General features: G+C 38.3%; 1 long non-coding RNA gene across 3 annotated transcripts; it reads left to right on the forward strand.

Annotated features, from left to right (window-relative positions):
* Positions 1-3929: 3929 nt before the first annotated feature.
* On the forward strand, positions 3930-85199 carry LOC148224603 (uncharacterized). Of its 3 annotated transcripts, none has more exons than XR_015799577.1 (3): positions 3930-4080; positions 65452-65913; positions 82192-85199. It is a non-coding gene; the product is annotated as an uncharacterized LOC148224603 (long non-coding RNA). The 3 variants fall into 3 exon arrangements; XR_015799578.1 differs by having other exon boundaries at positions 65778-65913; XR_015799576.1 differs by lacking the exon at positions 65452-65913 and having other exon boundaries at positions 83776-85199.
* The last annotated feature ends 58980 nt before the right edge of the window (positions 85200-144179 follow it).

Genomic DNA, 144179 nt, shown 5'->3' on the forward strand with positions numbered 1-144179 from the left:
ACAAATATCCCAGGCACATCATGAATCTGCAGGTCTAGAGAGTTGCATGCTCCCCTGGGAACTCTGTCTGGATATCTTCCTCAGTCCCAGCATGCACTAATACCACAAGGGGACACAGAGGATGTGGCTGCCTGTTACCAGTCCTCAAAACCCTTCCCTGCAAGGCATTATGGCTGGTGATGGGTGATCTGGCTGGCAAAGCTGCCCAGTGTCTTGGTTCCCTCCAGCAGCTCTCTGTCCTTGCTGCCACCTGGTTCCCCCCCACCCACAGCCCGAAGTCCTCGGTCACCCAGGAACTCTGTCAGGCATTCACAGGTTCATTGCTACCCTGGTGCTCCCCTCAGCACAGGACAAGCTGCTACCACACTGCTGGTACTGCTGCTATTTCCCTCCTCCTGGCACACAGCAAGGCCTGCCATCGGCTTCCTGGGGTTTTGACTGTGTATTGAAAACAGATTAAAACCTCCTGCAAGTGACTGAAATGGAACAGTGTAAGGACATTGTTCCCTCATCAGTAACTCAGAATTAATTCAACTGTGCTAATTTGCTGAGAGTCAATAAGTGCCCGATAAACAGGGGCAGAAGTGCTGAGCAGCCAGTGCTGCTCCTTGCACCAATCAGGGGCCTCAAAGTGAGGAAAAGTTTCCTTTCAGGTTATACCTTCTGCCTCTGCCATGCCTCACAATGACCCGATAATCTTGAAAAGCAAGATGGACAAAGAAGAAAGTAAAAATCAAGGCCATGACGTAGGCAGCAGATTTGCCCAAAGTCTAAGCCAAGATGAATATTCAATTCTAAAAGTAATGCTATACATTAATTTTTAGAACTGAGTGATGGAACGCTTGTTCTTGTGCCTTGGAAGTTAGCTGCTGGATGTATTGAGGGTTTGCTAGTTTGCTAGCCCAATTAACAAATTCCAAGCCTATTGTATGGGTGGTACACACATGACAGCTTTAAGACATAAAAGAAACAAATAAAAAAAACCCCAAAACCCAAGCCACTTATGTTTGGCAAGCTTTTCACAAACTGCAGTAAAACTATGAATTAATATCTAGAAAGGTATTAGAAAATATAAACCTAGCAGCTTACACATAGTTACTCAAATGAATTTTGATTTTTATTTTTTTTTTTTTTAGTTTATGAACAAAAGTAATACTGAGTAACTGAAAAGCTTCAAATCAGATTACTGCAGCAGCCATTTGAAACCTCTTCCACATAAGGACATTGTGTTGATTTGGCACGGCCTGGGTTTTGGAAGGAGAGGGCCGGAGAAGTGGCTTCTGTGAGAAGCTGCTAGAAGCTTCCTCCATGTCTGACAGAGCCAATCTCCGATGGCTCTGAAGATGGACATGGTGCTGGCCCGGTTGGAGAGGTTGGAAATGCCTCTGTGATGACATATTTAAGAAGAAAATCAATACAGCACAAGTTTCTTTTCCAAGGGTGGCGAGGTGCCGCCAGGGCCGTCCCAGCAGCACGTGGCAATGCGCGGCCGTGGCCATTGCCATCTGGGCTCGGCCCGTGGCCAGCCTTGGCTGCCCGGCCGTCCCCAGCCAGCCCCTGGGGCAGAAGGGCAGGGCTGCCGGTGGCAGCTCCCCCTTCCCACGCCCCACATGAAGAGCGGCGTTAAACAGCGCCAGCCCCGCGGCGGCTGCCGCTGCCCCCGCCGTGGAGCCGGGGCCGCAGGGCCGGCGGGGAAAACGCGGCCAGCGGCTCCCAATGGGGAACCTGAACGAGATCGACCCCTCGGCACTGCGGGATCCTGTGGGAATCTCTGAATTGGTGGAACTTGATGGCAATGGCACCTACGAGCAGCAGCTTTTCTTCTGTCAGAGTAGAGGAGGAAGGGAGGACATGTGAGGAAAACAACATGGCAGCACCAAGGTCAGTGGAAAAAGAAGGGGAGGAGAGGAGGTGCTCCAAGTGTCAGAGCAAAGATTCCTCCATGGTGGGGACTATGGTGAAGCAAACTAATCCATGAAATCCACAGGTGATGCAGAGATCCACTCGCAGCCCATGGGAAAAGTGCTCATGCTGGAGCAGGTGGATGGCAGAGAAAGCTGTGATCCAGTGGGAGACCCAAACAGAGAGAGAGGGCCCCTGCTTCCAGAGATAGAGAGGGAGGGCCTTGCTTCCAAACTAGAGCAGCCTGTCCTTAGAGGACTGCATCCTGTGGATGAGTGATCCACATCACAGCAGTTTTAGGCAGACTGTTTGGCCCTGGTAGGGACTCACATTGCAGCAGTTTTGGCAGGACTGCTGCTCATGAAATTAGAGCCACTCTGGAGAAGTTCATAAGAATTTTCTCCCATGGGAGGGATCCCATGGCATAGCGGAGTAAAGACTCCTCTCCCTGAGTGAACAGAAAAATGCCTTTTAGGTGACGAATTGACCAAAACCCCATGGCCCAGTCTCCCTGCACTGTCAGCAGGAAAGAGGGAGGGTCTGGGGAGAGAAAAGGTGTTTTTAAAGGCTTGTTTTACTTCTCATTATCTTCCTCTGTCTCTGTTAATAATAACTTTACTTTATACCTTTAAATTTGAACCTTTTTTACCCTGATAGTGTTTTTTCCTGTTCTTCATCTCAACTCATGAGCCCTTAATTTTTTTACCCTCTCCTCTGCCCAGCTGAGAGCAAGAAAGGGTGAGAGAACAGCTTTTGTGGGTACCTGGTGTTTGGCCAATATCAAACCACAACAGACATGTACCTTAAGTAAGTAAAAAAAAAAAAATCCATGTTTACTTCCAAGTGAAATAAACATCACAGAAGCCAGCGCTTGCATTATCTTGGACTTTGAAAAACTCAGTTATATATGTTTTTAAAACAAACCCAAAATAGCAACAAATCCCTTTCTGGTCCTTATCTTCCAAAATCACACACAAAAGTAACAAATGAGGAGCAACAAGCACTCTTAATATAGCAATACAATCATCCACACTCAGCCAAGAATTACTGCCTCTCAATTAAAAGCCTTCTCAGATAGAGGGGCTGTAAGGGGCACTTAACACCCCTTGCCCCACATCGTGCAATCCCCTTTCCCTGGAGCAGCCACTGGCTGTGTGTCCCATTCCGGCCAGGCTAGACCTTGGGGTGACTGCACCTTGCTGGGTGCCGTCAGAGAGGGGAGAGGAAAGCCCAGCAGGGGTAAAACCACACTTCCTTTGGGAATGGTATGCATGTAAACATTTACCAACAGGATGAGGTCGTGTCATCTCGAGCTCAAAGCAAAGGGAGCAAGGTACCCAAACCAAAGTATGTCCAAGGCAAACACTGAAGCCTGGAAAGAGGCAGAGTGATGGTCTCCCTGGGCAGTGAGTGTATCCCAGAGCTCTGTGCTCAAGTTCACTGTGCCTTATTCACTCAGGGGTGTGGTCACAGCTCAGAGACCTAATTTTCAAGCAACAATTTGCAAGAACACAGCTTTTCACAGAAAATTACTGCACTCAGAAAAGCAAATACCTCAATCAGCCAGAAGGCCACTAATTAACATTTGGAACAAATACTGGAAGTTATCATAGTATCTCGTGCAAATACTGTGAGCTGCATCTGCACACAGTTTGGACAATTCAAGGTGCTGACAGGTGAGGTTATGCGTGTTCCTGATGAGTTTAAAAAACCCTGCCCATCTCTTTCTCCCTGCCTGCGTGCTTTGTTCCACCGAGGAGCTGCTGCTTAGGTTCTGCTGCCACTTTCAGCCCCCGGGAGAAGTGAGAACAAGACCAGCAGGTGGGTCTGAAGCCGCAGGATCCTAAAAACATCCATCTCCCCCGAAAACCCCTGGGTGTGGGTCTGTCTGCTAACCCCAAGGACACGGAGTCCTCCGGGATGCTCGGCGTGGCCGCCAGCTCCCGCTGCGCCGCGCTTCCCGGCGGTTGCCATAGCACTGAAAGGCAAACCTAGCAACAGGCACACAAACCTCCCAAGCACACAAGTCCAAACCACATTTTTTAAATAAATTAAATTATCCAGCCATGCCTGCTACCCAAAAAAAAAAGTACAACATGTTTCAAGAAGCTGTTAAGAATGTGCCGTTTCTGTTCAGATGCACCAGAGACGGGGTTTAATTACCGCTAAAATTAAACGGTAAGTGCTGTGCTGTGACAAAATTAAAGTAGCTTGCAAGAAGATTTGCTTTTTAATATGCCTTTTGTAAATCTATTTATCTGGCAGTCATTGACGGTATAAGTAGTTACGTTAGGCATCAGAAAGCAAAATAAGAGTTTAGCTTTTATTTTTTCTTGCAGTTATGATATCTTTGTGAAAAAATGTGGTAGTACAGCAATTTATTTTAGTATCACAATCAGAGATTATTTATGCCTGTTAAAAAATAATCCCACTACAGCTCAGGACCTTTACCTTCCATTTTCTTGTGACTATTGACATGATGATTCAATACATATCCTAAGTGTCTCCAGTGTCTTCAGAGGTGTGTAAACTTGGCTTCCAAAATTCTCTACTTCTTTAGCTTCAAAGCCTACTAGTATTTTTGCATACTATATTTGCATACTAGCATTTTAACTCAGTGACACATAAACAGCCTATGGAGGAAATCAAGAGCATAAAACATTGGATTGCTGTGAATTTTACACAGTTAAGTATATTCTATGCAATAAAAATACAACCATTTCATAAAAAGGATATAAAGTACTATAAGCCAAATAGACACGAAGGAGGATTGAAAAAATAGAGGAATCTCCTGCTGTTATTACCTTCTCTCCTTTGAAGGGTTTTTCCTTGGCTCAGATTTTTTTTTCCTGAACAAAACATATTTACAGAAGGAACCCTTTGAGTAATCATTCTTTCCCTCTGAAATCACAGCCTCTGAACTGTGTGAAGATCACTGGAGGGATAATTCCAACAAAAGTGCCCTACCAGGTTTTGCAACTCACTTCTTTAGTGAAAGCCTGAATGAAGTGGTTCCACTCAGTGCCCTTAGAAATTTTGTTGAGATTGATTTGACTTGTTTATCTGTTATGAAAAATTACCTACATAAATAAAACACTTCTCATCCAAGAGTCAGAAGGGAACACAATGTTATACTGAGTCCCAAAGGAAAGCAATTTCATGTTTATCCTGACAAAATTTATCCACACATCAACTTGGGGAGAGGAGGTGAGCAAGGAGGGACAAATTTCCCAAGTGCTAAGAAGCAATGTTCCTCAGAGAAGAGTGCAAAAATTGAATGGAGTATATCTGTGTGCCAACACCAAATAAAATAAAATTATGTATTTTAGAGGTTCATCTTTAAAGTAAACTTTGAAACATGATTGTTTTTTTGCTCCTCCCTGCCCTCAGCATAGTCATGAGCCTGCCCACAACTCCTAAGCAGCATGCTCAAAGGCTGATTAGAAGCTTTTTGAAGGTTGCAATTTTATTCAGTATCTCCCCTGATGAATGCTGACTGTTCACATTCATGTTGATATATCTGGAATCACAACTCATTAAATTGTTTCCATCTGCAATTGGTCTTTTCAGGGAAGGTGCTTGTGAATTAGAAACCCTTCCCCCTCACACACACTTACTATAGACAAATATTAGAATCAAGATAGTAACACTTGTGGCAAGTCAAGTACACACAGAAATTATACCATCTGGCACAATTAGTCAGCCTGAGGGCTGGTTAATGAACTGTAATATACACAATCGAGCATGCATACTGAAGTTGCAATTCTTTATGATACCAATGGACATGTAAATTCAGCAGGGGACATAAGAAGTCTTTCTAGCATATAATTTATTTAGGGATTTCTTTTGGAATTGGAACGAAAAACTTTTCTCCAAGACATTTTGGTATGCCTCTTGCTGTTTCTGTAGCAGTAAACAAATGAATTTTGGGGTTTATATATGGCAGAAACAGTAAGAGACATCTAGTTCAGACAGAGGTTTTGATAGCTTTCAGCATTACACAAACACAGACACACAGAAAAGAAATTTGGGGATTCCACCAACAAATTGTGATTTAAACATTGTCAACTGTGCATCAAGAATGACAAACATCACCTTCCTCCGTACCTCATTCTTCTCCATACACTAATTAGCAGTGCCTGAGGAATCAGCTCTAATATGGTCATCCACCAAGAGAAGACAGCATCTGTTAACTCCCCTCCACAGATACCATTGCAGGACCTCATCATCTGGCTGCCACTGAGAAAGTTATCATCTTAAATGTGTGGCTTCATAGCTTCCCTGCTAGCTCTGCTGTGGCAACATTTCTGTTTAAATCCTCTTTTTTTTCCCAGGGCTTCAGAACTCATATATACAGAGAACAGCACTGTAGGTGCCACTGAAAGGTCTTAATCAAAACTAAGAGTTAAAAAACCCCACGTACGTTTTCACAAATTAACCATGTACACAATTGTCCTGCATGGTGGTACCAAATTAATTTTTGTATAGCCTCTGATACAGTGTACACACATCTCTAAGCAAACATACATCTGTGTCAAAAGCATATTTATTAAACTCAATTTTATATATATACACATACATTCAGTCCCAAGAACAGAATTTAAAGTTATGTCTTGCTTATGTCAAGTACTTATATTTCCTCAAAAGACACAGCAATATGCAAATATTTCTGGCACCTGTGAGGTGCCAAATACTTAACAACTTAGTGGGCAGCATTAAAAAGGAAGACAATTCTCCTTGTGCCTTACCTACTGCTTTCTCCACTGTACTGTGTGAATTTCTTCAAAAGAAAGCCTTTTTTGTTTAAAAGAATTATGTAGCAACAGGAGGAGCCATGGAAAGAGTGAAAAACAAAGCAAAACATATCGGCCTATCAAAATTAAGCTGGCAGGGCTAGAGGGCTGTCAGCACGTTTCACCTACTGGTACAGATCAACACTTGTGCATATGTAAATTGACAAAATAGATTAAAAACTCTGCAGAGCAGCTATGGGTAAACACCTTATCCACTCCTTCCCCTTCCACAGCACTATGTCCTATATTTTCGTCATAATTTAAATGTTATTGAGAAAACTATGTTATGTGAAACTGGCCTGCTTGAGAGAGGTTCTTTGGGTCAGTTTTTATTTCTCATTTAAAACAAAACCTGTCTTAGAACGCTTCTTTTTAATCCTTCAGTAGATACTGAGCAGCCCTATTTGGAAGCCCCAAAGGGCAACAATGCATCATTTTAATTAAAGGTTGAGATTTATCTTCTGAAGAAGGAAGAAGAATTCACCATCAAACAGTACTTTGGCAGACAAAATCCCACTTTCATTTATTAAGTCCCCAGAAGGTTGTTCTTTGCAGGTAGCATTGGGTCCCAACACATGACTGAAATGAAAATGTACAGAAGGCATATGCCCATATCATTAACCACTGCATTTATTTGCACAAGGAGAGTAGGCAATTATGCCAGGCTCACCTCTACACATCAGCATCAGGGAGCTACTCCAGTCTAAAGCCTGCAGATCACTTCCAGCCCTGCTCCCCTGGAGCTAAAAAGTCTCATCCTTCAGCCCCAGCAGCTCAGGGAGTGCTCCTGCTGACTTACTGCAAAACTTCCCTCTGCATTTAGAGCTCTGTAAATACATGATCAGTGCTTCTGCTGCTCTCTGTGTGCTCCCTAACACTGCCAAGGGAAATGTAAGCCTGCTTTATAGAGCAGAAGTCCTGTACTAACGCATGGGTTATTTGTATTGGTCAATTTAGTGCAGTTATTCATATTAATACCCATAAGGAGTTGCAAGAGATGAGAAGGAAGAGATTGCCAGAGACAAAAATCAGGGCAAGCATGGAGATTCCATGGGTGACTTCAAATTAATTCCTATGAAGAAACAGAAGCTGTTTCATTAATTCATTTACATGTTGAAGATGGTAGGGAGAAGTCCTAAAAGTTTCATTTTGAATAGGAATCTGTACCTTCAGCTGAAATTAGAATACTATTTTAAAAGACTGCTTAAAGATAGGATTGAATTATTCCAGAATTTTTGATAAGAGCAGACAATTCAGAACTTGCACTCTTCACAAGACTGCACGTATGCCTAGTTTCTTGCACTAATCTAAATCTCAAGGATTTCATTTCAGAGTCTTCACCATGTTCAGTTTATTTCAGCATGCATTATTTTGAATACAAAAAGACCAAAGAGATTTTAGAGTTAAAACTTAGACTTTCTCTTGACAGAGAGATTTTCAGAGTCTAGATTGCAAAGGATGAAAAGCAAAGATTAAATTATTGTTTCCAAACCAAGGTACAAGTCTTCTCTTTAATTGGTTTTGGGGTTGTTTTCGTTAGTTTATATGCAATATTTATGCTGGCCTGGTAACACTGCCATTTGATGAAAGCCTTATACTCCACACTGCAATTCTCTCAAGGTACCAGGAAATTGAAGTAGTCTGATTACCAAGGAAGAACAAAACAGAACACTCCTTAGTTGCCTTGCTTCCTCAGATGCAGAGTGGCACTCACATTTGACTGAATGGCATTTAGAGCATGAGACCTTGGTGCAGGTCCTTGTCACCTGGTAATCTGCTGCATTAATAGGAACCCATAGTTAAAAACAGATTACTGAACATTTCAGCAATAGGATTTGAAAAAAAGACATTCACCAAAGCTTAAAAGAAATCCATGTATTCTGTAAGTTAATTGAAATTAATTGCGTGCAGTTTTATCTGGTATAAATGGATTTGTAAGGAAGATAAAGTTACACTGACAGATCTTTAAATCTTCCCTGACACAGTGTGTTTTGCCCTCCTGCTTTCTTCACTTCCCTTAGGTTCCAGTGCCAATTCACAAATTCCCAGCTCTTCATAATCCTTTGTTTCATTCAAAGCTATGGACTAACCAAACAAAGTTCATTCTGCTTTATAAACAGCCTTTCTGTTGTCTGTGCATATTGTTGTAGGAGTGGCTGAATGGGCGGGGTTAGGAAAATAGCCCCTAAATTTATTTTATCTCAGAATTGGCACTGAGGAAGCCAGTTTAGGAAGTAAAGCATGTACGGAATGATCCTTCTTCTAGTGTGTTCTCTAGGTTTGGCAATCTAGCTGTTCATGGTTTGAAGATTGCCTTCAAATCTCATATGTTATCGCCACTAATGAATTTCTTTATGCAGTTGGTGTGTTGCTCTTAATCCATTTGCTACTGTGGCCTTTACAGCTTCTTAGAATATATTCTACTATTTGCTTCTTAATTTTATAAATACATGTTCATTGGCAAATTATGAAAGAAAAACAATCTTTCCATCAAGCTGATTTTTTGTTGAAGCGTTTAGATGAGTTTTGATTTCCCCAGCTTGTGTTATCGCCCATTAGAAGTACCAGATATTTATATGCCCTGTCTTTACATTGTGCCAAACCTTTCAGAGGGAAGCTGTTGTTTCACACACTAAAAGCAACTGATATGTTTGGACACCGATCCGCAAGACTTCATAAACACTTTAAGTACCTTTCAAGCTATATTGTATCACTGAGTCAAAGGGTAAGCGCCTCTTATGGATGCGGTAAAGAGTACTTCCTACTATACTTTTATTTTTCCTCGAAGTTTCCATTCAAGTCTTGACCCACAGTGACCCTCATTAGCTCATAAAAGCCAGCTAGATCCCAGCTTGGGATTCAGTTGCATAAAGGACATGTTTGCTTTCTAAAAATCCATAGAAAGCAGATCAAATCTTTCTCTACTATCAAAGATATGCACTTACAGAAATGGCCTGCTGATGCATGCAATGTATAGATGATGGGAAATGCATCCCTCTTTCAATTAGTGAGATGCACAAAAGTCATGAGTTTGCCATGAGACATTTGAAGAATGAAGATAGCTCAGCTAAACACTGAATGGTTTCTCTTTCCCAAAGAGATCTCTTTGTCTTCTGCTTAGTATGTCATAATTTTTCTTCTTTCTCTCCCCTTTGCTCATTATGGGGAAACTCACGTTCAAGATATATCAGCAGTGGCAATAACATGGTAAACCTATAGATAAAAACAGGGAGGGAGCTGGAGGGTCCTCATATTTGAATAGGATTGCAGTGGGAGAAGTGACTTTAATTTTACAGAGCTATTTCCACATGAAATTCTGCTCTCCCCTCCTTAAAGCTTCTGTCAAAAACATTTATCTACAAATAAGCCAGGTAATTACATTTCCAAGCAACTTGTTTCCGACAGATTGTCCTACATCTTGTTTGTAACAGTTTGTGAGGCACTAAGACAAAGCTAATTGATAGCTAAATTATAGGGAGATGCATTTAGAGGGTTAATTGCTTACTGCTTGCAACCAGATTTTTAAAAGAGCTGGAATCTGCATACCTATATTAAGATTTTAAATGACTGGAGAAGCAAAATAGTGGTTTTTCTCTCTCAATTTCAAATCTTCAAAAACAAACACTGCATCAATCTTTTTCACAAGAATCAGAACAAATCACTCCTGCTGCTTGCCAGTCTTTATATGACACTGGAAATTATTCAGGCTCATCTCTGAGGCTTGCTCTGAGATAGTAAGATAGAGAGGCACTTGGCAGCAGCTGTTAACCCACCTGCAGAGACAACTTCTGTCTCATTTCATCTCCTGAATTGCTCAAGCCACCAGACTAATGTTTACTTGTTCACAATTAAAGGCACCACATGGCCCTCTGGGACTGTGCAAGAAAGGAATGTTAGAGCTTTCAGGGTCTGAAATCCAAGCTGTTCCCCGTGTTTAAATATTGGGCAGCTATTAAGCTCCATATCCTGGAATGCCAAAATAGCTCACCCGGGGCTACAGTAAACCCTCCCTGACAGGGTGTACATGACCACTTTCTGCTAACAGCTGTTTCTGTACTGGAAACCCTAAATTGCATGTCCATCAGCATCCCAATTTATTATCATCTTCATAAGAAATAACCATTGAATCAGCGATGCTCAATTCCAAAAGCTGTATTTTAGAGGATTAATTTGCCTGAGAAGTAGTAAATGTTAAAAAAATAGCATATATTGAAACCTATTTAAACAAACTGACACTGACCTCCTCCTAATTGTTATGTCCTTGGAAATTACCTCTGATAACAGGTTTTTTTTTTTTTCGTTCTGGACAGCTAAGGGTGACAATAATTCTGAAAAGTAAACTCATTTAATGCTGACAGGCAGCATGTTAGCATCAAGCCCTGCAGTGCATTTGTCTATTGGTGCTGCTTCATAGCAATTATCACTACCAAATAGCGACTATTTTTTTTATTCTTGTCATAAACAAGCTAATAGAATGATAAAAAGAAAAAAAATCCCATCTTTTTTATATTATTGGTATTGACTACCTTGGGAAACCTCACTATACAGAAAGCAATTCTACCTTGATTCCAGAGAAATTAAAATAAAGCTAAGAAAGTGAGATTCAAAAGCTGAGAGTAGTTATTTTGTTTATCAGAAAACATTAAGTACCATGCATATAATTTACTCCTGAAACTGCAGAAAGTCAGAATCTACTTTCTCTCTGACTACTCAAGGAAATGAAACTTGAGAGTCAGTGGAACCTGTTGCTCTTACTGGGCTGGTACAGCCTAACGTGGAATAGAGGTAGAAATTTCCCAGGCAAGAAGGTCACTTCACTTCATGATAACAAGCAGTATCAAAAACAAGAGTGGTCCAAACTGCTGTCTTAATGGCTGAAAAGACACAAGCCTCAGAAATTTCTAATTTATTTTTTTTCTGATCATCCCCAGAGTCAACACACAGCAAGTCCAAACCAACCAAATCCAGAGCTGGTTTCCAGCAAAAGGACAGAGGAACAGACCAAGAGAGTCGCTACAGTCTCTATTTTGAGCAAGAACTAAGTTGCAAATTTTTTATCTAACCTTAGTCCAGATACAAAAAGGTTGCAAATTATTATTTCGAGGTAGAGTGTTTGCTGTTTGATACCTAAACACTGGATTGTTGAAAAATAACAATTCAGCTACTTGGGAGAGGATAACTCCAAGAAACCTAGCAAATTAATCCAGCACCTACATTTCTTGGTTTTTTTCCCATATTTGGTGCAGATTTTCTAAGCTGCTCTCACAAACACAATATTTACCAGCTTTTGTTAGTTTGTTCTGTCTATTGTAGGAAAACGTCCTTTATAAGGCAAGAGTAGCCATCTGATTTTTTGCTGAGCGACATGGGCTACCTATGGGAATTGTTTTTTGCTCAATGTAGTGACTAACTACGGTTTCTACTGCTCCCCAACTCAGTTGCCTACCATAATATAGATTATGTCTTAATTTACACTTGGGAAACTTCTGAATTAGGATGTGGAAATTAAAAAAACATAGTAAAAAGAAATGAGATTACCCAGCAAAAAACACTAAACTATTTGGTGCTTTAAATGTATACTAGCTTTTCAATCAAATCACTGCTATTGAGCAGTTCCTGTTTTGGAATTCTGCTCATCAGCTCAAGTTTGCCAGCTTTTGTTCATGATTTCTGATGTGGCTAATAAGCCTTTTCTCAGAAGCAAAGTCTTCCACCTGTTTTGTAAGTGCCAACTGCTACCTTGTATGTTTGATTCCATGATAGTGAATGACTGGATGTGCTCTGATACAGTGGCCTATAGAGGAAAAAAAAAAAACCAAACAAAATGTCATCTACCTTTTTAAACAATTTTTTTTTAATCTCTAAACTGCTCAACGCTTTTCTCACCACCTGTCATTCTACCCTGGCTCCTAAGCCACATATACTCTTGTCTGCTCCCCCTGCATGACCTGAAATACAGACCAAAGGAAACCTAACCTTTCTCCTGCTGCCCCCTTTGCCACATCTGCCCATCTCCAAGGGGCCACTCAAAGCACTCGCTACTCCTGAACCCCCACCTTCAGTCCCAAGACTGCAAACAGTGATTCTTCTAGATACCACACTTTTCCCCACAAATCAAATTTTGTTGCATTCAACAGTAGAAGAGTGACATAGTGTTTTCTGATTTCTTCTGCTACCTTTTTGCAAAATAAAAAGAAATGACCACATAAGATTTCACAGTTCTAGGTTTTAAGTTCAGATTTCCAAAGCACTTGGCATTCAAATTCCTAAAATTATTTCCTGACATATAAGTAACTGTTTTCCCTATCTTTTACCTGGGAAACAGAGTCAGTCAGTTTTGGAAATGAAAAAAAAAAAAAGGAAAGTAAAAGAGTTATCACTCCTGACTTCCAGTTCTTTCATGCAAATCACACTTTGTGGTCCTTCAGTGAAGGCAAGTAAAAGTCATCACTCTTAAACATGCTTGTGAATGTGCATGCAGTAAATTTGACAATAAGGGTCTCCCAGAAAACTGAAGGACAGTAAAATGTCAACTAGTAAAACTAGTTGATTTACTTGTAAAGCTACAACAAAGAGGTTACCTTATGATTTTCATATTGAAGTAAAAGAGAAACACTGCTTTTGATAGAGAAGTGCTTAATTTAAAAAAAAAATAACACTGTGTTCATTAAGTTTCCTTATTTGATTTTTCAAATGCATTATACAAAACTCATATACATGAGATGAGGCAATTTTTGTACTTATTAAGAACATCTTAGTATAAATATTCAGCCTTTTGGGAAAAAGTTTTATTGCAGAGACTGTCTATTCCCTAAATTGCATTGGGAGTAGCTGAGGAAATGAATCACCTAAGATTGATGCTCTCTGTCTTTGGAGTAGCTTATGCTGGATCTTATCTGGAAACATTGATCTATAAGGTCACTTAGCTTTATAAGAAAGTATTTTTTAATCCGATTTATGAAGAAGTTCTGTGTGCTTCAGACTGTGATTATAAAAGTGCTGCGCAGTAACACTTGGTTCTCTTAAGAAGCAAAGCAAATTAATGTTTATTAACTTACCTATAATCATTACAGGCAGATACTTCAGTGTTGATTTTCCAGAGACTTTTAATTAAAAGCAATTTATGAATAATAATAAGATGTGCAATTCTATGCCCGACTACAAGATAAAGATGCCCAAGCCAGATAAAAGGGTATATGAGGATTCCTAGTTGATGAGAAATGAACAGTGGTCTAAGAAACGGTCTATACTGAAACTAACAAAAGCCACTCAGGAATTACCTAAAAAGCTTAAATTCTATCGTTTTTCAGTTAAGTAGGATTTTTAAGCCTATCATCTTATTTCCGGGGAGACTTACCTTAAAATAAACTGGGAAGGATTTCTTAGGTGGATTCATATTTTAAATAGAAAGTTATAATGACATTCTAAAACATTGAAATCACTCCTTGCTCATCTTTGCCCACCTTAGTTGGGTTTGGTTCCTGAGAATTTTGCTTCCCCTGAAACAGGCATTAAAAAGGAGCAAAGTGGACAAAAGAAAGGGAGAAGGATTCTGATGCCTTTCCTAGGTAGGTTGCCAGGCAGTCGTGTTTGCTGTACCACCCTGTCTTCCACTAAGCAGAGAGATAATTTCCTACAAGCCATCCACAGAGCTAAGTACTTCTACATGTACTCAGCATTATTACAAAACTCCTCTGTTGTCTTCAGCAATAGGTCATATTTACGTAGGTTTTAATGTTCTGTAATCTCCTAAAAACAGAAATCTCAGTGGGGAGCACTTGGGCTTTTCTTTCTTCGTCACCCTGTGAAATCCCTGCTCTTAAACCAAGATACATCTACAAACAAGTCTTCATATTTGGTGCTAAAATAAAACTCTGTTCCTTTCACCATCCCAATATTTACTTATTGATTAGCAATATAGAACAGAGTTCAGCATGGATTTTAAGGGGAAAATGAAGCTATTCTGAATACATGTCTTCTGCCAGATCTCTTTGACATCTAGATACTTCTGAAACCAGCATATTTCTATCTGCAGTGTTTAAAACCTGGCTTTCTGAGGGAAATTCCTTGCAGGGAATTTCAGCATTGCTAAATCCTGAAATTCAAGATGATGGCAGCCAGACTAGCTGTTCTTTCCTTCTTCCTCTCATACAGTGTTAACACAACAGTCACCCTTTTGTGTTGCAAGTGAAAAAGCATTCAAGTCAAGAATCCCAAATGTCACCATCAGCCTGGTCTGTAGCAGACAAATTTCCCAGGTGAGAAAAGAGCCCGGCAATGAGACAGTGCTTCCTTCAAGCCTCTGCTCCTTGGGCAGGCTGTTGTCAGCTGCAATTCCAGCATGACACGCCACTACAAAGCACCTCATTCTAGAGGGACACGCTGTCTGTCCCGAGCCTCAGACACAAGCCCCCCTTGCCACCATCTATTACAATGAAATCAAAGTCCTAACATGATTTAGAAAAACAATTCCTGGTGCAGGATTAGCAAGTGCTTTTGCAGCAGCAGTAAGCATTAAGGGGCTGGCTGGCATCCCATAGAGAACACCATTATTCAGCCTGGTTCAGCACAATTCTGCTTGTACAACACATTCACTGTATTTCTGTTCCCACATTTCTTCATTATTGGCTATATTAGCATGAGAACAGGATTTCTGTCAGTTAGAACTGTATGAAAGTTTACAGATTTTCCTCACAGGGCATCCTGCAAGTATTATCTTGGATTTTATTCTAATTTATTCTGAGTCTGCTCAAGTTTTGTTTTGAATTCCCAGTCAAATTAATTGAAGCTAACAATGTTGACCAATATGGCAAAAAATCCCACAACAGTGCACGTCTTTTCATCTATTTTGCTTGGAAACTATCACAAAATTCCTGAAAGTGCCTTCTGTCTTCCAGAATATGCCCATCAAATCAATTAGTGCCCATCACCAACATCACCTGCCCACATAACAGGTGCAACCTAATTTCTATCCCAGGAGCCTCAAAGAGAAAAGAAAAGCTCAGACAGTGAGTTTGGTTTTCTAAAAAGGCTACAACAAAATTTAAAAGTACTCAGCTAACATTTTTGTTCTCTCCTAAATGCAAAGCCTATCATTAGGCTTGTTCATAAATATTTTGAAATAAGAATCACTGGGTAACATGGCGATCTCCATACAAGAAGACATCAAAATCATGTAATCATCCTTCAACAATCATCTAATTCCTAGTTTTCTGACACAGTTATTGAGGTACTTCACTGCTTTATTGCTGTGTTTTCAAATGGACATTTGAATTCAAGAGTACATAAATGGTTGTATTAAGGCCACCTTTCAAGGCTCAGACGTGTCTGGGAATGCAGAAAACGAGAGGCAAGCTCTAGTAATCAAAACTGCATTTGAAGCGAATTGAAGACCCAGCTGCCCTAAGCAAGGCCTGCCAGTAGGACCTACTTTGCACTGCTATTGTGCTTTCTATTCCCTTCTGACATACAAAGGATTTTTTTTTTTTAATGTATTTTGTTTGCCACTACTGTAATTTGTTTTCTGGTCCGTGACAGAGCTGAAATAATTGCCTAAACAGTGCAATTTGAGGTCATGACAACAAAAGAGGAAAGGAACTTTAAAAACCATAATGCTCTGAATAATATGCATAGTTTTTTAGAGACATTTGTTTATTGATTATCTTGATTTTCAAACATAGCAACAGAGGAGGTAGTGCAACTACCTTCTACCAGGTAGTGAATTTAACACCTCACAAGAACCTCTGACTTGTGCCCTGCTCCCTGAGCATGCTGACTGGCCCACCAGAGCCACAGGTGTTTTTAGCTAAGGAGCTAAAACCACTGTTTTGTCTCCTCTTCCAGAGATATATCTTGACTACTCTGAAGATGGGGAAGCTCAATCTAATTCACAGAAAGGAATTAACATAGTAATTATAGATGCTTATTTTGGCTCTGTTCTACATTTAAGACCAGCTGACAAGTACAAGATGAGCGAATTAAAAGGAAAGAGCAAATGTTTCTCCATAGCTATATTGTGCTATGCATATTTTCCTAAAAAACTTGGAAGCTTGGAAGTCATTTCCCTAAAAACATGCAGATGTCATCTGCTCATAGAAATGAACACCTCTCTTGCAAGGAAAATGGTAATTCTGTGCTTCACACCTCATACTTTCATATTGTGCATTATATAAATATTTTGACTAATGTAAATAGCTATAATCACAGCACATAGGGCACTCCAATGACATCACAAAAGCAGACAAAGTTTTGACTATTCTTTTTATGGTTTGTATTAAAACCCCTCAGGCTAGTTGCTTGAAAAGCTGCTGTTTCTGCAGTTCACCAGATTTAATAAAAGAAAAACATACGTAACAAAGAATAAACCGTTAAAATCCTGAAAAAAATCTCTCAATCATCTAAAGAGCTATCCTAGGAAAATATTTTTTACTAGCCTATTCATACAACTTTGCAACACATAAAAACCACATCCCAATATTTGAGATTTCAGAAGATGTTACTCAGAGGAAAATACCATAACTGACTACTGATTGACTATTTATCCTATTTGACTACTGATTTCATATTTATCCACAGCTTTGATACTCTTAATCAAAAAAAAGGTACCAAATAAGGCACCACTCATAAAGCAATTCTAACAGAATTTGAATATATTGGATACTCATTTAGTATTTCTTATAAACAAGAATTTGATTTCTTTTTTGTAGCACAATTGATTCACAATAAAAAGCAATACATCTTTTGAAAAGGAACATTAAAAAAAAAAAAATCACAATCAGTTATTCGGCTTCTATTTCAAATGGGTGAAGTTTGGGGAGATCTACAGAGACGTCCTGTTCTAAGATTCAAACAGAGGCATATCACACAATCATACAATTTCAGATTCTCATCAAGAGAGATGTATCGCAAAGATATCATACCAACTGGCAGAGTTAGATTTGAGAGACTTTATTTCCAAGGGCCAGCACTGCATATTTGTCTATTTAAAAATGCTTTAGCTCCATGGACAACTACAGTGTGAATCAATTATAACTTTAAGTTATTCAGCATAGTACTTACCCTAATGCCTAAACTCTCAATTCAGCTATTTTCTACTTCCAGCCATACTGTTAATGTCAGACTGAAAAGATATTGCTTCAAACTACAGAGTGCTAGACTTGTTGCCACACTCAGTCTGCTTTTATCCAGACTAATAGAACATCCCTTTTGGATCACCTTGCAAACAATCACATTTGTGATTTTTTATTATGTAGCAATTATATTACGAAGAACATCTCTAGCATTAGTCTCCAGCATCATTATGAATCAACAAGACTACAAAGAACACTGTGTTTGGCCTAGTTTGGGTGCTGGACCTCACCTCCAAGAGGGGTACAGATTGCAGGTGGTGTCACACACCCCAGTCAGAGAGGACAGCAAGCAGCAGCAAATGCCTGCCATAGAAAATCTGTGCCTGCTATCAAGGGGATGCAACTAGAACTGAAGATAAAGCACAGCAAGATATTTGCAGGAGTCAAGAAAAAATGCCTGGGTGTGTTGTTTGCAAGACCTTACCAAAGGGAATTCTACCTGTATTCATATGCATTACATAAACTGCAGCTGGTGCAACAAGACTTTAAAAAAAGAGAACTTCACAACAAACATTTTTTTCAATCCAGTTGATCTCTTGCCATGTCAATGTGCCAAGGTGAGCTTTGGAGGAATGAGTATGGCATTTACGCCATGAGCATGGCTTTGTAGCATCATTCAGAAGAGAAGGCATGCAGCCAACAACACTGCTCCAGCACACCCCTGGAGCCTTGCTAGTGCAAGGGAGAGTAAAAGGTTCTCCACAGCAAAGTTAACATCTTCAGAGAAGTTCTCTCAACTGTAGCCAGACAAAAATTGACAGCAGACATCAATGTTTCCTGTAGGTTAATTTAGCTCCTGCCACCTCCAAGCACCAAAAACAGGATGACTTGAGCATCTGGGCTCCTCATTTCTAGTGAAATGACAGCTGCCCAGTGGCAGCTTCACTGGGACAGTTCACAAGGTGCATCTCAGCCAGGAGCTACTCGCTCTCCCTCACTGTGTTGGAGTCTGTCCTGGCAGGGGCTTTTAGAGAAAGCTAGGGGTGCTTTAGCCAAAATGTAGGCATTTAATAGTGTGGATATAACAAATGTTAGACTTGACATGAAACACACTTAGAAAGTTCTCTCTGCTGGGGCTTCCTTTCTTAAAAGATGCCCAGGGCACCAAAACACATTTCTTTCAAGGTAATACTAGGATGAAGAACCTATCACCAGACATTGCCATGAGGAAGTTTTAACTATCATGAGATATTACCAGTGAGGCAGTAAAGTATTAGAATCTTTCAATGCCCTAGAAAGTAAAGGTGAAACTTGAGCTGGCTTTGAAAGAAGCTTGGTTACCAGTAATTCTGGTAATTATTGTCATGGCCAATATTTTGAAAGCTTCTCAATTCATTCCCAAAGCAACAATTCACTGATAATAGACAGAATAATATTCAGCATTCTTCCTTCACAAAGAATAACTTTAGATCTTCCATAAGTACCTTTAGGATTAAGTGTAGATAGGCAGATAAGACTGCATCATGGCAAGAAATGGCAAGTGAGTTCTGCCTTGAAATTTAATACCTCCTTCGTGGGGACTTCAAGTAAGGATGACACAGCTAAACAGAAAAGTCATTACAAAAATGTTAATCTATCCAGGGAATGTAGCTTGTTTTACAAGCATCATTATTTCAATCACAACAATATTACAGCCTAATCTAAGTGGCACATGTTAATATTGATACAGTAATTCTTTAGTAGAACAAACACAAAGCAAGAAGATACAATCATTTATTCAGATTGAACCCATCTGGCTGAGGTAAGGTAGGAATACAACATTGCTTAAAAATATCTTAAAACCCAGTTTGAATTCGTAAGTGTAAAGCTCAGCTTAAGAAATGTTACAGAAATTGAGTTAATGATGGCCAGTGATGGGAATGTTAATTTATGATTAATTTCACAACAATTTGTGGTAATATGTCAGAGAGGCCAGAAGGTGGGGCTTGGAGTTGCTAGAACATTTTTAGTTTGGTTTTGCTTTGGTATTTTTTTTCTTTTGTTTTTGAGTAAGTATTTCATCAACTTGATTTATACATCTAAGAGCTTAGCTACAAGGTGCTTTAATGTCATGATCAGATGCCCACTACCAATCATTACCAAAGAAAACACAACTCACATTTAAGGTTGGCAAAATTTGAGAATATTATAATGCATCTGTGATATGTTTAAACTCAAATATAGGTTTTATTTCTATTTCATAGGTTTGCCATGACCACATAGAAGAGCTGAGGATCACACAGCTCACTTTGATCATCAAGACACAAAGGCAATAGAGTGTTTTTGGATTACTGTTAACACAAGAGCAGCTCATGATTATTTGCTGTCCATGCCTGTGAATATGTTGCCATGAAAGTTAGCAGAAACACTTCCATGTCCCTCAGACAGCATATATTTAAATGTGGGAATTCTACCCAAGCTGGCTTATTTTTAAGCCTGCATTTCCCAGTAAAAATAAGTTGAACACATTTACAGCTACAAAATAAAGAAGGAAGCAGAAAAACCTGGAGATGATAGTGGCATTAAAAAAAATATATATTGAAGCCAGTTTTATAACAGATCTATTAGACTTTACTTTTCCTCATGCCATAGACAAGAAGACTGTAGCCAAGATCAAAGGTTGGATTTTACTTGTTTAAAGTGTTATGAAGCAGAGATTAAAGCGCATTTTAGTGAAGGCCACTATTAAAGGAAACTACTGCTTAAAAATCCAGCAAAAATACAAATAAAAAACCCAAACACAAACCAACCAAAAACCCACTATCACGTGGTTGTGTTTGAACCCTTGCCCTTCCACTACTGGAAAATGTATTCCTGTCACCTGATGAAATATTACTCTATAACCATTATGTGATTCATACAGAAAGTTTAAATGCTGAGAAATTAGTCTGTACCCTACTAAAGCTAGGAAAAGCTTCAACTTTCAGAGCTGTAAGCAGCAGCCTGGGCTCTGTGAGTAAAATCACTACATATTTGGATGCTGTGAAACATAGCATTACTGCTAATATGGATTTTCTGGCAGAACTTATAGAGGACAGAAAGACATTCATGACAAAAAAACCTGAAAATTGAGGAAGAAAGAGCAGAAGCAACTGCCATAAGAGAACAGCATACTTGAGCTTGAAAATATCACAATTTTCACATCCAATTTAGTGAATTCCCCAGAGGGCAGCAATAGAAATAATGATCCTTCCTGTCATGTCACTTGTACAAACACTAATTCATCCAAGCCCTGCATGAAAAGGGCAAATAAATAAAAAATACAACTTCACGTTCAGAACAATGACAACCATTCTTCCTTACCAGGAATGTGTGAAATTAACAACAAATGTAAAACCTTTTACTATCTAACAATGGGGGAGGAAAAAAAATTCACAACGTTTAGAATAGAAGTTTCCAATGTAATGTCCTTGGGAGACACAAAAATATGTTAGAATGAGAGTGGACTAGTCAAGGAAAAGAGCCAAAACCAGACATTTTTGTATTCAGAAATGAAAGGCATGTGCTAAAAATCTTCAGAAAGTTAAAAAAAAAATTAAAATACTGAAACCAGACAGATGCCATGAATATATGTATCCTTTTAAGGGCCCCCAGTGCTGTTCCTACGAGACAGTACACATGTCTTTCCAACTATCAGAAAAGGAAAAGAAAAGTCATATCATACCAACAAAGACCTTAAACAATGCAGAGCACCACACTAAGTAATTGGTCTTAGGGAGCCTGGTGATTTCAGGTATTTCAAAGCTGTCATTTCATATTAATCAGTACCTTTAACTGTGAAGAAGGAAGGAAGTTGCCTTCAATTTGGCTGTGAATTTCAGTTTCATTTTAAAAAATTGCTTTGGGTATAGTATATACCAGTATATAAAATAGGTGAGAGAATTCCATTTTCTTGCTCCTTAACAGTGGGCATACTTGAAATCAAACACATGAATTTGCATATTTCTCAAGCTTCTAGCTTTCTTGACTTTCGATTAATGTTTTTAAACTTTCCTGAATATTTAATATTTCAAGATAAAGTAGTTGTTTTATCGGAAAAAACAATTCATCAAAAGGAATAAATGCAACTGGAAAGTGTTGGTTTACTGTGAAAGCAAATTGTCTTAGGAACATTCAGCAGGAGAAAATTGCAGTGCTAATAGCCAAGTATGAGATGCATTGGTTCATCTGAGAGGGAGGAAGGGACACTGGAACCTCCCACTCAACATGCTTTGCAGAATGTGTTCCTCTGCAGCACACAGCAATGTTCTGAAAGATTTAATCACTGCCAACACAGCTGTTGTGCACCCAAAGTCTGCTGTCGTGCATGGCACACGTTTCCCTTTAGCCTGCTGACATAGGGCTTGCCTAAAATAGTCCTGGCAGTTGATCCAGGAGCATGACCTTGGACCACAAATTTTAGCAGCCCATATGCCCTTACAAGACGACAAGAACTTGTTAGTGACAAAAAACTCCAAAAACCTAAAATTCACATTTTCTTCAAAGTTTTGTAGTTTTTTGAGATATAAATTATCTGGCAAAGGGAAAAATGATTATTTGGTATAAACCGAAAGAAAATTGAAAGGCCAAGAAGAAAAGCCCCATATTGCAGTTATTTCCATAACTTCAGTTTTCAAGCTTTTGAAGTACACAAAAAATACAAGTGCCAAGGACAAAGCCAATGCACAGTTAAACAACAGCAGAGAATGTTCTGATCTGCACAACTTAAACAGCAAAGGGTCACTTAGGAACATAGGCTGTTCTCTGTTGGACTTTTTAGCTATTCCTTAATTCAAATAGTGTGTTACCTTTTTATGATTCTCCAATCTAAAGTCTTTTTTACTTAGTTGGTATCTATTTCCCTGTATGCCCCATACACCCATTAAATTTTTAGCCTGATGAACAGGATCCATTACAGCACATAACAAAAAGTGAAGAGCAACTTTGAATCTCCAACAGGTGAGTGTATTATCTTCTACTCTCTCTGGTCTTTTATCTCTTTCCCCCTGCAGAGATTGCATCTTTCTTATTAAGAGAGGCCAGGAGTGCTTGCAGTCTGAGTAGCAAGCTATTAGGGATTTTCATATGCCTAGCATATTCTAGAGAAATGTGACTGATGTTTTACCCTTTTCAGCAACGATGTGTGTATAAACAGCAGAAATCATGTTAGCCTTTGTCTTTTTAAGCTTATGTAAAATATTTACATCTAGATGGATGCTTTTGACAACACAACAGCAGACGTGTCCTATCATTAACTGCACACATTCAACTATTTCCCCTGGTAAAAACACCAGTGTGACAAAATTAAATCTTGCAGCAGATGCCTTGTGGGTAGCGATATCAGACTGAGTGCAAACATAGTTGAAACTGATGACATTTTGTTCTGTATCACAGTGATAAAAGCTAGTAGTGAGCTGAGATCCTTTTACTACTTTATTCCTTGTCTAAAGCCCTACGGTACTGCCACATCTGCCAGCTGGAGTGATTCAACCCTGTCCACGTTGAAATTAAGGAGGAAAAGTACTAAGATAAGATATGAAATGTATTTGGTAGGTCTGAGTCTGAAAAGATTTTACAATGCAATTTTTGCTTTAATGGAAAAATTACTGTCAGCTTCAAAGGTGAAGACAGATGTCTGTGTGATACAACTCTGCTAAGACTGTGGTTACTTGCTTCCTGCTGGGATTCCAGAATATTTACCACTTGTGTCTTCAGACTACTCTCTTTCAAGATTTTATATTCCTGCTTAGAGAGAAACAGAAATAAAATCCTACAATTTCTTACTAGGTTTTAATCAGAAGCTCAAGAGCTAATTTCCCACCAACAGAAAAAACACTCCTTTTCCCCCTCACAACCCAGAACTTTTAATTGTCTCAATTAGCATAAGTATCATCCTGTCACTGAAATTTGCATCTAGGAAAAACTATTGATGAACATGAGAAGAAAAGCCTGACAGCATACTAAATTCGAGAAACCATTTGTTTCATAAACTGCGCAGTGAAAAAGGAGCTAGAATTTAACAAGACATATATTTTTCATAATGGTCTCTCTGCTTTAACACCTGGAGTGAATTAGCAGGACAGAAAAAGTGTGGGAATTCTAAGCTTTTGCACCACCCCTGGTTGCTATCTTGCAAATTTGAAAGCTGCATTTCATCATTTTGCGTTTTCAAAAAGGGTTTTCAAAGATTAGTCCTTTATTTCCCACATGGAAGCAGTCCTGGATTTTGGATCCAGACGGAGAGCAGAGTTTTGGGAGACAGTCACCCTACAAGGATGCTGGTGCCTACATCTGCCTGCACCCACACAACCATCCTCCAGCCCACCCCGCAGATCCTTTGCTTGCAGAGCTGCCCTACAGGGTTTTCTTGGAGCTTCCTTCATCCTCAAAACGCAACAGATCTTATGCTATCTATCTTGTAACTCCCTGTTCTCAAATCTTACGGCCATTCATGTAAAGTGCTCCTGTAAAGACACAGCAGCATTTGCACTGCGTATCACCTGCACAGCTGTTGGTATTTTTTGTTATCCCTCATGGCCTGAAAAGTCTGAGTATTTTGCTAAGTATCTTCAAACAAACTTTTTCCAAGTTTTTTCTTAAGAAAACTGAAATTTGGCCAGAAAAACTGAAGCTATCACTCTGGTAATCTAGCATACACTTATATACAGTCTGAAATAATCTAACACTTTGAGGTTTTTTAGGTAGTCGAAGAAAAAAAAAAATGAGAAGTTTATCCAATTTCTTTTGGGGTTGAACATGAGCACGAATAATGAGAATTGCTCCAGATGCACAGAGTAATTACTATTCTGATATTTGGCGGTGTCATACGTGTATTCCAGATAGCTAAATGTTTTATGTAAACTAATATTGAACTGATAAAAGATGCATGTCTTATAAGCCACAGAACAAAGGCTGAAATCCAGAGTTCTGTACCTTCTCTGAGTAACAGCCAAAAAAAATTTTCATGCCCATGTTTTCATATTGTAAGCTAACAAAAGCTGTTTCCATCCCCAAAATTATAATCACTTCTCCCTAAAAGACATAAGTAGAACTTTCTTCCTCAGCAAAACCTAACATTTCTAACTAACTCCTATAAACTTTGAAAAAAATCTTTTCTGTGGTTTGCATATGATAGACAATAGCTATTGGCATTCCTGGTGAAGATACCATTGATTAGCCAAGTAGTTAATTGTCAGTTTGCGGGTTTATATTTTTTCTTTAAGGCTGGCAGCAGGCAATAGCATCTACCTTTAGGTAATTAATAGCTAAACAGAAAAATGTTGTGAAGTGCTCCAATCACAATATCAAAGATGATTTAGGTCATTTAGAAGTTTGAGAGTAATGTAAAAAATTCACTTTTTAAAATTTCATTTCAGCACTTATGAATATTTAGCAGTTACTTAAAAAACAAGTTATTTGGCTTAATTATTTTGACTTGCAGTATGTTCTTAGATTAAGATTCAGCTTTGCTCTTCTACTTACACAAGAGATAGCCAAAATTAGACTTAAGAGAAAAGAAATATGCTAATTTCCACAGTAATTGACTACATATATCAACAATAATTTGACAGCTCTCAAGAAATTTTCAATGAATTTAAAATCTGTCCCTTTGCTTTTAAGCACAGTTTCCTCAGCTGCACATGCTTATAAAATTCTTCTATGTTCTTCTGCCTCTCCCAGGGCTCATCCCACCTTGTTCTTATTAGCTGGCTACAACCCAGTGCATTAGCCAGTGGGTAATGGTCTTACAAGACAGACAAATCTCTTTCAGCACCTCGCATTATCAGCCCACCAAAAATCCCACCCTTTAAAGGTGAGGTTACAGAGTTACTATAACCTACATTAGCAAGGGGATAAATCAATTTTAGGCTACAAAAGCTCCATAGGATTCCATTTACATTTTTTCACTTATGTATTTCCATTATTCGCTAATAATTGTCAGTATACTAAGGCAATGTCTTTTAGAAGTTCTAATGAGCACATTCAATTCTGACAAAAAGGTACTATGCTATAGAAAGCCCTCTCTAAGCTTCTTATTAGACATGTCAACTTCCCTTCTAAGAGCTTTCCATTAAGATTCAAATCCCTACCACTGAAGTCTTCAACTTTCTTCAGAACAATTTTATAATGACAGTTGCATAATATATGCATAATTTTGATCAAACGATAGTTGACCTAATGAAGTTAACTTGTTCATGAGAAATCTTCATTGAACCAGGGTTAATGGTATTAATCAGCAGTCATAAAGCTCATTTTTTTCTTTATCAAGCTGCTTTTGTTGTTCAGATGAAGTTGGTTTCAGTGAGAAACCAAGCTGAGTTTTGTAATAAAGAATTGTCATCAGAAAACACTTGTCAAGAATTAAAGTATATGCGATATGAGATTAACCACATCACTGCTTTGAAGTTTATATTGTACCAACAAAGAAATAGAGCAAAATTTAAGAAACTCAAAAGGAATAAGAATTTTAAATCTGACTTGGGATTTTTTGGTGTATTTTTCCTTCTTCAAGTTCCTTCTGTCCAGATCTCCTGGAGAGTTTTCAGTAGTGATCAGTGTTTCACCTTATGATGCTTTTAAGACTGCAAGAGGGATACAAATTCTATTTATTATGATTACAGATTCTAGTGAGGAACTTTTCTATCTCACATATTCTAAGAAACACAGCTGCCAAGATTTCACCTGACTTAAGAAGTACACATTTACAGTCTGTAAATATCCCATGTATTCCAGTACTAATATTTTTGACTGTCTCACACTGTATCTTTTGGCTGATGACTGTTCAGTACTTCAGTCACCAAAAGACATACAAGCCTTGCCTATGCTGAAAAATGTTCAACAGTTTTTAGTCAAAATCATGGACACGCATATTGGTAGATCAGTATAAAAGCAGAAAATACACTAGACGGATTATTATAATTAATATTATTGGCTTTCTCCACATGCAAATAGAAACTTGGCCTGATTAAAAAAAAAAAACCCTAAAGAGAAGAAAAAACCCTGACTATTTAAATTGCCTGCATACCTAGTTTTCATATTTTTATCAGTTATTCCATGTAATTTTAACAGTTAGTTCCAAGTTGCAGAGTAAGAATCAATCCTTTATATCCTTTTTAGACTTAATTACAGAAGGAAAATTAAACTGGATTCAACTTGAATATTGAATTCAAGTCTATATAGATTTTCATGGAAAATGCAAGCTGGTGGGTGTGAAAGCCTTGGGAGATGTATGGACATAACAGATTGCCATGGATTAGCAATGTTGCAGGCAAAGTACTATATGAGAAGCCATGAGCAGACTTCACTGGTTGAATTCTGGTTTTATCTTGTATCAGTAGTATTTTTTATGGGCATTCTTCAAGCTACCATATTCATTCGTGCAATACATCAAGGAAGCATGGCAATATGAATATCTCTGATCAACATGCTAGTTTCCTGCACTGATTGCTCTGTAAAGTTATTTAAACACAGTGACATGAAGTATATTTAGTCATTACAGAATTTTGCTTTACATAAACATGTCTAAACAAACATTTAACAGATTCATTTAATATTCCATATTTTATTGCATAATGGCACTAATTGCCAGACTTCTTTCAGCACTTGCATTTGAATAACTTGACATCCTTTGCAATCCTATGAACCATAAAAATCTCAAAAGCCTTGAACACTTTATTGGAAAAAAGCTTAACACTTGCACAGGTGAGAAACAGCCAAAGTCAATTTTTCTTGCCTGAATGATGAGTACAGAGGAATAATTGGGATGCGTACAAGCTGTGATCTGGGTCAAGCAATCTAACCGTGTATTGTAACACAGATTCCTATACTCTAAAAGCTATAACACTGCAAAACTCTGAGCCTGACCTCTTTGGGACAAGCCAAGTGACTTGAATATTTCTGCCTGAAGTCTGTAAGTCAAACCTGCAGCTCAAAGAAATGTTTGAGATAAACAATTTTTCAAAGGTCAAATGAGGTTAAAGCGAGCATATCCACAGCTAAGACATTTCTGTGGTTTGCTGCTCACACTGTTAAATACATTCCTCATTTCTACACTCAATTTGTCTATGTTCACCTTTCAGTGACAGAATTCATCACTTACTGCTATGTTAAAAAACAGTCTTCAGTCAAAAGACTCTTTCTCCCAAAAATACTTAGATTAAAACAAGTTAATCTTTCAAGCCCTTCAAATAATACATCTTAGCCTCATTGGAAGGCATACCACACTTCTATTCTTTTTTGAATGCACTGCATTGGTTGTGTTTTGGGTGATGTTTTCCCCTGGGCTCCTGATGTTATACCTGTACAGCTAACACAGTTGACTGCTTGATATTCACAAGGTTACATAAAACAGAGCTGCCCTTCACTTTCAGTAGTGGCACAAAATAGGGAGCTGGTCCTTTCAGAAGCCTGTGACAACTGTTGCAGGACTGGGTGGTGCCACTTCCAATTGTTCTCTGAAAATCCAAGCCCGATTCAGAGTGATGTCCCACAAACTCCTGTGGATCGTCCCACTCCGGTTTTATTTTATTTACTTATTGGTCCCCCAGGTCTGTCTAGTGTTTGCAAGCTTTTCTAACATTAAGCAATCCAAGACCAAACAATGATCAAAAGCATTCAAGAGCCCACAGCTGCATCATCTACCATAAAACCACATACTAGATGAGTCCATCCTTAAAATAATTTATTAATTTTATCATATAAACATTTTTATTTTTTTAACTTGGACTGTGTTGCTACTCTGCTCTGCCTTTTAGTGAAAAGTCTGATGAGCTAAACTTTGTCTTAAGAACACTTACAACTATATAACAATCGTGTGCTTGAGAAGATTTATTTTCCCTGAGGTATATTGTCTAGAATTGTTATTATTCTTGAGAAAATTATTTACAGATTTTTCCTATATCACTTCCTGTCCTATACCTTCCTAATGCTCTAAGCGATGAAATGAAACTATTTTCTCCAGTTGATGGAAATTTCCCCTTTCTTTGAAAAAAATGTGCTAAAGGCACACTTCAAAGAGTTCTTTCCCAGTTTCTTAGTCTGTCTGGCTAAGTTGAAAAGAAACGAACATTCCTCTAGATCATTACTGAGGAGAAACACTATGATGAAAAACTATAACATCTTTAAAATGTCATATAATCATGGAATATCCTGATTTGGAATGGACCCACAAATATTATCCAAGTCCAATTGCTGGCCTTGCACAGGACACCTGAGAACTTTGTCCAAATGCTCCTTGAACTTGGACAGGCTTGGTGGTGTGACCACCGCCCTGAGGAACCTGTTCCAGTGCCCAACCGCACTCTGTGGAGAGAACCATTTCCTAATATCCAACCTAAAACTCCCCTGACACACTTGCAGACCTTTCCCTCAGGTTCTGTCACTGGTTAGCACCGAGAAGAGATCAGTGCCTGCCTCTGTTTCCCCTCATGAGGAAGCTGTAAAACTCCTATGAAGATTTTCTCAGTCTCCTCTAGGCTGAACAAACCAAGAGACTGCAGCCATGCCTCGGATGGTTTCTCCTCTAGACCCCTCACTGTCTTCATACTCCTCCTTTGGACACTCTCCAATAGCTTTATGTCTTTCTTATATTGTGGCACACAAAACTTCCCCCAACACTGGAGGTGAGGCTGCCCCAGAGCAGAGCAGGACAATCCCTCCTTCACCCTGCTGGTGATGCTGTGCCTGATGCCCCCAGGACACCATTGGCCCTCCTGGCTGCCAGGGCACTGCTGACCCAGATCCATCTGGCAACGGACCAGGAACATCAGGTCCCTTTACATAGCACTGCTTCCCGGAGTTTCATCCCCCAGTCTGTCCATGCATCCAGGGTGGCCACACATCTGTGTAATCTTTCACCTGGCTAACAGGTGACTTGATTTTTCTTAAAAGTGGCGAGGAACTGGAAACCTTAGGCAACATCACCATTCCTTGAGATTTGATCATCTGAGTGCAGGCACTTTAGTGGGCTGCTCATATTTATGTATTTTATGAGCAGTAGGTTGCTCAGATGTTATGGATTTTTTCACCTATCAGTGAGACCAGTGGGGGAACGGCCAGAGTTCTGCCTCTCTCCAGCCTCCATTAGGCAAAAGAGTATTTGCAACACAATTACTTCTTGTATGTCTCTCCCTAGCCCATCATCAAGTTTTCCATATTGTTTTCAAGTGTATTTCTACTGCAACTTACTGGACATTTCATCTAAAACTTGCAAGAAATTAATTTTGAGAAGAAGTCATAGAACAAATTTAATGGTTTCCTTTATAAAAAGAGTGATGCAATTGCTTTGTCAGGTCACTGGTATCTTAGTCTTTTTTGTACTAGCATTTATTCCTGTGTTAAATCCAGCACTGTATGGTAACCCTCTCATTCTCACACACAGAAGCCTTCAAAGGCATGAAAATCCCTATCAAGCAATACAGAACTCAGTGCATCAACTCAGATGAGGAGCACAGGACCAACCACAACAAGCTTGAAATAGACAAGTAGAAGGATATTTCATGAATACTGAATGTAAAAGGATTACTTACATATGAAAATATCTAAAGCAAAAAGAGATATCCCTTTCACAAGCATGCATTATTTTGCCAAGACAAAATGTCTCTACAACACAGAAAACCAAAGGTTTGCAGTTCTGTACAGCATATTTCTTAGATGTCTGAAGATCTTATGGCTGAACAATCTGAGCTTAAGAAGATGAAATTAAATTGTATTATTCAGAACACATTTACAATGTATTGACAGCACAAAAAAAATACAGGTTACATAAATCACTAGGCAGTGTTTTAAGGAGAGAAAACTTTTTGGTAAAGAAGTAGCCTACTGTGTGCTTCTTCCATGACTTGCGAAAAATTGATCCAAAAGTTTATTAAATTTGTTTTATATTTCAGAAGACTAACCATACTTCTTTATCCCCCAAAACTTAAAAAAATAAAATTCTTAATATTGAAATACAGATATTTGAACTAACTTACAGCTATATAAAAAAAAAAAAAAAAAAACAAAACCAAAAAAACAACCTATGAGAAATTAACTACTACCCCAATAATACAGGACAGGAATTGAGGCAAGACAAGCTTTCATAATTCAGACTGCCCCTTTAAAAAAGCCTGCAATTTGAGTCCAGATTTTCCTTGACCTTATCAAATATTATACAGTTCATTTTTTCTCTTGGGAATTTTTTGGTATCCAATGCAATCCAGCAGAGTCAGAAGTAAAATATGTTCATGCATCAAAATTTTATCTGCATGGTTTCTAGTGCAATTGACAGTTTAGATTTTTGAAGGACTTGTACTTACCAGGAGATTGGTTCAGGGAAGATAGAGAGACTGAACTGAACAAACTATCAATGCTTGAACTTGAGAAACATCCTGGATGAAGCTGTCATCATTGAAATTGGGGAGTTCGAAACCAGGTGATCTTAAAGGCCCCTTTCAACCCTAACCATTCTGTGAGGTGACAAGCCAAGACAGCCAATGTTGTCATTATCCTTGTATCTCCCTCTGGCTCCTTATCCAAATGTTTTTTAGAAACTGTACCACATATGGACAGGAAACTCAGAGCCAGACCTGTCCTGGTCACATGGGCAAATCCTTTTTCTCGGTCATGGACATGACTTTATTGTTTCTGTAAATTCTCCCCTGGCCTCACTGTTCCAAAGTTGCTCTGAGGAGAAGCTGCTAAAAATTCCTTCCCATTCTGCCAACATCATTCCACCTCCCAAACCTTATACTGGTTTTAATAGGTTTGATCCCTGCTTCCTTTTTTGCTGTTATCAGAACAGCAGCACAACGACCTTCTCCTGCTGCATTAAAGTCGTGACAGGAGAGAGTGGCTGATTTTGTTTCAAGTTTTATTTTAACCCCAAAATTTTTAGCAGTTTTACCTGTAAAGAAGTCCTGCCAGACAGTGCTACAGAATAAGCCACTTCTTATTTACCAGACAGCAAATAACTATTTGTTACATAGAAAATTATTGTCCAAGCCTTTTTCGTGCTGTGTCATCCCCTAACCTACTCATCAGTTATTTCACTTACCTCCCCAACTCCAAGCATTTGCTGTACTCTTGCTATTCAGTCCTTGTCTGATGAGCCACTTCAGCTTCATGCTGTATTTTATTCAGCTACAATTTACAGGATTTAAGCTACTGAAATCTCCTTTCAATTGCTCTGGCTTAAGAGATGTATTACTCATAATTCTTGAGAATGATATACAAACAAAGCAGTGAGACCTTGAAATGAAAACTTATATAACTTAATCTTTTAGCTCCCTGCCTGTGCACATGGCACAAAAGTCCCATCAACATGCAAGACATTATTTAGGTAAATGCTACTTGTGATTATATTTAGCATTAGATGCTTTATGATACTTAGGAAAGACTGACAACACTCCTCAACTACAAAAGAAAAGCAGCCTCCTTTCTAAAGCAATACAGTATTTCAAGTTTTTATGTTATGTTACTTCAGACACTCATTACTGGCATAATAGCCCAAGCATTAAGCTTTGAACCCAACTGTGCACACATTTTCCTGTATCATTTACTTACCTAACTGCATGAATCGCAGACTTACTGCATGTGAGATTTTAAATCATTGTTCCAGCCTCAACATGCACTAAAAGTCAGAAAAAAGGAAAGCAGAATGCTGAGATCTTCTTTGAAGAAGTGGTATATGCTCAGCTAAAATCTCATAAGAATATCAACAAAGAAGTGCTGTTAGATCATTTATGGTCTCCAGTATGAGGGATAGTAATGGCTAATGTTACACAAAACTGAAGAGAGCTGTTATAGAAATTTTAAGGTTGAGGCAAGTCGAGCTCAAGGTGTTTTTTTCAGAATCGTTTTTGTTGAGGGCCTTCTGTATACCAAGCTGACTAACATGTTCAATCTGCCCATATCAACTCACATCCTTTTAAAATTAGGTAAACAAATATCTGTAGGAGGAAGTAACTGGAAAGGTGTTAAATTCTACTAAAATATATGGAAAGCAATAAATACAGTGAAACATCCTCTATTTAAGCATTCTCATTCATCTGCTTAATTAACAACACTATGCTCTCAGTTAAAGCATATACTAGCACGTCCAAAGATTTCTGCACCAGTTTCTACAGTTTAGATTGTAGTATCCAAAAATCAACCTTTCTGTAAGAGCTTCCATTCCAGTTAAGCTTAACACATTTATTCTAGAAAGCTGGAACATTGACAGTCTTCCATGTTTTTAAATTCTTCATATCGTGTTGTTAAATTTTTCTGTTCAGGCTAGTCTTCAAAGTTTCAAAAGCACACAACTTATTTCTGTTCTTTGAAACCTCCATGTCCATACAGTTCATCTGGTATCTTTTTCTTAGCCAACCAAAGAAGTTCCTGGAAAATCTGAGGTTCCCTTATTTACAGTACAAACCGTGGTCATTTCCATATTCAGCTACATTTGCCTCCATTATCATAGAAATGCACCTGGATTGAAAATATGCAACGTGTTGGTTTTAAGAGGTTACTTGAAGATATTTAAATAATGCTGTGTCCCCTGGTCATTTGTAACAGAGGTGATGCTTTGTAAACTATAACATGAGAAAGTATCCAAGATAAACAGCAACTACTCTTTTCAACTGAAGGAAAATATTTAAAAGTTAGGCAAAGAGTATACCAAACCCACAGTATTAGAAAGAGAATAATCCTTTAAAGGATTAAAGTATCAAACAACTTCACAGTAGAAAAGTAAAACCAATGCTCAATGTCATGTTTTAGTTGCCATGCATACAATAGTCTCAAAGCAGTGCGTTAAGATGTGACTACAGCAACTAACATTGCTGTAAGTACAAGCAAGTACTTCCATTATCTATTTTTTCTGCAGTATGAAGCAATGGTATAAAAGGGTTTTTTTTAAAACTGAGAGTATTTATAGGATCAGGCTATTGCAAAGTATTATGTATTATATAAACATTTCAAACTAGAAGTTCTAAACATAATCCAGATGAAAGCTTGGGGTAGTTTTGCCCTGTTGCTCACCAAAATGCCCATGCATTCTTTGTTACTTTTCCAGTACACAGAGCAGTAATTTTATCTATAGACTTGTGCTTGCTAAATCTTGCTGATTTGTCTTATACCAGTTCCTACAAATAGAGAATGGCTTGAATTTCTCACAAAGATAGATGTGGTCAAGAAGGAAGTTTGCTTTAGATCACAGCTAAGACTCAGATGTAATAATATCAATTAAATCGGATGGATATTTATACTAGATAGCATGAACAGCAGGTTTTTGTCCTTTTTGTCACCTGCTCAGGAGATGAGCCACAGCCTGATGCATCATCACACCAAACATGAGAGCATTTGTGCAGCCCTTTCAGCTATTGGTACCTTTCAGTAGCACTCAGAATAACCCCACAGATCTCTGCTGCTACTGCATTCAGAGGAGGGATGGTCAGTACTTTGAGAGAGCACAACTTCACTTCCTGCTCAGATGAGGGTGCACACCTCTGGTTCCTTCCCTCCCTCCCTCTGTAATTAACAGCCAACACAACACAGGACATCCTGACAAATCCAGAAGTCTGTATCAGGAGGGGATCAGTAAATTCTAAGTGCCCTTGAAGGGGCTTTGCATTCTACAAAAACAGCATCTGTTTGGTAGAGAAAGAAGATAGCAGGAAGGTATCTTAGTCAGTGTGTCAGGAGAAAAAGGCTTGTATCACATCTATCTCATTTATTATTCAAAAGGTTCTCATGTGGGTAATTGAGATTTTATATTTTCTGAGCAGGATCTCATATACTCCCACTCAATGACTATTATTTCAAAGAGTAAAAAAATAACAAAAGCACAGAAATGCTGAGCAGACAGCATCTTCTCATTTACATGGATATATCTTGGTTCCAGGAAGCCAAAAATATAACAGACTTTAGAATTAAGTGCTGTTGGTCAGACTCTGTCCTCAGGAAAGACAAGACTTAATCAAAATAAATTCTAATGAATGAGATTATTAGTACTTCAGGGTTTAAGTGGTCTATTTCACGACTAGTCATGTTTCATTCTCAATTTTAGTGTTGTTTTCATTAATTTCTTCCTATTGCATTTTGTGTGGGTTTTACTAGAACAAAGAAATTAACAAGTCCTCTTAAAAATGAGGACTCCATGGAATAATCCCCATTGTGTAAAAACACTCAAACTTGGATTACCAGTACCTATCAGACTGTCAAAAAAGGAAAATATGTCCTGATATTATGGGGAATAAAATGTAATTAAATGGTTTGATTTTCGGGGAAGTAAGTTTTTGTTGCTATGCTCAATATCCAAAAATAACAAAAAAAAATTTAAATTATATCCCTAGATACAGCATACTACGTTTCAAATAAGCAGAACTGCATTTAATTTTTGCTTTAAACTAGCCTTTTGTAGGCATATTTCCAACTGAAGCAGGGGAGAACTGCCAAATAACTAGATTATATTAGGTGAAAGTTACCAATTTTGGAAATACATATATTTGTGTCAAGTTAATAAAATTCGTTCTCTCACTGGTGAGCAAGTAGGAAAAACTCTATAGGGGCATGTGACAAAGCAGTATTAAATTACACCAGGATGAAACCACACCTTGTGTCAGAATTATGTTTTTAAAAAATTGCTTGGATTCTCACAGTTGATTTGGATATCATTTAAAGCAGCACATATGTTCTTACAAATTCACTTATATAGAAATAATCCATTTCCATGTGCCATTTCATATCAGGATTCTCTGATGGAGAAGGAAGTTCAGTTTATGCAAGTGTTTTGACCTGCTTTGTACTAAGCAGCTTTAAGGGTTTTCAAGTATCTAGTTTACACTCCTCATAATTTACTTGAGTTTTACTTGAATTTTATTATATGTTATTATTTCAATAGACACTATTACTACTAGAGAGAAGCAGTCAAACCAGACATTGTACTTATCCTTTGATAGAAGTATATACTACAGGTAGCTGTCAACTTTTTGGCCTGTCTCTTAATATTATTTCTGGGTTGTTCTGGCTCTGTACAAACTATCAGTTTAAGTCCAAAACATAAAACAATTTTAAAAACAACTGAAAGAAAACAGAAAATGTGCTTTATCTCTTCTGCTCTTTTGCAGGGGAAAACAAACAAACAAAAAGATAGCCTGAGAAAAAATTGTACCTGCAAGTTTTAACCTCCTATTAAATCTAGTCTCAAGCTGGCCATTAACAATTTAGTACTCATTAAAAATGTCTTTAGAGGCCAAAATTTAGGTAAATCTACTAAAAAGTGAAAAGCACAATAAAGACTATCTCTGCTTTGTCTCACTGGTCTCTACAGGAAATATTTCATAATTCATTCAGTCATCAGTAATACTGGATTTACTTGATGCCAGCATAATAGTCTAGGCCACTTCCTGAAAAGAAATCACCTTTGGCACCACGGAAAGTTATTTGACATAAATCTGGAAATATAGTAATTTTCTTAACTTATTAGTTTGCAATAAAACTCAAAGTACTGAATTGAGAAGTGAACGTACAAAGAGATCAATTAATACATTCATGCTGATCTCCACAACCATTTTGCAGAAAAAGCCTAATCATCACCACCATATATATAGCAGATTTGTTATACTAGGGGTTAGGTAGTTTTACATATGTTTGGAACAATTAATAAAATGTCATTTTCCAATAATCATACCTAAGGAAGCATGCATCAACATGCGTGAAGAAATCCTGGTAATAAGCATGATTTGTCTGGTATACTTGGAAGCTGTAAACTCATCTAATTTTTATTTTCTAGTACCAAAATTTCTAACTCAATAGTTAAGAATGTCATTCAAACAGTTTACATTGCAACAGTCCAGGTTCAGGAGAGCTGATTTTCTCTTTACTTTTCACATTTCATTTCCATTGCGCAGAATAAGTATAGAAAGCATAGATTTTCTTAGTAGTCACTTAGATTACACCTAGCTATCCACAAATATGCTTTTCTACTTAATCATCAGCAGCCTCCACAGCCTATTTCATTAAATCAAGATAAAATTCTGCAGGACAGGACATAAAGCGTGTTTCTGTAAATGACAGAAAAGCAATGAATAATTTTTCTTCCCCATAAATAAAGGTCTTTGATTTTTTTTTCCCCTGGATTCTACCCCTTCTATGACCAGAACAGTTCTCTCTGCATTCTTTTAGATTTATTTATCCTTATGCTGTCTGGTGGAAAACCCATAAAGAAATTGTCTGTCTGTATGATACTGTTCCAGCTATGATACAGAACTTTTAAGTGTTTGATTACTGAACAGGTCTTAAAGTGGTTTCATAGAAAGGTGCAACAGATAAAGCCCAGATTTTCTGTCTGCTGGCAAAGAAGCAGAGGATCAAAATACTCCATATACTCATTCAAGGTAAGTACAATGCAGTCTGCCTCATGGGCACTAAAAGTTATGTAGCTACTCCAAAAACTTGTTATGCTGGGCTTTAGTATCAACATAATTCATACACTCATTTTCAACTCCTGTACAGCCTCAGAAGCTTTATTTGTGTACAATGTTCTCACTTGCCTCAAGCCAACACAGTCAGAAGCATGTGTTCCCACATTATTCCCTTGGACTAGCTGACAATGATGCTCTTGTCTGCACTACTATTAAAAGTAACACTGCTGTGTTATTAAAATTTGCCTGATGCACGTTGTCAAACCAACATATGAAATTTGCACCTTACATCTAGCATCTGAAAAAATGCACACAACATAAAAGAGCCACGTGCAGCATACTGACTCAAGGCAAATAAAGTCCAAATGTTTTTTCTTAAGTAGTTTAAACAGAGCATGGGGACTCTTTTCTTGCTAAAAAATGCAGAAACTTAGGTTAGAAAGAGATGACAAGCATGTCACAGCCAAGGGATCTGGCTTCACTTGTGACTTTAAGTCCAGCCTCTTAGCCTCTTCCTTGTCGAAGATTAACAGTGGAAAATAAGTTATTCACTATGTAAGTAAACTATTTAGCATAATTTATTTAATAGAAATATTGTCACTACCAATGTATATTTCAGATTTTTTCGAAAGCCAAGAATATCTATTTAGGAGTTGCAAATTTCTCAGAAAGTGATACAAAAATAATCAAGCAGTGAAGGTTTTGGGGGTTTATTCTAGTGGATTCAGCACAACTCAGACATCCCTGAGAAGCTTATATTAGAATTTGGAGCAAAGTTCCATCAATATTAATCCTGAAATATTAAACAATAATATTACATAAAACAAAGCCATTTCCTTTTTATTTCAGAGCTACAAAAGAGCTTTACTTTGTTTGACCTGGACTCATAGACATATTTCAAGTTTGATCAAAACTGATGCAGGAAAATAAGTCACTAAAACAGTCAAAGAAGAAAAATCCACAACTTCTACCTCAATAATTCCCCATTGTCATTTTTTACCAATTGCAAGAATTTTTAACTTGTACACTTAAGCTTTGGTCAAACTTTTATACTTCAACTGTAAAACAAGAAAGCTATGTGGGAGTTTGTACCAAGGTATTAATAGGTAAGGGATGGATGTTATGGTCCTGGCTAATCTTGCTTTTGAAGACCTCGTTTTATTGGTTAAGTTAAGAGTGCTGCAACACAAAGACAGTGCTGTCAGGAAACCAGAAATTCTGCACAGGCAGCTAATTCTGCTCAATCATCTACCTCCAAACAGACCACAGTCAATCCTTCCTTCTCTAGACCCAAGGGGGACTCAATTTCCCAATTTTAATGCACTGAATACAGAGCAACTACTGAGCTCTCAAATAGACCATGATGCAGGCTTGATTAGTCTCACTCTGAGACATTCAAGTTTCAAGCACTGGTTCATTTACTTGATACTGAGACTCTGGCTAGGTTCTCAAGTGCCTTGTCACAATAAGAAATTTAGTTAAATATTGAACTTGAAGTTTTTCCTAAATTCACATGGTCATAACAGGATGGTAAATGCAGCTGAGCAGTAAAAGTTACAAATAATAACTGAAAAAAAATTGTTCTGTCACAACAAGTGTAGAAATAAAGCTTCAGCTAGACTTTAAGTTTCAAATGTTTTTCTAGATTGCAAACCTATTTGAATTTCATGGAAACAAGCAAACAGAGCCTCCCAGTATTTTAAATCATCACAATATAGCAATTTAATTCCTTAATCTCCACTTATCTTTCGTATATATGTAATGTCAATTACTGAACTTGTCAAGTTATCTCGATCTATTATTCACAGACACTTAGTAATGTACCAAGTTAAGCAAAATCTCTTCTGAGGTCAACAGGAAAAAAGGTTTGAACAAGGGTACACCTCAGAGAAAAAATTTACTAAGTATCTCATTCGTAGGGATATACTGTTCAATATAAGAAGAAAAGCAATGCATGTGGTTGTTACAGTTATCATGAGCAGCCCTTCAGCTTGACCTAGGACAGATACCATGATCTTGCTGAGGACACTCTAAGCTGCAAAAGAAATGTCACACAGCCTTGGAAGTTGTCCCAGGCAGCCTCTCACCTCAGGGCAGGCCAAAATGATCCAAATCATTCACACTGATGGAAGTGTGAACTCATCTCCCACCACTTTTACTGGAAATCATACCACTCCATAGAAAACCTAATTCCATGTGTAACTAGCTGAATCCTTAGAAAGTTTAGCTCAAAAATTCCCTAGATAGGGCAAGAGTATGTCATTGCTTTCATCTTCCCAACAACATTTTACACTAATTTGAAGGCTTAAAGTCCCTCAGTCTTTTCATTAGTCAAAAACCCCATTTTTTCAGTATGTCCTCATAACCTCCTTCTCATTCTTGACTTGTAATCAATCTTTTTGCTGCTGTCTGAGCAGTAACTGGCCCACTTCACTCAAAGTGTAGGACCTGGAACTGGTGGTGAAACTGGGCTCTTACAAGTATGGCAAAATGCATACCAGTGGGTGTGGGTTTGGGTTTTTTGTGAAAGTGCGTTTTTCTTTAGCACAGCCTAGTATAAAGTTTTCTTCTCTTGAAATGGCAAGATATTGCATACTTACGATATTGTGTTGCATGTGTTTTTTGGACCAATTTACATGACAAATAATGCTCTTTGGTCTTGAAAAACATTTATTCCTCTTCCCAGATGGGAAGAATACAACAGCATTCTCAAAACACTGCCTGTGTACTACCTATGGACAAAATGACAGCTAAGCAGAATAGGTGAAGATGAGTGGCTGGTTAACACTTCAAATCGAAAACCTGCTAATAAACTAAGTTGTTGTGCACAGAATCTATTATCATGAATAGCCTGTGTGCATCTCTTCACTGCATACTGCTTTCCTGCTCAGACAGGCCTTCCACTAGCTTATTGGCAAGCTCATTTTCTGAGGAGCATTTTAGACCTCGTGTGATCTTAATTTATACTAGCAAGCATCTGTGACATGCTCATCAGTGTTCACCCTCTAAAACACCCTCCAAAAAAACAACATTAAAATAAATTTGTGAAGGAGCTGATAATAGATGAGGTTTTTCTTACTTTACTTGTTCTGCTGTTCAGTGCAACCCACAGAGGATGACTGCACAAAGCCTTTGTAGGAGGACCTCATTTCCAGGTTAAATTATTCCTAACTCAGAGAAGGGCTGTTCCAATAAGATATGTCACTGGAGCTGTTGTGAAAAGCTTCAGAGTGACATCTTTGTAGGGGACATGGACAGTGGGGACAAGTGCACTCTCAGCAAGTTCACACTGGGCTGTGTGGGGCAGAGGGAAGGGATCCAGAGGGACCTGGAGAGGCGAGCCCATGCAAATGGGCCAAACTCATGGTCCCACACCTAGTTAAGGGCAATCCCAGCACACCTACAGTCTGGGCACAGAACAGATTGAGAGCAGTCATGTGGGGAGGCCCTTGTGGGTTGATGGTTGGTGAAAAACTCCCCATGAGCTGGCAGTGAGTGCTCCCACCCCAGAAAGACAGCAAAATCCTGGGCTGCATCCATAGGGGCATGGCCAGCAGGTTAAAGGAGGTGACTCCCCCACTCTACTTTGCTCTTGTGAGAGACCACCTGGAATATTGAGTTCAGTTCTGGTGTCTCCAACATAAGAAGGACATGGAACTTGGAGCAAACGCATGGGAGACCACGAAGTTAGAAAGAGGAGCTACTCCCCTACATCAGAACTGGACTCGATATTCCAGGCTGAGAAAAGTCAGGGCTGTTCAGCCTGAAGAAGAGAAGGCTGTGTGGAGACCTCTCAGCACTTTCCAGTATCTGAAGGGGGTTCTGGGAAGCCAGAGAGGAACTCTGCATCAGGAACTACAAAGATAAGGTGAGGAGAAATGGGTATAAATTGAAAGAGGGGAAATTAAGGTGAGGTATTAGGAAGAAATTCTTTACTGTGAGGGTGGTGAGACACTGTGTTCAAGGCCTGGTTGGGTAAGGCCTTGAATAGCCTGCCCTAGTGGGGGGTTTGGACTAGATGATCCTTAAGGTCCCTTTCAATCTCTTAACATTCTATAATTCTATGACTTAAGTAGAAAAACCACCCTGCAGTACTGACAATCTTGACCTCCTCTTTCCTTCCCTATGCCCAGTGTTCATCTTGTAAAATCAAGAATCTCCTCCACCTTCATCCATCCTAAAGTGGCCATCCTGAAGTGCCACATCACACCAAAGAACACAGTACATTCAGCAGGTTTCTGAACATCTTGCTCAGATCTGTCCTGCCATATCAAAACATGCTTTAGGAGATGGCATTCCTCTTCTCTACCAAGAATGTTTTTAGTAAATACCCAACAGGGAATTTTCAACTAGATATGTCTTTATAGTCCATTAAGATAATGGATATTTTAGAAAAGGAACTTGAAAGTCCTGTTGTGAACACCACAGCCTTATATTCTCTAAATAGCTATTTCAAAACCAGACACAGGAACACATTGCCAAGACCACGGAGTATATCCATGCCTGTGAGACAGGTCAGCTGCATCAGCCTACTCCATTTAATGAGTGAAGCAGAGCCTGGTGGCAGGACCACTTGTTCTGTACTGCTGATTGGAATCAGGGCTAGAGGCTCTATATCCACAATTCTTTCCTTCATCTTTAAGAGCCTGGCTCATTAAAAAAGCCCTGATTTCAGGCTGCCCAGTGAAAATCCTTGCAACTATTTATTTCACTTAACAAAACTATATGGCTGGTCTCTTCTGTTCATGTTTTCTACTGCATACTGAATTTGCCCATTTTAAATTATTTTCCCTTTGGTGTAACGCCTCTTAATCACCAACTCAATAAAAACCATGAATTCTAGCCTTTTGTGAGGCCCTTGTTTGACTGTGCTTTGCTGTTATTAGTCTGTTATTAATATTGTCACTTCCTTAAGTTACAGAAGTATTATGAACATGAATCAAAATTAGAAACTAGTCCTTTGGCACTTTTTAGCCGTAGGTGAACTCTTTCAAGTAGTTAATTCCACAAAGCTTATGCTTTTGTTTGCTAGTCAGTTTACCTTGTGTAAGAATAACTTATTCCTTTATAGTTTATGTTAATTCACAGCAGTCAGAAAAATTATTTCCCTTTTATTTTTCATTAATTTCTTTTTTGTCCTCTAATTATATAATTGCCTGAAGAGATTAAAAGAAAATTTTGCTTTTCAGAAAATAAAGCTTCAAGTCAAGCTGAACAGATAACTTATACCTTGCTCAAATCACACAGCCTAAGGCTGGGAGTGTAAGAAATTTTTCCTCCAGCAATTAGCTGACTGATTAGATTGAGAATTTAAGGAGCTAGCTATTCATATGCTCCACTGTGATGACTATACAAACACAGCTTACAGGTATTACCCATGCAGAAGTTTAGGAGAATTGGAAAAAAAGTACAAAAGTGTTCAGATTGTAATAGCCTAATTTACTTCACTAAGCATTCTCACAGGGGGTTTTTAGGGAAGGAGAACAAATTTGAATAACTGTTCTCTCAGGTTTCCATCTGAGTTTGTCTCTTATCAACCTAAGTTGTAACTGATGGATTTTAGCAGTATAATTCAAACCTTTGACAGGAACTTCTCTGACACTACTTGTCTTTTAGAGCAGAACAGACACCAATAACAAAACGGATATAATGTGCTTTCTTGCTTTTAATCAGATTCTGCATCCTTTATAGCCTTATCTCCAGGATAACTTCAAGAGGTAGCAAGTGGCATCAGACCTATTTTGCATCAATATTAACATGTACTATGCTCTTCACCTCAAGCCAATGTGACCCCATAAATGTAATTCACTGTACCAGCAACTTGTTCTGACTTTCAAACAGCAAGCCCAGCAGTCATGTGGTCCAGGCTGAATATGACTGTAGCTCTCGAGTCTCAGTTTCTGTTTTTAGTGAACACTTTAGAAGTACTTGAAAGGAATGGTTTCTGTGTTAAGATCAGAGAAACAGTAAAGAGGTAGAAATCAGAAAAGCTAAAATATTGCCATTTTTCTGTGAGACCTGTTTTGTCTCTTTGAGGTTTGCTTTACAGTTACAATTATTTTCCAGACATCCTTCATCCTTTAAAAAATGTCTTGCTTTGATAAGTTTAACGATTTTTAGGTTATCAATAACAGTTCACACAATATTTGAAGAACTATTTATACTTGACAGCCAGGAGACAGTACCACAGAAGAACCATAAGCCTTTGTAGTGCTCTTTTCCTTATGTCAGGTAAACCACTGGATTTTTCCCCCCTATTTTTGCTTTTCGAGCACATAAAATTTGTCCTTATAATGTGAGGACACATTTGTTCAAGGAAAAGTGGCTAAACACAGAATCACCAACTGAAGAACATCATTAATACTTCTGTGGTGAGTATAAATTGCTCTTCTTCAAAACACTGAGTTACTAGTTGCTGCATTGCTACAAATTTGGAGGGAATTTATTTTTTTCTTACACATCTTCGTGCTGCAGAGGTGCTATTACCATTTGGGTAAGATGACACATTACCTGTACCCCAGTGAGCTTATTTTGCTGTGTTGGGGTGACTTTTTTAATCTCGCACTAATTCTAGCACTTACGAGTCAAGATCATTTTACAATCCAAAGTCCAGTTTAACTCTTTTATCAGCTGTAAACATGTATCAGCTGCTTACCTACTCTTTTTCTCCAGCTGCCTCAGCAGCAAATGTCTGTCACTTAGTTTGAGAAAAAAAAGTAAAAATAAAAAGAAATTTTATTTTCTTGGTAGCAGCATTTTAAAAACTGACCTTTTTTCTGGAGTTAAACACCTGTATATAAAGAGAACTACAAAACCTGCTCACTAATTTAACTCCTCTTCCATAATACTAGCAGCTTGAGTTTGAGTATTTTCATCAGTTAGCAGGCTTGAAAAGTGTCCCAACTTAAATGTATTTCCCTATATTACAAAAAAAAAAAAACAAAACCAAAACACTGCACATGAAATACAACAGTCACTCCTGCTCTCTAAAGGTAGTGCCAAGAGGCACCATAAGTTTCAGCCCTTCCTTGAATCTCTTTAGTGTATTGAGATGTCTAAAGTAAGGAGAAAATCCCAAGTGGAGCAAAGCCCTTGGTGTGATTACTGCCATTATGCTTCTCAGAATTAGGCTGCAGGTAACAGAAAACTTTGCAGCTAGCAGGTCTTCCTTCCCATTACTCAAAGACACAATGTTGATCTAGTTAAATATTTTCTAATTAAGATGAAGAAAACATAAAACGCCAATACATCAAACAAGTTACTGTAGTTAACTACAACAATTACCTTAATCAAGTCTTGAAATGTTGCATCTGAGATTAACTCTTTTCAAACAGTAAAGTTTTGCTGTGTTAGAAGCACCTATTCATCATTTAATGAACACTCTGACTACAACCATGAAATTAAGTGTGTGTTATGCATTACCCTTGCTGTAATTTACAGGTCAGGTCAATGAGTAATAACACTACTACAACAAAAAACCTCTGCAACTTCAGGCTTTATATTTAATTTTAAAGCTTCAGTTTCATGTTAACACAATAGTTAATGTGATTTCATAACACGAATTCATCTGTTCTCTGAAGATACTAGATTGTGCTTCTCTTTTTCCACAAATCATATCAAGGAGCATTTTTTTTCCTGAAATTACAGGTAACAAGATAGCAAGTTCAACTTAACCATACTTTATTCATTCTACCAAAACCCCCTACAGAATAAAATTAAGAAATATCAGTTCCTGCACACTATTCTGAGGCCCATTCTTAAAGAAAACACACCAGTAGGAGTATATGAACATTGCATAGGCTTATTCTTCATGACTGAACTCCTATGGGGGCAGCAAGAACAAAGAGAGCCAAAGAAAATATAACACGCATTCAGAGACATATTTAATACTGCTAAACTATTATAAGATCTGAACACTGGATTAAACAAGAAAAGAAACCCAAAAAAAACCCCAAAACAAAAGAAAACCAAACAAGTAGATGCTGTAATCATAAATTTTATGCAGAAACCAGTAATAATAACAGACTATTTCTTGACTTTTTCTTTAAAACAATTTTAACAATGCTATCAAAAGAAAGCATAAAGATTATTATACATCCTTTCAAAGAGTTTGCATTATAGAATTCTAAGCATATATGATGAAATAGACGAGCATGGGAAACTTTAGAGGAACAGAAAAGGCAAAAGTACAACTTTTTCCTAAATGTTACTGTTTAAGTCTTAAAGCATGTTGATAGGAAGTACATTAATGGCGTTGTATATAGAAATAATTTACTAGGACTATTAACATGGTAACAAAGAAGCCAGACTAATCATACAAGATATACCTATGCATATTTTAAATAACTAACAATTTTCCTAAAGAATTTTAATCAGACAGGCATTCCAGGTAAGCACTATTTCTACAATTGAGTCAAACTGTTTTACACCTACAATGTAGATATAATAGGTAGCAATTTTGGATAGTCACATAAAATTCAGGCGTATATAAGGAATTGATTTTTTCATTCTAAGATAAGTGGGTCTGTAAGGATCAGACATATCCTATTTTTCAACTGTTTTTTTCTCCTAGTGACTATAAAGGGATTATAGCCAGCTGCCTCAGTGGCATGACGCCCATTCTTGAGGATTAACTTCACTTTAGCAGCAATTCTTCCATAATCTCACAAACTGTTGAAGTAGCAAGCCATGTCAGAAAAGCAACTAATTACGCTTAGACTTACTTGGTCTTAATATTATGGTCATACACTTTGAATCATAGAATCATTTAGGCTAGAAAAAACTCCTTAAATCCAACTGTAAACCTAATGCTGCCAATTCCATTGCCAAATCACATGCCTAAATGCCACATCTACACATCTTATAAATACCTCCAGGTCTAACGACTCAGCCACAGCAGCCTGCTCTAAGGCTTGACAACCATTTCTGTGAAGAAATGTTTCCTGTTATCCAATCTAAACCTCCCATAACACTACTTGAAAAATAATTTTGAAAAGAATCATTCAAGTCCCATGTAGTGAATGCAAGCACTTCCAGTTTAAGAAGAAATGCAAAGGACTAATAATTTGGAATATCAAATATTGAGGGAAGACCTTAGTGTTACCCTCAAGAAGCACTCAAGTAACCTGCTTAAGCTCAAGAAGCACATATTTTATTGGAACAGTGAAAATTCCCATAGTCTTTAAGGAAATGGAAAATGGTTTAAGAGATTTAAAGAAATACACCCCAACCAAAGACATCCACATCTCTTTCTTTCCAGCCAAAACCTCTATATTCTATTCAATAGTGCAGCCCTCAACTAAAGCAAGGCCTCTGTCTTGTTCGGGGTCTTGTTTTGATGGAGAGTTCACTCAGATATAAAATCCAGAGAAAAAAGTTGTTTTAGAATGCAGCTTGGAGCCCCAGGCTCCCTGCAAATACAGAAAGGTGATGCTGAAGACAATAAACGCTCCACCATGAAAGAAACAGAATATAGCCTAGTAAACCTCTCCCCCTTCCAAGACACCTCAAATCCCATTAAATTACATGAAGATGTTTTACCTGGTGTTCCATTACTAGTGCCATTCCTAATGACTGAAGTCTAATGACAAAAGTCTTGCAAGAGAGTTGAAAACCAGCAAAAAGTTCTGGTTCACATGCCCAGGTTGCAGTTGGCAACAGCAATTCCACTTGTAGCTGCTGTCATTACTGCCTGTGATACAAGGCAGCTGCTCTGCTCAGCCACTAGCAGCACAGCTGCTAAAGGGTTATTCTTTTTGTCTTAATCAATTGATTAGGATGGCTCTATCGTGTGAGTAAATAGTTAAAGGAAACATTTTACAATAATCTGCACAGTAATTCCTGCAGTTAGTGCTGTTTTGGCATTTTAATTGTAGCCATCAGTCTTCAAATACACAAGATAGTAGAAATTTACCTTCAGCAAATTTTGGCCAAATAGCAGCACTTGGTTTTTTGTCTTCCAATCCTGTTATTTTATAACTGCACCCATCTGACTTTTCAAAAGGAATTGAAAGGTAACTGAAAAGAAAAAAGAATATGGTTTTATCACACAGCACTTTGTTTTTCCATTTTTGAACTGTTACACCTTCTTTTTTCCATAGGCATATAGGAAGGTCAGATTGCTCAGGGAACCTCAAAAAGCTTTTCAACTATTAGTGAGGAAAATTTCCACCAGCTTCTACTTGCAAAAGCTCATGAGGTAAAATAGAACTGACAAGATTAATATAACAAAAAAGCCTGTTGAAAACAGCAACTGATAGTATCAATGTTTAATTCTATGTATAAATGCAGTTCCATAGCTCTGGTAGACTGTAATTTTTTTGACATTTATCACAGAAAAAGTGAACATCTACAGTTGCTAAATGATAGAGAAGAAAACCCCTGTTCTTTGTTACTTTTACATAAAGATAGGATCCCTGCTCTGTACAATATGCCCAAAGATATGGGTGCAACACCAAACTCCTTTAATTTCTCATCCATCATAGATGAGTACAAGGGCAGCATTCATGATGAATTGAAAAGCCCCATGTAAACCTCATGTTTAACTTTTGATGGACTATGGAGGAGGTCAGATGTCTGCATTTAAGCTCAGTCATTGCTGCACCAACACACATCTTAAAATTACATATTTTTTTTTTATTCTAATGAAAATTCAACCATAGCAGTATCATATTAGTGTATATTTTTAAGCACATATTGCACATGAACGTTCTACATGTAACATATAACAACAACCTATTTATATTGCCCATCAGAAGGCACGCTTCTGTTTCCAACAGAGATGGTTCCTCTCCTGCCCTCCCTTCTTCCCTCCTCTTATTGAGGTATAAAGAGTTTTACTATGGCTGCTTATGCCAGAAACCTGTTGAGGGGAAGAAGTCTTATTTGTGGTCAAAGCTGTAGGCTTTTTTCTCAGTACAATAATACTAATCAGTAAGAAAAACCTCAAGAACACTTTTCAGAACTAAATGAAACAGGAAACTAAGACACCATTTGAGGACTGGAGGAATTCTAGACAGAAAAAACACAAGTCATTTATCTATCAGATTTTGAGAAGAGGCCAGACTGACAGAATAAAATGAATTTTAAGAAATTTATTTCTTGTCTTTCCACTGTCTTTGTGCAAATTAACAGGATACTTGTAGTGCAGGGGTAGGGGAGAGAGTATAATGTGCCCTGAAAGAACAAAGAGAAGACAATTTGAAATTTGCCTTTCCATGTGTTCTGTCATCACCCTCACTTTTCACTGGATTTTCCTCAAAATTTTCCATTCTGCTCCCAGACACACGGTGCCATTTTTGGGGCTTCCCTTTGGGGTTGTCATGTTCTGGGCCAGGAGCTGATCACTGAATAAGTTGAGTTGGAAGGGTCACATAAGGATCATCGAGTCTGACTGCTGGCCCTGCACAGCACCACCCCAAGAGTCAAACCCTGTGCCTGAGAGCATTGTCCACACATTTCCTGAGCTCTGTCACGCTATTACTGAGCCTGTTCCAGTGTCCAAACACCCTCTGGGGGGGAAATCCCTTTCTAATATCCAACGTAAATATCCCCTGGGGATATTCTGTCATTCCCTCCACAAATCAACTGAATAAAGAGTGGCGTGTTACTTCTAATACTTAAGCATTAGAAATAGTTCTCATTTCCAAGGTTTTAATTTTTTCAAATTTTGCAAGAATAATGCAAAATACTAGCAAATTTTTCATCTAAGATACCAAAAGTTTAAGACAGAAAACAAAGTATTTTCAAATATTTTTCAGTAATTTCAAGAAACTTGGAAAGTCTATCTGTTTCAGCATAACCTAAAGTAATAATAGAGATATGGGGATAGAAAGAAGTCAGACCTTTGAAAGAGTAGGCAAACTGCTACAAAATGGCATTAGTAATTTTTTTGACTGACCAATCTTCCTGAGTTTAGGTGTCTAATAAATAACCTTAAGTAAAATCTTGCTATTCCCTTGAGGCTTCTAGTTGTTCTTTCCTCACTCATTAGTTCTATCGAGCACAAGGAATTAAATCTATAATGCAGCGTTCACACACTACTGGTATTTTACTCAGCAGGTCTCTCCCTGCTGAGCTGCTATACTGCTGATCATCTGTTAACTGATTCTATCACTGTACAAAGGCAGGAAGACACCACCAAAACCGACCACCTACACTACTTTCCACTAATAAGGACGACTAATACTGTATTGCTGATATCCCAGCCTGTAGGTGTTCATCTGCATGTCATAGCTTTTGCCACAAAGAGGTGCCAAAAACTCCATCTTGTCATTATGCCTTCTGGGAAACCACATCAATAGCTCTACACTGAGTTGCATCACTCAGTACCTTGTAAAACCTACAGCATGCACAGAGCAGGCTTTTTTTTTGTCTTTTCTTTTTGAAGTGCTCCCCACAATCAAGTTTCAATGACCAGCAGAAGTAGGTTTGGTTTTCATGAAGCATCAGTAACATATATGGACATGGATTAAGTGACAAGCAGCTGTGTTTCTATATACTAACCACTGTCAGCCAAAGCAGTGGGACACTGACACAACATTCAGGTATTTCCTCTTCTTATTTTTAGTAAATGGCACTTGCCTTCCACTGAGCCACTCACCATCCTCCTACTCCATCACACACAGAGCACCCCAGGCAGTCAGTAAGGTTTGTGCCAGTGATCACCTTCAGAATACACAGCATGACCTTCACAGGGCCTGTTAGGCAACCTTCCAGTTTCCCTATCATGGTAATGAGAATCTTTTCCTCTAATCTGATACTTTTGTCATGTTGTCTTCTCCCTATCCTTCATGTCCAAGCTGCCAAACAACAATGGGTTATAGGATTGTTTGTGGGTGTTTTCAAAACAGGTGAGCTGGCATGTTCATAGCTGTGGTCAAGAGCCATATCCTTGTAGGGTCAAAAGGATCATGATGCTGCAGAATAACTTAGTTCAAGTTTGTGAAATAACTACAGACCTCTCCTGTGTCTTAGAGCCCTGGTAATTTATTTGGAAACTTCAGTGACATTACAGGAAGCAATGAAACTTTTGGTTAGAAATCTTCAAGATTTCAAGAGGACAAGTATGTGCTTAAACATTTAATTTCTTATGTAATTCCCTTGGGCTTGAGCTCTTGTGTGTCTTTGAGTGGCAAATTGAAAAAAGACATTTTATCCATACTTATGTTTCCTACAGAACTTCTTTTTTAAAAACTCAGTTTGTCTCACATGAGTCAAAGTTGTCTCCATAGTGTTATTGCCAGTTCGGTATTTGAACCAACATCATTGCTATTTAAAAGGCTAGAGGAAAACTGAATAATGCATTGCCTTAATTACAAAATATGGTTTGGTAAGAACAAGAGAGGTCAGCTCAGTTACATTAAGAATTTGGCACACTCACCTCATTCCTTTCCTTAATGCTGTTCCTGCAGGGCACACACATGTGGAGTTGCAGTGACAAACCTGTCATTGTTCTGTTTGACAAATGGGTTAGCCTACATCAGACTTAAAGGGTCCAATATGCTCTTACTTTACACATAGCTTATTACCAAAGAAAATACTTTTTTGTTACCAATTTCTAAGGCTTCATTAAAAGGTTTGACCTTTTCCCACTGGTCTCCTTATTAAAGCTGTAACAAGTAGCTTTAAAAATTGGCAATAATATTGATTTCTTAATGTGACAACTGAAGTACTAATCTGCATATTCCTCCCCCCAAAACTGAGTACATGCTCAATCCCACTCAAGATACCTAATCCTGCAATCCCTTTCCTTTATATTCTGTACTTGAATGATTTTACAACTGTTGTTTCTTAGCTTTGCTCATTTCTAATCCTCTAGTCTCTTATATTTTAAAGTTTGTTCATATTTTACTATCTCTTTCTCAAATATCTCGTGTGTGTTGACTTATCTGATTTCCAGATTCTAACAGAAAGCTAACTAAGGTATATCTCCCAGATGTTTGCTATCTATCTCACCAGAAAATAATCTCACTATCTCAGAAGGGAGGCAAATTTATGGAAAAAGTAGTACAACTCATGGAAATACACATGGCAAGAGATGCCTCAACAGGCACCAGCAAGAGAGGTACTTTTTAACTAGGTCATTAAACATCTGAAACATCCTGATTAAAGTGTTCTGATATTCAGGGAGTTTAGGAACACAGCCAGCCACCAAAAAGTACCATTGAATCCTCTTACTTGTACTCAAGAGCCATAAAGCTGTGAAGGACTTAGCAGACGCTGAGAAAGGACTTCCTTGTCTACACAGAGAAGAGATCATCTAAATTAAAAGCTTATTTTCAGGCTCTATAAAGGCACATCAATTCTGTAGCTGGCCCACAAGGATATTCTTCACCCAAATATAGGGGCGTAGCTTTACATGCTTGATCAGCTAAATGCTTTGCTTTCATTTTTCTTTTGTTTTATTGACTGTTAAATGCCACAATGTCACATTGCAAGGGCAATTCCCTGCGAGTTCCTACTGAGGCAGAAGAGCTTTTGGTTTGCTCACATGAAGCTCCTCTGAGTAAAACAGATCTAGAATTGTGTTCCCCAATACTCTTCTCACACAGCAATCAGGTGTACACAAAATCAGGTACCACAAAGCCAAGGAAGGTACTGATTTAAGTTTTTAAAACATTAAAATAAGGTCTCTATTTTAGGTTCAAGTCATCTGCTGCAAACTTCAACTTGGCAGAGGACATTGCACTGTCTCAGATCACCAGCGAAGATTAAATCCTTTTTGCTATGTGGTCATTCAGATTAATATTTCTGATTTAGATGCTGCCTACAGTGATTCACACAACTCAGAGATCACATTGACTCAAGAGTGCAAGTAATACTGCAGAAGTTCACTGATAAGGTTGTCATCTAGCTGAAGCCTTCACACAAGCCACTCTTACAGAGATAGCACTGACAAACACTTTGACTATCTAAATTTTCCAGATTCACTGCTGATTTAAAAATCAAAAATTTCCACAGCAATTCTTTCTGTACCCTAGGATGCTGCTTAATGCATCACAGCCACACATAGGCCACTGCTCTCTCATTTTTTCAGTCTATCTTAAAGCAGCCCACTGGTTCCTGAGGATATCATCAGTCCAGATCAATTTGAATTTCACCTTCCCTTTGCCAGCAGGTATTTAGGCACGTCCTGCTTTGAATACCTGAAGTCACAGTTCATTTCATGCTCCATTAACAGAACAGGTAAGCTTGTGGATTTACAAGATATATGCAAGTACAGAGGGCTGTTCCAGCCAATGCTTCTAGTTACAGCTCCAATTGCATTCAGGTTCCTTCTCCCTCTCCCCCTTTCTCCCCACAAAAAGGGGCTGCAAATTGAAATTATGCTAACTGGGTGTGCTCACATGCAGCTCGTGCTGTGTGGTACTTGTACACCATTTGAACAGTATTAATAGGACTGGTCCTAACCTATTCTCTTGCTTTTTGCAGCTCTTTGTTGCAGCATATGAAAATAAATATTTCAGCACACCTTAAGGCATGTGACTGTTAATTCCCCTAAGTCTCTATGAACCTCCCTCTGACTTGCCACAAATTATGAAACTCCTTTAATGACATAATATGCACCCTATATGCTATAACTTTGGGCATACAAAGTAAGTTGGTAGGTAGAGGCCTCTACATCAAATAATTTCATTTTTTTCTATGTGTAGCATGGTATGCAATAGCATAATATAGAATTATGTCTCAGCATAATATAGAATTAAGTGCTATATACACAGTCTTGGTCAAAAGAAAGCACAGGACAGAATATCCCCCTCCAAGTTAAATATTTATTTTCTTGATTACAAGGATCTCCATTGGAGTTCAGAGCTTCAAATCATACCTTTAAAATAGATAAACATTGTTATTTTTTACTTTCTCTTTTAGCTTTCTTCTCTATCCAAAGCCTACTATTCATTAGGCTTAGAAATACTGATTAGACAGCTGCTGTATTTCTTTTAAATACTTTCCATTAATGACATTTTTTAGGCAGCTGAGTATCAGTATGGCAATATTTTTTCCAGGTTCCCACAGCCTGAAAACACAGCATTTGCTTTCTGTCTCTATGGGTGTTCAAGCTATGCAAATGTTAACAACTTACAGAATCCTGGTAAATGGAATGAACTGTGCAATGAACTGATGGATTGAACTGTATTTTTGTCACCCCTTCGTTAATGGCACTCTGACACATTGGGATCTTGCTGCAGGTGTCTCAGTGACTGTCTGACCATGGCACAGGTGACCACATCTTCATCCTCCAGCTTTACCTCTCTACAAGGCTCGCAGCTGTTGAAGCCATGCTGTATTTAGCACAGGTGTTAAACATGGTGATATCCCCTAACAGCTCTCAGGAAGCACCTTTTGAGGTGGGATAATGACTCATCCAGGTCGCTAACAAAGAAACTTTGCATCAAATATGCCTGCTCAGTAATTTATCCAATTTATCCAATTCTAATATTGTGTGTCCCATTCTGACTATTCCTAGACAGCTCTTCTTCCTCCCAGTTCGGTATGCATTTAGGAAGATATAATCTGCTTCACTAGAAACAAAGTGACATGTGTTCCTCCTCCATTTATTTTTCCTCAAAAGAAAAGATTCATATCTATTATACACTGAATAGAATTAGAGAGAGAGACTTTTCTAGCTTTTCAAAAGTATCTCAATAGTTCAAGTTTCATTCCCTTCAATCCTAACAAAAGATAAATATCCTTCTAAGAGAGGGTCAAAAATAAGAGAGAGTCAAAAATCAAAAATAAAAGTATTTCAAATAACTTCATAATTCCCCACTTGCTTATTGCAGCTGGAAGCACCACAGAAGACTACATCACTTACTTTGTAGTATTTGTAGGTACTTTTCTGCTAAATGTCCAAAATTGATGCTAGAAGAACAAGCTAATTGTATAAAAAAAGCTTTGACTTGTCACAGATCCTACTTGTCTCTTAGCAGCTCGAGAGCTAGCAAGGTCAGCGTTATTTTGTAAGTGTAATTCACCCATGCTATAAATCACAATATGTTCTAAGACATGTACAAGGCTATTTAATGCTGTTCCTTTTAAATTACCGATGTTTCAAGTACTGCATAAGACTATTTTTCTTGTTTATTTTTAATTTTGCTGTCACAGAGGTAACCCAAAGTCAACTTAATGAGGCCATAATGTAATTTCACTGCCATAAACTGAAAGTCATTTGCATATCTTCAAGCTTCCTCATTTTATCTTCATCTAGTATTCACCATTATGTAATATACCTTCTCAAGATCTTCATTACCACTTAACTGTATACAAACTTTCTTCATTAGGCTTGAAATATGAACCAAGCCTCTTAGTCTTCAAGTTATACATGTCATAGAGAGGATGCTTAGTCCTACTCTTTTTCCTTTCCGATAAATTTGAAAAGCTTGGTTTCCTTTTTACACCTTAGATTAGCCTTCACTCATAATTTCTTGCAGCATGTATCTTTTTCCTAGAAGGCTTAACTGACTAAATTGCTTCCTCCCCCTTTCTCATTTCTAACACCATCATTTATCAAAAGGGGTCTGTGCATTTCAGCAGAAAATTTAGGCATTCTGTGCTGGGTAAATCAAGAGCTTACTAACAATCATAGCAACCCCAAACTGTGTCAGAGAAATGTCTGTATTTTAGATTCCATTTCACCAGAGGTACTCTATCACCCCATATTTAACTTTGATGGTGTTGTCCTTTTTCTATATTTACTTGTACAGCTGAAATGTGGGACTGGTAAAGGTTAGAGGGACCAGAACCTGCTCCAAAATTTTGATTAGCAAAACAAAAGCAGTGACTTTTTCTAGTAAGCAATTGATAATTTTAACATCACTTTAGCTCTTGTGTTTAGGAATATCGAATGGTTCAAATAATTTCTAGACATGACACAAATGCTATGTTATTAGCAGGAGGTGTCTCTTGAGCTGCCCAGTTATCCAGAGCCTTTGGTAACTCACCACAGAATTTCATACCAGCAATTAGTAATGTGTGTGGAAAACACCTTGCACTGATGCAGCCAGTCTTAAGTTACACACACTGAAGGCCAGCTTCTTTCTAATTTTCATGGTCAGGTCTGCATATCTTCTTACACTTCACTTAATCTTTAATAAAGTTTTAAAGTCAGCCAAGGCAATTCTATCTGCAGGTACGACTATGCAGACAGGTGCAAATCTCCTCCCAGCAATGTCAAGTACAATATGTGAATGTTACAGAGCAAAGACTAGACTGAATTTCTTCTTCCTGTCCAAATATATAAGATATATACATATATATATATATATATATATACACTGCCTGTGTTTTAACAGAGGCACATCTCCTGCTTTCAGGGAAAGGTGGCAGACAGCTTATACCTTTCACTTCTAGACAAATCAAGAAAGGAAAAAACTCCTACACAAGTCATTGTCTTTCAACATCATTTTGCTGCTTAAATTCTAGGCAAATGGGGTAACCAATTCTTGCTCAGCACTTTCTTTGGAGGAAAGACTCAATCCATACCAAACATTATCAGGTGTAAAAAGACTGACTTGTGCTGATCTGAATCTCCAAATGGGACATCCAGTTAAAGTGCAGTAGCCAGCTCAAGTGACTAACACACATGTGAGCCAGTAGTCCTTTGGATACTGGTTGGGATCATGCCCCAAAACACATGGATGTTAAAAACCTCTTCTTCAAGAAGAAAGTTTGCTTATATTTACACAATAACTATGTGTGTCTGTTGGATCAGCAATTCCATGTTCTCTGCTGCTCTTCTTTCAGAAATGTGCCTTTGTATAGCTGATTGAATTTATTGGCTTTAAGTTTTCACACAGTTTTAGATTTTGCTATATGCCGTATTCAGGATCAGGGATTTTAGGCCAGAATTTAAACATTTTGGACTTGCCTGATGCATTTCAGACTTATATAATAGATTTGCTTATCTTTCTACTGCTTCCCTTTCACCTTCCCATCTCAAACATGACTGCTTTTGACCTGTTGGTACACCTACTATTTCCGTGCCACGTATAATTACTGACTGCTAGAAGTAGTCATAACTGAACATAACTGAAATTATGGGAAAAATAAATCATTTATCAACCCTTGAATGCAATGTTTTGTATTCACGGACCTATCTCTTTATTAATTTCACACTTGCCATTTTGTCTTGCATCCATTTCTTTAGTAATCATTTTAAAACCCCCATATATAGCATGATTTGCACTGATCAGAATTAATAATGTATTTACAGTCTTAAGCACATACTCTACTTCATCCACCAGTATTTTCTCATGTCCATGTACAAACCTCTGGATATTGGATGCTTCCAGCCTCCAGCATGATACATTTTGAGCAAGAAATGGAAATTATTTGAGAAAGAGTCCATACCTGCTATTTGGTCTTGAATTTTACGAAGTGCTACTGAAACAGAAGAGACACAACCTGTAATTCCAGAGCTGTCAACTCCAGTCAACAGGCAAGATGATGACATGTTGATCTGTTTGGGGGTTTTTGTAGCTAAAACTTGTGAATCATGCAGCATTTAGCTGATCTCAGTTTGTATTCTGCCATGCAACTCTGTTGCAGATAAGAAGTTTTGAAATAAAGAAGCTACCTAAAATATTTCACAATAAAATAGAAATACTTAGCTGCATTGGATTGTTTATGCCCAGTATTAGTGAGAGTGCAAACATTTTATTTCAAGCTCTTGAGACTTGAAAGATATTTTATGAGCAATAATCCCTCCTATACTATGTAAAAATCAAGTGGCTGAATTTTGAACACAATTGCCTTTTGCTTCCCAGATATTGTACATTTTTGTAGCTTCTCTGATGTGTCCAAATTCCCTAGTTTCAGAGTTACTTAGCTATTAGCTGCACACCCTTTTGTTACCCCAGTCCACTGTGTTTCTGAAGAATGGTCTCCTTTACAATTTAACAGAATAAACGATCTAAACCTGCACATTATGTAGTTTATAGGAAAAAATATGCAGAAAATTATGTTAAGCAAACCACTTGCTAATACTAATAATCCTGTTTTATGTCCAGAATGATACATCATGAATTGCCTTTTAACTACATTTGACTCTTTCTCAAATTCACCTTTGTTCATACATCTCCATCAGGCTCTTATTCAAATAGCTCCCATTATCACTCAACCACAGTTTTAACACCTGTGTTCTGTAGGATCAGACAGAGCTAAACCAGCAAATTCCAGTTTTTTGATGATGTTACATGAAGTATTTATTACTAGCATTACTTATGGCTTTCATGAAAAGAAAAAAAATTACATTAGTTCATTACCGTGATTGTGAGAGAATATCATAAAATGGCAGATTGTAATTAAAATTATGAAGAAATGATTGTATACCATAAAAGATACTAAGCCAGCCGTGTCAGAGAGAAAACTACTTTCCCTGAACAATACTTTGCTCTATAGATTCCCATCTATCTTTTCACTTTTTTTATAGGTTTTTTGTTGTCCTTTGTATTAAAATTACAAAAAAAAAGCAAATCAGAAGCTTTCAGAGTTGGGGTTTTTTCCTCTTTTCTTGAAATGTATTTAAATACACTTTTAAAGACCAAAGTAGCCTAAACTTTATGCAGGGTTATAGCCAGCATATTTTGTTCATTAATTATTATAATTTCCTTAGGTCTTCCTTTAAGACTAGTGTGTCTATTCATCACAGAACACTTATCACCAGCAGTTCAAGCTGGAAAAAAAATCAAAATAAAACTTGCTTATTCCTAGCATGTCAGATATGCATGTTTCTCACCGTGTCTCTTTTCACTAGAGGTTTAAATTTGCAAATCAGTTTCTTTTGTTCTCTAACAATTCCTCAAGTGCAGATTTTTGAGTAATGTTAAACTCTAGCAATATCAGGAGGGTGATCTGATGGCCCTTTGATATTTTGATATTTCAAAGCAGCAATACCGTCTCGCAGCAAATGAAGCTGTACATTCATTTCCTTCAATTCCACCCAAGCAGAGCCAAAAGCTTTTTGCTGTTTGCTCTCTGAATGAGCAGGTTCCAAATCAGTACATAATTTTACTTTCTTAGAAACCTGCTGCTTACACAGTTTCACTCTGCATTTTCAGCCATCCAAACAGAAAAACCTAAGGTAGCCAAAAGGCAAGGACAAGAAGATTCTGGGAATATAAGCATGGTTGCCATTAGCTTTCCAGTGAGTTGCTGGAAAGTGGCTAAATGACCTTTATTTGCAATGACATAGGGTGAAGGTAATTCTGTTTGTATCATGGCTGGTCTTTTTTTTTTTTTTTTTTAAGATGAAGACTTGGATTGTGATGGCTGTTAACAACTGAATACTGATTATCCCTAATGCTCCTTAGCTGTACCCTTTTTGTCGAGAAATGCCACAGTCCTGAAATAGGTCTGAGTGCCTTTCTGCTTAATTTTACTATCCAGATGGATGGTATAGAGGGAACACGGATCCTGCTGATTATTTTTAAAGCATTGCAAGAGATGAGACTAATCATAGCATGAGCCGTATGCCATAGCTATTTTATACCTCTGGGTGTTGAGCACACAATTAGGAAGTTTGGGAAAATGTCAGTTTATAGACCCTTCCTTGTAATATGGGACTCTGAAATCTCATTCTTTTTGCTTTAAGACTCTTACTAGTAACTTCCATTTCTCCCAGTCCATCCTCCCAACATTACAGTGCCACGTGCATGCTTTATTTCCCTTAACTGTCTACTGTGCTAGGCATGGATAAAAACAGTTTGTCCTAGTCTGAGATAAAGAGGGAAAATAATTACTTTCAAATATAAGATTAATATGGAAGTTTTCCTAACTGGCTCTCCTGGGTTTATATTTATTTAGAGGGGTTTTCTTTGTTTTGTTTTGTTTCAAACTAGGTAAGATTCATTGGTATATTAGACCTTTTACTTTCCTAAAGCATGTCCTTCTTGAACTTAAATTCAGTGAGAATTCTGGAAACTTTCACTAAACTATTTGAGTTTTCCTGTATTTCTCAGCATTTAAATTTTGGCCTGCATTTTCAGTGTGTAGATTATTAGGTGGAATTACAATTTATCAATAGCATCTTCTGAAAAATAAGCCAATAACAAAAGAAGGAAGCTTTAGATGAGCACTATAATATGTCTGAGAGACCAGTGACTACCTTTTTATTCATCAGGCACAGGAGGGATGAATATCTCATTGTGGATGCCACAAACCCCTCTATATATGACTTATCATAGTGATTCATTTCCTTCAATATAAATATGTATGTTGGGCTATGCTCTTCTTTCGTTTAGCTCAGCTGAGGCACAAAGGAAAATTTAAAATATACTTTGATCTCAAAGATATTCTCAAAATGTTCCAATTGGCTTTTCTACAGCAGGAGAGCAATTCTTTCATTTGTCTCACCTAGGGAGATGTGTCCCTCTGGGGACCCAATCATTTTCTTAATTAGGTGAACAGAGAGCAGCCTTGAAACATTTCCCAATTACATCAGCAAAGATTTGGCTGTCAAGAAGTGAGACTAAAGAGAAACATTAAAACAAAATAGTTCTGATTAAAGGCCTCCTTCATAACACTCTGTTGAGGATGTGGCACAAGTGTTGAAAAACACAAGGTAAGTCATGAAGCAAAAATAACACATTCAAGTTATCACTACATATTACATTTCTTCATTAAAGTAGAGATAATTAAGTCTGATTTCTATTACTGCTGATAAACCAAGAGTCATATCAGCCTTTTGAAGGCTGTCAAACATCTTTATGGTAAATTTCTAGCCTCAAATGTCATCAGTTATGGGGATCCTCCCTTGCTTTCTTACCAATTGTTCCAAAGTGACTCTGCTTTACCCCTTATTCATTGCAGCTCCTCCTCTCTTCTACCCACGGGAGCTCCCCTTTTTCACTTCTTTTGCTCCTTCACTCATTCACAGGAAATATTTTCCAAATTTGTGGAAATTCAAACATATTCAAACTCGCATATTCAAAGCATTCAAAGCTGCCACATAAAGACAGGCATTTTTTTCTGGCATTTGTCTAACTGTGGTCTGACTTTTTTCTATAACTTTTCTACTCGAATTACACTATAGGAAAGGATTCAGCAGCACTAAATTAGGATAGCTAACCAGTGGCACTGAAGTTCTTCACCAAAGGTATTTTCCCCTCAGAGCAAGCGGCAGTTTTGAAAAAAATATAAAAAGTAGAAAAATATTTTTGCAATTACTCTTGATGTCTCCTATCACAATTTACCGTGGCCATTTTCCTTCTAGTAATTCAACAAGAAACATATCTACATGTCACACATTTTGAGGTTTAGATTTAACTAAGAGCCCCGATTCTTGGCCATGTGGAACTCAGGAAGTTGTTTGCAATGTAACAGTAACATGGGTTGGCATTTAAAAATCAATCTCACCTTAAAACTACTGAACTTTTTTGTTCAATTCTCCACGTATGGCTTTGCCTCTAAGTAATTTTTTCCAGTGAACCCAGCTGTTGAACTGGCACCTTCAGCTTCTACATGGAGTACCAATGTAAAGGACCTTGCCTATAAGGTGAACCATTAAATCAATTTTGAAGGCTAAGCAAGAAAAGAATATAGTTATTTATTTGCTCTTCTTATTGTAGTGTATTTCCAGTCATAGTATCAAGGTATTTCCCACATCTTGACAACTGCAAATCAGTGCTGCTTTGTTACATTTGCCTGTCAGTCATCAGCAATACAATGCCAGGTTTCAAAAGCTAAGGTTTTGGATGCCCTTTAAGGCTTAAAGTATTTCTGAGGTCTTGAAGCCTGTCTAGGCATCACAATTACTCCTGGTTTGTATTTCTGTGTGCTGCTGATTTCAGCTAGCTCACCATTGTTCCTCTGTGAAGTGCACTGTGCAAGGACTAACACCTTGTGCTTGGAAGCTGCAGGGATGCAGGATGCAGAGTGTCCAGCCTGCCCTGCTGCCAGGGCCAGGGAGCATCACCCCTCCCCTGCCACCCTCCCCAAGCTGCAGCCCCCAGTGTGCAGTGCAGGACTCCTGCCAGTCAGAGCCACACAGCACAGATAACCTGCAAACTGACATTTGTTTTTGAAATCAAAAGCCGTGGGAGGTCCTTCAAGACATGGCATACAAATCAGTCCACGTTTCCTAGTGTGTACCAACACCTCCAGCACAATCATTAAGGCAGGGAACCACAATGAAGGAAGTCTCTTGTCTCTCGTTTCACAGAAAGCTGGTTTCCTTCTGGTATTTTCCCCAGGCTTGCCCCTGCTAATGTTTTTAAGACTGTAGGACCAACAACATTCAGTGCAATATTTTTTTGGCATTTGTTAACTTAAAATAAAGTGCAAAAGCCCAAATATAATTATTTAAGAGAAATATCATTTATACTCTGCATTAATTCAAGTTTTTGACAAGCCTTGGAAAGGAATTATCAGCTATTTCAGTAGATAAATACTCTGAGAATGGAGACAAGATAAATTACCAGCTATCTTATCTAAAGTCCTAAAGAAGGAAAAATCCTCCTGAAGGGACTAATAAAAATGTAAGGCACACAAGAAAATATTGGCAGCCAGAAGACTGAGCTATTTCCTAGTCAATTATCCATCTTAAAACATGATTGAGGCATTCACAATGACAGATCACAATTCAGTAACAAGGTATTTTGTATCAATTTGTACAGATAAATTCATCTCAGAGGTGTGGTACTGCATTGGGCAGGGCTTCACACCAGAATTGCAACTCACAAAGAATCAGACTGTGCACTTTTAAACCCATTGGCTATATGCAAAAGTCTAAAATAGAAAAAAACATAGCAGCAGCAGTAGCTTGACAGGAGCCCTCTAAAGGTGCAAAGCCACAGAAATTGAATGACAGGTCCAGTTGATTATGTTTCATTTAGAAGTGGCTATGTGCAGAATTTTTGCCTCATTGAAAATCAGTGAGCTTTTATGGTAGACTTTGTTTCTAAAGGAGATAAGGTGAGCCTTTCACAACTGTTAAGACCAGTTCAGATACCAGTAGCAGTTCCTTTTCACTCTATTTCTACTACTTTCCAATTTCTGAGACTATAATATCCTGCATTTTTAAAGCAATCTTCTGTAGTCTTCCAGTCTTCTATTGAGATACTGGACCAATTTTCAAGTTTCATTTGATTGCAGCCTTATTTCTAGTGTCAGGAAACCCACACCCACCCTGCACATTTCACCAAGGATTTTCAAGGCTATTATACCTTGCCTGTTATCTCCTGCCTTCATAGAGAAACTCCTTCTTGTATAGGAGCCTTTCACATTTTGTGTCATTCCTTGGTTAGTGATTCATCCTGTGAAAATTAACATTACTTTTAAATGAGCTATATTTCCACAGCAAGCAGAGGTGCTGCACTTGGGTGTTATATAAGCATCAGTTCTCTTTTCCTGACTATGCAACACACAGATCCACAGCAGGCAGGGCAGTTTGAGCACCATGTATTATCTGAAAATCGGAGGAAGTGGTACTGAATACTTTTCCATTGACTAAACTGCTAAAAATATAAACACGGAGCACTGTCCATTCAGAAATTAAAAACTGAGGGGTTTTGTTCGGTTGGGGTTTTTTGTTGGTCTTATCCCACCATCAGAGACCAGCAATGAGCCTCGTTAGGAACTTTCTGCTGTCACACCCCCCTCTCCTTTTCCTTTAGAGGAACTCTTTCCTGAAATAATTTTCAACAAGTTTGGTTTCCCTGCAGAGGGACACATTCCATAAGATTTAAGGGCTAAAGTGACTTCGCACACTTTAAAACAATTAGGCCAGCTGTTACTGTACTTGTCATCTGACAACTCAAATGATTTACATCTTAAATAAAGGGAAATTTAATATTTACATTCTCTCCTAAAAGAAGGAGCAATTGTGTAGAATAAGAAGTTGAAAAAAGGAGTCAGCAAAATGGACAACACCATGTAATATGGTTCTATAGCCCTACAAATTATTTTGGGAATAAATCAATATTGTACACCAGCGCAAAAAAAATTAAAAAATTAAAAAATAAAACTAAACAAAACCAAAAAAACCGACTGTCTCCAGTAACAATGTGGGTTAGAAATACTTCACTCTCCTTAACCTCTATCAGGCTAAATGGTAGCTTCAAACTGGACTGCTGGTTGTTTGACATTCATTTTACAGCAACAATAAACCTCCAGTCAAAACCTCTGTCTTCAAGTTGTATTTCACACATGCTGATGATATTACTGCTGAAGATATCCATCAATTAATTTTCCTCAAGTCCTCAAACTTCAGGTCTGTTTCAGATTTTCACTAAGACTCATTTCAGCAAATACTTACTGTGAATTGTTTCTTTGACTCTACCTATACTTTTTCCACACTTCCAAAACCACTAGGGAGCAGTTAACAGATTCTTTTGTGCTTTGCCACAACTAAAAAGCCTTTACTGGTGTCAATTGAAGTAATGATTGTAAGGCTCAAGCAAAACAAAAATCAAACTAATAAATTACTGGTTTATACTAGTGAGGGTTCCTAGCACTTAGTGACTATCACAAGGCCTCCTAAAAGGAGAAAGGCAGCACTCTCAAAAGCTCATCAATGTGTACAGTTCAACTGCAGCACGGCATAGCCTTGGAGGAACTGCCTAATTCTCACTCTCTAGCCATATTTCAAGAGCAAATAGGCTAATAATAAATTCTCCTATAAACAATCCCCACACAGGGTTTTTCTCCATTCATTTCCTTTTGCAATTGCATCAATTTCATTGTCTGTCATAGCTAGTCATAATAGCTAGACACCCAAAAGCATTTAAGCAACGACTTTTAAGATTCCTAAAAACCAAACCTGACAACAACCCTTTTTATCCCCCCTTCAGAAAACCGTATGAAGTATTAGTTTCTAACTGAGAAAAAAACAAAAACAAAACAAAGTCTCCCACACTGCAATTACACTTAGATGTACAATACCATCTGCCCATTTAAAAATAGAAAAGCATCAGTTGTTTCATTATTTGTCACTTATGGGATTAAAAACTTAGCAGTTATTCCTACACGTGATAACAATTTACATCATTTAAGAGACTTGAAAATAAGAGAATCTTTCCTGGTTAAGTCTTACAGTTGCTTATGTTGCTACAAATTCTTTCCTGCACTGTGTAAAATATTTATCAGAAAAGCAAAACCAATCATAGAGTTTCTTGTCCAAAGTCACTGAATGAGGTAATCTATTTGGTTTCAAAGGTGGTAGGGAAGTACAGAGACATCCAGGTACCTACATGCCAAAATTCAAGTTCTATTTTTTTGTTCAAAAATGGCAACATGCTTGATTAACTGGTTTAGTTTTTGAGCAATTTGTTGTAGCCATTGTTGTAGCCATCCTTGACAAAAGGATAATATTCACCCTTTACCTTACGGAGTAACATGTTGCAGCTGACTTTATCCATCAGACTCATTCTTTCTTTGTGAAACTTCTGTTTCTTAAACTCCTTTTAAGAATGTAATGCAGATAACTACTGAAGTAGTTCACATATAAGCAATAACAACAGTGCTTAAGTAGCAATCACATTTTCATTCTACTGTGAGCTAAACAGCATGCTTAAGTTTTCTTCATCTATGGATACAAGCACAGAGCTGCTTTATTGACATAACCAGTAAATGTAACACATGAAAATCAAAAATTCATCATAAATGAAAGGAAGGCACCACATATTCTCCAACTAACCTCTAATTAAATGTTATTAGTATTCAGCAAAACACTGAAAAGTTGTGATTCATGAAGACAGTAAATTGGAAGGCAAGGTGGCATAGCTGTGCTCTATAATACTTGACACAAGTTCATTAAATTCAAGTTCAAGCAAATTTACCCAATTTGAAAAAAATTGAATTATGTCCCTATCTATAAACCGAAAGAAAAGATAGTTATATTTATGCCACTATCGGGAATTGCTAATTTCAGGGAGTGATAGAAGAAAGAGATTTTTTAAATTTAATTACTACATTGAGACAAAACTTCTGTATTGTCTGTGCATCCACTTTTTGTTGAAAAAGCAAATTTGAGCAGGTGAAAATAATCTCCAAGGGAAATGATGGAATATAAAGTGTGTTTACTTCACATCAGGCACATGATATATTTTGTCTCGTTTCAGTCTTCTAACAATAGGAAATGCCTATAAATCTTCAAGAAAACACTATGTCAACTTAAGGCAATCCAAGTGTACATTATTAAAAGTATGAACTAACCACTTCAAAGCAAGGAGAACAATGCTTAAGTGGTCAGTTTCTAACCTAAGGTCAACTAAGAAAATTCTGGTTCCAAAGCACTGGTTAAATGGTTAAATGACTCAATACCAAATGATTTTCTTCCTCTTTGAATAGGAAAAGGAAAGCTGTTACACAGCACAGACTCTGGCTACTGAGCTATGCTTAACTCTATTGCAAGAAGTGATGGAAAGCAGGAAGGCAGCAGGTTGGGAAACAGTACACAGCTCTAGAGGCAGCAGAGGACTCCAGCATCACAACAAGCCCAGTGCTGGCAGCCAGGGTGCTGGGCTCAGAGCTACCAGAGGGAAGGTGTGTAGCTACATGCTCCAGCAAGGACTGCCTCCAGCTCAGGCCAGAGCAGCCAAGACAGTTAATTCTACAAGGTGACAGGACAGTCTCCCACAGTCTTTGAAAGCTCCCCTGCCTTTTTATCTAACCAGCGTCTTGGACACAGACCTGGCAAGGACAGCAAGAAGTGTAACGCTGACGTCCAAAGTATTACACACACAAAACACTGGATTTTCTTGTGGATTCTCAAGTGATGTACACTCCAGTTGGACTGCCACCTCCAGAAAAGTAAGTGGATCTTACTTTTTGGTTGGTGGTGATCCCACCTATAAAATTACAGCTTGGGTTTGAGAGCTCTGTAGGGAATGCACGTGTGGACATTGCATGAAATCAATTCCATACTGATGGTGAGGTTTTTCTCCCTAGCAGCTTAAGCTTTATCTGATGTATTATGGCAAAGGTACCAGCCAGCTACACAAGAGACCTTTGAATCTTGTTCAGTAGTGTATACTTCCTTCTAATACAAGCTTCCTCCATTCATCTCTTCTCTAAACCCCTGCCTAACTAGCATGACTGAACATGAAGTGCAGTTGCCAAAAGGCTCACAAGAGGCACTTGTTCGTGTCTCTCCAGGCTGTTGGGAGCCTGCATACATGAATTGCTATATGTTCTTCTCACTGAAGTGAGTGGTCATTTTCTGAATTCCATCAGCAGCACCTTAGCTTAGCCGAAAAAGTAGTCCTGCATAGCTTTCCATATAAAGGCGCTGCTTTGTGTTTTGCTAACGCTTCTCAAGCACTTAAGAAAACCCTAACCCTGGGTAAGCATGATGACTTCTGCACAAATGCTAATGTCTCTAAAATCTGATTGTAAAGCCAAAACACAGATATGATCTTGTCAATCACACAGCTGGGGGCACTTAAGACATCAAGAATAGAATAAAATTTTGTTTTCGGTATTAGCTGTTTCTCCTAAACATGGTTTTACTTTAAATGTAGGCTGCCTAAGTGGGCAGAGGTGAAATGCTCTTTATCAGAGATTGATTAATAATCTGTAATTTGGTTCATATAATTTTGCTTAGTAATAGTTTATCCTCAGTTCTGAAAAAATACAAGCCCTTATGACCATTCCTGAAGTACAAACTTATGTAGCATAGTTTAAAGCCTCTCCTATTTTCCTGGTTTTTTAAAAATATTGTTTGCATCTAGTGTTATGAAGTATTAAAGATCTTTTGCATAATGCAAACTAAGAATTTGGAACAGACAACCAGAAAATTCAAAGACTCAATATTCAGCAATTATGTCCGACTTACTGCAAGAAACAGGGGAAGACTGTTTGTACCAGTGCACCATCCTAGACTGTGGTTAATTAGCAGGCTCCAATGAGCCAGTGCTTCCCTGTGTTTGCAAACTAATGTTTTATGCAAATTGAAGAAGCACATGGGGAATATAGAATTCTGCTGATTCCAATACAGAAAGCCTAAAATGTAATAGGCAAATTTTCAAAAACTATTTTGCTGTTAAAAAGAGTCCTCAGAGGTGCTTTCCTCAGACTTCCACAGTTTTTGTTTCTATCCCATGCCAGGCATTGTCTGTAGACAGTCAGAGATCCAGCAGGGTGCCCAGATCATGTTACTTCATCTTCACCCCAACCTCTACATAAACTTTCTTAAACAAGACAAGGAGGTTGGGTTTTTTAAACTGCTGACCAGTTTTACTTCTGATGCAAGGCAACCAAATGCATCAAGAATTTCAATTGATGCAAAAAATATTAAAGTTTAACCAATGTCTCATGCTATTTAATTCACAGTAAAGGACCTTTGAACACTTTCCCAGTGAGGACATTCAGAAGAATTGAATTATTACTAAGAGTTTGAGAGCTGTAAGCAACTGGAGAAAAAAATGTGAATCCAATCAGTTTCCAAGTTTAAAGACAATGCATTTGAAATCTGAATTCTTACCCGAGGCAACCCCCCATCATCCCAAGATATTTCCTAGAGATGGGCAGGAAGAAAAAAATTCAATTATTCAGAGAAAAGGGTCTTAATTTATTTTTCTATGATATTGAAATATATTTTATAATATATTACATATAATCATATAAACTATTATACAATTATATACTCTAAGACCCATATTTCTTGTTTGTTTAAAGCCTGCTATGTGATCTACTATGCTCTGCAACTGAGTAGCCAGGCTGTCAATAAGAGATGCAACCTTGAAAGTCCAAACTTCAGGTCGTTCATTAACTGTGCAACTTTTACCTCTATTTTGTGACAGCAAACTTATCAGTGCAGCTGAGATCTTTCAGGTTACATCTCTACACTCAATCTACTGAAATAGGCCAAGCTGTCACACTAATTAGTTTCAATAAACAGCAAGTGAAAAAGAGAAACATGGTTATTCTGTATTAAGATGGAACAAAAGACTATTAATAGTGTTAAAATAGTGTTGAAGAAATCCCTTACGGTTTCATATTCTTTTTCACACAAATTTATGCATTTGGGAATTTTGCCAATTCAGAACCAGAGATTCCATCTCTCTTCTCCCTCCCCCAAGGAAATACTTGAAGATTGAAATGGCAGGTCATCAAATGTATTAATAATAAGGTGAACTCCATGTACCAAGACAGTGACGTGACATTTAGAGAAAACTTGTGTCAAGTGTCAGGCCTTGGAATGGCTAATATCTGAAGTCTATGAGTTTGGGAATCAACAATATAGCAACTATTATCATCTCCAGATTTTTGTGTTCAGAAAATCCTATTAGATACTTCCTCTGAAAAGTAGAGTTTGCAGCCTGATCAAAGATTTTTCTTTTCTCCAGAACAGCATCAACCCAGTTCTTCCCATAAGGGAAAGAACCCCCCAAAAACATAAAACAAATAAAACAAACATCCCCCCAAATAGACAAGCCCATTTCCTTTCATTTGCCATAAAGACCAGCTTCACCTAACTCAGCTCAAAAAAACAAATTAAAAAACCAAAAAAATAAATCCAGTCTTTCATTCTGAAACTGAGGAAACCATGGTCGATTTGATGTTTCTGAAACAAGAGAAGCAAGTTTTTCAAAACAAAATAACAAGGATTTTTTTTTTTGAGATATCATTTGTTGACAGTTTCTTAATCAATTCCACAACTAACCAGGGTAACTACAACTCCCATTTTCCATCTTTCATGAACCTATTTGAAATGGCAACATAGACTAGCAAATGAAGGTGGCTACATGTGACACTCGGGGCTTTAGGTTTACATCTCTGTTGTATTTTCAAATATTGGTTTGTTATCTAGAATGTTTTGTTGGTGTTTGTTGGGTTTTTTTAAGGACAATCTTTATAGAGAATGTTTGCTGGTAAATATGAAGTTATAAGCTGGGAAGCAAAAGAGTGTAGTTTGCACATCCTGGATATAAATTTAAACAACTCATATATCATATGATATATGATAAATATCATAGATGGACATGATATTTATTGCATGCACAGAGTTTTGAGTCAATACCAAAGGTTTCTATTATTCCTTCCAAATGCAGACCTCTATACCCTTCTGCTCAGTCACTAAAGTAATATTAGACAGAAGTAAAAACTTGAGGTCTCAGAAGGAGAACTCGGTCTTGTTTGCAGTGTCACACAGGACAGGTTTCCATGTCACCTCAGACTGGAATATTAACCCAGCACAAACTTCATGATGCACATCAAGTTCCACAGAAACGAGGGTGTCAAGTTTGATTTCCTAACTGCGATTAAGCTGCCTGGTTTCTGGGGGAAGACATTCACTTACTGGCAGATTAGTTTCTTTCTTCACTTCTTGATTCAAGTTGAACACGTACTCTTCTCATCCTCATTGTAACCCCCACGGGCTTGCCATGGAGCAAGGCTGAAACACAAGTGCACCCTCATCATACACAAACTACCTGAAATTTGCTGAGCCACACATTAATTTAAGCTGTCATCACACCCAGTCAAGAATACAGTGATCTGGAAGAGGACAGCTGCAGCCACAAGCCCGGGAGCAGCACTGAGCCTCTCATCCCATGACATTCCCATCACACACACAGCCACTGCCTCTCCCAGCAATCAATAACCTGACATGTAGCCCATTCTCAGAGTGCATTGGTACTGACATACTCATCCTGGCCCATCTACTCTGGCCTGAAAAACCATTGTCTTCTGTCCATCCTCTTTAAGGGCTTATCTCTAGCTGTCATTTTGTCTCAGCTAATCCACATGAGGAATCATAATGCTTCTCAACATCCGGGACTAGTGATCCTGTTGCAAAGTCACCTCAATTACACTGCATTTTTTTCTTAATAAAAAGAAACAAGGTTTATGTGAAAACAAAATTATTTACTCTTTAGTAGATATCAACAACAGTAATAAAAGTTACCTACTTTTTCTATATTTATATATATTTTTAAGATTTTTCATACCAATTTCAAATTCAGCCCTGAAAAATTAGCCATGCAATTAAGTTAGAAAGGTCTCTTTTCACTTTAACTGAGCAGAGTTATGTTTTTCCTCTTTCCCTTAAGAATTTTATATAGATCAGCTGCACAAGCTCTAAGTCTCTGTAAATATCACATTTGCTTATTCTTCAGGATTGAACTGCCAGTGCTGTTTCAGTGATCAAGAAGTATCTGCAGTTCCTCATAAATAATTGTAAGCAAGGTATTTTGTTACCCATGTTACTCCAGTACTTCCAATCAACAATTCGTGTAAAAAGCCTTTTGCTGTAAATAAGAAAGACCCGTCACACCAACTCATTTTAGAACTTATAAATTCAGAGAATTGCAAATTCTGTGCCAAACTCTTGCCTTTAACTATGTTTTACTTTTGAGAACAAAACCAAGCTCTGTTTTAGTTCCAATCCCCATTTATCTTTTAGTTCTAATTTGGTAAGAGATCCACTCAAAAATATATGCAGCATTTTTCAACTCTTCAGCCTAGAATGATTATTTATCAGCTAGCTCAGGACTAACACTCAATATGTCCAAGGGTCAGAAAAATATCTTGCAAACAGAATGGCATCTCCTTCCTACTTCTGCACTTCCACAAGCGGAATAAAAACCAACCAGTGGCACACAAATTTCAGGACAACATACTGCTGCCTTATTTTTCTCTTCTATTCCTTAGCATTGCTTTCTTCCAAGATTTGGCAGCTGGCATAAAAGGTGGCAACACCTGTTTAAATCATGCAGATGAAAGAATCTGTTTTGTCCCCTGGGGATTTTGTATCTCTCTATTGTGACCCCAAAGCCACTTGATCATAAATTACACGATTCATTTCAAGGAACAGGTGTGACCCTGTAGCCTTCTCTCTTCAGGGACTGCAGTGGACACAAGCACAAAAGCTTGACAAAGCTTTAAGATTTACTTGGAGGTCCCTTCAAGATTTAAAATAGGATTTTGGATAGCTAACAGATGCATGTCTACTTTCTGAAGGCATAGTGAGATTCCCGATTGACTATACCCTTGCAATACAGGAGACATTAATGCAAATTACTACTTCCTATAAACCACAGCCTAGAATTTTGAAGAGTGTTTAGGTCCTTGCTATTATTTTGTGAATTTCTTGCTTAAAGCAAGTCAGTCACTTGAGTGTATTCAGAACAGCAATCTAGAATAGAAGATATGCTTTAAAAGGCAGTTCCAACCAGTTTTAAAACAATTAGAAATTATGTCTGGAAAATGACATATACAAGCATCCAAAATATGTGTAAGCCACACTCTTTTTGATGGTCCAAAATACAGTCAGTTCTTCTTTCAGGAAGGCTCCTCAGGAAATTCATGTTGTCTTTCTAGCAACGTTCTGAATGGCCTTGCTGTGTTTGAAATATCTCTACCTTAGGAAGGTGAAATATACATATAATAAGCATATCTAAACCAGTCTATTTTTCCAGGAAAAAAAATCTTGACTAGTGTTCTCTCACTGCTTGGTCTTAATTTGGGCAAATAAAACTTAAATTTTTTGCTTACAGAGAACACACAATTTTAGATATGAACACTTATAATAGTTTACATGTCTAATAAATGTCAGCTATACTAATCATACTCCATACAAGCTATAAAAGATCTTTTACTGCATCTACATGAGCTTTATCTGCATGAAGTCTGAGGTACTATGCCCTTTTACTGGGGCTCCTGTACTGAAGCTTCCAGTACTGAAATAATTATGAATGCAAGCTGCCAAACAACTCTCAATGCCCCTTTCTAGTGAGCTCCAGATGTGAATAATGTGTTCCCACCCTGAGAGAAAAAGAAGTTTTAAATCTAGGATTAGCATCTACCACACAATGATAGTACACATTCACAACCCTGAATATATAAATGTAACCTGTAAAATATGTTGGCTTTTTTTTTTTTTAAAGCTTTGATATTCATAAATGAAAGAAATTTCTCCAGGGACTGAGGGGTCGTGTATAAATAGTGGCTGCAGTCTCACCATGTGTCTTGCATTTCTTCCATAGTAGTAAGGGTGCATTTTAAGAAATAGCTGAACAGCTGTTACAGTCTCCCTATCTGGTTTCAAGATACTTTGCTCCATTTCTGTCATTAAAGCACCTATTTGTCTATTGAAAGCAACTTCCTTAACACACAGCATGCACAAGCTACCACAGACTTCACTGCATGCACATGCTGTCACTTAAAAATGTGTCTGCTTGTAGTTCACTGTAACTTCTTCCACTAGTGCCTGCCTTCATTGTAATGCCAGCCATGGACTGACATCCCTGCAAAGCACACAGGCTTGTGTCCTATCTGCTGGGTCTGCATGAAGGGATGCAGCTGTTGGCTACATGGAAAACACCTGATCACAAAATGTAAAAGAGTCTCTTTTCAAATTCATTATTGATTCATAAAAAAGGGGGAAAGTCTTTCAAAACTTTTTGAAATTATTACTAACTGAAAATTCTGCTTAGAAGTACATCTGAAAAGCTTTGGTCACAAGTTAGATCTCTGCCACCTTGGTTAGAATCCCCAAAATGTTGCCTGTGACTGTTTTCATGAAAGAGCCACCTATATTGGAAGGCAGAGGTTTACAATTTTAAATTGTGCTTAATCCTACTAATAATTTCCAGAAAGAATGATAGGAAAGCAAAAGACAACTTCGAAATCAGTCTGTTTTGAGGAGGGCTCTGGACTGGAAGACCTAAGTTACCATCTCATTTTGCATTTTTGATGTCATGTCTATTTGATCACCTTTTCAGCTCTCTGTAAATGGTAGTCCCAGTCCCATTCTGGAAGACTCAAGTCTTTCTCCAGATGTAGCTTTAAGCCTAAATTTAAACATTCTTTTATTTACCCAGTAAGTTTTTAAGCCCTTTGGGGGGCTGCAGGTATGTTCTCTAAGTTCTCCTCCACTAAATGAAGAGCTTTGCTCTTACTGCTACCCTCTTAGTGCACAGCCCAGATGACATCAAGGCAGACCAAAGCCTATTTTGCAGAACACAGACAAAATACCCTGTCAGTCCTTCCTCCTAGATCCCTGTAGAAAGGACTCCTAATCGAATAGTTGTAACTATTCTCACTGTTCAACAGATCCCCTCAACAAGGAACAATTTCATTTGCACCTCTTTGAACACATGGCTAATATTTCAAGCTGTGATTTCTTGAAATATTTCATTACCTGATGATCATGGGAAACATCAGCAGCATGTGGAAAGGAGGCAGGAGGTAAGAGTAGGAACTTCAGCTCAGTTGAAATGGATAGCATGGACAGCAACACTGGGTTCCAAATAATCAGGTTGCTTGAAGTCCACATACCTGCCACCTCCTGGAGGCAAATCTGCACCTCCAAAACACCACCTTACCCTTAGTAGGCCATGTCATCATAAAGACCATGTGGCACAGCCAAAACTCTCTTAGCTGGAGAATGGGATGTACTCATGGGAATTATTTTTACTCAAAATCAAGGAAAATCATGTCTGTCCTACCAAAAATGTCCCAGGACAGGTGGTTAAACTCAGTCATATTTAATATTCCTGCAGGGGCAACCTACAGACCTGAGATAGAAGTGACAGAAGGACTGAGAAACAAGGAGATGAAAAGATATCCCCTTGTCTCTGGCACTTAATAGTGGACAACTGACAGGAGATATCAGATTAAGCACTGCACAGGCAGCACAAGCAAGTATGGTCAGCATGCACCCTGGAAAGACACCTTCCCTACTTCCTGTCCCACTCCCCCTCAGCCTCCACTCCTTCCCCTGTGCTTCCACAGCCAACTCTGACAGTGAAATAAATCATGCTGGGAACATAGCCCACGTTAAACAAAGCACACCCGGCAAACACGGACATGGATATGCAAAACTGACCCAGATCATTTCTCCATTTATCATGGAGGTGACCTTCCTGACACAAGAGAGAGGAAAGCAATAGGCAGAGGGCAAATATCTGGAAGGGAAGGTGAAAGGAGGCAGGCTCTTCTTTAAATTGCAGTTGCATTTTTCTCCCACTTGCAAAGAGAGTAGGATTAGAATTACTGTCCATGATTAAGGACACATTAGCTTTTAAATCCCTAGGTACCTACTGAATTTTAAACAAATAAGTTAATTATGGGCCAATGGATAGGGAAAATGCCAGAAACCAAGAATAAAATGGAAAACATTTGGAGCCAAAAGATATTGTTTCATTTCATTGCTCATTAATTTGGCAGCTCATATCTCTAGAGAAACCTGCACAACGTAATGGTAAGAAGGCATTTACCATACATTTAGAATCAGTTCTGCACTTGATAGCCTGGATGTTAGTTATTTGAAACACTAACTCCTTCCCCACTTCTCTCCCTTTATATTCCTCTGTTCTTGTGAGACCATACCTGGAGTGCTACATCCAGTTCTGGTGTCCTCAGTAGAAGACAGACATGGACCTGCTATACAGTGGGTCCAGAGAAGAGTCACAAAAGTCAGAGGGCTGGAATACCTCTTTTATGAGGACAAAGATGGGGTTTTTCAGGCTGGAGAAGAGACAGCTCCAGATAAACCCTACTGCAGCCTCCCAGTATATAAAGGGAGGTTATAAGAATCAGAGTCTTTTTGCCAAGGCTAATAATAACAGGAAAAGGAACAATCACTTTAAGCAGAAAGAGTGTAGGTTTAGTTTGGACCTAAAGAAGAAGTTGTTCATGATGAGGTTGGAAAATCATCGGAAAAAGTTGCCCAGAGAAGTTGTGAATGTGCCATCCTTGGAAATGTTCAAGGTCAGCTTGAATGGGGATTTGATCAAGCTGATCTAGTGAAATACACCCCTGCCCATGGCAGGAGATTGAACTAGAAAATCTTTAAGGTCCAGGCCATATCCTTCTGTGCTTCCCAATGTCACAAGTAGTGTTCTAATTCCCTGTATGGGGTAAGCAGATAAATGAATATTATTGTATTTGCTCCTATGTTTTGTGTTCTGGTGACTGTCAGCAGAAAGCTATCTGTTATCTACCAGAATTTCACTTGATCATACTTGATCTATGTATTTTCACAATGCACAGGAGGATTCAGAGATTGGCTCAGAACAGAAATCAGGATCATGCAGTCTGACTGCTTGATTCTAATTGCCATCCTTGAGCTGTGTTCTTTCAGAGTAATTGGAAGGTGTAACTTAAAACATGAGGCCTAGTTACAAATGAAAACTTGGATTAATTTAACCACATGTCATGTAGGTTCTGGAATCCTCCTGAGAACTTGTTTGACCACCAACTATTTGGTCCCAAGACTTTCCTCCCCCATCATAAAACTGCTCAGACAGTAATCAAGGCAGAGGTGAACAAAGGTATATTAATCACATGCTGTCCCAGAGCTCCACTTGAATAGCTATGTACAAACAACTGAGCTTCCAAACCCTTTACAATTAAACAAAGGGTTAGGGAATACAGAAAAAAAGGGTAAGTTTATTATTAGAAACCCACTTTCAAAGATTTGGCTTGTCATAGACATCACTGCTGTATTTTAGTCTAAATTTGACAAGTGCTACCTAATCCCACTAGCCAGGAGAGCCACACAAACCCTTCAGTAATAGCTCCTCCAGGCACACTGTTTTTGCTTCTCACATTGCCCTCAGTAGAAAGTTTTAATTAAAAGATTTATCTTATTTAAATAAAATATAATAATTATGAAATATTATAGGCTACACATTCATGAGACAAGTGCTTGTACTATGCAGTTTTATAGCACTAAATTAAGAAGCCAGTAAATTACAGTAACTTTCAGCCAAGTCAAATGATCTGACTGTGCCTGATTAGTCAAGGACCTATGTTAAGAACAAAAGAAGAATGGTATCTGAATGTTAGACTTAAATTAGCAAGTTGCTGCTTTCTCTTGCATAGCAACAAAACATTACAGCATTACAAGGCAAATACCAGTCTGGGCATTATTAGCTCAGGAGAATCATTCCAGACCTCTACTGCATGGGATAATTCTTCATTTTAGAAGACGCATAGGAACATACATGGCTGGAAAGCTAGAATAACTCCCTAAAACCTATAATCATTTAGAGCTAAGCAGAGATCACAATCTCCCATCAGAAAACCTTTTTCAATTTGAATTCTGAATACATTCTAATATTGGACCAAAGTATTGCTTTTATATGCCATATATCAATTATACTGGTTCCCATTCACATAGAAGATTTAAAATCACAGTTTTTTATGAGCCAGTAAGTATTCTGTCCAATAGATTTATTGCCACATACCAAGTCTGACATTTTGTAAAAGAAAAAATGTTACTGGCTCCAACCACCTAAAGGAATATCTACTAAGGATCCTTTTATGATCTTATATCAGATCTCCTGATATAATTTAATTCTTCAACATTTATAAAAGACTCAATAAGGTACAAATTCTGCTGGCACAAAGACATGGGGGAAAAAAGCAGTAATTTAACTGTCAGATTAAGAAAGATTCAGCATTGTCTGAAAGTAAAAGGATCTATGAGTAAAGGAAATTTGACATCAGAATCTGAATGTCCATTGCAGGACTGTTGTGTACAGGCTATGCCAAATGAATTGGCTATAATGACTCACTCAAATTAGAGCAATCGGAACACTGTTCTGTTTCCTACTCATTAGTCAAGCCCAGATTAACAAGAATTTTGTATTTGAAGAGTTTCCACATTGCTATTAGACAGCTGGCACAAAGAATAAAAATATCTTTTATGAAATTTCAAGCACTGTTTAGTCAACTAAATCAAGTAAATGATTTGCAGCTCACATGTTCACTGTAATCCCATAGTAACATCTGTATTGAGTCCAATTGAACATTACTCCAACAGCAATCATCAACAAATTTTAAAATTAATATTATTAGTATAACATATGCACATAAAATACATGTACATAGAATGATGGCTATGTACACCTCTCCTTCCAGGAAATAGTTATCTAGTAGTAGCTTGAGTAAAACTATATCCAAAACAGCTGTACCTATACACTTAAGCTCCATAAAGGGATTCAATCTCACTCTAATTTAATTTTTACATTTGACTTTCACTTGATTCTATGAAAATTGCCCTTTTCTGCACCTTATTTCCAAAGACCAGGACAATGGGGGCTCAAACAGCACACAACATCAGAACTAGGGTATGTAATAAGATGTGCCAAAAAGTAAATAGAAAATATATTTAAGTGCTATTTAACGAAATACTGATTTTAGTATTTCATTTGCTTTCTTATTAGCACTGTATCAACCTTTTCAGGGAACCTGCAAGAGCAGCCAAGACTTTTTCAAAGTAGGAAGGCCTCCAGTTCTTCCTACTGAATTCCAGTTGCTTCCTTTGTTCCATCTCTCCCTTACAGCCCACTTGGCTGACCTTGGACCCTCCCATCACATTTAATCAGCCATGGTTCCCTCAGGGAATTTGAGGACCCAGGTGCTTGCTAACATTTCTCCCTTCTCCTCATGTCATACACCCATGTCTACCTATTCTATTATTTAGTATACACAAAGTACCACATGCAGAACTACTCTCAGTTCTGTAGTTCTTTGGATCTTTCCACTTAGAATAATTTTATGAAGTCGTGTTTAATCTGTAGCCTCCTGCCTTATTTTGGAATAAGACCTGCTTAGGCATTGGGTTACATACAACACTGCTTTTACACCTTGATGCTAGATTTCCACCTCATTCTGTCTACCTATCCAGCCAAGCAACTGACATAAATGTCCCAGTTTCTAAATTATAAAGCATTTAATTAAAATAAATTAATTATATATTGAGAACTCAGAGAAAAGACAAGAGATGCATTCACATCAATAGCATAACAACTGGCACAAGGTGCAGTACAACCTTGTGTTCCAGTGTGGTGTCACAGTTGAAAGCTTCCTATAGCAGTCACCTGCTCCTTACAGATGTCTGCAGTTTCTCCCCTACACTGCAAACACGACTCTACTGCTCTAACCAGTTGCTAGGAGGGCAAGGAACAGACCCTGCTGAACTGAAGAAAATTATGCTGGTCCACTAAAACCCAGCAGCAGCAGCACACACTAATCCTATTACCAACATCTTGACAAAAAATCAAATGAACAAGAGTACAATTATTTTAATTATTTCCTTTTGCACATAAGAAATGTCAAAAGCTATTAGACCAAATCTATTTACAAAACATTTACTGCATTTGTAAGATTTTGTGTTTGCATCGAACATCAGAGGATACAGCGATCAGAGCCTTAGCCTTTGATAGGAGGCCTGATATGGCCTTTCAACCAGAATAACTTTCTGCTTATTAATGTAATTCCGTGGGACAGCAGTTAGCTCATTTTAGACACTTTGCCTAGGCTGGGATTGAGGAAGGCCATAGTATTTCCTTGATTATCATGGAGGCATTCAACCTGCTTTCCCCACCACTCCTCACTGACTCACCCCAGCCTTGGGCAGATCTTCCTGGAGGAGCTGAATTATTCACCCCAGCCTAGCAGCAAGCCTGACACAGGGCTTACAGTGCTTTCTTGCTTTGTTTCTAGAACCTAGCACAGGTATAAGGGTTGCTTATACAGAGAAACAAAAATACTGAAAGTTAATAACCATATTAGCTCACCTGGAAGGACAGAGGTTTGAAATAACACTGGGAAAAAAAACAAGGCTGTCTATTAAACATTTAAGTGCCTCTAGTCCAAATGACTATACTCATTCTACTCACATCATGTGTGATCTGCTCTTTTTAACAGAGCATTGCATGGTGTGAACATGAAAACTGGGAAGCATCCAAATGCCCTTCCCAATGCATTCAGTTCTGTGATGGCATTAAATTTATGACCTCAAGTATGTGCTTAGGGTATCTAAATAAATCAATTAACTAAAAAAAAATATTAAAATCACAATGGATGACAGCTGCAGAAAAACACACACTGTTGGATAACTATTTAACATGCAGAAAAGGAAACTGCAGACAAAAAGACAGCATACTGTCACCTTGGTGCATGCCATCCAAATTCAGCTTGCTACCTCTAATAAATAATTTGGGGCCTATTGATATAAAGATGTACTCTTTTTAGAAAACTCACCTACCCACCAAATACCACGACCATATATAAATTTCTTCTAGTGATTATTTATGTCTGCTAGTGATTATTATGTGCCTATATGAGATGCATATGTCATTATGCCCATTTTTATTTACTAAGGCTATTCCTTAGATCTTGCTGCAATTTTGAATTAAAGTGTCAGAGGAAAAGCAGAATATTTTCACATGCAGAAAACACAAGGAATAACACCTATTGTTTCTTTTCTTACCAAGAACTGTTATTAGGTCTGTTTCACACTTTAACTGGACAAGAGGAAGCAGTCCCACAGTCCATGAGCAGTCATCAATGCCACTGAAGTCAAATAAAACTTTTGCATCAGAACAGTCTATTTGCTGCCCAGCTCCTCCAGTCACACACTGAACCTACTGAAGCATCAAATCTTCTTTGGGCATCTTGTTCCACTATACCCAACGAATGTCCCACCCCTTTAAGACACCTCCACATCTAAACAAAGTTGACCTGCAAGGTCTGACAGTGCTCCAACCACAACCAAACTTAAACTGTTTTAACTTTGAGAATTTCTATTATTATTGACTTCAAAAAAATTTTAAAATATTGTGTACGGCATGCTGTTAATACCTTCTCTGGGACAGCAACACCACTCAAGCTGGTTCAGCCCTCAGTGATCTGCCTACCACCTGTTACAAAATCCATTAACCAAATGTGTTGACAACCTCAGATACCATGCTGGGTGTCAGTGCCAAATGGATATTCCTACAGCAACCGCAATGTCCAACTGGCTCAGATGTAAATATTAACATTTCTGCTACACTGTTATCCTTATTCTATGCATTAGAATAGAATAAGGATCCATATTCTATGCACCAAGTGCACTAGGTGTTAAAACTGGAAAAGTTTGAGAGGTATTTTCATTTGAGATTGATAGGCAGGCTACAAAACCAATATCAAATTTTTAGACCCAAGGAAAAAATCAGTATAGAGAAATAAATTCACTTGGAGACACGATAACTCTGCTCCAATTTCAAAGAAAACTTCACAATACTCTGTTCCTTGTACAGCAGACCCTAGAGCATCTCTCAGCACTCACAGGTCCACATTACACACGAGCAAAAAAAATTAAACTGCATGCCTATTTTTCATTGATCATGCTTTTTCAAAGACTATCATTATACCTGTTGCCTTGGTATAATTGAACAAATTAAGATTTAGAAAATAGAATGATCTCTTGACATTTATAAAGATCATTTAAGGAGATTACAGACATGTAATTTGGTGGGTACTTTTAACAATCTGCAATTATTAACAATTGTGCAGCCTATAGTGCACAAATGACTTTTTTCTGTGCACTCATTACTGCTGGGGAACATTTTATCTTCAAGGTTAAAATACCTAATAATACGAGTTTTACTGTAGTTTTAACAGCATTCTTCTAGTAGGCATGAAGATGAGTAGTGCATATAAACTTAAAGAAAAATTGGCAGAGGAAAAGTCATCAATAAGGTTTAGGAAAGATGAAGCTTGTTTTGAAATGTGTTGACAGATATGAATCATTTTTTGAATTGGTTGAATAAAAATGACATTATTTACTCCTTACTTCACAGCCTAGGTAGACACATGCAGACCCAAATAGAGCTGAAGATACCATGGTTTTACTTTTGAGAAAAACTACCTATCAGTAACCTGCAAAACTGAGAAATAGATGCCATTTAGTGGAATCAGGACGTGTTAAGACATTCTGAGAATAGGGACCTGTTGTAGTGTATTCCCCCAGGAAAATTTTTCTACATGGTAACTTCTAACTGCATGAAATAGATTCCATGAAGATCCATTCACTGATCCTAGACATTAATTTCTTCATTTACATTGACATTCTGGTCAGTATGAAACAACAGTAACTGCTATCAGAATTAAAGCTTGGAACATATTCAGACCTAGCCAACCATTACATACAAAGCTGAAAAAATCAGTACTTGGAAATTACCTTATCACTAATTTATCTTTATGATTAAAATTATAGTCAAAGAGTTGTGGTTGCTCTAAATTAGGACATGCAAAGAGACAACCACAAGTGAATAAGATCACCATGAAGCAGCTGAAATTTGTTGCAATATAAGAAACAAAATATTAATATATCAATATGCTACTTAGAATCAATGCTCGGTGTCTTTATAGCTGTACAGAAAATATTTTCCTCCCAAGAAATCCAGACTGATTGTACTAAACAATCTGCTTCTTACTTTTTAAGTATGAAATTACTTGCAAATACCTAAGACTCATCAGACTATTAGTTGAAAGAATGCAGATAAACTACCAAAGTTATTTTTCATGAAGTCACCTATAACCAAAATATTTCTTACACAGCATATCCTTTCCTGCAGGTTCAAAGCAACTATTTTAAGCTCTTGAGCAGGTATACAATATTCAGAGTAGAAAATTATTTTCATCAGCCTCATGCAATTCCATGGATACTTAAAGCTTATGAAACGTGAAGGTTGATGCATATACACTTTTGGTCCTTTATATGGGACACTCATATGACTTTCAGTAGCTAACCTTTGTAGCTACTCCTCATACTTCAGCTTATCTGATTTAAATACAGAATTTATTTATTTATTATTATTTAAGTGTACTATTTTTCCTTTTCCCAAAACATCCTCCTGGCATTTCTTCCTGTAGCACAGAAATACCTGAACATCCTTTAAAAGCTAATTTGTGCTCTGTTTGAAGATTTGACAGCCTTTAAAAAAGGAGAAATATTTGCAAGTCGAGGACACAAATCAACATGTAGATTTTTTTTTACACATGCCCTTAATCACTTTCTCAAAATAGGAGTTTGTAACATATTACTTAAGAAGGAACTGTGCAATTCCAAAGGGAAACGATAACTGGAGATGTTAAAAGTTGTGTTTAAGAGCATGGAAGAGGAAAGGATTTCATCTTAGGGTTGCTGACCTTCATTCTGCAGTTCATCTAGACTCACAGGTATAAAATAATGGGCTGATTTCAAACAGTAGAAAGTTGATGAGCCACCCTGTGTTGTAAGTGGCCTCTGTGTGACTACTTAAGATAACCCTTTATGGTGACTATGGTTTTTTATTCACAACACAGGATAAAGCTCATTCCAAACCCTGCAGATCAGTGCCTGTTATGCAACACATGATTAAGCAGTATATTCAGCCTGAAGAAGCCGTATGCTCACAAAAGCTCCCTGCAGATCTCAAAGCAGCTGAACTTCTGCTGGTGCCTTAAGAAAAATCACACACCTGAAAAAACACAATGGATCTGATTTCAGGCTTGAGGCTTCATGTGTTAAAATATATTGTCCTCCCAAGCCTTCTGTTTTTGTACTTGTAACTCAGCTTCAGAACGGTGTTTAAGAAAAATAAAAGTGAACAGAAGACGGGCTTTCTCAGAATGTATAATAAAGGACCTCATAAAATTTCTAGTAGAAAAATGAGATAGTGAACCCTTTCAAGAGTTTCAGTCCACAGACAATGGAATTGGACTGGTTTCCTGAGGCCTTCATTCAAAATCCTGGTTTGAAAAAATAAAAGCTTTCTTATAAAGGACTTAAGAAAAACAAACAAGGACACAGATACACATTCCTCTTCAGTGAGTTCCCAGAAAATTATCACAACTATTCTTTACATGAATTTAATTTCCTCAAAAGTATGTTCCACAATCAGCATCTTAAACCAATGCATCCTGCACTCCTAAAACATTCACACAGCTAAAATTTTGCATTAAACCTTTGCAATACACATACAAAATGTTTAAATTATTTTCTTTTCAGAATTTCAAAATATCTGGTATATATGTAACTATTATTATACAGGCTAAATACTATCTCACTGCAGTTACTGGTGAGCATTCTGACAGCCTCTTGGCAACAAGCACATGGTGCAGCTTGCCTAGATACAGCACCAAGCACAGAGTGTAGCCAGAGTGAGGGGAGATTCTGGATCAAGCACAAAGACAGAAACTCAAAAAAACCCACGCAGCTATAGAGCTGTGCCCTGATTAGCCACAGCACATACAGGTTACTGACAAGTTTACTCCCAGCTCATCACTTTCTTTGTTTTCTGGGTTTGTGTGCCTCATTGGTGTACCAGTATCAAGACATGATGAAATAACTCACTGACTGCACGTTTCATTTTTCCCTTCTCTATGGGATTCATTAGCTGTCCAATAGAAAGATACATTCTGCCTTTGGTTGTTGTGAAAACCCCACTACAAATATCTGCCAGCACTTAGCAACATGGATTAGATAATAGAAAAAAACGTAAGAAATCTTTAAAGTCTATCTTAGGGACAACATTTCCCTGTGTCTTTTATGGCAAGCAGGTCTTTCCTGCAGGTCTCCTTCCAAGAAAAGGAATCCTGGTAAGTCCCCTTTATCCACATGAGGATGACAACTGTATTTTAAATTACTTGCAACACGGTTGAACTGTGGTGAGAAGGGGTTGAAGATAAACATGTTTTCATATCTGCCTCATGGTGATACTGGAGACTATTGGTTCCATCAGGGTCAACAAGACATGGGTGGCAGGCCAAAGAAAGGGGATAGCCTGGGGAGGCTTTGCAACCTTGGCTGCAAAGAAAGCCTCCTGCCCAGGAAGACCACATAGTCAAAGACCCACTTTGTTCCAAAAGACATTATATTTTAATTTTAACTCTGCTTTTTCCCACCAGACACAGCCCCACAGTTTATGAATCCAACCATGCACTTCTCCAGGTAAATTAAGCAACTGAAGAGCCACAGGCAAGTGACAACACAGACACAACTCTCTTCAAGAGAGATGTAGCTTCTGCCTATCCCTCCCCTGTAATCATTCTCCATTGATCTTCAGCCCCACCTTTCCACTGATTTGGAGCAGCTACTCCTGTTGCTATTGTCAGTACCACATGCTTAATGCAGTCACCCCCAGGAGTCTGAAGAGGCAGAGCACTACTTGCCCACAGGAGATTGTAACTCTCCCAAATAAATCATTTTTCAGGTAATTAAAGACTTGAGGTCACCTAAATTTTTTTAAGTTAATCAAGAACAGTGACTACATGCATTTCAAAACATACACAGCATACTTGGAAAGGAAGCACAGGAGCTTACTTACATTTGGGGAATTTGCTGTCAGAAGCACAGGAGCAGGTCAGCCCACCAGCACAGATGAACTGGGAGTGAGAGGTAGCCCCAGCAGATGCCACACTGTCACCAAGAGGGCACTGACCCAGGGAGTTTGAGCTGAGCAGGATGGATAACAGCAGATCCCAACAACAGTCCAGTGATGACCAGGCACAGGAAGCCAGGTCTGTCACCAACCCCAGGAGACAAACCAACAGCTCAGGAGCAGAACTGGGTGCAGGCATGGCTTCCTCCACATCCAGCAGAGCCAGTCCCTGGCAGCTCCAAAGATGGATGTGCTGGGCCAATTAGCAATGGTGGTAACGCCTCTGTGATAAGAAATTTGAGAAGAAAGAAAACAAAAAGCTGTTGCACGGTTGTAATTGCAACAGGAGAAGAGTGGAATGAGAACTTGTGAGAACAACTCTGCAGATACCAAGGTCAGTGCAGAAGGAGGGGCAGGAGATGCTCCAGGCACCAGACCAGGGATTCCCCTGCAGTTCATGGCAAAGACAGTAGAGAAGCAGCTGTGTCCCTGCAGCCCGCGGAGATCCACCCCTAGCGCAGGGAGGAGTCCCCACCAGAGTGGGTGGATGACCGAGAGGAGGCTGTGACCCTGTGGGAGATTCCATGGAGAGAGGGGCCCTGCTCCCAGACTGGAGCAGCCTGTCCTTGTTGGATGCACCCCATGGAAGAGTGACCCATGCAGCAGCAGTCTGGGGAGAACTGTTGCCCATGGGATGTAATCACGTTGGGGAAGTTCATGGAGAACTGTCTCCCCTGCGAATGGGAGCAGGGGAAGGACTCCTCTCCATGAACAGCAGCAGAAACATGGACTGACCCTAACCCCCATTTCTCCCTGTGCTGTTGTTGGGTGGAGGTAGAGTTGGGAAGGAGGGAGTGCTGGGGGAAAGGTGTTTTTAAGGCTCTTACTTTACTTTTTATTATCCTGATCTTATTTTGATAGTAATAAATTCAATTCATATCTCTAAGCTGAGCCTGTTGTGCCCATGACAGTATTCAGTGAGTGAGCCCTCCTGGCCCTTATCTCAACTCATGAACCCTTTGTTAAATTTTGTCTCCCCCGTCCAGCTGTGGAGGAGAGTGAAAGAGCAGCTTTGGTGGGTGCCTGGCACCTGGCCTGGGTCAGCCCACTGCACCCCTGTTAGTGTACCTGGGACTGTGGCACAATTCTAAAAGTCTTTACAGACAAATAAGGGACTAAGCACAGCGTGGGGCTCTAGGGAAAGAGGGAGGCCCCACCCCTCAGAGAGACTCAGTCTCAGCAACTGATCTTGCAATATAGTGTAAAAACATAAAGATGCATCCCTTCTCCTTTTACGAGTCCAGCTTTGTACATAGTAGACATTTGTTCCCATTTGTATTAATCTTGGCTTTCCTTCTTTCTCCCCAGCTTAATAAATTGGGAACAAAATCTTTTCAGTGAAAATAAAAAAATCCTTCAATATGTTAGCCTAAAATTCATTTTCACGTTTGACTTTTATTTTACAAAATAAGCACAGATTTTGGGCTAGGAAAGATTGTTCAAGAAATTAATTCACCTTAACCACCTGGGACTGGTCAAGGCAATCAGTCCTTAAAACTTTTCTCATTCTTGCTGAATTTTCAAACCATTACTTTAAAACTGTTCCTCTTGTGGGAAAAGCCAAGGTATTGGAGTGCACCTGGCACTTTCCCAGGTGTGGAAAGGGGGCCACCAAGCTCTAGGGACTTCCTTGTTAAGGTTTTCACATTTGTCCTAGAAACCTTGGAGCTATTTTTCCAGGTATAGGGATGGGGTGCCCCCTCTGGTTCTGTGTTGCTTCTCTCTGCTCAGCCTGGTCCTTGCCAGCTGCCAGAGGAGCAAAGACATCCCACAGCTTTTAAGATCCAGTGAAGAGGAGCAGCAAGGTCAAGCTGGGCTTTGCTCAAACCCCAGTGGCCCCATGGAGGGAGCAGGAAGGGAGAAGAACAGAACTGTCACTGAGTGTTGCTGTAACCCCACATCTATCACATGTGGCTGACACAGGCAGGATAAGTCATAGCAGTCCCAAAAATGAGCATGCTACTCTTCTTCTCTGAGCTTCTGTCCTTGTAGTCAAAAGCCCCAGTGGTACCCAAGTGGCAGAGAGATGGGGATGCTTGAAGGTAAAAGCAAATAAACAAAAAGTCTCACTAAGGAACATAGCTTTAAGGACTCTCCCACTTTATTGTAGGCTAGCCTTCCACCTATGTTCTTTACTGACCTTTCCATTTATTCACAGTCCTGCAGATGGTGATTAAATGTTTACTAGGAGCTTTATCAGAATGCTACACATGTAGACAGTGATGGCTTCATGCATACAAAGTGCACCAATACCACCAGAAGCTCGTGAAGTGGTTTTGTATCAGCACCTGCACTGCATGGCATATTGGTGCCCTGCTGCAGTTTAACTGCTTCCCATTATATTAAACACATAATATGGTAAAACCTCACCCCACAGTTCCAACTGAAAATAAATGCTTTTCACACCTCATCTGTGGACTGTTTCTGCTTGGTCCCACACTTGCCCCTCTCCCATTCCTTCTGTCTCTTTAAAATGTGTGTAGCACTCCACGGCTGTGGAGGTAGAGTGACAAAACACAGTCTGAATTTTATGCAAGTTTTCTGAAAGCTTTCAGGTCACAAGCTATGAATGTTTTTTAAGCAGTTAGTCTACCCACTGTGATATGAGCTATCAGATGCTGACAGTAGGACAGTTTGCAGAACTAATTATGTATGATAGCACCTGTAAGGAGTGCTGTAAGGAGATTTTTAAGAGCAAAGAGGTTTGAAGCATTTCTTGCTAACTCCTTCTGACAGCTGGTATCTGTAGTGTGCTGTTTTTCTAATGTATGGGTTTCAGAATCTCACTAATTCAATCAAGATAGGAAATTATCACTGTTTAAAGGTTACATTTTGTTAGGTAAGCACAGTTTATCTAGTTATTTGCAGTAATTACACAGATTTTCATAAGGATTAATTTGAAAACAATTTTTCAAGCTATACCTTATTTCTTTCTTCCTGCAATTAAATTACTGGGTTTTTTAACATGAACACTCCATGAGATTTTGAGTTTATGAGTGCAAGGTCTTGCACCTGGGTCAGGCCAGCCCCAGGCCTGAGAAAAGTCTGGATGTGTGTGTGAATGGAAACTCAGCATCACCCTGCAGTGAGCACTGGCAGCACAGAAATCCAACCACATCCTGGGCTGCACCAAATCAGTGTGGCCAGCAGGGCAAGGGAGAGGATGCTGCACCTCTGCTCTGCTCTGGTGACACCCCACCACCATCTCTGTGGTCCCCAGCACAAGAAAGACGTGGATCTATTGGAACGAGTCCAGAGGAGCACCAAGAAGATGATGAGGGGACTGGAACACCTCTCCTATGAGGAAAGGCTGAGAGAGCTGGGGCTGTTACATCTGGAGAAGACAAGGCTCTGAGGAGATGTTACAGCACCTTCCAGTACCTAAAGGAGCCTGCAAGAGAGATGGAGAGGGACTTTTCACAAGGACAGGTAGTGACAAGGGAGAATGACCTTATGAGATGAAGCAGGGTAGGTACAGATTAGGCTTAGGTTTAGATGTTAGGAAAAAATTCTTTTGTGAGGGTGGGAAAACACTGGAGCAGATTGCCCAGAGAGATTATGGACTTCTCATACACGCAGGTGTTTCAGGCCAGGCTGGATGGAGCTCTGAAATACCTGACTTATCCACAGCAGAGGCATTGTAGCTGCATGATCTGTGAGGTCCCTTCCAACCCAAACCATTCTATGAGTCTCTGATTCCATGAGATACAAAATGAATAATTTCTTCAGTGTAGGTTTAACATGCCATGGAAGGAAGGGCAGATGGTTAAAACAAGTTTCGATACCCTGCAGTCTAAATCTTCCATCTAAACCCACAACTTGTTAATTCAATAAGCAGTTTGTCTTGTCCCTATTAATTTATATGTGCATATTATTTGACACACGTTGATCTGCAGTAGATTAGTCAAGGGACATAACTGAGCTCAGCATTCTCTTTCCTCTGCATTAGAAATTGGTACATTAGAATAAACAAAAAATAATAGAATAGCCTGCTCATCATATTGCAGAATTGAGTAGCCCTGAGACGTAGAGAAATGTGACATCTATGTCAATTAAAAAAAAATGCAGCAGTGATGTAATATTACACAGAAATTTGCAATTCATAAAGTTTTGCTTGAACAAGGTCAGCAGTAAACCCAGTTTTTCACCCAGTGAAAGCACAATATATTACTTGCAAATTAGAGAGGTTTTATGTACATTTTCCAATACAGCAGATCTATCAGGTCTACCAGTAGCACCCATCAGAGAAGTCCAAGATGCTGATTTTAATCACTTTCACTTATGCTGGTCTGTCAACACTTCAGCCAAGGTCACTCACTCAGTACCTCACTGTTGGTTGTTAAGTATTTGTCTGCTTTGGAAGTATATGACACCTGGGTTTGTAGAAGATTTTTTTGTCAGGAAATATTCCACTGCACTTTGGCTGCCATATGTTTATCGTAATCATATTGTTTGCATAATTGGCATAGTGTTTGCAGTTGATCTTCATCAGACTAAAATATCCAAAAGCAGGTTAAAGTCTAAAGAATTCTAAAATTTAATAATTTAGTGAGGTGAAAGCATGTAAATGTTGAATAAGTAGAGTCTTCTGTAAGAAAAGCCGTCACTGCAGGTTTTCAGGATAGCCCCCTTAACTTCCTTTAAGTAATTTAATGTATTAATTTTGATGCATGTGTCTGCAAGATAGCTGTTAAAGAATTTTGCACCATGGCAAAAAAAAAAAAAGGGATCAATGCTCATCTTATACTCAGTAAGCTGAGATATTACAAATGGAAATTACTTGCTACACATAGAATTATTAAAGTTCAGCTTGCATGTACCTTCTTACTGACAAACAACTTTGAAATGTCATCGGAAGCTTAAGTTTGTTCTCCTTCTTCTGTAGTTATCATAGTTATTGCCTTATGAGAAAAGAAAAAGTCACAAGAGTCTAAACCAAGACAATTTCCTTTCCTGTCCTAGCCTCTTTTTTGTAGTTGTTACTATCTCAAAAGAATAGAAACTCACCTATTTTTACCGACTGCATGCCCACATCTTCTTGCCTATGCAAAGAATTTGCATGCTCAAAAGCCATCTCACTAAAACTGTGCATCCATGTGCCTGGCCAGTCCTGGCCCAAAGGGTCCAGTAATACCTTCCCTGCAACTGAGAGTCAACATCCTTCATAAAGTAAATGGACATCCTGCTTTTCCAAAGCTGACCAGAGGTATGAGAGGGAGGACTTGGCAGCAAAAGCTGAATTAGCTTGGGAAGTAGAGTGAGACTCCCACTCCCAGTTTGGGATATATTTTATTTCATTGGGGCTGTGGCAACTTGCTCTCTCCTGGTTCCTCATAATCAGCAGCAATATTCAAAATGACCCACTTTTTTTTCTTGTTTTTCTCCCCCAGCTAGATGAGTTTGCTGATCCCAGTGCAGGGAGTCACAGCAGCTTCAGCCAACCCAACAAAGGAAAATATCACAGACACCTTCACTTTCCAAAGCCTAGTCCATGCCTAAAGCATGCTAAACTGGCCAAATGAAGGAGAAATGTGAAACTAGGAAATGCTCTTGAGTACACAGCATCCTCACAGCCCGTTCCAGAATGGAGCACCAGAGGGCTGACAAGGAGGGGTGGTTTGCAGGCATCACTGCTAAAAATAACTCTCCTGCACTACCATTGCTCACGATGTAAGGGCTGTAATGTCTTTCTACTTCTTCCAAATCCAGTTTTACCTAGAAATTTACCAGCTTTAGATAAATCTACCCACAAGGAAAAACGGAGCCAACTTTTTTATTTCGATCACAGACCAGCTGTAACTGAATCATAGCTCAAAAGCTACAGAAAAAGTAACTGAGGAACAAGTGCTTTTGTAGGTTGTCTAAAGTAGTGCTCTACAATTACTCCAGTCTTCAAAGTAACTGAGCTTTGATTTGAATTTCTTTACATCAAGAGGAGCTTTCTATAATACTAATAACTGAGATCTTAAAAGTTACCCAATACAGCTTCTCGCTTCCTCATTTAAATGCATTAAGAATGAGTTTTGCTTCCCATTAATATTTTTTGGTGCCAGATTTCTGTTCCCATTCCTACAAAACAAGGTGGCAGTAAAACCCCTTTCAATAATCACACAGGAAAAATAGGATTCAGGGCTGCCAATAGCACTTTTTCGTCAGCTTGACAGAATATAGACAGTCCAGGTAGTACTAAGCAAACACATATGACAGCACTGTCAATCCCTTTTTTCCCTTAAAAAAACCCCATATTGTTAAAGCTCTAAATCTGCTAGCTATAGATGTGACTATTTCCAGCTGCAAGTATAGTACTGAGAAAGGAAATATTAACTGCATAATTTTAATGACTTATATTTTATAGACACAACACTGTGTAAAAAAATATTACAGATTTTGGTAGTATCAGTGTATTGCATAGGAAGGCAGTAGGAAGAAGTTGATACCAGTGGTAATCTTTCTAAGTTGAATCTTGAAATACTTATTCTTTAAAAAAAGTTCTGGGGTCCAGTGCCTCTAAAATGAAAAATTAACTTGGTTAATATTTTATTAGACAATAGAAATATTATTTTTAAATGAAAAAAGCTCTTTAGTACTTTGGGTTCCCATTTTGGTAAATACTATCTCCTTGCCTCTCAAGAGCTACTGATAATCTGAATATTTTAGAGAATTTAGGCCCTTTGAGGCCAGCATCATACCTAGGCAAGCTCAAAAGTGTGGGTGCCTGAATATCTTCAATTTCTTGCTTGAAAATAGTAAATCTTACATAAATAGTGTTAGTACCAAATATTTCCCCCCTAAGCTTTGTTCCAGTTGACACCAGGACTGAGAGGAATCCTGTTTAAACACTCATCTCTTTTCCAAAAGCCAGGATAAGGCAAAGAAGAGGCAGGCAGTGCATTCACCAGCTGGCAAAGGGACACACTGTGTGTAATGCTTACAGAGAGAAAAGCAAGAATGAAATTCCTATTCAGGGCTTGGTGATGAGGTACATGCTTTAATCAATACATCTGAATGAGCATTTTCTTGTGCACAATAAAATAAACATCTTGTCTGCTTTCCTCTATCAGCTCAGTCTCTCCCTTTGCAGGTTTCAAATTCAAGGCACTTTCTTCCCTTGTCAAAGCTTAATTATATCCCCGGAGTTGTTTATCACAGTTGGTGAGGAGTGATCACAAAGAGTAGCAGATATGAATAAGAAGTCCCTGAAATACAAGGTAAGCTGTGGAGTCTGTTAAATTTTAGAAGAAAACAAATTTCAAACGAACCCACTTAGGGTTAACGCTGCCAGTTTGCACCTCCTTTGCCCACTCTCAGCTGTATATTCTTTTAAATAGGCCATCTACTGAAATAGCTCAAGACTAAAGTTCCCATTGAAACCATGAGGGACTGAGGGGAGATGGATACTGCACGTATTTCAGAACATTATCTGACGAGATGGTTGCAATTTGTTCAGCCCTTCAGACACAACTTTTCCTGACAAACTAGAGAACAAATGCAGAAAAACAGATTACCACTACTTGTTTCCCAGCCTTGAACAACAAGCAGATGAGCTGATCTATTGAAAATCTATTGAAAACACACCATGCTAGTCTATTATCCTTTCCAAGTCACAACCAGTTTCAAGCTGCTGATTTTTAACCTCAAAACAAATACAGAACTGCAGAAAATGTGCAAAACCACAGACCTCAATTATGCACTCCTTCACTTATACAAAGGAGAGATTTTTTTCTCTTGCCACCACATCCATGGTAAAAGAGGGTTTGATTTAAACTGGGGAAATCATCTTCAGTGAAAATAATGCAAGCACAGCCAAGCAGGTGTCTTCTTTGTATGTATTAAGGGAGTGGTGAAGACATCATCTTAATAAAAGAGTTCAGGAAAATTACTTGATTTTTCAACTCAGAATGATACAGAAAATTTTCCTGAGACCAGCTGTATTAAAACTATGCATCAGAACAATGTGAGCATAGGGGGATTTGGCTCTTCACATTCACCAGAAATCCCCAATTATCTATTCAACTATTAGTTTATCTAAATAACTTCATCTTCAATGCAACAAACTGTAAATCTTTTTTCTAATATATAGCTAATCCCAGGAACATAACTTGAAGTAAATACTGATTGCATTTCCTGATTAACAAGGTGGGGAAAGGCCGTGCATAATGACAATATGACCAAATTACTTATAAGAATATTTACATAGTTTAGGAAGGAAGGTTGCTTGAATGAGTTAAGAAAAGAGATCCAGCTACATTATTTAATTTTTATCAAATAAAATATCTCATTCATTATTACTTTTCCTAAAACAAATCATGTTTCTTTTCTTACTATATCTTCAACCTAAGGATTTCAAATTTAGTTTTTATGTAGTAGTCTAGAATTTGCATAAGTAAGGAATGGTCAAAATAAATTGTTTATGAGTCAGTAAAATTATTGTCAGTTTCACAAAATTAACATAATTTTCTCACCTTTTGTTGACTTCTTCAAAGGTAGATTTGCTTCTCTTGTTCATTATCTGTTGTTTAAATGGCTACTTTGATATTGTGATGCTTTTATGCTTGTAGGCAATTCTTACCAAATACAAAGGCAGTTAGTTTTTAAGGTACCATAGAAATAAACATGTCAGAGAAAAATGTAGAATCAGAGAAATGCAGACACTTCAAGGAACACAAATAATGGCCTGTGTTACTGAGCCTTCATCTCTTTCCTAAAGGCTGCTAGCACCCTTCCAATTTTTACTGCATTACTTCCTAAGTACTGCTGGTTGAATCTAATTTTGCTTTTCATTTTCATTCCTCAATCCTACCATGGCACATCAAGTAGAAAAATGACTTCCTATGTGTCTTTTCTCTCAGACTTGACAGCTCAATATGCAGGTTTAGCCTTAAGGTAATGTTACAATACAAGGGAGTTCCTCCTGCTGCCACCACCCTGCCCAGCTCCAAACCCATTTAACACACCCCACCTGCACTCTCATCGCTGCATTCTTCCCCCTCTGTGCCCTGGGCTCGACAATGCCAGAAGAAATGTTTGTTCTTGTAACAGGGCAGCCTTTTGCAACACAACATGCTCACAGCTGAAATCCCTTGCAGCTGGGGCAGGGCCAGGAGTGTGAACACAAAAGCTGCAGGTGCAGCCACAGCAGGCGCCTCCTTTTCTCTCTGGGTTGAAACTTGTCCTCTGCTTCCTCCAGTTTGAAGATGGACATTGGATTCAAAAACCTGTCTTTCTGATATCACTGTTTTAAAAACTTTACAACTTCCTCTCAACTTAAATAAATTTAAATGTGTCCACCTTTTCCCTCCATTTCAGTTAGAATAGCCAGTTCCCCTCTCTGCTTTGAAGTGCAATTGTTCCTTGGGTCTCGGCTTCATATAATGATTTTTCAAATGTGCAAATTTTTTTCTATCCCTTGGCACAGTTATGTGGAAAGATATTTGAACTAAGGTAGGATAAAAGTTCATTAGGAAATTCCAGGCATCTATTTAAGTTCTATCTCTCAAACTCTAAGTCAACATTTAAAAGAAGGTGATGTTTATTTCGTTATTTTTCTTATTGTTACTGAAATTATGAATCCATAGTTCAACTATTAAACTAATTATAATTTGAACTAAAGGTGGTTCATCACCAGAAGTGATAGCACTAACTTCCAACAACAAAATGGTTGTATGGCAAGGAAAACTGAATGCACTGTCTTAGTCTCTCTACCATGAGCCTTCTATAAACATAATTTTCTTTAAGCAGTATGCAAGAAATGTGTCGAATTTGCCATCCTTAGAGCCTGGTCTGTGCTGCAGACCAAGCCCTGGACAAAAGTTTGCAATGTTATTGGAAATTCCAGGGTGAGGGTATAACTCAGTTAATTCAGTGTTCCTTCCATATAATCTTTAACTGTAACATTCAGTATCACAAAGTTCAAAGTCTGTAGCTCTGCTACAGAGTCGTATTTTGGTTGACAAAGGGGTCAATCAGTGCTGCCTACTTTTTGAGCTGCAGCTGCCCTCCAGAAACCTGTGAACCTCTCCAAATGGGCACTCCCAACTTCTGGAGCCTTCCAAGGCTGTTACACTTCCTATGAAACATACTACATCTTATTTCTGCATTGGCTTCACAAAACTTCAATTCCCACCTGTGTTTTCATCATCAATATTCAAGAGCCACCTAGTGAACACAGGATGTCTCACTCTCAGTTCTCCTGCCAATGAAGATGACAATTTATTCATCTGGATAAATTTATTCAATCAATCGATTCAAATCAATTTATTCATCTGGCTGGAGTAAAGCAGGGTCTGTCACGTGCAGACATGTATGTAGGGCATTCTCATATGGCAAGTGTAATATCCAGTGTTTAAATTTAAGCTTTCAGCTTGATTTCAGGCTATGTCAAATACAGGACAGAACCACAAAAGGAGTGACTGAGTGCTATCCATGTTGTTTTGAACTGGAAATATAATCGCAATTGAAAGTGTCAAGCAATATTTGTCTACAGCCACAGATACCTCAGCCACAGCTAAGTAGGTCTTGCCAGGGTCCTTGAAAATAGGCCACATTGGCTCTAACAATCTGAAAGGGAAATCCAGATTAATATAAACCTTTTTATCACTCTGTCTCTGTTCACAGTCAGTATAAATTCACAGTTTTCAGCTTTTATATTTATAGCACATAGGACTTTACCCACAAGAAGCAACTTCCATTTCTGCAAAGGTGTCTGAACTGTGATGATTCTGTTACCTGAGCAAGAGCTCCTAACTTTGATAGCTTTTTTATCCTAAAATACCTTTAATATACTAGTCCATCGATTCAAATATAAGTTATCAGTCTGACATTATAAAGAAATAAAAGTGATAGAGAGCTGAGCATTTGGCCTAGAAATTCAGTTTTCATGTAATTTTGATGTTTTTGATGGTATTCGCAGGTGTTCTTCTTTTTCACTTACGGATATGAAGGACTCTGAGTCCTAAAACGCACATTATGACAATGGCATGTCAAGTTATCTCTCAAAATGCCCAGCTAAGGTGAGATACTGGAGGATGGTGGATACTGGAGGGCTTCATTTTCCAGTGCCCAGTTCTCCTGTAAGTTTTGAAAGCACCAGCCAGAGATCCTGGATCTTTTCCATGACATAACACAAAACAGTTTTCACCAGCTCTGTGGCAGAAATGTTTTACCCATGGGTATGAGTTGAGGTGTGTTTCTGGTGGACCCACAGCTCATCCTGAAATGAGCTACCATCTTTTTATTAATTAGAGGTCTTCTTTTCCTGCAGTACAATTAGCACACATGCTACCTTCTCATGGATTTGTAGCAGTGTGCCCACCACTTTTCCCCATGTTTTTGGGTACCAGATTTTGATACATTTCTGACAACCAACATGAGTATAGATAACAGGACATAACACCATCTGTTGAGAACCGACATTTTCTCTGCGAAATCATTTTATGTTGTGCATCAGATTCTTGTCATCTGTTATCTCAAACCTTCTAATATTTCACTTCAGCTTTTGCTGTGAGCACACTTATGAGATGCAGATTTGTGACTGAAGAAGCAGATCAGCAGTTACTGGCTGGCTGCAGTTCTACATTCAAGAAAAGACAAGTTACTTCCACCCAGCTCAGCCAGGAGCTCTCTGAAGCTCTTGTGTGTTAGGAGTATTGCCATTCCTATCAAACTTGATAAAAAATATCATCTAGAATGTTCTCCTGCATTGCTGTGTTTCACTGCCCCAAAACAGAAGTTCAGAAAATCATTATTTTCACTCCTCATTAGAAATTAATTGTCCAATATTGAACTACCAACAGATATACTTCCTAACCCTTATTAAATAGGTTAAATAATTTCAGAGTCGATGGCACTTATTTATTTTGCACTTCTCCCTTTCCTTCTGATTTTTAAATATTTTGGGTTTACAAGGACTCTAAACCCAGAATTGTGACTCAGTTTTGGTTTGAAGCCTTTAGAGAGGGTAAACTCGATAAAGATTTCCTAACCATTATGAGCAATGTCTTGGTGCAAAAAAGAACAGTATATACTCAATGTGAATATATTCATTACTCAGGTAGGATAATATAATTCTCTACCCATCTACAGAGTATCTCACCTGGCAAATATCTTTGTCTCAGAGTAAGGTTGAAAAATATATTTTTACAGCAAGAATAAGTTGTTAAATTTGGATAATCATGCTTAAAACAGAGAGTGTGACTGCTTGTCATGACAAGATGTATGCCTTCAGCAGACCTTGGAGAAAGAGATCCATATTTCCATAAACAACAGGGATTATTAATCCCAAATTCTTGTTATTAAGACTTTTGACTGTGATTCATGCTGCTTTTATTCTTACAGCATCAGTCTTAGCTGGGTGGCAGAACTGCTGCTTCTCTACAGGCCAGCTTTCAGGGAATTGATAAAAGCAAGAAAACTATGCCCCTTGACAATGAGGATTTTTCCTTTTTAGTTGGGTTCCCACTACAGTCCCTGTACTGTCCCACAGGCTGTGTGCTATGTGCATGCCTCCTTGCCTCTCCCTAGATTTAAACAACAGCATTGCAATAATTAGTTTCACTGTCATCAAGCCTGGCTGGCATTGTCAAGGCAGTTGGAGAATTAATTTCATTCATCTCTGGTTTAGGCCATACTGTCAAGACAGAAGAGACAGATACCTACAGCTTCATCACTGATGCTGCTGCTGCTGCTGGGTTGGCATTTACCCATCAAAAGAAACATTGCCTGAAGAATTTCCTCTGTCCAAAGATAAAAGGAGTACAATACTTTCATGGTAAATTTGTCTGAGCGCGTTCAGTTACTACTCTTTGGGCATGAAATAAGAAGCTGTTTGCAGAGATCATATTCCCAAACAAAGTACCCTGTGGGAAGAGCCAGATGCTCAAAGGTAGTTAAGTAACGCATCTTTATCGTAGCTGTCACAATATTCCCGAGCAGAATATATTTTCACAGCTCCCTCCACGCTGAACTAGCTTCTGCTGCTATTTATCACATATTGGTCAAGCACGTGCAGCCCCTCTCCTACAGTGAGAATGTAAAAGGCATACAAATATATACAAGTAGCATTTGTTGCCTGTGCAATGTTTGTTACTTGTGCAGTGGGTCAACAAGAGACCCCCTCAAGTACTGAAGTTGCAGCTGTTGCAGGGATTAGGGAATCTTAAGCAAAGTTTCAACTTCTGGATGCACTGTGAGTTCTTCTATTACTGTATTCCAAAGGCTTTTGAAAGCCTTGGGGCTAGTGTGAGTCATACCAATGACTTTTATAGCAAACTTTCTTTTTAAACAAAGAAAGTTTACTTTTGTGTTAAGCACTTGTAAAAGTTTTATCATGACTGAGGACTATCTTTTGCTGTTCTAGCACCAGGTCTCTGCTGGGGCCTCCTAGCAGTCCCTCTGAAAATCCCATCAGTGAGAAACACAAGGCTCAGCAAGGATTTGGGGAAACAAGCACCTGTCATTCTGCCTCACTGCTATGACTCAAGGCTTGGCTCCTCCAGTATTTTCACATAAAATGTATACTCACTCGGGTTCAAAGCCTTTGAACCTCAGCGATGCTTGGGTCATTTAAAACCTGGTGGAGAAAGGAGAAAAGCAGCCACCCCCTGCCAGCTGGAGCTTTACTTAATTCACTTACACTTTGTTTCAGCACGTTACATTTTCAGGTAAGCCACATAGAGCAGAGGTGACATTAACCATGCCATAATTTGTTTTTCTTCTTTTAGATCCCTTTGACCTGAGCCCTTAAGACCTTTTGGTCCCCCAGTTAAATACCTCAAGAACTCATCAATGGTCATGAGTACCCATCTTCCAGCCCTCTGTTTTACTGAGTCCTTGTGTGATTGTTTGCTCTGGTGTATCTGTCCCTGTCAAGCAGAGAAATGGCTGCTCATAGCAAGTAAAACCAGGAATAAAACCAGAAAGAGTGGCTCAGGAGTTGATGTGACTGCCATGCCTAATGCCATAGCAACCTGACACATATTTTAAAGCTTTCATGGAGGCCTAAGGAGGAGCTCTCAACCTTTGAACAGAGAAAAGCTAATTTCATTTAGGTACATTTAAACAATTTCCTTATACATGATCCCTTGAAATATCTGATCTTATATTCTTGCCTGAGCTTTTTCAAGAGATCCAGGAGCAACCTGCATTTGCACAGCAAGATAGACACAGAGAAGTTAGTTTTATAACCAGTCTTTCCTAATTTCCCTGTTTTCAACCTTTTCTAAATTTTACTCGCATATTTTTCTTTTCATCTCCCTCTCTTTAGCTGGGAGACAGATGAAACACAAAGACTAACAAAATAGAGATGTAGTCCAAAACCCAAGCCTGTAGCTGACCAATAGCAAATACGAGGTCCCTTGGGATCCAGCTGAGTTCCAGCTTTCCTCACTCTGTACAGATACACTGCCTAATCCTTCTCATCTGCCTCAGTTGTGCTGGCAGCAAGATCCATATAATATTTTGCTGGGTTGCAATTGTCCTTATACATATGACACATATCTTACTAAAGCTTGCTCACTGTCTTTGGGAAAATGGGAAAAATGAAAACCCTTGTATTAATTAGAAAGTTCATCAGAACTACTATTTAAAGTCTCCTGATCACAAAAACACATGGTAAATCTTATCAAACCCTTACCTTCCCAGTGTTTTGACCTTCAACTTAAAAAAAAAATTTCTAGATTTAAAAAGCCTGTCATGTTGATGACACCAAAACTTAGCCCTCATGTGTGTATACAGAAAGCAAGTTGGATTGCATCAGGGGAACTTAATCCACCCCTGTTGGGCCAAGCTTATTCAAATGGTTTCAGCTGACATACATTTATCTCCTTTATCTCATCTTATCCCTTCAGAAATTGTGTTTTGCCTTAAAAAATAATACAATACTGTTAAAACAAACCCTGAGAGGTTAATTTCTAAAATGTGGCTCCTGAAGGCAGATGACCTTTTGGTTAGGGAAAAAAAAAAAGTTATTAGTCCAACCAAATGTAAATAACATTTGCGTTAAACTAGGTAAAATGTTTAGACCTGAAAGCACTAGAATTCCACAGATGAAACATCATATTTAAATTTTGTACTGCAACACACAGTTTCTCTTTCAGTATTTCCATGACCTTTTCTCCAATCTGTAGCAATTCCCCAGATTGCAGGTGCTTGCCCTAGACTAGTTTTTCTATTAATTCTGTTCTATGCTTGCCACAATTAATTTATTATAACTTTGATATTTACTCCTCCCTTCACTTTCCCACATGATTCATCACCACCCTTGAGCTCAACCTTACAGATTTGCCAGTGCAGATATGACCAAAAGGAGTGGGCCCAATGCTTCCCACATCACACTTGCTGCACGTGAAGAGCACAAAAAATGTGTGCACAAGTTGTAAATCTCCATATTCTACTGCTGAATATGCTACTGACAGCAGGTCCTTTTGTAGCCAACTCTGTTTAAGGTGACCTCAGCATCTAGACTGGAGAAAAACTGTGTGTTCTTTAGCATGGACATGTTACCTGTGATTTTTCAGGGCATTTTTCCCAGGCATTTGGTGCAAATTACTGTGTTCTTTCACATAGCAAACAGAAGTTGAGAAATTAACCTTTACTATTAACCTTTAGTTCATTCTTTGTGCATACTCCTCCAGGCCTTGTAGATATTTGAGTACAGTGTTTTTTCAAGGTATCCTCTTAAAAGAACCATTTTTCTATTTATGTTTTATCGTTCTTCTGAATATTAAATATTTTTCCATTGATAGCGCTCATATTTTAAGAGGAAAAAAATGCCTAAAATGTGAGGGTAATAATCTGTAAGTCTCTAGTTGGTTGCAATTATTGTATCTTTTTCTTTATTAATAACTCAGTGTAAATTTGTCCTGGCTCTCAGTATGGGTGACAGAGAAAGCAATTCAGACTGCAGTGCTATCATCCTGGCTAACAGGACTCCCAGGGGAGGTTCACAGGTTTTTTTGGACTAGACCTGCATTTTGTCAACTACATAAGCACAAAAATTACTTCCATCCAGCACTGATTAACAATAGTATTCATAATCAGTTTCATTACTCTTACTTGTTCTTTGTTACAGAGGAAACGGTGTCATTTCAATTTCTCTTGCAAAATCAGTCTCTAACTAGAAATCACTACAGCTGACAAAAAATATCTTGGTTAAAGCTGACTGCCCTCACTCTTTAGCATTTTGTAATTAGCAGTTTACAAAAATGCAGTTGTGGAAGCAGGGTACTAATTTCTCCTCTTTTCACAATTTTTCTTAATTACTGTGAAACCTATACAAGTGATGCTGTAGTTCCCAGCCATACTAGAGTTTTCTCTCTCAACACTCAGGAGCCTTTCCCCAGTGGGGCAGATTAATACAGCTTACCTATTGGAGTTTTCCTGCAATTCTTTTTGCATGTCTCTTTGTGATCAAAGTTAAACCTGTCCAAGCCAGAATTCAGAATGACTTAATTTTTTAATTAAGACATTACACACAGGAGAGAGAGCTTTCCTTGGAAACTTGGTTCAGTTTGTTACTAGCCCCACAGGGTGCCTGAGATCAAGTGAAGTCCTAATTATATAGCCCAGTGATAAAACACCACTGCCTTCAGGGCAAGGCAGAGGGATGAAAAGGTCATCCTAACCTTTTCCTCCCCCTGCTTTGCCCTGAATGGACCTTTCCTGTAGAATCCTAGATAACATACAAAAACGGAGAGTTGAAGTCTGTATTGCTTCCAAGAGGGAACAAACTGGAGAAAAAGCAACAACCTTAAAAGACCTTTTGTTGAGGAGAAAGGTTATCAAACCAAAAGGTGAGAGTTTATTTACGTTTAGGCTTGAAGCAAAACACATGTAACTGATTCAAATGATATTAAGCATCACATTGTCTCAACAGTTTACTTAAGACACTTTTTATCAGCATTTAACTGATCAAAGTATTAACTCAAGAATTTAGCTGTACATTTTCAACATAAGTTATTTATCTTTGCATTTACAAGATAAGGTATCTAATTAATTGAAGAGTTTCTTGCTGTATGCAGCTAACATTTCTTTACAAGTCAAATCATTTTTGCTATCTAGGGACAGTGTTCCATATAGGGAATAGTATTCATAACATATTTAATTAACACTAAAGTCCTGCATGCCTTAAGCTTTGGTTGGGGATAAGATACAATACAGGAGCCTGCCCATTTCTAAGAGGGAAGAGGCAGAGAATTAAAGTGAAGCTTGGTAAAGAAATAAAATACAAAATTTTTAATTCTTTTAGGTTCCTTTGATATACAATAGAAGTATTTCTTCCTTGCGTCATCTATTCTAGAGAATAGAGTTGCATTGACAGAAATCAGTCCAGAGACAATGATTAGGGAGGTGTGCAAAGGCAGACAAAGAACTTTATTTTTACTGCAGACCTTTCAGTGTGGTAAGTTGTGTTACAGCGAGTGACTTCATGCACTATTTAATTTGTGGAGTTCTTCAAAGAAAATAATTAATCCAAAAGCATATTTCTGTAGCTTGTCTTTTGCCTTTCTTTTGGTTCATGTACTATTTCAATATGTTCATTTCCATATCTGTTATAATTCTGTCACCAGTACATCGGTAATTAATGGCAACATGGTTTTCAAATAGCAGACTGAGGACAGTTATTCAGAATATGAACAAGACATCCTCCTTCTGAACTGAAACCATGCCTCAGGTATCATATTCAAGAAAGCAAAGGCTGCGTGCTAATTCAGAGTTAAGATAACTGTTCATTAATTGGTGTCTGTGTGAGATGCAGCAGAAGCTTTCTTGGTTTTCTTGCAGCTTAAATTTTCTAAAGAGTGTAATTAGGGAATATTTTTTACTAAGTTCTTCATTTATTAAATATACCTGTTCCTTAGAAATGCCAGAGAAGCTTGTTACATGGATAATAGTCTTAAAGTAATTAAAGTAGATAGGAACCTATCAGAATTCATTTTCTAGTCAAGATAGTATTTACTCTGGTCCTAAGGGCTTACTAGTTCATTTCTGTGTAAGATTCTTGATCTGTGTTCTTATCATATGGGAACATGTCTGAGCAGTCAGCTAAGAACACCTCCCATCAAAAGACTCACCTCCTTTGGAAGCAGAATTGGTTATTTTTTTGTTCTTCATTCTATTGCTCAGAAGCAAATATGATGCATGATGTAAAAGATCCACCTCTTCAAGTTTCAACAAAGGATCTATGGCATGAGAATAATTCATGTCTTAAATTTCCAGTTATTGGTTTCCACCTTTGTTTCGTGATTTTGTTTCAGGGACTTAGAAGTTAAGAACTTGCAGGGGAAAGATCTGTCTCTGTCTAGGTATTTCCTGATAGACCATGCCAGTGGAGAGACTTCATGTGGCAAATATTTCTGGAGATAAATAACTTAAACCTGAGGCCTGTACAAATACACAGAAAGGAGGAGAAAGGAGGAAAATGAGCTGTGTAACTAAACTAATACCTGCCAACACAAGCTGAGAGCATCAGGCCTGTGGCAGCAGCTTGCAGGGGGACTGACTGCAAGCTACCAGCATCAGAAAAGCAAACCAGCCTGTCAGTGAAATTGCTGGCACCTTCCCATGGGGCTGGTGAGTTAGCAAGCTGTCCTGGGACACCACCAGGGCCAGCCAAGAGGTGTGCCAGCAGCCTTGTGCTCACAGCTGGGTGTGCCCAGGGACCTGTAACCCTGGAATAACCCATCTCCCCAAGAACATTCCCTGGCAGCTGCCCAAGGAATATGCTCTCCTGCCATCCCTCAGGTTCAATTGTGCTCTGAGCAACTTGAGGAGTGGGCAACAGGATCATCTGTGCCCAAGTCAGCTTCGGGAGCTCCAGCAGACCTGATGAAGCAATGCCTTTGTGATAAATGATCCTGAGATTCCATTCCTGAGCAAATCTTGTGGGCAATGGAGACGGGCTTTCCCATGGCAGGGACTGCAGTGTGTGCTCACAGGCTGGCAGAGCTGCACATCTGTGCCCCTGCTGCTCCAAAAAAAGGCTTTCCACTGCCAAACAAGATGAGATGTCTGCAGCACATAACTGAGCAGGGATGGGGCCAAGAATTCCATATTCCCTTCTGAGGCCCTGAGAGAGCTCCAATCTTTGCTCATCTCCAGCATTATCAAGAACCTCCATTATGAGAGATTTCAATTAATTTTAGATAGGGCTGCCAGTGGTTTTCTAGTTACCTGACAGACAATAGAAACTTCGCTGCCCTTCCAGCTTCCCTATAGCCTACACCTCAGGCTTGAAATCTACTTTTGAAAAGCCCTAGGTTTTGCATACATTTCTTCCCTCAGTAATTTCTTGCTGCTGAAAAGAGTGAACTCTTCATTCAGGATCTAGGGTTACCTCCTGCAAGCTTCTCCAAGATAAAAATAAATCACGGTTCCCATTAGGTTGCATACTGACAGTATCTCATAGCTATCTACTTGCCTACCAATCCAGAAATTCTTACACTAAAAGCACCTCCAGCTTGTACAACAGTCATTATAGTAAAAAAACCCACAAATCTGGAGCCATAATTACAAGGGTATTACCGCACAAGCTTCACATACATCTGAATCACTGAAGAGTCATGCTACTTGGAAAGTCACTGAGGAAGGTCATGAACCACAGGAAATTTATTCTGGCTTCCATCATCTCCCAAACAAAGTCTCTTCAACACAGTTATTTCTCTTGACGACAGGAACTAACAAATTACTGAAATACAAATCTAAGCAGGGCTACTCCAGGGCACAATTTAGGATAAGAGAAGATTTGGGAATGCCTATACAGACTTTATACACCTACTTCAGTACAAAACATTGAATGCATCACCTTTAACTCTTTCAGTGACTTATGTGAGACGCACATAACACCCAGTGTTATACAAACTCTGCTAGACTTGAGTCAACAGAGACAAGTCAAGAGGCATAAGACCACAGTCATGACAAGAGTAATTTAGAGAAAGAATCTTCTCAGCATCCAGGATCTGCTCAGTCTCTAACCTTGATCATATGTAGATAGCAAATTAATAAAAATACAAAAGAAGGACGAGAAAAGGGCAAAACCAAGGATCTTAACTATTTCATATTTAATGTGCTTTGCTTATCAGTGAGCAACTGGTGGAAGGAAGCCCCTTCAGCAGTTCCTTACTGTGAATGTTCCTGTAACTTCTACATAGTGCAAAGCTCCTAAAGCTACTGTGTGCTATATATTTTTATACACTGCACTTGTTTCACTGGGAGATTACAGGACATAAAGCCTCTGAGACATGTCATTGTGTTGCAAGAAGTGAATATTTGGCTTCCACCTGGTCAAAGATTTCATTAAACTGAACTGCTTTCCTCACTTACTTTATGTGTTGAGAAGTGTACAATTAATGGGACATCATTTATTCATTTCACGCTCATGGAAGTAGCATCTACTACATGGTACTAATTGTAGAAGTGAGCAGCCTTTGTATAAGTCACTTTGTTTGGTTTTCACTCTTTAGCCTGAATGCAAATTTTAATTTTATCTAAATAAGGTAATTTTTTTCTTATTCAACTAGTGCATACCAAGCTTAGCAATTCTTACACTTTATAAATTTCACCAAAAATATTTTTCAGGTTAGATTTGTCCTCCATTGATATTATTCCTTTTCCAAGTGTTTGTGATGAAAGTAGATTTTGAAAAATTACTTTCAAACGCTCCAATTCAGACTTTAATATATCATGTTGCAAATTACAAAGATTTGCTATTTCCCTTGGAAAATTACCCTTTGAAGGAAAGGTCTGACATGCTCCCCTCATTTTGTTTTCCTCTGTGCCCTTGCAAAGCAAAGTAAATGAAAAATACAGACAGCTAATTGAAGTACAGTGCATTCAAAAATTTGGCATTGTACATGTTTGATCTTAAACTTTTATACTGATACTCGTTCATGACATTGTGTTTTTAAGGTTTTTAGTTTGTTCTGAAAGTAATCTTATATAAATGTATGTATATATAAAAGTGACTGCGTTTTGTCCAGTTTTAATGTCTTCTGAAATTGAAGACAGTAATTGTAATAATTTCAAGACTTCTTTAGCAAAATTGTGCATTACATTTATAGTCATAATTTTAAAATATCTGAATGTTAGGCTGGGTTTTGAAACTACACTCACCCAGGGCTGTGGAGGGGAAAAAGAGTAGTTGCTGTATTATAAAAGAGTGTGTGATTACAGGTTGCTAAGGCTGTCTTGAAAGCAACCAGGCCAAAATGTCAGAAATAGTGGTGAACATGCATGAATTATTCCCCAGGCAATCCAACCTTTACCTCTTTTCTGTTAGTCTGAATGATTTCCTATTTCTTTAATCTAAAAATTGTTCGCTCCTGCAGTTGTTAGAGTGGCATCTTTTGCTAATAAAAAGAACTTTGTCAATTAGAAAAGAGTATGCTTGTTTAACCAAGTAACATTTTAAAATCAGAATTTGCTGTCAGCCAGCATCTCATTAACACATACACGAAAAGCACAGTAGTATAATAGGACAAAAATATGAAGAATTTAATTGGTATTCTTCTGTCATTAGCAACTTTTTTTGGGACCTACTTTTCTGTAAAACAGTATTATACTCTCATCAAGGTGTATGATACATTAAACTCTATGTTGCTATTAAAATTGTTAGACTAAATCAAGACAAAGATCTATCATACAACAAGTAATGTTCAGCTGTAGCAAAATAGCAGAATAATTACTAACCCAGTTATGAAATGTACAGACAACTGTTCAACCCGGCTTATTAACTGCCACAGGGAATTGTTTAAAATGCTTCACGTGGATAGTTTATTTCAGAAATAGAGACAGCACCAGAACTTGCATAGCTTCTTTATTTTCATTGTCTGGAGAATACTATACTTTAATGTCAATTGCTGATAGTGTGTTTTTCCACTTAACTACATGAAGAAATAATCAAGAGTTAATTAAACCACTGTTTTTTTACTCATGGACTACTGATACTTGAAGTCCTACAGGCATGAATTTTTCGAGTCCTCACAGGATAAGCTGATGCTTCTTTGCCTCTTGGAGGTCTTTTGACTTGTTGCCTTTATCAGACAGCACAGGGAAGTGTTCACCTGGAAAAATATTGCTCCAAATCCTGGCATTCAATGCACCCACTCACAAAGCTGGGTGAGAAAACTCCTCTGCCATTCTCTTATTGTCTGAGATAGAAAGAAGTTAAAATAATTTTCTTCAAAACCCTTATTTCTCCAGAAACAGTGAATGCCAGTGAGATGGACTCTGCTGGCTACATTACCTCAGGTAATAGGATGCCAAGTGAGCTTAAGATTGTTTATTCTTGGACACAAGGGACCAAGTTCTTGATCACGACTTGGAAACATTACAAAAGTACTTTTTTGCTTAGGTAACCTAAATATATAGCCAACATTAATCTCCAGCTATTATTTCCATTTGAGACATCCCTTAGCCATGGAAATAAATGACCAACTGAGCCCTCTGTCTGCAGAGGGCTACTTTTAGCATGGGACTCCAGCTCCAGTTTTATAGGTCCCATTTGTCTGGGGTCATAGGTTTTCATTGCTATGGAAGCAAAGAGATTTTCAAATGCTGCTTGGCATGTACTAGTATGCCAAGGAAAGACTCTTAAAAGATTGTCAGAGACTGATTCCCCTTTCATAGAGAGAAGGATGCTTGGCATTCTGCTACAACTTCCCACATTTACCTTCTTTTAGGAAGACAGCTGACACTATTGCATGGTGACACTACAACATTGCTGTTATAATTAACAATTTGCAAGTTGCATGGTATATTTCTTATCTCACAGGAGATTCAGTTCCTTTGTCTACTAATTTTCACAGGAGCCAAACATACCAGTGCAATGATGAACAACTAACACTTCATTTTAAAGATTTTTGTACCATAGATCTCATCTTATTTTTGCATTTTCTTTTTCAGTCTTAGCTCCTCTCTGTTTCTCTTAAAATTTCACTTTGTAACTGTGTGCTCTCATGGTCTGGGTAATTTTTCTCATTTCCTTCTAAGTTACAGTTGTCTGACACCTAATGGCTTATTATCTCTCTGAAACCTTGCCCCCTTAATATATTTCTCATCCACCTGAGAGAAGGACTCAGAGCTTAGGGAAGTGCTTTTCAATTAGCCTGTGCCTGAGATAACAGGGGTCAAAGGTAGTGTGCTTAACTTGCTTTGCAACGGCTTCCTAAATGTCCACAGCTTGAGCTGACCTACCTTGAACTCTTGGCCAGCTCAAATCTGGTTATAAATCAGTGTAATCGTATCCAAGAGGAGTTTTTGATTGAAAAACTCCTTTTTTGATGGGCAACCGTATTATGTTAAGCCTCACTGAATTCTCTTTAAATCTTCTAACTAGTAAAAAGATGAGTCAATTTTTTACAATGAAACTGAAGTCATGTTTTATTAATGGCATGCTTGGGATCGCTTCACTGTTCTTTTAGTTGATTATATCTCTGGTAGTTCTCTTTCTAGGTACTCTATTTTAGGTGATTTTGATATATTAATAAATGAAAATTAATATCTTGGTACTTCTGTAATATTTAGCAACAGGTATATCAGTTACATTTTTAAGCTCGAAAGCAAAAGTTTATTTATTTTGTTTGACTGAAAAATGTCAGCTTTTAGGACACAGTACATAAATACCGAAACAGTGTTTGAGACATTTGAATTACAACAAAAAGTAATTCTCATAATACTTAATATTATTGAAGATTTTGAGCTAAAATAGAGACTGGGCCCAGTTTATAAAAGGCATCAACTTGCATGTGGTTTTCACTGTCTAAAACTTGACATGGTCCCCAAAAAAGAGTTTCTCCTCCTTTCTGGCCATGCTACTTGCCACAGTAGGGTTTGGGTATGTTTTTTCCATCCTAACTTATAGCACCTCCTTGCTGCTAAAGCATCATTATAATCTTTCATTATAGGCTGAAGTTAACATAATACTACAAGGCTTTTCTGAAAGTTTTCTAAAGGGTCACCTTCTTAAAGTCGTTCTGTGACTCTCTCAAGCATGAGAAGTACAGAACATAAAGGCTATAATCTGAAGGTAATACTGAAGAGGGAAAAGTACAGAATAGTCTTTTAAAGTAGTATGGTTAGACTAGAATCACTGAACTAAAGGAGGCTTTTATTCAGAAAAGGGCTGATATGAAGATTCTTAACTAAAATTTTCCTATATACTTGCTCTAAGAGAAATTTTCTGTTACTTATTCTGTAGGAGTTTGAATATCAGTATTTCATTAGCTAGCTTTTGTAAGCGGGCACTGCCTTCAGATGTTAGCATAATTAAGCTAGTTCAGGGGGAAGCACAAATATGAAATTCAAATGGACTTTACAGTCCTCACCTATTAAACCTTCCTAAATGATGTGCTTTACCTGCTAAATGAGGCAATGCATTTACCTCAATGTGAAGAAGATAAGATACATTTAGAAAGAGCTACCTATTTGCATTGAAATCAACATACCTATAATTTCTACTTTCCTGTAAGAAGGCATGACTATGGGGAACACAATGAAAATTAATGCAATAAGAATCTGGTAATGCATTCAGAAAGAAAGATAAAAGAAGAATAATCCAGTGAAATTCTAGGTCTCTGGAGAAGCGAGTTGTTTCTTCAAAGTGAGAGAATATAGCAGCAAACCCAAAATGTTTTTTTTTTCAGATTGCAAAGGAATCACATATCTACTATTAGATGGTGGCAATAAAGTAAGTATTTATATGTGCATAGCACTGAGAATTCAAGTTGGAAAAGACAAATTAATAGAGTAAAGATTTGGCGAAACAACCTGAAGGGATATCCACTTGAGTAAAGCTGGGTAAACAGTTTTCACTCTGAAATTGAGCCAAAACTTTTAGGGAAGTGGGAAAAACGAGAATAAAATAGCTGTGTTTTCAAGGCCAGGTTTTAGCTAGCAAACATTTGCTTATTGAAGAGTAAAGGAGAGCTGACACATCCATGAAACCAACAGACCTGGTCAGTGAGTTCACCTAGGGGTTCTTCAGAAAGGAATCAGAAAAGCAGCACAAGATTCTGAATAGGGACACAGGCTGTCCGATTTTATCAGTCTAATGTTTCAATTTCCAAAGAAGATGAATGCGTTGGGCAACCTCGAGGTGGAATGCTAATGGAAAAGTTCAGGGAAAAAAATTAATAACGATAAGAGTTAATTCTTTATGAAGCACTTGTAAACCTAAAGCTGCAGCTTCAAAAATTCAGCCTGGTAGTCTTGTGACAATTTATGTGCATTGATTAGGATCTTGACTGGTGATTGCAATTAAAGGAGAGCCAGAGCCCCAGAAATGTGATTTCCTTTCAGCTTTTTTCAAATGTCATTTTTGCTGCGTTCTTAAATTGATTCCAGTGCCTCCATTTGGCATCTGTCTTCCAGATCAGAACGTGCAGGAGTCAAGATCCAACACCATCTTTTCAAACAGGATAAGTGGGTTTGCATGATGTCCCCAAATGACTCAGAATTGCAATGGAAAAGCAGTGGCCCCCAGTTCCTTCTGAGGATTGCTGAGCGATGTAACTCTTGAGTCTCTGAAAAATGCAGGCATGCAGCTTGTTCAGAACAAGTAGCAAAGAATTTGATTTCTTAGCAGATGCAGGGAAGGCAAAGAAATGCTTAGTTGAATCTATTAAATTTTCCTAACTGGGACAAGGTATTCTTGTTTCCAGTGTCTAAGCAACAGAATATGATAAAAGTGTCTGAAAAGCGCGATGGAAAGAAGTCTTAATTTAATTCAAGTGACTGTGCTTATGTATTAAAGAAAAAGACAAGCTAAAGTAGCAGCTAAAATTGAATATCAGGCTCCTGATTTGCAAACTATTAAAATTATAAGGCACTTTTTGCTCTTGCATCTTGGAAATCTTAATCAAACCTGTTCAATTCTCCCATCACAAACTTTGAAGAGGCCATTGCTTAAAAGGATGCAATTTAAAATTGCTCTTGAATGGAAAATGTGGATTTATTTTACTTTTAATTAAAAACAGGTTATAAAAGTTGAGAGAAAAATATAGGGAAAATATAATGTATAAATGAAGTTCATACTTCAGTGATTTTGACAGGAGCAAGGGATAGTTTTTATATTTGAATAAAGTTTTTGTCCATTTTCTTTTTGTGTGGGAAGAAAACCCTAGAAATGTGGTGCATTAGGTCTGTCAAATTTGTCAGCACAGTGAGATCATGCAAATCTTTCCTCAATGGTGATATAGGTGGACTATTAGTATGGATTTAAGAAAAACCAAAACCCACTAGGAATTCTAGGATAAAATTTCTCTGATGTGATATTCCAATTTAAAACTTCCTTTCTAATGGAAAAATACTCCTTGCAACTGGGCATGGGAGGAATGTTCAGCCTTTATCTCACAAGGTTCCGATTGTCAGATTGAAATTAAGTATATTGCCTTAGAAAGTAAAAGTATGCTTTATCTCCTCACTCCTTTATCCTTACACATGCTTTCAGCTGTGGGAAGGGCTCAGGAAAACCGGCCAGATTGGTTGTTTATTTAATGGAACTAACACTCTTCTAATTTGGGCAGCAGAGCTGAGTCATGGCTCACATAACTGCTTAGCTCTATTTCTCTCTCTGTTATTTACAACTCAGGGAAAAGAAGCCCACATGATGTTGTTTCAAATGATGCTGATATTGAAGATCAGATACCTGATCAGTGGGGCCCCAGCAGTGGAAATATCTTTAGTTGGAAAATTAAACTAAGAGATTATACCTGTCACTAACACAGGCTCATAAAAGTATTGTGGTTAAATCTCTCCACAGGACTAGGGAACTAATAAATTAGCTAGCTCCTTAAATGAAAACTACTAAGTATCAAAGTCAAGAATGAATCTCACCACTAAATTCTGAATTGTTTCTCCCACTTCAACAAAAAGCAAAGAGTCTGAATATTTACTTTTCTGCCTACTCCTAATTGTCTGTCAATTACAGAATGAAATTTCAGTGTGAAAATGTTATTCAAAGTCTTGCTCAGCCTCAGGCAGGTTATTTGACGTGCCACTGCTCATGCACTGCTCATGCTCATGCCACTGTGTATTAAAGACAGGGTAAGGTATGTGGAGCTGGAGGAATGCAATATGCTGTTGGGTGATGCCCAGAAATACCTCCTAGTGTTTTGTTTCAGAATGATAATACAGTGAAATTTCAATAAGCCGGGGTGGACCAGCTTGTTGCAGAGTTTACGTAACAAATGTGCCTCTAATATGTTCTAGATTTGCAGACCTGTACAAAAGCTCCTGAGGTTATTAGACTGCTCAAAAGAAAAAAAAAGCAAACTTATTCAACTTATTACATCCCTTTTCTTTCAAATTCTTCCCTGAATTCATCAATGCAGGGAAAATTGACAATTAAAGGGAAAAAAAAAGGCAGAAATAACATAATATGAAAGAGTTCTGGACATGATAGGTTCCTTTGAGGAAAGTAATGGGACAGTCAAGGACGGGCTGCATCTCTCTGTCAGGATAGTCTCCTGAGCTGCTGCATATATGAGAAAAAAAACACTGGGTAGTGGGTAAGTGTCAAGTTATCTGTTTTTGAAATCTTTCATGGTTCTCACTGCTATGTCATTTTTAATGGGAGTCCTGTATTGTGTCAGAAGAAGAAAAGAGAAGAGCTCTCACGTGGCTCAGGATGAGCTGGAAGTGAGCAGTACTGCAGATAAAGCTGCTATGGCTTAGAGGTGGTGGGTCCATCGTGCAGGAGGCAGCAGATGGGAAGGGACTGCTGGCTGTAAGCAGCTCCTGACAGTCCCCAGGCATGGCAGGGCTGCTGTAGCTGCACTGCACTGCAGCACAGAGCTGGCTTCTCTCCTGGCTTCGGGGACGGAAGCGCTGCGGGAACTCCTCGGTGCAGCAACTGCATGTGCAGGACAAGCTCTGCAGGAAGGAGCGAGCATCCTCTTGTGCTGCTGCTTGTTGTTTTCCAACCTATGCTAACATTTACAGACCTCTAGCACTTTATAGTACTGGCTGCTATTCAGAGCGTTACTAAAAGTCCTGCTGCAATCTTTGGAATGCTGGGAGTAAAAGGAGAGGAAAAGTTTAAAAGTGAGACTAACATGAGAATCTCCTGCTGATATGCCAGGGCTAACTGACTCAAGTGAGGGACTACATTTTCTCCATAGAAGTGTGCACATCCCAGGGAGCCCTGATGGATAGCTGGGGTCATGCTCTCAGTTCTGGAGGTTACCAGTCCGTGAGTCACCTGCACCCAGTGGATGTTATCAGCATCTCCTACCACTGAACCCAGGCGTGTGAGCAAAATGATCCAGCACAGGGCAGGTATAGCTGTGCCCAAATTATCAGTGCAGGTATGCTGCAGTGAACTGGGGACCATTACACAAGCACGGCCAGGAATGTGTAAGAGGATAGCCAATATCAGATTAGCTGACTGCTCCTCTGAAGACCACTGCACACGGTGGAATGGAGTGCTAAATAAAACACTGAGATACTGACTTGTCATGCACGCAAAGCATGTGGCCACAGAGACCAAAAGTCAGTCAGGTGTGCCTAAATCCCAGGACTCAGCTCAGAAATCCTGGATGCTCTTCTGACACACGGATTAGCAAACAAAAGGCATCAAAGAAGTCAAAAGTTCAAGTGTGTTTCCACACAGCTCTATATTGTGCTTGTCTGTGCTTTTAATTGGTTTTGTTCATTACTGCATCTTTTTCACAAAGAAATTATAAATTAGTAGTGAAGGGCATAGAAACTATTTTGATCCAAGATATCCTTTGATTCACTTGTATCCTACAGTTATTACTAGCTCCTTTGTTCTCCTTATTGCTTATTCTAATATGGATGAGAACACATATATTTTGGTTTTATTCTGACTGACCAGATTATCACAGCATTGTTAAAGAGAAAAATACTTTAAACAGCATGTGGATTTTAGTTTCATCACCAGTATAGCAAAATAAATGACAGTAATATATCTCATATTTAAAACAATTCATCTTTAAAAGGCATATACAGCAAATGGCTTTTCCTGTATACATGATTTTGCCCATAGATTTAACCTCTTTCCTTTAAAGACCTGGTAGTATTTTATGGATGTGATGCCTTGAAACTTTACTGTTTAGACGATTTAAAATATTTGAATGAAGAACTGTGGGACAATATTCTAGTTTTTCTTCTCCAAGTTACTCTGTCTCCTTTGTTCTTTAGCCAACAGCAAATGCTGCAGATTGAGAAGGCCTGTAGAAAGGGACTGAAGTTAACAAAAATTATAACTAGCATAAACAGAAAATTATTTTAAGGATATTTTCATTAAGAATTTGGGTCAAGCCTGCTTTTGTCCTGTAAAAAGATACAGACCGTTGTCAACCCTTTCTTAGTTTCAATTCTGTGTCTACTTGCTAGGAATTTTTTATGTCACATCTCACAAACTGAAGATTCTTTTTCAAATTTTCACATGTACATTATTTTCTTGCTTCCAGTACTTCAACACTTTAATTAGTACATTTAAGAGTTACAGATTTTTAAATGAAATATATTTAAATGTCTATGATAAGCATTCTCATTTTATCCAATAAGTCTGGTATAAGTGCAGTTCATATTTCCACAGGCTGCAGTGTATTAATCCTAAATCATCAGGATTAATAGGAAATTATGTGTTGGTTTCTTCTGGTCTTCTTCTATAGGAACACATTTTACTGCAGAAGGTTTCTGGCAGCTGCTGCTGTCTCTACTACTAGCAGAAGTGAACTTGATCTTGCCCTTGGCTTTCTTACATGATGGCTGTTCAGGCTTTTCTAAATCCAATCTAGTTGGCTTTCTTTGTATAACAAGATGGACTTCAAGCTTCTTTATTTCAGAAAAAAGTTACCTATTTATCTTTATTCGACAATATGGACATAAAGTGAAAGCAGATGGGGTTTATTTCAGACACATCCAGTATTATGAAAGCCCAGAGAGGCTCTGAGCTAACACGAAAGGCTGAAGGTACTAGTGGCCAAGCATCCATGACTGCAGTGCAGACAAAGCTTCCCAAGTCTCACTTCTATTAACTCTCCCCACTTTGTTTAACAAGTGCTTCATTTTGTATGACCTGCAGCACTTTCTACGAAAAGTACAGATTATAGGCCTAGTTTAAGCTTTTAAGCTTTTAATTGCCAATAAACAGCTCTTGGTTCATTTGACTTATTGCCACATTAGCAGACTTTGCTTTACTTCCAAGTTTCACTTGAGATTACCACTGATTCACAGCTGCTGTCAACAGGATTGTCCTTGATGCAGTGGCTCCAGAGAAATAACCTAGGGTATGTATAAGCTGGATTTCTGAAGAGCTGAATCAGGATAATTATCCAAAAGGGTTAGAGTGTTGCTGAGATGTGAAGACCTGGTTGGGTTGAGGAGGGGACTTCTGTCCACAGGCAGCAGATCCTTTAAGGATTTATCACAGGAGGTCTCTAGAGAACCTGGTGACATCACTGAAATTCAGTGCAGACAAAAGTTCTGTGTAAATTTTATATTAGAGAAAAATAGCCACGGAAAAATACCAGTGTCCATCAGGCCAGCGATCAGGGAAAAGGTCAGAAAATGATTCATTTGCTCACCAGACCCAAGGGTGAGCCTCAGGTGATGATTTTACTAACAATAACAGAAGGACAATATTTTCTAATCTGTGTAATCAAGAATCTAATCCTTTCTCTTTGCTAGTAAAAAGCGTGAGGTTTTTTCACTGTAAGCTTGTGTAAATGTAGGAAACACAATAAAATCAAATTGATAAGCAGGAAGCATCCTCTGTTTTTCCAACACTACAAAATGCAAACCCTAAAGGACTGACCACTCCAAGCAAATTAGAGACTCTCAAAATTTGGTCTGTCCCTGCAGAAAGGGGCAAGAATAATTTTGAAATAAAATCTCATTAATAACTCTCATCTTCACTTCAACTATTCACTTGTCACTTGGTCGAAGTCTCAAAAGGTAAGCACTACTGTTTCTTCATAAGAAACATAACCTGCTCTTTTATTAACTTTTGCTGTTTAAAATACAAAGTTTTAAGCTTTGCACCTCATTTATGTACTACCTAAAGTACTGTCCATTAGTACTAACCACAAACATGCTTGCTGTGTAGTTAGAAGCATGGCTAAAAGCACTTGAGGTTCTCCTCTGCTTGGACATCCAAACCATATTTGTGCATCTCATCTGATGTAGCTAAATGCTTTAAACTCATTCGGGAAGGCTGTATTTTAGGATTCAGGTTCCACCTCTCAGATCTTTCTGAACAGTTGTGTGATCTTTGGTTGATTCTTCATTAAAATCTTGGCATTTCCACTGAATGAGGAGGACAGAAAGGGTTACTGGTATTTGCTAGTGTAGTTTCAGGCAGAATTTTCTTCCAAAACCTGGGAGCAGAGGAGCATATGTGTTGAGGAGGAATGTGTTCTTATGAACTTCACTGTACTCGTGGATGACTGGCTTTGGTGGCTCCACCCAGGAGCTATTTCTGGTGGCACACCTCCCTTCAGCTCTGTGCTAATAATCCCTCCTAGTTCAAGCAGGGTTTTGCTAAGCTTAGTGTATGAGCTCAAGTAACTTCCACCAACTCAACAGAAGCTTGAAACTACTGAGAAACTACTGAGGGAAGGTTTTCCAGCTATTAGCCTATGGGCCATATATTTATTTCTTCTGTAGAGTCCAACCTAAAATATACCTTCATCACCTTACACTGTGCTGGAGTGAATGAAGATGAAGAAGGACATCATTTAGAGCCAGGATTTGCCTTGTATTCATATACATATCCTTCTTGCATCAAATTATGAGATCAGTTGTCCTCTCCCTAAAATCCAGTTTTCCTCATTATATGAATAGCACCTACGTTACTTCACCAGGTAGATGCTACTCATATACCTGTCAGCAAGATCTCCTGTGGGCCTTCAGCTTGTGTCTGTCTCTCCATCATCCCCTGTGGCTTTGCAGAATAGAGAGATCCCTGGAAAGCCATGGGGAGCAGCTCACCAGGTCCCCAAAACACATCCTTGTTTTTATCGCCAAATTGAAAAATCTGGTCACGAAATTGAACGCTTATGCCAGGAAACCTTCAGGCAGCCTCTGCTGTGACAAAATCCAAAGATATCCCTCCTCCTCCCTGCTCTGAATAGGCAGAACACAAATAAAGAGTGGTGGGCTGCTCCTAACAGATCTGTCCCTGCCCCTCACCAGCCTGCTTCATCAGAACTATAAAGTCAATCCTTGGAGTGATTTCATACAGGAGGGTCAAGGAGAAACAGAGATGTATTCCCAACATGCAGGCAGTAAGTAACACCACTTTTGCCAACTTCACCAGCTTGTATGATATATTTACGGTAAAAGTCCTAAAGAATACCTGAGAAGAACCTGTCTTTCTGGCAAGCAATAAGCAGAGATCTCTCTTCCATTCAAAAGGTTCTTGGGAAGTAGAGCCATGCCTGAGGTAATTTATAAATAAAGCATCCTGCAGCCTTAAGTGTTTGCAGTAGCAAACTTTAAATGCAAGGTCATAATAATTCTTATGCCTTTAGAAAGAGCTGTAGTTTCTGTATTAAGTCATGATCATTTTGGCACAGAAATCCCAAGTTTTGTTAGTCTTTATCTGAATTTCCCACTAGTTTTCACAGCATTGGTCCAGCCTTCATGTTTCAAGCTAAACTTTTTTCTGAGACTTAAGTAATACCTGCCCTAAGAAGGCTGGAGTTGGAGGTCTGCTCTACTGAACAGAAGCAAAAGTGTTGCAGTATTACTCAAGATACTTTTATTTTCCTTATTCACTTCAGTAGCAGAAAGAATTTACCAAGTTTTTTTTCCTGTGGCAAGTGCTAAGCAGTGGCATCAATGTACTCTTTAAGCCATTGAGTCAGATGGGTGCACCCTTGGAGATCCCTACAGAATCTTCTTACTGTTTCATTTCAGGTAGCTTTTTTTTTTTAATAGTTACTTTTTAATGAGAAACAGTGTGTAGCATTGTTAAGCTTGATTAGGCAAATTTAATTGGCTACAGTTAATGTATTTGTGCAAAAGAAGTACTCAGCTTAAGTGTGGCCTTTAATCTTTCAGTAATTTAGAATTATTTAAATAACCACAAAGTCTTTAACTTGTAATGGAATGTATTTCAAGTAACTTCTTCTATTTTCCCTTCAACCGTCTCATCCTTCCATTTCTGGTATTGGTACTCCTCAGTTTCCATGTCTCTGATGGACACAGCCATGTCCCTTTCCTGTGCCTTGAAGATTTGGGCTCCTCTCCTGTATACTCTACGACCAAGAACAAGTTTTATGACTATTTGGCCTTCTCCAGTTGAAAGTTTTACCATTCTGGATTACAGACACCAGATGTAATTAGTTTCTCAGCACACCAGCAGTGCTTGCTCTGATATTTATCTCCTTCATCTTCCTGTTCATTAAGCTGCTGCATTCCCAGAGCTCCTTCCACCATAGGGGTCTGCAAGAACAAGGAAATCAGATCAATTGAACCTTATGCCATCGGGCTACATCAGTATAACAAATTTGCTTGAGGAGCATTCCTAGTCATCACTTTCCCTCCAGGAACTTATCTTCCTTTTTCCTAAATTCACCCTGCTTCATTTTCAGTTTGGCATTGCTCAGCAGAGAGGTGGCAATACAGCAGGACTCGACATTTAAATAGTCAGCTACAAGCATCTGCAAAAGAGCAATTCTCCTTAACAGCAATTGTTTGCTTGATTGTTATTTCGTACTTCCATTCTAGCTGTTATGACACATCTCAATATATATCTGCTCTGGCTACTCAATCTAGTTATCATTTCCTCTCAACAAATAACAGTCCTGTTCATGGTTCTCCTCTTTTTATCTTATAGACTTGTGTTAATTCTCACTTAATGAGTAAAGGTAAATTCCTTCTAATGTCTGTGATTTAATATTCTACTGTACTTTTCAAATTAACACTTCAGTGAGTAAACTTAAGCCTCCTCTTATTTGAAGCATGCAGTGTGGATGCTAAAGAACAAACAGCTGACTGAAAAATGTATCTCTGCTTCAACATATTCTGTATAGTTCATCCCTAATCACAGCCTTATTGAAACCAAATTGAAACAAAATCTAAGCAGAGTTGCTTCACTGCTGTTTGAATTCTCTGTCCATGCCTATTGTTTTTCAGAGCACATCTCTTGTAACTAAACAAGCCAAAGTTGACTGCTGCAAGGGACTGAAGGTTTCAGTTTGCTAGATGTGTCCCCCTGCCTTCGAAACAGAGCACAAGAATGACATTGCCAAAGGGCAAAAGTCCTCTAAATTTCCCCTGTTACAAATAACACAATTTTAATACCAACTATGTTTGGTATTTTTTCCTTTCTTTAACAATTAAATAAGGTATAAGTGGTACCAAAGCACCTTTAATAATCAGAGTGACACCCAGCCTATTACACAATCAACCATTACTGATATGTCTTCTGTGCTCCCATTATTTTCAGCCTATTTCCTGCAAATGATGGGAAAACAACGTGTTCTACACCATGTTCATCATAAAAAAACCCTCCAGGCATAAAATTCAGCATATACTATCATAGACACAGTGCAGAAAACATCCAATTCTCCCTTTTCATTCATATTCTCTCCTGTGGTATATTTTTAAGTGTACCTGTGCATTAGAGACATCTAATCCTATTATTTCTGCAAGGTTTCATTAGTATATGAAATAAAATACCCAGGCATTATGCTGGTCATCCCTATCCTTGTGTAAATGAACATTTTGAAGCAACAGTGCCTAAGTTTCTCTAAATGAGGTTGAAGAAGTCTCCTAACTGCAATAGACAGTGTCATTATTGCTTCATTCTCTACCAAGAACACCTTTGGCAAATTTCCGAATTGTCTATAATAACCTTTGTTAGAGCCAAGCTTTTCTCTCTTTATGCCATAATTGAATGAGACTACCAGCTTACATTATTCCCTATCACACAAGTACAAGACCTTGCCTTTTGTGCTGTGAAATTTTTTCCATTTTTACTGTATCAATTTTTTGCAAAGAATTCCACTTCTGGTTTCTATTAAAGATGCCCCCAAGCTTTGTCTTAGTGCATTTTATTACCATGCTATTAGTACTTTTGCCTATCTTCAATATATATATTTACTAAAGGTCCCATGACAAATCTTTGCTAAACATAATTAGTTAACTCCCTCTGGAATTTCTAACATTCTCCATTTTTTCTCATTAGTAAAGACTGCTTATTTAATACTTCTCCTACCAAGTTCTATCTTTGTCTGCTCTGAATCATTTTGATTTCTTTGATTTGTCTTCTTGCACACTGACAACTGACCTGTGCTTGCAATAACCCATATTCACTCTTTTGCTACTTCAGCACAAAAGTGGCCCGAAAAAATTTCCTTTCAAACATACAGCTTCACCCAGCTTGGAAAGACAATGGGTTATTTGGTAAAATTTGAGGGAGTTTTATCTTTACTATTTCTTTAGAAAGAATTTAAGACTTTTTTTTTTTTTTTAATAACGCTCAAATTTTTGGTAGAAGTTCTCTCTAAAACAATATGTGTATGTTATATCCCTTTCATACAAGACTTCTCAAAATAAGTGCTTCATAAAGGGTCTTTGGTTTCTGTGAAGAAAAACCTCCATGAAACGCAGCAAACATCAAAGTGCTATAAAACACCAAATCCTCCAGGTAAGAATTGCATGTTTCCGAGGAAGAATAACGAAGATCCAATAATTAATTCATTTCCAAAGAGACCAATAAACTGTTTTGTGTCCTTTTTAGAGAGTTAATAGGTACTCAATAAATCAACTTAAAACTTCTGATGTGGATCATAGTTTCAGTCTTTTAAGAAAAGTATTCAGAAAAACATCCTTATATTCCTGTTGGGGTCACTGCATGGCCTACTGCCTGGCACTTTAAAGTTTTCCATAGTCTAAGGCTTTGTGAAGGTTACTGCCAGGCTACTCTTCCAGTCGCCTTCTTCTTTGCATCTTTAGTTATGCACTACCTTACAAACCAGTATAAATCATGAAGCTGCTTTTAAAGAACTATTTATTCTGTCAACCCATTAAATTTCACACCTTGTCAAAGCAAGTGATGCTCAGTCAATCAAATTATGTAAGTGCATATGTTAGTGTACAGTTTTGAATTCTTCATTTCATTAAAAGTCTAATACAAGTTGTTTTTCTGGTATCAAATATTTGGTTATTGTCAAGCATTTTTCCTTTAAGTTTCCTGTTTAATCCCAACCTGCAGCATGAGTTACCTTGCCTATTTCCACTAACTGTGGTGAAGTTTTGTGTACAACTGGTTCTCATTATGAGATCAGTTCTAGATATGTCTCAGACAAATAGACCTCACCCACAAGATGCAGACACTTGTACCAAAACAGTATTCTGAACAAGCTAACTATTGAAGTGTAGCACACAAATCAAATGAGTGAGTCCCACTGAAGATCTGTCACAAGTTTATCAGGATACCAGAAATGCAGATACCATTTTAGAATGCCATGCTGTGATTTGTAACTTCCTTTTCAAAGCTTCCCTACCTGTGTCTCTGTAGTCTGTGATTAATGGAAATAGCCTGCCTTGGAGCAACAAGTTCCTTGTTCTTGACAGGAAACACACCGTGTGCGTGTTTGAACTATTCAATAGAAGTGGGTTTTCCATAAATCTATCACAGTTATATATTCAGTATTTCATATGAAGGATGAACATGGACCCACATGCATCCAACAGAAAGCATGAAACAAAAAAAGAAGTTCTATGCTTGTTTGTAGACCCATTTCAATTTTTTACTGAATTTCCAAACACTGTGGTGGAACTGATGAAGTGACCCTCATGTGGCCATCCTGCCACCTCTTCTGTAACTCCTTCATCTGAGGGTCATGGCAGGCTGAGGTTTCTGTAAGATCTATAAGCTCTTGTTCTCTCTTGCACACAAGCAGAACTGAGACTGCCATATCTGCTCTCTGTGCCATGGATGACCACACAGCAGCAAAGGCTGCACTTTCTCACCCTTCCTGGCACAGGTTGCAGGTGGAAATTCCTTCTAACCCTGGGTCATCTTGTCTTCCTCCCTCGTAATCCTGGGTGCCACTCTAGGAAAACATTAGTGATGCTCTCTGCCAGGTTCCTTCTCCCTGCCTGGTATGCCATGAACATCTATGCACATTGTGCACAAATATTTTAGTTTCTGGGTTGAATATCTTACCACAAATCACTCAGTCTCTGTGTGATAAACACTGGAGGTTTTCATTTTCAGTTCTTTTGTCCTTCCCATTCCCAGGACAGCTCTTCTATTTATTGTTGCTTTTCTCAGTTTACAATGTGCCCCAGAAAACCTGTTCAGCTAGTTTTTCAGTTTCTTTGATTGATTAACTTTTCTGTTACTAAGCCAGGACCAAGTCTGCTTCCTGGCAGTACTATTCTGTCTTCTTGTGCTAAACTTTGCAATAGGATCAATCATACTCGAATGAACAAGAGAACAATGGTGGAATATGCATTGTTTGGCGGCCTGACACCTGACCATTGCTTCTTTGTTACATCAAGCTCCTTAGAATCATGTAAGTTTTCCTAGAACAATGAATTTAGTATTCAATCCAATGGCTATATCTCTTTGCAGAATACAGATCTTTAGCTTTTAGTGGTGACCTTAACACATCACCTTAGAACTTGTCTAATTTTCTCTTTTGCTGTAGCCCACAGCTTTCATGCTGAGCATTAAACGACAATAATTGGCAGATTCTGGAAACCTGAATGATACTAGATCATTCCATAGGCATCCTGACTCCTTGTCTTTTGGGGTTTTTTCTAAACAGGTTTCTCACCAGGCTGTGCTGCTCTCCAAGCCAGAGGGGAGAGGCTGGGAGGGGCTGGTATCCATGGCATAGCACAGGGATTCTGCCCTAACAGCTCACTAGTGACACGGAATGCTGCAGCTAAAGCTAGGATACCAGAGCTGCACCCACTGAAGGTGCTCCCACTATGCTCAAAGCATGAAAACAAGCAATGTGGAGAGCTCTCCGAGCTCCTTTGCCTCTGGATCCTGGCAGTCCTATTTTCCCAGAAGCCTGGGCTAGTGCTAAAGGGGAGGATCCACAATCTCAATTCCATCATCTCTTCCATTTCAGTGCCTCTAGACATTGATGTTCCCAAAGATGGTTAGCTACCACTCCCATTAGTAGTGTGTCTTCATTAATTATCCTTATAGATTTCTTACCACCCTCTGAGCCATGTTAAAGAAGTCGTTAATCATATGCAATAATGTTTATTCTGATGGATTTTGTTTTAATTTTGCTAATGGTGTAAAATCTAGGATGACTTTTTTTCCCCTGTACAGCTTTTAGGGCTGTTAGCAGCTTTCGAGTGCTTCAGGTATGTCATTTTCAAGAGTTAAAATTGGGCAATTTAAGCTGGACAAAAATACCTCTTTTGTATCCTGAAGTTTAAAATGTTTGCCCTCTCCTCAATCCTGCTCTTTAGTACACGGTCAATTTGTTTCGCTTTTGTGTTACTTACATGCACAAAGCTCTATTCTTAACCTTTCCCAGAATTTGCCTACACAAACAGCCACATTTAAATTTCATACCTCCATGGTATGGGAGGGCAATGAATGTTAAACTTCCAGTTTAACCTCTTCTACAGCATTATGTCATTTTTTCATGACATTTTGTTGGGCATTAAAACATACAATTTTCTCCTCTCACTGCAGCAGCAGCAGTCTTTTTTTTTCCTCTTATTAAGTAACAGAAAAGCCAAACCATATGGTCCTTCTATTACTTTTAGAGATGCAAGAATAAAGGAAAAAGAATCTGGCTTTTCATGCCCTTCAGGGAAGGGAAATACTATTTTTTTCTGATACTTATTTTGTGGTGAAACTATGGCATATTAGAATATTCTCTCAAAGTATACTGGAAGTATTAAGTTCCAAAAGTCTTCAAGTAAAAAAAAACATCATGAACACGGTAAATCCAAGTTTCAGTTAGTTCAGAATTTGAATACTGTTCATTCATTACAGCACAACACCAGAATTTTCAACAACATTTAAATATTTGCTGATAGTTTTAGTTAATCTTTAATACAGTGCTGTTCAAACTAGACCACAATATGCCAACCATGTCTTGATCATTTCATAGGCTTAATCTCTGAAAATAATTTTTTTGTCATGTTCATGCCCATTCTGCTGATACTTTCATACCATTTCTAAGTCCTACATTAATGACATCTCTTTGTCTAATACCCAAAAGTATCAATACCTCCTCCTCCACCCCCCAACATTGTTTCTCCATTTCTTTAAAGATTAAAATCACTCAAGATCAGGAAACCATACATTAAATATCTTGGCATTCAGTATTGTTCCATTTTTGGTAGCCACATAATGATACACTCTATTTGTCACTAAGACAATGCAAGCTCAGGGTATTTATTTCAGAAATCTGCTTTTTGCATGTGAAATATAGCTAATTAGCTGTAGTGTTACGGGGGGTTTAAGTCATTATTGCACAAGTTTTCCCCAAGACCTTCCTCCCTGTTCCAGAAAAATTCTCTCAGTACTTCAAGACTTCTGGAAACCCTCTGGAGTTCAGGCAATGGCTCCACTGTGATCCATCTAAGTCACTATGACAGGCACACCAAAGCTTTCTTAGTTACAGGCTTGCCACTTGCTGTATTTACACAGTAAGTTAGAATACTTGCATGGGCTTTCTGCAACATTTCAGGTCTGAGTAACTCAGAGAGTATTTCCACATTTTGGCTTTGCTAGAGACAGGTCAGGTTCAATGGCTGCAATGACACAGTCATTTTGTTGCCTTTTTTGTTCCTCTGCTGGGAATTCAGAAGTTATCTTCCATGCCCTGCACCATTCCCATCCCATAAGCTTCTTTGCTTCTCTGCAGAGATTTTTCACATCTGGGAAGAGACTGAGTGCCACACAATATTTTAAGGTAGTATATGCAGACCACTAATTTCTGGCTCTTTGCTCATGCCCCAAGGTTACTTCCTAGACATCTAGGATGTTGGGTCCAAACTTTTCTCATACATATTTTTCAAGCTTACAGTGCAAAGTGAATGCAGAGCTTGGCATCCTCCTTGCCTCTAAGGGTGGAGCCAAACCCTCAGAGGAAAGTGACATCACATACTGTGTGAATGCAATTGACTTCCCAAAGTCACCAGCAAGATGCCATGCCCAAAAACTGGGGACAAGCCCATGTGGGATGAACAGCCAAATATTGGATTAACAGCCCAAGAAGAATACATCACACAGTGCTGACAAGTAGAAAACATCAAGGGGAAGAGCACAATAAAAAGCAGGTTTTAGACAACTATCCCGGTAGCCTTAGTGTGCAAACTAAGTTTTGACACATACTGGAGGGGAAAATATCCTCAAAAGGAAGAGCATGTAATGATCTATTTTACTGATACAAAAGTAATAGTTACACTGGAAAAAACAAACAAAAAAAACCCTCCAAATGACCAAATTTTATGTTTGGGCTTCCCAGAGAATAAAAGTTGTAACAAATGTCTCTAAATTCATTTATGAAGATGAACGAATGGACTTACTAACATTGACTTTTCCTCACAAAGGTAATATTTGTTTGCAGTTGAATATTATTCCTTCATCAAAGTTGCTGGTATGGCAGTTATCAAAATTTAAAGATTTACTCATCTCTTGAAGCCACCCATTCTGGTTTTCAGTGGCTTAGGTACTTGTCCACACAATGCATTCCTTGTTTTTAGCTGGCTTTACTACCAGCAGATGATAGTGCACTATTTCTGAATTTTCAGCTCTCAAGGACAAGCTGGTGTTTGAGGGCTGGTGACTCCTTTTTATGCTGCTCTGTGCCAGCCCTAGAAAGGCCTGTGAGCAAAGGAAAGCCAAGCTGCTTCCTAACCAGCAATCCTTTAGCTTATAGCAAAAGTGACTTTCACCACATGCAGAAAGAGAGATGTAACTTGTCAAAATTTAGCAGGGCTTGCATTTTAATCTGCATGCACGAAAATAATTTGAATCTCTGTTTTGTGTTGAGATGCAGTGCTACATATGGTTCTCTACACTTGTTTTATTGTGTGGATTTGAACAGATCTTAGGCAGCCACTATCCCTGTTCCCTTTGTGCCTCAGGGCTTTATTAATTGTGAACAATAGGTCACTGTCTCTGAGAATGAAGAGAGGCTAATGCTTCCTAAGTACATTATTGCCTATTCATTTGCCCTTAAAATCGTTTGGCTGAATTTCATCTGTTCTTCCATCTGTGAAATCATCATTTAGCTGAATGGTGATTATGCAGAGTTGCTTTTCAGTTCTTCATTACTGTTTAATAGCTGTGCTGTCTTTAAAAGATTGTCTTATTTTTACTATAGCTCAAATGCCTCAAAGAACTGTGCCTTCATATATGATGAAACCTCTCCTTTCCCCATAACTGAGTCCACTGGTAGGAAGGCTGGGGTAGCTTGAATACTAGGAAGCACTGGGGATTTTTTTGTCCCCTCTATTCAAAGTGGAAGTTTAAGGTTGTTTGTCTATACTGAAGCCACCACTGTGGACATTGAACTATAAGTGAATGAGCAGAGTTGTAAGTAACAACAATTTTGCATAATTTTAATGTAATTTACCCATCATTCTCTTACTTCTTTAATCATAGTGACCTTCTCTGGCCCTAGAAAGCCTTAGATTAGAGGAAATTAACTCCTATCTAGTACTACATTTTAATGCTTGCAGGGAGTACTAAGACCATGCTGTGAAGTTTATTTTTTTGCTGCCTGTTTAAAAACCCCATCTGCACGGAATATTTTATTGTGTTCATATTTGCAATCTATCATCATATTACCATGCTTTTGTCACCTATTGAAGCTAGTTGAAATTTGTTCTGTCTTCTTTTCCTGAAGTTAGTGAAGAATTGCATTCCTCTATTAATACAACTAATCTATCTCACAGGTGATTTCCTAGGAAGAGTGGAAGGTAAGGAGCAGGTGAAAGCTGTATTGCCCTGCTTGTCCTGCATCAGGCAGTTCCAGGTTATTAAGCTGTTAGCCACGAGCAGCCTGTGACAGGTACATTGCACTCCAAAGGCACAGCTCAGCCTGAGCCAACAATCCCTCCCCCCATATCTGACTATCACTTGTCTCATGGCTCAGTTCCATCTGCAGCTTCAGGGAACCTTTTCTTCACAGAAAAACACAAATACCGTCTTCTAAAGCTCTCTTGCCACTGGCAAGCAGGTCTCTATTTGCTAGATATGTGGTATTAATAATTAACAAAAAGTCAGAAAACTTTTACTTCGAGTTGTATAGATTCTACATTCTACCTTGTCACAACTTACCCTCATATTTGAGAAGCATGATAAAAAGCCAAGTGCTTTCAAAGTCTTCCAAACAAATGAGCCACAGTCCTCAAACCAAGAAAAAAAGTCTCCATTTGGGGAGGAAGAAAGAGTCACTTTGTTCCCTGCCACAGGCTTTCCTACCCAAATGGAATTTAGGTCTACACAGCAAAATCAAAGAGAATGTGATTTCAGGAAAATAAGGCACATCTTATGCAGCATCAGTCGATGTCTCATGTCAGGATTAAAACGTTCTGAGGATCCTGGGAACTTGCTCTAGGAGCGGGCTCTGGTACCTGCTTTTCACAGTGAAATTACATAGAGCAGGCAAAGCCAATTATCAATAACCACAGTCCCTCTTTCCACTCTCTGGGGGGATCATTTGGGGTTCTTTAAAGTGGTATAAATGCAGGCATTAACTAAACTGGGGTTTTGCTCCGTGAGAATAATCTTAGAATATATGTACTTATTCATAAATTATACTTAACTTCATAATGTGAAGATTATTAAGCTTTTGGTAGAGAATAATGAGATCGACTTAAGGCCACTGGTAAACTATCTCCAAATAATTTTGTTACATTAATGTAGGTATTCATAAACCAACTTTGAGTTAAGCTATATTTTGACATTTTTCTTGAATTTCAGACAGTCACATCAATGGTTAATTACATTCAAAACTATATGCATATTTGTCATATGACAAACTAAAAAAGAGAAATACTTTTCCTCTTTTTTCATGGTCTATGGTGGGCCTGTGCAATTTTTTTTTCTTTTTTAAATGCAAAAATGCATTTTGGTGGGACTGATCTCTGACTATTGATATATGAGACAATTTTAAGGAGATTATTATGGCACACTACAAGTTTACAAATGAAAATTCATTTGTATTGCTTGCTGATCACACCCCTAGGATGCATAGAGATAAATGCAATATGCCCTGTACTTATAGCAGTATGAGCTTATATTTTCATATGCACAGATATTCCAAGGCTGACCCCCTTTTGGCTCTGACCAAATCAGGTCTCTGAGCAATGTGCCTTGACAACTCAACAGTAAGAGGCTAAACAGGTTAAGTACACATTTTATCTTTCGTGGCTGCTAGGAAAATGAACATCAAGTTTTACTTTATGGGATCAAAACTTCTGCCCATAAAGAGGGTAAGGAAAAACTGAAAGTGGTAAAGGTGCACATCTATTAATGAGTCAAAGTCAGCAAACACCGGTGAGATCACAGGAGTCCTCTTCATATTTCCAGCACTAAATGGGTGTGATCAGAGTGTAATCCTAACTGGTTTGCTCTATAACACATCCTTCCCTTCCCTTCCCCTACCTCCAATAAATGTAATGATAAGGCTTCTCTTGATGATATAACTTGGTTTATCTTTACAGAGGTAAACTTATATGTTGAAGTTCAAGTTTCCTTAAAACAGCAGACAAAAGCCACTATCTTTCATTAAGGCTTGTTCTTTTCATTAAAAAGTCCCACTGTGAACAATTCCATGGGCTTAGTATTGTTTTTTTCATTAATTTTGGCTTCATCTTCATAACTCTTAATAAACATTCAGCTATTTCTGCTAACCACACTTTATTCAAACCTAGCTATCATCATTATGTATGCTCCAGATGAACAATGTGAACTGAAATGATCATTAAAAACATCCATGTCAATGTAATTATTTTTGCATCAAATATCACTGATAGTTATGCTTACTGTATGTCTGCAGTCTTGTGAGAAAAAGTTAAGTATTGATAGTCCAGCTCCAACCACTGACAAACAAGTCTCTCACCCTGCTTTAGAAGAAGAAATGGGGACTTTAACAGGAATGGGTGTTTATTAATAGTGAAATTTCTTTTGTAGGGGGCTACAATATTGTTTTAAAGTGTATCAATTATTCTGTTTGTGTCAGAGTACAAGTCAGCAGAAATGCAGTGGTTGGTAAGCTAATATTTAGCAAGCTCTTTCTTCCAGCCACCAACAATCAGCCTCTCTTCATCCATTCAAACAAGTTTATCAGGGCTCCTTGTCCTTTTTAAATGGACATAAATTGTTGTTTTGTCCTTGGAACATCTTGCTTAAGACTAAAGCAGTCTGGGAAGCATCTGGTTACCCATTTTGCATAGAAGGGTTTGGCAGGCTGTAGCTAAGGCCTCTCTGCAGATGTTTTTTCATCAGTTGTTGTCAGTTTACCTGCCCTGCTGCTGTCTGCTGTCCATGGAGGAGCCAACAGGATGCACCCACTGACACAGGCATGGCTTCATCAGTCTCCCAGTGCAAATTGGCATAGCCTGCCTGACTGCTGTACCTCTTGATTTTGTCTCTTTTGGGGCTCGTTCATTATCAGGTCTCACATTGGCAAGAGCTCAAAGTGTTCAATTCTCAGGCTTCAGACAAAAACGCTCTTTAAGAAGAGAACTATGTTATCCCACAAGTAACCAATGACTGAAAAATACCTGAGTTTATAAATGTTATGCCTGTAATATGTGGCACTGTGGAGCACTGGGGAACAGATTAGAGAATTTTAAAGAACTTATGTTCTTTAGATGTTAGAAAAAAAACATAGAAGGGAATCTATGACTAAGAATTTTCTTTCTCTAGGATTTTTTAACCTGGTCATTTGAAGAAGTCTGCTCATTGCCCACATTTCTCATCTATAACCAAGTAACAGCATCTCTTATTGAATATTTATCTATTATCATAAATCTCTAGTACATTTTACTTATAGGAGGCACTTAAAACTTGAGGAAGTTTCAAGCAAAAATCTATAATTAAAATCTTCAGTTAAAAGTCAGCCATTACATCAAGTAAGATAGTCAACTTTCAAATAAAAGTAGCATTTTATCAACAACACTGTTGCAACATTTATTTCCAGTAATTTCATGAAAAGTCTTGAAGTTTGAGGTATTATGTCAGCACTTTTAAAACAACTATCAATTAAATGGCAATAAATAATTTCCTGCCAAGGACAGAAAAACCCCATACACTCAAAATATGAAGGCTTTAGGGAGCTGGAAGGACTGGAGCAATGTTTCTCTGTAGTCACAGCTGAGTTCCAAGGAGCCAGATAAGTTTACACATGAGACTCACATCAAGCACCTAATCCTTCACTCCAAAAGAAGTACTGCATGGGTTTATATTTTATTAGCATTTTCTCACATGAAGCAATAAAAATTAACAGATAACTATTTCTTCTTTTTCTAATATAAATATTTCACTTCATTCTTTGTGTTACAATGTTGGTATGAGAATCTCTGGCTTGCACATCGCCCCAGAAAAATAGAAAATCAAAGAAAAACATTTGGCAGGAGAGGAAAAGAAACTGCCATCTTTCCAAGGCCGGTCACCATGCAAACCCACCCAGAAATAAAGTTATCGCATCACAAATCTGTGCACTGAAGCTTTAATTTTAACACTGAGGCTTTGAAAGTTCTAGCAATGGGAAATGAAGAAATTGATTATTTTTAAGGAAAAGAAGAAGAAGTCATCATTATTTTTCTCCCTGCTTATCCAAACATGATTTTTGCACCTGTTCACACTGAAAAGGAGTTGTTCTTTTTGTGTCTGATTTTCAGTGATACACGCTCAGTTTTGCAGAGGGCATGCTGGGATAAACTTTTTAACTCTAATGTCAGCTGACTTCTAATGAGAATTAGGCAACATTTTTCAGAATGAAGTATGCACATATGTTTTTCCTTTCTGACTCCAGAGGAGAAATATGCTTTTTTCTCTTTTTTAGAAATAAAATTGTATGTTTGAGCAAGCAGCTCTCTCACTAGAAGCTTTGTTGTTTTTATAGTAAAATTTACAGTGCACAAGAAAATATTTTAAGCATATTAGAAGGAAATTCATCATAATGTCCTTGTGACAGTCTTTGAAATATACACACACACATGCTTAAGTTGGGACTGATATCAACACATGTTTCTGATTCTGGTAACATTTCTGTCTTTTTGAAGGATGTATTTCCCAAACCAGAGCATACCTTCCAAACAAACTCAGACTGAGAGCATAGATTCTCATCACAAAATTTCAGAATGTTTACATCTGGAAACCCAGATGATGGAGCCAACTAATTCACCTCCAGTTTATGTTACATGACTATGTAACTACTAAGTCAGAAAACTGGTTTGCATTCCTGATTAATGCAACAATTAGAAATAATTTTACATCACTGAATTCTCTCAGAGTCACTTATGTTGTAGCTGATCTGGTTTTCTGTTTTCTAGGGAACACAGTGACTTCATGCTGTCTCCATCAGCCACCTCTCATTTGTGAGTGTTAGATGTCCACCACAGCCCCAAGCTCCAGGGGTGTCAATGGTACAAGAAAGTATCCCACTATTCTGTTAGCCTAAATTTTTTCTTTGCTTATAAATGCTGACTCACATATTAACTGAAATAAAGTATGAAGGCATTTCCAATAAAGAAAATAGAAAGTTATCTAAAATTGTTATAAGCCAATATTTTAGTAATGTAATTTAGTTTGGTTTGGTTTATTTTTTCATATAAATGCCTCAAACTGATTCCCAGGAGGAAACGGAAATTCTTTATCCACAGTTATATCCATAGCATCTGTATATAGATATATATTTAAGTGAGAAAAATGTGCAACAAAACAACATTGGATTCTGTTTTTCACACAGTAAGCCAGCAGTATACCAGTGATTTTCAAGTGTGGAACAAAGGGTCATATACAATTACCTCTCAAAAGCCAATATATCAAATATCTATATGCATGATAAAAAATACTTCACCTGTTGAAGGTTCTGTCCCTCTAATTTTGCTGGAGTTAAGCACGTGCAACTATAGCAGAATGTTACCTGAGCACAAGCATAATAGGCAGAGAATATCCTATCCTAAGAGAGAAATAATCTCAACCAGTGAACATTACATTCATGGACAGGACTGAAGAAAAAAAATAAAGAAATTGAAAGAAGACTCAACACAAAATAACTCAGAATGGGAGGGGAATACCTCATTCAAACTACAACTGGAACACCCTTGGGGAATGAAGGGTTGAATACCTTGTTTTTAAGCAAGTTTTCTGGCTCCCTTTCTAATAATGGGAGCATAGCAATGTTGTATTTTTTTGTAGGAAGGACTTTGCCCAGACCTCATGCAAAGCATATGTAAGTTTGTTTTCCCATGCAGTAAGATATGGAAAGTCCATATTTCACTACTGAACTCAGTCATATTGTTTTAATGTCCTGGATTAACAATATGAAAAGCCAATGTTATACGAATGTCCTTCCCAAAGTAGCAGGAGTAGAGCTCCCCAAAGGTACAAGACTTACACAGACCAAGTAACTCAAATCAGAAAAGAAGTTTTAATGTAATTTATGCTGTCACCAATGTTCAGGTCCATTTTAAAAAGATTTTGACATAATAAATGGGTCTGTCAGAATGCATTGACAAGTGAAAATCTCACATAATTGAATATCTCCATTTGGACTTGAGCTGTTTGCTCTTATCAGGACTGATTTATCAGTTCACATCAGAGAAGTCTCCAGGATCCTGGAATAATGTGTTGTCTTATATTATCTTCTTGAGCACATATGGTATCTCACAAAAAACAAGATGAGAAAAGTATTTTGCTACTGTACATCACCAGTAATACATCTGTTATCAGCGTGGTTGCAGCAGAGAGTCTGCTACTCAAAGCCCCCAACTCTTCTAAGAAGACTTAATTTGAAATGTTGTTTATTGTAAACCATAACCAAGCAATTGGTAGACCAGGAAAATGCCTAATACAGTGGCCAGCACCATCATCTGCCACTCAGTGATGAAGTGTATGACAGAGCGTGATACTTTTCACTAAAAGGGATAAAATAAGAACTGCTTGTGGGATTACTCACAAGGTCTAGGAAGACAGTTTTGTTCTGGAAGAACATGGAAAGAAAATGTTAATGGCTGGGAGAACTTCCATTATTCTTTGCTTTCTTCCTTAGGTCTCCCCAAAGCCAGAGTGAATCTTTGTGATCTTTCAGACTTTTTCTGTCTTCCCACTTTTGGTTATTTAGAGTCATTTTTTTTACTGATGACTATGAGGATTTTGGAAAACTTAGCATCACCAGCCTGAGAACCCTTCAAGTAGTCACAAGCTGAAACACCAAATCCATGATTAAAACTCACAGGACTATAGATTGAGTTGCCAGCACAGTACAGTTATATATGCAGGGATTTTAACTTCATTTGTTAACACAGTGAAAAAAGCATGCCTTGTTTTTATGCACTCCTGTAATTCATCTTCAGTGGAACTGCAGCTTCATTTTTGCACATGAACGAGTGCCAGGCACTGGCATTTTAACATAATCATTTCTATCTAGCTGTGATTCTAGCAAGGCTGGTAAATGTGTACACATTTTATACATAAGCAAAGAAACACTGTCGAGAGCTTATGAACACAGTGATGAATTTGTAATCTAAAGCCAAGCCACGGTGTGCTAGTGTAACAAGAGTTCATAATTCTTTATGCAGGCTAAGGAATGTCAATAGGCTACTTCATAAAATAATGAATGTTTGTAGTAATAATTTCATGGGTTGACTGCAATTTAATAGCCTTTATTTCAATATAAGCTCATGAAGGATATAACTGGTAAACAGGTTCTTATAAAATACATTCAGTCAGAATTACCATTAAGCTCTTGTTGGTGTATTTGGTGCAGTTTTTACATGCTGTCACTCTTTATGTGATTATTCTGTTTCATAAAACTTTATGTGCCAATTAAAAGCTGGACATTTGCAATGGCCTCACTGAATATTCTTATTGATCAGCTAGGAGCTGGTGTGACTCTGTGTTGTATGTTTTACGCTTGTCCAATACAAATTACTTCTGAGTGGCTTTTGATTTAAGCAGCACGAAATCCATAGACACTTTGCATCCTTTGCCTGCATCTGCCTGCATTTGTGGTGTCAGAGGGTGTCACGTTCACTACCCAAGGGATTAATTTTCTCATTATTCAACAGGGACAAAGCGAGCAGCAGACCTGCCAATGTGCTCAGCCTTGACCCGCCTCTAGGGCAGAGCGGGTAATGCATTCCCTCTGCTCTTGCCTCTTTAATAAGAGACCTAAGAGCAAAAATCTGTGCTATTAGCACTCGTCTGTGAAGAAATGGACCTCAGATCTTTTACTTGTGATTTGAACTAGTGACCTGAAGATAAAGACTGTACATGTTTTTCATTGAACTTTTGCAATATCTGGGTTACGCTTTTAAAATACATACTTGCTTTATATCCAGCATGTCTAGGACACAGCTAATTCACTGAAATATTCATGTGTTTTTTATGACTAACAAAGCTGGAGAGGGAAGTTCTCACTGCCCATTGCCACTCCCTCCCTACATACCGCTCTCTCTGTTGTGAATCAACAACTGTTTGTGCAGTGAATCAGATTTAAAAATGGAGCATCATGAAAAAGTTATACAAGAGAACAAAGTGAGAGCTACGTAAGCCAGTGCTGATGCCAAAACAAAAATATGTGCTACCGAGTTCTTTGTTCATCCTTTACTAGTTCTACTAAAGCTGGCCCTAATTATTTGTAAATTACAGTGGATAGCACAGAAATTATTTTTACATTCCAAAGCTTGCAGAACAAATCTATATAATGAAATAGCAAATCATTCTACAACTGCTGTAAATTTATCCTCTGTATGCAAACAGCAAAGAAACCCAAACAATAAACTATTATATTGGTAGCGAAGAGGATGCTGCAACATCTGACAATGACAGCAAGACGCTGACCAGAGTTATGACTCAACTCTGTGCAAGTAATCTCCAAGTGCTTCATTTTTCCTTTAAAACGTAAGTAAAGAAAAAAATTACCTTTCACTGTTAAGAAGCTCTGAGCTCTGGAGGGCATGAAAAGAGTTATGTAAGTGCAAATTGCTGTGCTTACTCATTTATATTAAGAAAACATCAGTTTTTCATTAAATGCTTTTCTTTGTTCACAAGTCTGTATCTTGATCTAACAAACCTTACTCAGCCCACTCAAATGACCAGAATCTGTGATTCATTCACTGTGTGCAGTAACACTAAAGGTTTGCAACAGCTTTTTCTGTGCCCCATGGTGAGATGGGCTATGATGTCAAAGTCTGGCAGCCTAGGGCCTGATGTGAGCTTGGATGGGAGATCTTCAAGAATCCACATTATACACTTTAACATTTACTGTATCCTTTGACAAGTGTCATGTTTCCTTGAGTCCATACTGAATTAAGACCTCACTTTGCAGTGTGCCTTTGGAGGTGCTCTTTACTCAATAATAAACAATGCCAGAAACCCAGCTGGGCAGGCAGGGCTCATTTTCTGTGGTGCTGTAATAGCAGGGATACTAGTAGGGCTCAGAACCCTTAGCTGCAAAAAAACATTATATACTTGTTCTCTCTTAGAGAAACATCAAATATTAGGAGGTCTTATCTTAACTGTTTTATCTTTTCTTAATCCCCACGTGAAAAACAGGGTTTCTACACCTCCAGGCTAATTCTTACACAGTGTGCACTCCCAGCCTGTTGCTCAGCAGTTCAGAGGTTGATATCCATTCTCTTCTGATCTAGTCCATTTTTATTACTGTTTCTCATCTCAATTCTATCAACAACCTTGGATTTGTTCTTCCTTAATCCACTTTGATGTAAGACCAGCCACTAACTGACTCACCAGTTAGAAGCCACTGTCAGATAAATTCCTGTTTTCAGGGCAGCTGTTTCCAGTCCTCTGCAGTAGGATTATCTGCACTGCTAGTCTAGAACCATTTATGAGCTATGCCTTCCAAGTATTCACACTTTACCTACACATGCATGTTTTACTTTTTTAATCACATTTTATTTGGCTACTACATGTCTTAATATTCAGCATCCTCTAATGTAATGTATAGTAATATTGCCAACAATAAAAATGAGCTATGCTTACTAGGATGGGCTCAAAAGGTTGAAATACTGAGCTGAGAACTCCTCTAAAGAAGTTACAAAGAACAGCAGGGAGGGGAGAAGAGTCTCAGCTTGCTTTAAGTGAGTTTGAACCTACCTTGTGACCTGACCCATCAGAGGTTGATGTCAACCCTGAGCAGAATAGCCTCAGAGATGCCAACAAGAGCTGTTCATAGCTGAGCAGAGTGAATCTACCCTAAAGAGAGATATCCTGCTATTTTATGGTGTGTCCACTGGGCTGGCAACAGAAAAACAACCTAGAAGGAGGGTGGCAGCTCTGGATAAGCTGGGAATTCAGGAGGGAGAGGTTCTAAGGGGACAGACACACCACACAGAGGAGTCAGGAGTCTCTATTTCACTTACAAATCTCTCATGCTATAGATATTTCAGAAAAAAGTTGTATAAATGCAACGTATTGTCAGGTTTCATCTAGTGATACTTAATTTCTCGTTTTTCTGATGTTTGTGTTGTAAAAGGTAGTAGATGTGCTCAGTATGCTAAGTAAGCCTACTTTTCATTTCCAGAGACTTGCTGTTCGTATCCAGAATCATATCCTGTTCCATGAGTTCTAGCAAGTGTATGGAGTACTAAAGATTTCCATAACATATTACATTTATTATTATTATTATTATTATTATTATTATTATTATTATTATATTACATATAGAAAGATTGCTTATCCAAGCAAATAACACTTAACTGCTTAACACTTGCTGTGTAAGTTGTTGAGCTTGCTAGTTCTTTCATCAGGCTCAGAAATTCTGCCTAACAAAGGTCAAACATCTGCAAAATGATCAGTGACTCTTAAACCAGTGGTACTGATGCAGTTTCCTGTGGATCTATTGGTGAGACTTCTGCAAAGACATCAGAAAGATGGCACTCGTCACTTTTTCTTCCTAAGGATTGTAAAGTATGCATATACTTATAGCTGATAGCTTCCTTGAGATGCTTAGATAAAAATTAACAAAACCATCCACGACAGGATTTTCTGCATGTTGTGTAGAAGACCCATAAACCCACATGTAAGATATGTCTCACTTCTGAAGGTGAAGAGAGGTTTATACCTGAGCTTTGAACCCAAGTATGGGAATTATGTTTGGGTGTGTCAGTGATGATGTATATCATCAAAAAGGATTTTGAACATGAATTAAATCAGTGGCAAATGCAAACAAATCTTTCAAAATGGTAAATGAAGATCAATATACAAAGAAATATTTACATGCATCTTAGATGAAATCCAAGTCTGGAGTTATAAATAAAGTTCTGTATCAGTTGCAGTCTGAAGTAGATTTTGAACTGAATCCAAATCTGAAATTTTCATCTTGCCCTTCCCCACATCTACTTTTGTATCTGAAATTCTGTAAAGTCAAAAAGTTGACAACAGCATTGTCGAAACTAAGGTTATTTCCTATACAGGCTTCAGAGTTGGTCTTCTTACCCCAGAATATCAGATGTGTAAATGCTGGCTCTGTCTGCAGAAATACCACCAGGCATGGGAATAAATGGCATTGCTTCTATCAGCCAGAAGACTCATTTAAATTGATCATGACATTACAGAATTTTCCCAAATTTAGTCTTCAGAAGCTGTAAAGTGAAATAATCATATTGCATGCATCAGATAAATGGTTTGGTAATGATTTAAAAGCTGAGTTTTGGGCCTAGCAATAAGTTTTTTGTTAAGAAGTTAACAAGCTTCAGTTCAGCAGAGCAAAACAGGTATGAGTGAAAACACATAAATTAGATTCTTAAACAGCCCTGTGATGGGGCAGGACCTGTAAGTCTTCACATCAAGTTGATGCCTTGAAAGGCTACCTAGAACAGAGGCTAGACAGAGTTAAAGGAATAAAGTAGGTATTTATTAAAAGGCCTTCAAAGGATACACCTTGGGCAGCACAAGAGCCTGGCCGTGGCTACACCCAAGTTGAAAAATGGGTCACGAGTTTTCACACTTTTATAAGTTTTGGTCCATTACATATTGGAGTTAATTGTCTAATTACAGCTTCAGGTTATGCAGTCCCATCCTCCCAGATTGCTCTCCTCAATTCGCTGTTGTTTACACCTTTTGGGCCCAAAGCTCCAACAGTGTCCTTGGTTCTCAGACTGGAAAAGAATATTTTGTCTAACTAAACTGTGAAGAGAACATGCTAACGCTTCATATGAAGTTCAGAGTTATATACTAAGGCAGTACAGAATCTGGAAAATATGAAAGCCAAAACTTAAGGCATCAAAGCGACCGAACAAGCGAGGACTCTGAGGATCTCCTATCTACACCTGAAATTGCTGAAGATGTTGCCAGTTGTTACGTTGCAAGTTGTGAAGCTAAACTGATCCCCTCTGCCAAAACTTTGGGCACATCTTAAACTAAGAATATAATCATGCTTACAAGAGTAGCCTGAGGCCATCTGACGTAGTTAAATAATGGTTTGCAAGCATATGCACATGCCACTTTGCTGACTTTTCCTTCATTCTTACTGCTGGCAGGAACTTGTCAAATCAATGTGATCCAAATGTATCAGACCATACACTTGTGGTGTTTATATTTTTATTAGGAATACACATGTGCACTCTTTTGTCCTCTCCTTCGTTCATTTTTTCCACAGCAGGAAATCTCAGCACATTTGGCATGCAGGCACATCAGCACAGTACCACCTCCAGTGAGCACCAGGAGCTTTCCAACTTGAAGCTGATGAATCTACAAGACTGGAGAAGGAAATGTGAAAGGGAAAGATTGGCTGTTTCATCCCACTTCTCACTTGGGAGATCATTCCCAGGCCGCTCTGTCCCTGATGCTGGAGCTCCTGTGCCAAACTGGCTCTGCAGCTCCCACTGCACCAGTCCCCTGTCAGGGCAGCACAGGGGCAGTGACAGCAGGCAGGGGCAGTCACGGGGACAGGGATAATTACTCATTAGCAGGAAGGGAAATGTCCACAGACAGGACAATTGCAGCAGTTCTTTGCCTTGTGGATGTCCTGTAGCAGTCACTGCACTGGAGCCCTAAGGATAAGAATTTCTACCTTATTGTGACAGTATTTCTACTTGTTTTAGTGATGTTTACTCTCCTCAGGTCCCAAGAGAAAATAGAGAAGACAGGCACTGGCCTGATCTTTTTAGTGCCTTCATGTGTCAGCATGTTCAATATTTCTGTGCTGGAAGAGTCCTTGGGCACTTCTGAACATTTCCATCAGTCACTTCCCCATGCTTTGCTGGGTGTTTCTGTTTGCACTCAGGCATTGCTGCCTCATTCTTTGTATTGTTTTCTGCAGTGAGTGGAAAAGGCACATTACCCTGCAAGCTAAAGGTGGTGCAGACTATTCTCAACAACACCACTAACATAAACCTGTACAGGTAGAGATTTTGGTATTTTGTTTTGATCTGCACAGAACTTTCCCTGTTTTGTTGCTGCTGTTACAAAGTGTGAAGTTCTCTGAAATGTCTGCCTGTAAAAGGCTTGCTTTCAGGAGGCAGGAATTAGCATTTATCATTCTTTCCAGCACAAGGCTGTAAAGGAAAAGGTGCTTTTTGACTAATTTTGAACATGTAGCTTTTGATTTGTTCTTCAGACTGAAGAAAAGGTTAAAATTAGACAACTGCAAGACAAACATGCCACTTCACTTTCGCAAATGCTCTACTTAAACCAGATATTTTTTTGCTAACCACGTTCACATTAAGACATACTACAAAATAAATGACTGGCTTTTTGATGAAAATGTTTGTCTTTTTTTTTTCCTTTTTGCTCGTGGTATTCTCTTATTAGGGAAAGGAAGATATAAAGAGGGAAATTAAATTGAGTCAGAAAATGATGAATGACTTCTAAATGAGTTGCATGGGAAAGTTAGAAAGTTCCAAAAATAAGGGCACTGAATTAGGATCACATGTGTTAAGAGGAAAATGTAATAGAATTACAGCAAGATGTAGATTAGAAGTTCACATTTCTGGGGTATAACACAAAGGAGATGATAAGTGAAACAAAGATTTGAGGAGGCAGCAATGAATGTTAAAGTTAATATGGTTTGAAGAGAGAGAAAATTAACAGCTACGATGAAGTTTTTTTGATGGGGTAAAGAAAGAAAGAAAGTGGTTTCTGATTACTGTATGCCTTCCACAGGAATCAGACAATTGAAGATCTGAAAAACCTGCTACACTGATGACAAGGCAGGAGGATTAAAAAGAAAATTGCTTTATTCTATTTGCCTGTCTTTGCCACTGAGTGTAAAAGCTCTGGCTACTTCCTTGAAGGCACAGCTTCAATGTGGCTGTGAAAGGGGCAGGAGGAGAACAAGCCTGGGGTCTGAAAACACGTGAACTGCTCAGGGGTACATGCCAAACAAGGAATCAGATCTTTTTTAATCAGATATCAAGAGAAAAAGCAACTTTGGTCCAGGCAGAGAATGGTTTCATTTATTTTATTGCTGGCTGACAGTTCTAGTTAATTCATGGTTAATGCAAAATATTCATACAATATTTTCAATTTTAGGTGGTGAAATGAAGGATTTTAATTCCATTTTCAGCACAGAAAGGAAAGTAGCCTGGTTTTCAAAAGCCATGACTTCAGCAGGACTTATTGGTGCTCTGTCAGTTCCCAGCTAGCTGCCAAAATATGGATTTAGGAGCCTGGCCATAGTCAGCCAACACAAAAAGTCTGGCCACAAAATATACTCCTGGGCTCTCTGTGAGAGCCTCAGCAGCTCAGAGCAAAGCTTTGGAGAAAAACACCATACATAAAACAACTTTTGTTTCTTGTTCAACTATCTGGGCTGATTTAGATGATTATTTTATGTGTTACACTACTGCATCAGTGCAGTGGTGGATGTGGATGTTGTCCCTTCAAACAGGCGGATTTTCTGTCACTCCCACTAAGTCACCTTAAAACTTGGGCTTGTTAAAATCCCCAGAGTGCATCTATGGCAAAAGAAATTAGTCATTAGCAGAGCCTGGTGGGAGCCCATCAGCTGGGCTCAGGCAGGGGGACCAGTGTGGGCTCCTGAGCAATGTTGGGTGGAGATGTTGAGCCTCGGACCATGGTTCCCTAGTGCAGGGCTCCATCCCCAGCCCAGCCTGCTTCTCACACAGCTCTCATTGCCCTCTCCTCATGTGAAGCTCGCTGAGTTGTGCCAGCAGCACAGAGAGAGAATGCTCAGCCCCTTCTCCCCTGAGAGAGGGTCACAGTGACTCCCTCACTGCCCGTGCTCTGTGTGTGCCCAGCACAGACACACCAGAGGTGGGGATGGGGAGAAACAAAGCTGTAGGTAAAGTGGCTACCTGTTTGAATTCTCTGCCCCTGGGACCACAATACATGACTAATCCTAGAATTGCCTATCTCGCCTTTTTCCCTAACGTATTCCCTTAAATAGCCTTATGTTTCTCTGTAAGGCAAGGAACAAACAGCTCAAGAAAGAAATTAAATGGTTATTTTTTTTACCTGAATTTCATTTCTGTTCTGTGCAGAATGAAAATTCCTGTATGCTTCTCCTCTAACCAAAAGTATTTTACAATATGGAATGATTAACAAATTAAGTGAAAATATTAAAAACCCCACATAACCAAACAAGATAGAAGTAGTATCATTTAGCTTACCTGAAACAACTGTAATTGATTTATTCTACCTCATTAAATTTTGGGTTGTTAAAAACCGAGGATACAGGTATATGTGAGAAAGATTAAATTATCACTTCTTGCTGACTCATGAGTTTTTCCCATCATTAGAACAAGCCCTCAGTTAGAAAAAAATGAAGCTTTTTTTTAAAGGAATTCCTGAGGTTTATCCAAAAGCAGTGTCCAGCTCAATGCTTTTTAATGTTGATCTATCTGAAAATCACTGAGGGACACTCAGCGATCTAAAGTCACCAATAAACTGAGAGATCAAAAAAATATATTGGTCCACGCTAGACAAGGAGCATTGAACACACAGTTATTCTTTTGTCAAATCCGGAGAAGATCTGTAACTTACAGGCTCCTGGCAATGCTACAAAGGAGCTCAGGGAAGTTATGAAGCTGCAGGAGTGCCTTGTTGAGCAAGATGCATTTGATCAATGGAAAGCTGGCAGCATTCCCACTGCAGAGTACACTGGTGTTCTGCATCTGGGCACATCTTCTGCCAACCTCTAAAGGTCCAGGTTAACATGTTCCTTTTACATATCAGCATTTGAACATCTCTTTGTGAGAGGGGCTGGAGAAAATGAAGGGCACCAGAAGAGAACAAAGCAGTGTGAAGTGCAGATACAACAGTCCTGTAAATAGCTGATAGAGGTTTTTGATAGAGACATTATCCACAGAAGTGCGTTAATAGCCACACTGAATAGCCTTCAGTGTAACTATCTGCAAGATGAATTTAAGCACCATTTGAATAGACAGTTAGTCAGGACATGATATCCGTGTTCAAATTCCTAGATTAGTCCCACAGTTTACATAACGCAGTCCCTGAGGTCCACTTTGCAACTGTTTCTCATCATCCAAGGATTTCCTTTGGATTAATGAAAAGATTAATGTCTGGAAATCCTTTGAATTTCCTTTCAGCTGCATGAGGAAGAAGTGAAGTTATTTACCCAATTAAACATCTCTGTTTGACTTCCCACTCTTATTTTAAAAGTGGTGATTTGGCAACATAGATAAATTAATATTAATGACAGTTGTCCACCTTTCCTTGGCTTATCTGTGCTTCATCCTCAGCTGTTGCTAAAATGATTTGCAATTTTATTTATATTTAAATGTATGTAAATAGAGGTGCAAATTTGAGTTGCAGTTTCTGACACAAGGCCTATAAAAACCTCATTCCAGAGATGCTTCTTTTTAAATGCACAAATGTGAACAACTTTCTTTTCACAAAGTCCTCCCTAGACAGTGAACTGCTGCTCTCCCTCACAGATTTCTATCAGAGGATCTTTCAAACAGCTGACCGCTTTCAAATCCTGCTATTGTCCCTACCTGTTACAAATAGCTTAGCCAACTTTGAGCCAAAAACAGTCTTTTCACTGGATTAAGCATTGCAAAAGGCTTTGGATTATTTTGTGTGACTGGACCCCTTATTTATAACAAGAAGATTATGGTTTTAAACAATAAAGAATTTTTGGACTCATGAGGATTCAGATCTTTTAATTAATTTGCTCAACACTTCAGGATAGAAGGCTCTTGGTAATCTTCTAGTGCAATTGATACCATAGCAATTCCTGCATTTCTGAATACTTAAAAAAATACTATGTGCAGCCCCTTTGATACCCTAGGTGGCAAAACAAGTCCCACTCACTTATGCTATGTAGATACTAACTGCAGCACTCAAGCTTGTTAACTTGGCTTCCAGTTTTTAATAAAACAACACTTGAGAACTCATAAATTCTAGCACTAGTTATTACTCTGTTGTTATAACACTTGGCTGTCTCACAATCTTTCCATTTATTTATGGTTATTTACCCAGGGGATTTGTAAATCAGATGAAATGCATGGTGGTAGAAGAAGGTCCCCAGCAAAAAGTTAATTGCACAGGAGGTTCCACAAGCACCAGACTGATGAGGCTTCATTCTCTGTGAAGAATTGTCTCATGATTACTGTCTTTGGTTTTTCATTCTGAGACCAAAGTGAAATTTCTGCTATGGACAGACATTTATTACACCCTTTATGTGTGCATTTTCATGTCTGTATTAAGACTGGATCTTAAATGGTAGCATTTGCCATAAAAAAAGTGCAAAAAGGGTCTTGTTCACCCCTGTGACCCCTTCTTTTCATTATGTTTGTTGGAATTGAGCTACCTTTTAAACCTGTACCTCTATTCAAGATTATTGAAATTCTCCAGCCTAATTCGAGTATGAAAGTATTTTTCTTTTCCAGGTGGAACAAGAGCAAATGCCCACCAAGAATGCCAACTACTTTGTTTACAGCACCATTGAAATCAGCTCCTGACCCAGTGCCCTGCAGGAGTTTTGCTCCAGCCTTTGCTTTAATGAATGTAGCCCCACAGGGCAGTAACCTGCAGGAATGTCTTGTTGCTGCACCGTGCAAGCTGCACTGCCTCACAATCTCTGCCCTTACTACAATAGCCAGAAACCTTGGAATGATTTGAACTGTAAATAACTTCTGGGGCTTATCAGAAAAGGAACAGCGTGGAGAATGATAAAATTGTTACTGTAAATAATAGTCTGAGAACTGCAGGTCAGCCTCACCTCCAGTGAGGCAACTACCTACCTTCTCATGAAAAACAACAGCAGCTCCCTTCCCTGAGACAAGGATCCATGCCTTGAGAACAGATGGTGCTACTTTTTAGTGCCAAGCATTCTGCACTTCACTGTTTATTAAATTGGCCAGAGAAGACTGTAAGATCAGCTCTCAAACAGCACACATGAGCCATGATGTCTGCACCGTGCACACTGAACCAGTGCACTCTGAGGACCTTTTACACTGTAAAGACATGGAATATGCACACGTGGAAATCAGGACCTCTGGGACTTTTCCTCCAGATGATTTTTTTAAACTCTGTTTCCATTTTGTTCACAGAATTTTATTTTTAATTTAAATAATTTCTGGAAGATCATGTCAACTGCTTTATAATGCCCCCACTCCACATCTTTCTGGCTCCTCTTTGAATTCCTCTTGTGACTTAGGTACAGAGTTCTTCATGACTGCTCTACTTCTTCCTACAATAATTGCTGAAACTCCCAAGTCTTCAAGATTAGCATGCCCATAATTTTCAGCAGAGCAGAAAGCAAACCTCCTAGCTTTCCC

The sequence above is a fragment of the Sturnus vulgaris genome, chromosome 2 (genome assembly GCF_052056855.1).
Source record: "Sturnus vulgaris isolate bStuVul1 chromosome 2, bStuVul1.hap1, whole genome shotgun sequence".
Taxonomy (NCBI): domain Eukaryota; kingdom Metazoa; phylum Chordata; class Aves; order Passeriformes; family Sturnidae; genus Sturnus; species Sturnus vulgaris.